General features: G+C 41.0%; 2 protein-coding genes across 15 annotated transcripts; both read right to left on the minus strand.

Annotated features, from left to right (window-relative positions):
- Nucleotides 1–41,545: 41,545 nt before the first annotated feature.
- On the minus strand, nucleotides 41,546–92,913 carry cuedc1b (CUE domain containing 1b). Of its 14 annotated transcripts, none has more exons than XR_014699407.1 (14): nucleotides 92,022–92,913; nucleotides 81,271–81,894; nucleotides 79,413–79,540; nucleotides 78,556–78,682; nucleotides 73,361–73,610; nucleotides 68,531–68,569; nucleotides 67,908–67,973; nucleotides 67,642–67,722; nucleotides 67,435–67,528; nucleotides 60,589–60,647; nucleotides 53,222–53,682; nucleotides 52,867–53,110; nucleotides 52,155–52,224; nucleotides 43,164–43,200 (listed from the first exon to the last, which is right to left on the minus strand). XR_014699407.1 is itself a non-coding variant. In XM_084558939.1 (13 exons), coding segments are annotated over exons 2-13 (1,371 nt in total). In that variant the 5' UTR covers nucleotides 81,577–81,894; nucleotides 92,022–92,913; the 3' UTR covers nucleotides 41,546–43,199. The 14 variants fall into 14 exon arrangements, 6 of the variants coding, with proteins under 6 accessions (XP_084415065.1, XP_084415061.1, XP_084415064.1 ...); XR_014699409.1 differs by lacking the exon at nucleotides 43,164–43,200 and adding an exon at nucleotides 48,089–50,306; XR_014699403.1 differs by having other exon boundaries at nucleotides 41,546–43,200; nucleotides 52,155–53,110; nucleotides 73,361–73,607.
- Nucleotides 92,914–93,742: 829 nt separating this feature from the next.
- Nucleotides 93,743–119,755, minus strand: akap1b (A kinase (PRKA) anchor protein 1b). The gene is made up of 11 exons (XM_084558934.1): nucleotides 119,621–119,755; nucleotides 107,648–109,242; nucleotides 105,049–105,173; nucleotides 104,056–104,182; nucleotides 103,783–103,910; nucleotides 103,417–103,594; nucleotides 102,562–102,712; nucleotides 100,881–100,948; nucleotides 100,652–100,725; nucleotides 100,500–100,565; nucleotides 93,743–96,147 (listed from the first exon to the last, which is right to left on the minus strand). Exons 2-11 carry the CDS (start codon nucleotides 109,215–109,217, stop codon nucleotides 96,085–96,087), a joined length of 2,550 nt encoding a protein of 849 aa, XP_084415060.1. The 5' UTR covers nucleotides 109,218–109,242; nucleotides 119,621–119,755; the 3' UTR covers nucleotides 93,743–96,084.
- Nucleotides 119,756–121,896: the final 2,141 nt, after the last annotated feature.

Consider the following 121,896-nt stretch of genomic DNA (forward strand, 5'->3'; position numbering starts at 1 on the left):
CCTGCATCCACAGAGAGTCCCCCACAGTGGAAGACAACCTTGCGCACCGGGAGATGGTAGGGGTGGAAGATGCCATCCTCTGCCTGCTCCACCAAGCTCTCTTTCACCAGGACAGGGGGTCAATCTTGTGATGTATCAGGGCTGGACAAGAGGAGGAGGACAGGAACCCAGTGAACAGCTTTACATTATGTGGTGCAGATTAACCACCAAGAGATCTAAAATTAATAGTAAACTAGAACTGATGGCAGCAGTTCAAACGGGTGATGGGAAGGATGTGTAGGGTCCTTGCAGATGGTAATTGCTTTCCTGAGGCACTTGGTGGTGTAGATCACCTCCAGCGTGGGGAGTTGAGTCCCGATTACTGTTTGACACAACATGCTGAAGTGCCTTCCGGTCCGCTGCAGAGCAGCTATGATACCACGTTGAGAAAGTTAGAAAGAAAGTTACAAGCATCTCTTGCAGTAGTCCAGCCTTCTTTAGTGTCCTCAGGAAAAACAATCACGGCTGTGCCTTTTTCACCTGTGGAGTGAGAAGGAAACCAAGATTTATAAATTCTGTAAAAAAAGGTCAAGGGAGCGGGTCTCAGAAGGGTGACTGGAAATGGATGACATAATTAAGGTCAAAGGTCACATATGAGACTACTTTGAGCCCACGTGAAACTCCTGTGAAAGTTTATTAGGTGAAAGGTGAAAGTCTGTTGTTTGTTTCAGTATTCTGATCAGTGTGTGACTGACTTGATCCATATGCGAATACGACGCCATCCAGAAATCACAAACGCACACACGCAAAGACATACAGGCATACACATAAGCTGTAAACAGAGTTCTTTGGGCATGCCCAGATGTTTTCTATAGGTCACATGATGCCAGCCGACCCCACCCATTCTCTCAGCACAGTGCAAAGCTAACTGTATAGTTTCAGTCCATCACTGATTAAGCAGAGCGCGCAAGTTCTTTAAAAAGCCAGATTTGAAAAATAAAATGAGCAAGCGGGCTGTTGTGCAGATTTCAACAGCAGCTAACAGGCCCGCTCCTGGAAGGGTGGTGTTTGGAGACGGGAGAGAAATGGGAATATTCTTTCTACTACCACACTGGTGAACTGTGTATGCATCACCTCTACCCAGGACAAACCTTCGGTCCTGACACACCGAAAACCATAATCACTTCAAATTAGTATTGAACAGCTTGGTGGCCAGATGCACGAGAGGTGAAGCCATTCCATCTTTTGTCCTGTTAAATGAATAGCGAAAAGCCTGTTTGAAGGAGGAGGAATCCGTCAGCCTCCATGAGGGAGAAGAAATCAGAAAAGTTATCAGGATAATATGGGAGACCAAATCTGACAGCTCCAGCAAATGTTTAAGTTGAAAGGAAGTATTTTTCAGGACCTTGCGTGTGCCTGTGACATAGTGGATAAAGACGCTGGACAAAGCAGCTGATTGCATTACCACTTTGTTCCACAACAGTCGCTGCTTGAAAGACTACAATGGTTAGAAAAAACATTCTCATCTGTTTTTTGTTTTTGTTTTTTTTTGTTGAAAAGCTGAAACGTGGAACATGGGCATACAGGACCACTCCCATCCGCCCACCCATTTCCACAGCTCACCCGTACTACCAGCCTGAAGAAGACAGCAACTTCAAGTCTGAGCATCATGTCTCTTGCATTCGGCTCACCTTGTACTCCGCCTTCATCTCCTCTATCATCTCCTATCATAGAAGAAGAGGAGAGCCAGTCATCAACACTACCTCCATCTCGTGCAGTGTCTCCTGTGCTGGCCATAGAAGAGGAGAGCCTTGCGACGTGCCTCTCCAAACCAACGACTGGAGACCAAGAAAATGTTAAAGCTGCCATTATCCATCTGCTGAATATCACTCTGCACAAGTATCACCGTGAGATCTACTTCGGCTGTCAGGTTAACCACCCTAGCCAGACGAATCACGAGTGTCTGTATGAGGTCCCCACCTTCTTCTACAGGATTCACTTTGCCTGGCTGATGAGGAGACTCTGGACACTGCACTTTATACCTGCCCTTCAGCAGCTGCTGATCACGCTTTGTATCTCTGTCGATAATTCCAGAGTTCAAGGCACAGCTGAAGTGGTACTACACAAGCTGAAATCCAAATCCTCCGAGAATATCTTTGAAAAACTGGTTGCTGATACCTGGAGAGGAACTCAAGAATCGCCGGAATAAATGTGGAATTGTAAGTGAAAACTATTTCAGTGATTTAAACACAGTGATACACTTTTATTGATTTATTTGAAAAATGTAAAAAAAAAAAAAAAAAAGTTGAAGTAACTCAAAGTTTTTCGTATATCTCTTATTTAGAATGCATTGTAATACTGTGTTTTAAAATAAAATGCAAAGTGCATAAACCACAATTACCACTTGTTTTAACTTTAAACCTTATCTTTTAAAAGCCTCTATTAAAGAGATACAAGACAAGCAAGCAGAAACCTGCTGTACAGATAACCATAACCATTAGGATGGAATGAACAATATAATAATAATAATAATAATAATAATAATACATTTAATTTATAAGCGCCTTTCAAGACACACAAGGACACTTTACAAAACACAAGGACACAAAACAAGACAGAATAGAAAAAAAAAAAAAATAAGAAATGGAACAGTGCAGTCATGGGGAATAAGCTTTTTGGAACAGGTGGGTTTTGAGTCTGGATTTGAAGAGAGGGAAAGAGTCGATGTTTCGGATGTCCGGTGGGAGTGAGTTCCAGAGTTGCGGAGCAGAGCAGCTGAAGGCTCTGCTCCCCATGGTACTGAGGCGGGCTGAGGGCACAGAGAGGTGGATAGAGGAGGAGGATCTGAGGGAGCGGAAGGGGGTGACAATGTGGAGGAGATCCGAGAGATAAGGAGGGGCGAGGTTATGTATGGCCTTGAAGGTGTGGAGAAGAATCTTGAAGTCAATCCTGAATTTGACTGGGAGCCAGTGGAGATGCTGCAGTACGGGAGGTAATGTGGTGAAACGAAGGGGTTTTGGTGATGATGCGAGCAGCTGAATTCTGGACCATTTGAAGCTTTTGGAGGGATTCGTGGGGGAGGCCAAAGAGGAGAGAGTTACAGTAGTCAAGGCGGGAGGTGACAAGGCTGTGAACAAGGATGGAAGTGGTGTGGGGGCTGAGAGAGGGGCGGAGACGATTTATATTGCGTACAAACACATTTGTGTAGTGTCCTGGGGCCTCATGTACAAACGTTGCTTAAGTACAAAAACGTTACGTAAGTACTCGCTCACGTAAAAGTTCAGATGTATCAAGAGTGAAATGTCCGGGAATTTTGTGCGTCCCTACGCCAACGACGTGGCTGGCGTAAGTAGGATTCTACAGATGTCGATCCTTTGGCGACACTTAGAGGTGATGCCAGGAAACTGTCATCAATGTGAAAACTATTACTCCGACCGATCGGGACTGTGCCGGTCGACCCTGAGCAGAGCCATGCCAGCAGTGTGGGACGGAGTTATCCGCATGTCAGCCAGGTATATCAGATTCCCATACAATGCATCTGAACAGGTCAACATTAAAAAGCAATCTGCAGCGAGAGACGGTTTTCTGAATGTAATCAGAGCTATCGACTGCACACATATTGCTATAAAAGCGCCATCGCATGAATTTGTAAACGTCAACAGGAAACATTTTCAGTCGATCAATGTACAGATCATACGTGATGCGCAAATGCAAGTAACCAACATTGTGGCAGCGTGCCAAAGAACACATTTTTGCGCATCTCCACTCCAGTGAGTAGCGTCTCCAGAGAGGGGAATCTCAGGTGCAGGGTCAATTTAAATATAATTTGCATATTTAAAATGGGCGTGGACGGGGAGTTGCATATTTAAAAGGGGCGTGGACAGGGAGGAGTCGGGTAGAAGGATTTAGAAGGAAATCTACGCAACTCTTAGTACATGAGGCCACTGGTGAGAGATGATGCAGCAGACTAGTTCTGTCCCTGTTTCATGATCTATTATAGTTCACTGTAACAGTAAATGATTCTTTTGCACACACTAGACACCTCTGTCAGATGAAAGACCCAATATGGCAAATACACTAACTTATCATATACTCATGGATATCCATTATCCTCACCAAGATAGAGGCAAAGTGCCCTGGGGACTGCTGGGGCAGATTGATGATTTCTTTGGAAATGTGTCTTACATCCAACAAAGGTTCAAAAAAGGCAACTGGACTTGTAGAGTTTTTTGAGAAGACGTTTCGCCACTCATCCGAGTAGCTTCTTCAGTTCTAGGGGACTGGTGGGAAGTCTGAGGTTTAAATAGGAGCTCCTCCTGAAAAAACTTGCTTGCTATGCTAATAACCAGGAGGAGCTCCTATTCAGGAGGAGCTCCTATTTAAACCTCAGACTTCCCACCAGTCCCCTAGAACTGAAGAAGCTACTCGGATGAGTGGCGAAACGTCTTCTCAAAAAAACTCTACAAGTCCAGTTGCCTTTTTTGAACCTTTGTTGGATATACCATGACCTGGATGACAGAGAACCTTCACAGACAAATGTGTCTTACAGTAATAATCCAGGCTGTTATTGAAACCAAAATGGGTTTCACAAACACTTAAAGAGTTTATCTAAGCACACATAATTTTAAACAACATTAAATGTACATATTTACCTCTTGCAAGATCTGCAGATGTTTGGCTAGTTTCTGGCCAGTGACACCTCCCTTCTTCTGAAAAACTGGTGTCAGCTGCAGCTAAAGACTGTCCAACTGTACCATGAAGGTTGTCTCAAGTGAATGTTTAGTGATTTATGTAAATGTGATCCAAGACCTCACCATCAACTGAGGTTGTTTTCATGGCATAAGACTTTGTGTACCATGTTTTATTCAACTACCTCAAATCCAATAAGAGAAATACTATTCTTTAAATCATAATACAAAACTGAAAATGCACAATAGTGAGTGCCAGGGGGATAAGAAGGACAATAGTTGACCTCTGCCTTTTTAGCTTTCTTTACATTTTTGTCTGGGAAGCATTCCTCTCTTGATGTATTTTTCAACGCATTAACAGTCACTTCAGGGAATCCAATGTTCCGCATCTTTGTCTGGTAGTTAGCCATTTTGTATTTCAGGCTAATCATCCAGTTGTAGTAGTACCTACCAGAGGGCAACATAAGTGATATCCAAGACAGTTACAAGTACCTTGGTATCCCATAAGTTAATGTAAACCATGAAGAAGTTGCAAGGAAGTCAACCATAACCAAATAGGCTACCTCCAGAGAGAAAGGCAGGTCCTGAAAAGTCAGCTAAATGGCAGGAACAAGATCCAAGCCATTAACATATACACAATACCTGTCATCAGATAACCCGCCGGGATCATTAGCTGACCAAAGGAGGAGATACAAGCCACAGACACCAAGACAAGAAAGCTCCTCACCATGCACGGAGGGTTTCACCCCAAATCCAGCACCCTGAGACTGTACACTAAGCGGAAAGAGGGAGGCCGAGGACTAGTGAGCATCAAGGCCGCTATCCAGGATGAAACATCAAAAATCCAAGTGTACATCAGAAAAATGGCACAAAGGATGAACTGCTAAGTGAATGTATCAGGCAACAGAAACCCGATAAGAGTGCAGAGGAAGAGGAGCAGATCACCTGGAGGGACAAGCCCCTACATGGCATGTACCACCGCCAAATTGAAGAAGTGGCTGATATCGAGAAGACCTACCAATGGCTGGAAAAGGCTGGACTCAGAGACAGCACAGAGGCAGTGATCATGGCAGCACAAGAACAGGCCCTAGGTACAAGAGCCATAGAGGCCAAGATCTACAAGAGTAGATCAGACCCAAGGTGCAGACTATGCAAAAATGCCCCTGAGATGGTCCAGCACATAGTAGCAGGGTGTAAGATGCTAGCCGGTGCAGCGTACATGACACAACCAAGTGGCTGGAATAATGTACAGGAACATCTGTACCCAGTATGGAATAGAAGTACCCAAATCCCAATGGGCCGCACCACAGAAGGTGGCCGAGAACAACAGGGCCAAGGTGCAGTGGGACTTCAGCTTCCAAACACATTTTCTGCTTTACACACATTTTGCAATTCGAAATGGCACTTTTTAAGTGTACTGAACGCGGTTCTCTGCATAAGACACAACAATCTGACATAAACTCACATGTTTGTGATTTCAAAACACTACCATTTAAAATGACGCACTACATGAGCTCACTGGGCACTATATGTGCCACCTGGCCAAATAGGTGTTATGTAATTGTTACAGTTTTTTTTCCAGTTGCTAACACACTAAAATGACATGGATAGCACAAATATTTAAACCGACACACAGGGAGCAAAACCTCATCTCAAATCTCCAAAACTTTAAACACATTTTCTGCTTTACACACATTTTGAAATTCTAAATGGCACTTTTTACAGTTTTTTACGATTGTTTACACACTAAAATAAAAATTTCCACACAATTTGCAAAATTCTACTCCAAGGAGCAAAACACCTCCACAGATTTGCACAACATTACACACAATGTCTGCTTCACTCTTTTTGCAAAACATTACACACAGTGATTTGTAAAACTCTACACACATTTCGACACCTTAGACACAGATAAGGATTGTGAGGTTACTTCCTTGTCATTACAAAGCCCCAGATTGCCAATGACCACACTAATGAACGAATTGGATAATCACATCCACCAGGTGTGGAAGAACACATGTGCTAATTTGAAAACGCAGCACTCAGGTGTGCTATAAAAGGCAGCAGGTGAGTTCACCTGTATTCATCAAAAATGGAAGGAGCTAGAAGAAGAGTGAGAATGAGAGGGGGAGCTCAAAGAGGAGAAGAAGGAGGTAGAGGAAGAGGAGAAGGAGGTAGAGGAGGAGGCCCAGGTAGAGGAAGAGGAGAAGAAGGAGATAGAGGAAGAGGCCTAGGTAGAGGAAGAGGAGAAGGAGGTAGAGAAAGAGGAGAAGGAGGTAGAGGAAGAGGCCTAGGTAGAGGAAGAGGTAGAGAAGGACTTGAAGAGTTGATAGAACCTGAACAAAGAAGACGAGGACCAAATTTGACTCAAGAAATCCGTGCAACACTTATTGACCATGTTATCAACCATGGACTGACACTGATGGAAGCTGGACAAAGAGTTCAACCAAATCTCAGCAGAAATACTGTTGCGTCAGTAATTCGGACATTTCATCAAGAAAACAGGTAAGCTAACCACACAGTACGTTGAAACTGAAGCTTGCTGTACTTATCATCAATATTGTTTACTGTGACATTTGACAGTAGACTGCATGTGTATTTTTTTATATATACAGTATATTTTTTACATAGGATTGAGGGTCGAGGACACCAAGGTGGAAGGGGCCCTATGTTCACCCGTGCACAAGAGGCCGCCATTGTGAACATGGTTTTGGCCAGTAATTGTATCAGGCTGCGAGAAATCCAAGCCAATATCATCAATGATGACCGTATTTTCAATAACATCCAACGAGTCTCTCTGTCAACATTAGCTCGAATCCTCAAGAAAAATCAAGTACACATGAAGCAACTGTATTGGGTACCATTTGACAGAAATTCAGAGAGTGAAACATCTGCGCACTGAGTATGTGGAGGTATGTATTGTTCATCTTACTGCTATGGTGTGGTATTGTGCACTGCTCATAATGTTCTGGCACAAAAAAAATGTGCAATAGATATTGAATAGCATCCTATTGTCTTTTACTGTGTAGCTGTCCCTTGGAATTAATGAAAAGCGGAGAGTCCCGTACTGGTGCTTAAATGTCTTTATTTCAGTACACCGTGAAAACTGTAAATAATTAATAGAAAAAAAATAGAAAATTAGTCAACCAAACAACAAACAAATACAAGCAACCTGCCATTAAACATCAATAAAACATTTTCTGTATAAACCCCATGCTTGAACTAATCGAATTAAAATACATTTATTCATTTACATATATTTAAATTTAAAGGGGGTGATTGTTAAAATTCAATTAAACATAAGGATTAAGTGCCCCATACCTCTTTCCACACCAAGGGAGCTAACTTATGAGGGTACCAGCAATACTGCCGTCACGGAAACGTCTGCTTCCTAGCAATCCCAAAAAACGAAACATTAACTTAACATGACTAAACAATTTATCAGACCATCGTTACTAAGCAGACCATATATAACTCACGTCTGAATAATCCAGGAGCGAGCCAAACTCAAGGAAAAACTGCCACACGGTAATGCCAGCCAGGAGCCTACAGGAACAACCGAACACCGCACATGCCGCGGTTAAGAACTGTATTGATTGCCAACTTCCGGTCTCCGGATCATCTGACTTCCTGGCTGACGCCAACATTGGGCGCTAGGGGGCAGCAAGGAGTCTTGCCGTCATTTACATACTGTGTTTCAGAGAGTCTTGCAAATGGATGCAGAACAAATTCAGCATGAATTTATATATGTGGATGAGGCTGGATTTAACCTTGCAAAAACACGAAGACGAGGGAGAAATGTAATTGGACACAGGGCAATCACCAATGTGCCATGGCAGCGAGGGGGTAACATCACCCTTTGCGCTGCTATCACACAAAATGGGGTCCTCCACCACCATGCAAATCTGGGACCCTATAATGCAAATCTAATACTTGCATTTCTTGACAGATTGCACGAGATTGTCACAGCATTAAACCAAGTGGACCAGATGCGGTACATTGTCGTTTAGGACAATGTCTCATTCCATCGGGCTGCTCTGGTCCAGAATTGGTTCCATGATCACCCTGAATTTGAAGTATTATACCTTCCCCCATACTCCCCCTTCCTGAATCCAATAGAAGAGTTTTTTTCAGCATGGCGGTGGAAGGTATACGACCTGCGGCCCTATGACCATTTGCCCCTCATTCAGGCCATGGAGCAGGCCTGTGATCAAATCGAAGCAGCTTCTGTGCAGGGGTGGATTCGTCACACAAGGCGATTCTTCCAACGGTGCCTTGCCAGTGAAGACATAGCCTGTGATGTGGATGAAATCTTATGGCCTGATCCAGCCAGACGGAGAGATGATGAATAGTTACAATATTCTTGTTGCTTTTTTTTTTTTTCTTCAGAGTCAAACTGTATGTACTTCATGCAGTAATTTTTATTTGTTTCATTGATTTCATTGTTGGTTGATTACTGTAACTGATTATGGTAAGAAATACTGTATTTCTTGAATTGAAATAAATACTTGAAATATTCAGTCTGCAGCATCAGTGTTGTGCAGTGCTTGGTAAGTTTATAGTAGGCCTATTTGTGTACATTCTCCCTATATCTCAAACTAATCATGAAGAATGTTGTGGGTTTGTCACTATTTTTTTGTCATCGAAATGATCCCTTACATAACAATGTCTGCCCAAAAATCTAGCACATGCTATTTCCTAAAATTAGTTTTTTTTACAAATGTGTTTTTTATTTATCACAGCAGTGTGAAACTGGCTGCAATAGTGTCTGATCATTGAGGACTGTGTTGGTTAAATGAAAACTAATAGCATTTTCACAAATATGTGTATATGTTTTGACTGAAGTGTGTCATTTTGCAAACAATCTAGGAATTCTGCAAATTGAGTGTGGTGTTTGGATAATTGTGATTATATTTTGAAAAAAAGAACCCGGTTTTCACAATTGTGTGTAAACAATTGAAAAAAACTGTAAGTGTACTGAACGCGGTTCTCTGCATAAGACACAACAATCTGACAAAGTCACATGTTTGCGATTTCAAAACACTGCCATTTAAAATTACGCACTACATGAGCTCATTGGCCACTATATGTGCTACCTGGCCAGATAGGTGTTATGTAATTGTTAACACTTCAATCAGGAAGTAAGCAATAAAAGACCACAGGTGAGCATCTTTTTTTCTTTTACAACAACAATGGAAGACATTGGTGAGAGAGGAAGAGGGAGGATGAGAATGTGATGTGGACGAGGCTTTGAGGCCAGACCCAGCTGTCCGGCAGGATGCTGTCTAATTATTTTGCTTTCCTCTTTATTTTTTATTTTAATTTTTTTCTACATTTTTTCTGCAATTGTATTTTTCAGCTTACTTTTTGTGAGCATATTTTAGTTCACTCCAATGTAAATATATCTGCTGTGCATATGTCGCACTGACTTGTTTGGTGAAAAATCAAAAAATAAATATTTCAATAGCACGTCTGCAAATATTTTCTGTGCATGTGAACAATCTGAAGAATTCTCTACAGTTTGAGCTATGTTAGTATTATGGCAAAGCATACTAAAGATGAGAGTGCTTTTCATTATGCCCAACAGTGTGTAGTTGGTTAGACAAAAATCTGTAATACGAAAAGTGTGTGCCATCTGGTGCAAAAGTTTGATTTTGGTTGCAGTGCTTCATTTTGCAGGATATATGCAGTATTTTGCAGTTTGGGTGTATGGTTTGGTGAATTGTGTTAGTATTTTGATAAAACCAGCCTAGTTTGCAAAATTGTGTTTAAGCAATTGGAAAAAACTGTAATATAGTTTTTCTCGATTGCTAAGGCACATTTCTCGAAAGCAGCTCTCCTTTTCTCTAAACTGTGAACACAAAACCCAATTTTCAAGCTACATTCACAAAACCTCAGACTCTTCTTGCAAAACCAAACTTTCACCTCAAAACAGTTTTGCCACCTGTGCTCACTATTATGCAACACAGGTGCATCACAATGAAAATGTGTTGGTAAGTTGTGTCTAAACAGGTGAAAAGTGCTTATGGTTTTGCCAAAGGAGTGACTGATTCAATCAGTGGGTTCAGGCAACTAAGCATTTGGTTCAGACAATAGGGTTTAGTGTTTTAGCAATTGAGAAAAACTGTAATGTGTTCTTAACCCAATTTTAGTAGTTTCTACAATCTCCTTAGATGTTTTCTTTGCTTGATGCATGCCAATGATTTGACCCTTCTCAAACAGACTAACATCTTTTCCACAACCACGCGTGTCTTTTGATGTGGTTGTTTAAGAAATGAGAAGCTACTCATTGCATCAGATGGGTTTAAATAACTTGTTGCCAGCTGAAAGATAATCACCCATGCAGTAATTATCCAATAGGAGGCTCGTACCTATTTGCTTAGTGAAATCCAGGTGGTGACTTAGTTTTTGGCTAGGGACGTTGAAACCAGATGTTTACATACACTGTGTTAACCCTCTATGGCATACTGTTGCCCTCAGGCAACAAATCATATTTCTGGCCCTGACACTACCCCTTTAAATATTTTTTGCATTTTTTTTTTCATAAAATCACCAGATAATGTCACTGTCCAATAAAATCAGGGTCTGAAGTGGGTTTGGGTATGTGTCTGGGGGTGGAGCTTTCCTTTCAGGAAGCAAAGCCATATGAGGCCAGCAAACGGTAAGATAAATTTCACTTTTCTACACTTCAAAGTGAAATAACTTTGTTGAAAAAAATATGTGAATGTGCATGAATATGTAGAAAAGCATATTTGATTGTTTATATTTGTTTTTTGTTTTTATTTATATACTAAAACAGTTTTTTCATTCGTTGCCCCAGGGCAACATCATGCAGTTGTAGCACCTCTGTGAGGGCAATATCATACTAATGGATGGAGACGTCCTGAGATAGATAATTAGCACCATACTAAATGTATTTGCTGCACTCTCTACTATTGCTTGTAGGAATGGATCCAAGGACATTTTATGGTCACAAGCAAGAAAAAGTTAGGGTCATTCCATCCGAAAGTGAGGACAGTGAGCTTGAGGAGGACAGTGAGGAAGAGTGGACCCCAGAATCAGGTTTGAGAGCCAGTTAGTAGGTCAGGGGCCAGTCAGTAAAGTAACATATATAATGAGTTTGTGTGTGTCTGTGTGTGTGTGCCTTTTGTGTACATGTATTTGTATGTGTATGTGTATGCATTTGTGGGTGAAGAAAGGCATATGATCAATTCAAACGTTCAAATGTCAAATGTGCTTCCTGCTTTTTTCAAGGAGATGGTCTGGCTGCTGAGCCTGTTACTGAATCGGATAGTGAAGATGAGGAGGACATTCACAGTGAGCGGGAAAGTGACAATGATGAGGATGACGTCCGCTCACTCCGGTGGAGAACAATACACAGTGCCAACTCTCTTGATTATCCTGAATGGCAGGGCAGCCTCCCTACATCAGATGATGTCTTACCCCCCCTTGAGTACTTCAGGATGTTTTTTACTGATGACATTTTAGAAGCAGTTGTTGAGTAGTCCAATCTCTACGCAATCCAGTGTGACGCAAACAAGCCACTAAACCTCAGCACTAAAGAGCTGGAGCAGTTTCTCGGTATTGTGGTGTATATGGCATTGTATGGTTTGCCAGCCACCCGCATGTTTTGGTGCAAGGCCAGTCAAGTTTCCCAAGTGGCTGACACCATGGGTCTCAACAGATGGGAGGCCATAAAGAAAGCACTGCACTTCAACGACAATGAAGTGGCAACACCAGCAGATACACTCTACAAGATCCGGCCACTAGTGGATCATCTCACCTCAAAGTTGAAATCCATCCCGATGAGTGAGAAGCTGGCTGTGGATGAGCAAATTGTCCCATTCAAGGGACGGAACAAGCTGAAGCAGTACCTTCCAGCCAAACCCAAGAAGTGGGGATACAAACTACTCATCCTGGCCAGCTCTGAAGGTATACCACACAACTTTGAGATTTACACAGGGAGAGTTCTTCAACCCCCTGCACTGGCAGATGTAAGAGCAAGTGGCAATGTTGTCCTCCGCCTGGCCGAGATAATCCCAAAGAAGCAGAGCTACAAGTTGTTCTTTGACAACTGGTTGACAGGTGTCCCTCTCATCCTCACGCTTGCCAAGAATGGAATCCACGCTACTGGCACGGTTCGCAGCAACAGACTACCAGGAGTAAATTTGACATGTGATGCTGATCTGAAGAGAACTGGAAGATGATCTTTCACAGAGAAGATAGCCCTGGTTGGAGACACCAGCTTGCATGCAGTGAAGTGGCATGATAACCGTGCAGTCACCCTTCTCAGTAACTGCATGGGTGCACATCCAGTCACAGAAGTGGACAGGTGGGATCGCAAGAGAAACAAAGTCATCAAAGTCCCCTGTCCTGCTGTAGTGAGAGACTACAATAGAAATATGGGTGGGGTGGACCTGCCGGACTCTCTCATTGCACAGTATCGCACGAAGATCAGGTCGAAGAAGTGGTATCACCGGCTGGTGTTCCACTTTGTTGACATGATGATTGTGACTGCCTGACTTCTCTACAGGAGAGATTGCAATGACAATGGCTTGAGAAAAGTGGACCAGATGAAACTGCACACATTCAAGTCCTACATCACAGAAAGCCTGTGCAAAAGTGGAAAGAATCTGGAGCGGAAGAGAGGTCGTCCCAGTATTAGAATTGCTGGGGAGCATGCAGAGAAGTGTAGAAGAGGACCAGCTACTCCCATTCCAGTTTCCGATGTGCGCCTGGATGCTACAGCCCACTGGATGATCATGGCTGACAACAAGGGGAGATGTAAGGTCCCAGGATGCAAAGGCCATTTACTGTCTGTTACACTGTTTCTTTGAATAAAACTTGTTCTAATGTATCTCTTGCTTGCTTATTCTCATTCCATGTAGTAGTGAAAACCTTGGTGTTGTAGTACCCCCGTCGCACAGTGTTGCCCTGAGGCAGCAAACCAATATCAAATTTTATGATTGATATATTATCAGGGACCTAAAAGTTCTCAAAACATGGAGTCATGCCATAGAGGGCTAAAAGACACATAAACCTTTTCTCCTCACTGAAGTTAAATCAGACTAAACCTCTCCTGTTTTAGGTCAGTTAGGATTACAATTAGGATATTTTAATCCTAATTGTATAGGATAGAGAGGACAACAGGACCCCCTACAATATGTATGTGTGTATATATACAGTTGAAACCAGATGTTCACATACACTGTGTTAATAGACACAGTTAGAAGAAGGTAATAAAAAATTCTCTAACAAATTCTCTCTCTCATTATTGTGGCATTTAGCAAATAGAAATATAAAATTATTTCTATTTTTTATTACCTTCTTCTAACTGTGTCTTTTAACACAGTGTATGTAAACATCTACATACATACTGTAGGGGGTCCTGTTGTTCTCTCTATCTCTCCCCCTCTCTGGAAAGTGAATTTAAGAGCTTGCCCTGCGGAAGAACGCTTCTATCGGGCCAATCTTTACACATTAGCAGTAAAGGTGCCATTTCTGACGCTGTACAGACACATGCAATGGGGCTTCTCTGAATGCTGAGGACGTCAACTGAGCCAAAAAGACAGATTTACAATTCTGGAGAATTTCACACTCCCTTTTTTCTGATCTAATTAGTCTTGAATTGAAAGAACATCTACACGATCTCAGGAACTAAAAAGGATAGATGAGGAGTTATCTCTTCTGCTTCATATGGACAGAATCTAGAAGCCTTAATGTTATACTCCATAATGTTTTAAATCTGTGATTCATGATTTCTTCCTTTTCAGAGATACACACATACACACATGCCGGACACTTTCTTTCTCCCCCTCTCCCAGAGTGACCAGGGGAGGGAAAACAGATAACGGTCATAAATACCTCACCTCCCAGAGCAAAACTCTGATATGTTCTCCTCTGTAAAAACCTGAGTTTGATACTATGTCTATCGAAATTGTAATAACCTGGTAAGTCATATATTGTTTTTCAGGAAGTGCTTAGTATCACAATGAGACGATTTTGATCCTTGTACTATAAAATTTACACAAACTAGCTAAATTCAGATAAATGTTCCACAAGTAAGATGGATCAACAGTGCCCTCAAACGGCTATTCTTAAAAACATTTTTCTTTTCTTTAAACCACTGTGTTCTTACACAAGTAGTAGCTATAACTATTGAAATTGTTATGTTAGAAACCACAACCTTTTCTTCATTAGCAAAATATCACCTATGAGGAAGAACTTGATGTTATTAATTTACTGATGCTTGTGAGTTATTTTGATTTGGTCATTCAGATATGTCATCTTGTAATGTTGTTATGTTGAATGTTGCTGCATAGGCAAGAACATTGCTAACAAGCCAATGATGAGTGATGGAATGATTAAATTAGTTAATATAAAGTAGGTTAAGAAGATCAGGTAATAAGATATCTTTAGACAAAGAACTATAGGCGTTCCCTTCTGTTTCCTTGCGAAGAATTTGGAAATCTGATGCAAAACACGCCCTGAATAATTAACAGATAAAACCAGAGGGACACGCTCTCCTCTGCACTTTTTACTTTCAACTTTCTTTTGACTTTTGACTTTACTTTTTATTTCTACTTTAACTTCTTCTTTTCACTTCTTCTTTTCTCAACGGACCCTTTTTCCTGACGCACAATTTTTGTAGAGTTGGTGTCATTACTTTGAATCTTCCCATTAATAATTGTTTGAGAAGTTTGATCAGATTAATTACCATGTAGTTCATCCACTCCCCTTAGTTAAGCCATTAAACATCTCCATCTCTCACCAGTCATAATTAGTTATTTCAGGTCTCATCATATACTTTTTATTTGATTACGCACATATATGTATATATTCTATTAGTACCTCATTTATTCATAGTTGTCACTTCAGAAAATAAATATTAATTCACACTTAAGAAGTTGTTTATGACGTTTTACGGCAGAGAATTCATTCATTCATTCATTCATTCATCTTCTGTAACCGCTTATTCCTGTGAAGGGTCGCGGGGTCTGCCCAGCTGTCATTGGGCGAGAGGCAGAGTACACCATGGACAGGTCGCCAGTGTATTGCAGGGCTAACATAGAGAGACAGACAACCATTCACACTCACATGCACACCTACGGCCAATTTAGAATCACCAATTAACCTAATGAGCATGTCTTTGGATGGTGGGAGGAAGCCGGAGTACCCGGAGGGATCCCACGCAGACACAGGGAGAACATGCACAGAAGGGCCCAGTCGGCTCATGGATTCGAACCCGGGACCTTCTCGCTGTGAGGCATCAGTGCTACCTCGCCACTGTGCCGCCCACGGCAGAGAATTAATGGTATAAATTGTGAAAAGAATTAATTCCTTCAGTTATGAAATATATTTAGTTGAGACTGATAAATTGACGTAAACCGTGTTCTTCCTACGATAAAAGGAGGTGGTGCCCTAATGAGATATTTAAAAGGTGTAAGGAACCCTATAATAAAACATATATAGACACACACACACACTCAGGCAACACAAAGCCGATGAGAGTGCAAAGGAAGAGTAGCAGACAACCTGGAGGGACAAGCGCCTACATGGCATGTATCACCGTCAAATTGAAGAAGTGGCTGATATCGAGAAGACCTACCAGTGGCTCGTAGGTCACTGGTAGAACAGAAGATAAAGATGGTAGATAATATTGTAATTCTAAACTGCAACATTTCCATCAGTTTTTTGTTCAAAACAAATAATGACCTCTTATAACTGCACAACTGTCCAGTAGAATACTGGTTGCTAATATTAACTTTCCTGCTTGCAAGATGTTGCGTTATTACTCTGGTCGCATCATCATCAAAAAAGCGAACCAGTACTGTGTCCATGCTCTGGCTAGTGGCTTCATCAACATTAAGAGAAAACATACACTTTTTAAAGCTTCTCAGACAGATGTTTCTTAAACTCTGGTGATATGCCATGGGTGTTCATATAACTGGCATGCTGATCTGAAACGGAAAGTTTTGTCAAAGCATTTTTATCAACAGCTAATTTTTCAGCTTCCAAAATGTTTGCCCTTCCCCTGACTTCATATATTTATTCTCCATCTTTTGACTTTGGTGAAATTGCGTTGTGTCTGCTGCGTTCAAGACAACTCGGAAGTAACCTATAAGTCATAGCGTTCACGCTATAGGCTCGGAGGAGAAAAAAGAAGTTTGGGATATTGTCACTATTTGCTGAACACTAAAAACATATGCAGCAGCAATTTATGCTTATTTTGGACGAAGATGAATATGCGTGTAATTTCCGACCTGTAATTTATGAGTTTGATGCTGTTCAATTAATTTTTCACAACTCAGAGCAGGTTTTTCCCACAGGAATGCAGCCATCAACTGCTGCTGGATCTCAGTTAAGCTTTTCCATGACCTGCCTTCACCCTACTTATGATTGGCTAGCAGTCTTGTGGGTAACGCGTTACCCACACTACTCTAATTACTTTTTTCGTGTAACTTGTAACGTTTCGTGCGTTAAGTAATCAGTAACTTCGTTATTTTTTTAAAAAAGTAATCCCTTGCTTTAAGAATTACTCCGGATAAGGAAAGAAAAATTCCGACTACAGCCTGCTTTTTGTCAGACAGTACTGTGCCACCTGCGGATGTGTCAGCGGAAGCGCAGCGCTGTGATGATGCGTCTGTGCCCTGCTGACCACCGTTACCTGTATGCGTGTGTCTGTGTGAGTGTTTTCGAACCGCCGGCAAGATGGCAGAGAGGACAGCTTTTGATCATGGAAGTACGCACATTATTTTCAATTCACCAGCGAAAAGGACAAGAACAACATAACGGTAAAATGCACACTCTGCGTTGGTGAAAAGCTTCTGTCGACCGCAAAAAATTCCACTTCCAATTTAAAAAAAACATCTTGTATCCAAGCACCACTCTGTCCCCTATGGAGAGAATTTTGTTCCTTATTATTCAATCAAATAGAATAGATTTGAAACCAAAAAAGTGATTTGAGAGCAAAAAAGAGTAAGTGGCAATCAAATATATTGTTTTGAGATCAAAACAGAACAGGTTGCAATTGAAAAAAAAAATGAGAGAACCTATTTCTTCAGCTTCAATCAAAACTAATGTTTGTAAGTAAAAACATACGACCATTTTGCTTATAAATCAGTCCTCTCTGCTTTCAAGTTAAAAACCTTTCATGGTCGTATGTTTCATCTCAATAAATGTTTAAATAATCAAATATTTCACCAAAAGTCAAAGGTTAGGAAAAAAAAGTAATTCCTCTCCCATTAATCATCTCACCACCCCTCAAATTTCTCTGCTAGCCTTTTGGAGTGGCATGGGACTTAGGTTGTAAACAACTGGACTAAAATTAGTGCATATAAAGTGTAAACAAGTTCCACCTCCAGTAGCTAAAACCGTAACATGCTGTTCCAACATTAAGGCTTCACTATTAAAAATCTAAATATGTCATATATAATAATGTATCAGTCAGAGGGATCAAAACACTACTTTTACCACGATACAGTGAGCTGATAATAATTATGGACTTTAAATGCAGCATTTTTCTACAGAATTCAGTATTTTTACACTGTTGTATTGGGAGTTTGGCTTAACTTAAGGTTATGAATATTTCTTTCATAAATGAAACTGTCCTGATTTCCAACACATTAAAATGTATTGTTTTGAATCTTGTCTGTCTTTCAGAGTAAGAGGTGATCAAGGGGTAGAAAACCTACACATTGCTAGATGCATGTTTAGTGTGCGAGGAACGGGTCGTGGCAGCTTTATCGCTGGGAAAAGTGTCCAGAACCAGAGGTAACTGAAAACCAGAGCTCACCTGTTTTAGAATTAGAATACATAGAAGTCAGCCTGTTGGGGTAAAAAACAAACAAAAAAACACCTGATGAAAACCTGTGATATTCTAAAAAAATCCAATGCCAGTTTTACTTTGTTCTAAAACGTAAGATGAAAATGATGTTCATTGTAATAAAATGTATCAGGTTATTAAATCTATTAAATATTTATAGTTTATAGTTGTTTTCAGGTTTTAATTCAGTGAAAAGCCTTGCATAGTCTTGTCTCATCTGTATCCCCTTGTCGCTTGTTTCTAGGGTGGAATGCCTGTGGAGAGACGTTTGGAGTGTAACATGTCAGTATTATAATCTGCTCCACAGTTTGTTAAGCAATGACTTACCCTAGCTTGTGACTGCTGTTGGTTTTCCATTCTGGCATTAAAAGAAAAACGGACGTATTATTTTGACAGTATGTAACATTGTATAACAATAAAAGTCATGGTCAATAAAAAGCAACAGCGAATGAAGATCAATGTAGTGTTCCCAATGAATCTGTACATCCATTCCATAATATAACAGAGACATAAATCTGAGTTTGGTAATGTGCGTGAATTTGTTAAATTATTCGCCACGTGTGTTTGTTGACATTAGAACAGCTGTAGTGAGAACGGGAGCCGGGAGGAGTAGCAGCAGCCCGCTACACAGTGGAAACTGGCACCGCATTCAGCGGTATAGTAATCCACGGTAGTACCGTTGTGTAGGAACCGTGACGTTTTGGCACCGCGAGTACCATGCTACACTAAATGTTTAAATCACAGCCCTACGTTGTATACGCCTCCCTGTAATTCACTCACTCATTAGGCTATACTCTGCCCAGGCCGTGAATAGCAGAGACAACCATGTTGCTGCTAATCAGTGTGCTTGCAGCAGCCAGAGGTGTCAAAAGTATTCACATTCTGTACTTAAGTAAAAGTACGGATACTTGTGTAAAGAAATACTCTGGTAAAAGTAAAAGTACTGATTCAACTCCTTTACTCAAGTAAAAGTAAGAAAGTACAGGCTCTGAAATGTACTTAAGTAAAAAGTAAAAATGATTTTGCCATTAATGAAACAATTCATCCGTTAATTTTGCAAAATGAAAAAGTTCTAGCAGAATAATCTAGACTGAATTGACCAGATGTCCTGCATGAACATCTGAATAATTTTTAATAATAAATTGAGGGTTATTGGGTTGTTGTTTTTAAACCGCTAGCTAGTGTTAGCTATAAACTATCAAAAGGTGTGTTTCCATAGCATTGCTAATGTTGTAAACTAGCTTCCAAAAAATCCTCAAAAAGCTAATGATAGCAACAGAAACCACACCATACCTGAATTTGTTTGTTTCACATTAGACCAGTAGTTCTCAAATAGTGGGGTCAGGTGGACTTTCAGTATTACTGTCTTTATTGACGCTGGAACGATAAACACGCCTCCAGTCACTAGGTGGCAGCAGAGCTCAAACTAACCAACAGGCTGCCTGTTCAAAACAGTAGAAGAAGAACACAGGAAGCGCATCGTCGACTTTCCTTCTCGCCTTTTACGTGGAGGTTAAAAAAGTAACGAGCTTGTTTTTCAAATGTAAGGAGTAGAAAGTACAGATATTTGTGTAGAAATGTAGGGAGTAAAAGTAAAAAGTCGTCAGAAAAAGAAATAGTCAAGTAAAGTACAGATACCTGAAAAATCTACTTAAGTACAGTAACGAAGTATTTGTACTTCGTTACTTGACACCTCTGGCAGCAGCAGGGCATTATAATTCATTACTTGTGTTGTTGTTGTTGTTGTTGTTGTTGTTGTGAATGTACGGCAGGCTGTAGCCAACGATATATAGCGCAATTCATTACTTATGGGAAACGTTTCAAGAGCAACAGGCTTAGACTCCAGCAACAGACTCCAAGCAGCACAGCACAAGGGAGAAGTGGGTGTAATGTGGAAGACGTAGCTGGCGCTGGAGCCAGGTCAAACTAACCAATAGAAACTCTTCTCTCATCCACCAGCGTAGGCCCCATCCATCAAGTGCAGTTGAATTCGCAAGCAAAACTTTAGAACTTGCAATCAAAGAGGACTGATTTGCAAACAAAACTTTATAACTCGCAAGCAAAGAGGACTGATTTGCAAGCAAAGGTTTTTAACTTGAAAGCAGAGAGGACTGATTTATAAGCAAAATGGTCGTATGTATTTACTTACAAACATTAGTTTTGATTGAAGTTGAAGAAATATGTTCTCTCATATTATTATTATTTTTTTTCAATTGCAACCTGTTCTGTTTCAATCTCAAAAAAAAATTTTTTGATTGCCACTTACTCTTTTTTGTTCTCAAATCTGCTTTTTGGTTTCAAATCTATTCTATTTGATTGAATAATAAAGGAACAAAATTCTCTCCATATCACCCTGGTATTGTTATCCTGCAGAGTTAATTTGGTTGGATGAATGACGTTATTCATTGTCAGAACTTCTGACAATGAATAACTTCTTGCTGTGTGTCGCTGAGTTGCAGCATGTGCGAGGCGCTGCAAACGGCTTTTAGTTTTTGGTAACGCATGAGTACTCTAACGCGTTACTTTTATTCATAGGTAACGCTGTAACGTAACAGATTACTTTTAATTGATGGTAACGTTGTAACTTAACTACTTTCCAAAGTAACTATACCAAAAAACTGTTGGCTAGTAATATTAGTTTGGTTAGGAGCGAAAGCTGGTTTCCTCTCAATCAATTAGTCAACGAACTCAATTGACTCGAACCTGAAAATAACCCACAACAAGGTTTTTTTTTGTTTTTTTTAAATCGCAGTCAAACGGCAGAAGCCGGAGATCCGGAATACTTTAAGCCCTGTGGATAAAACTAAGGCACATGACAGTAGACATGAAGTCTATTTATTTACCCCAGTGCCATGTGCCAATGATGTGGACGACAGCAACCACAATTTAACTCCTGCACTAATAGATTATTTTGTCGATGGCATTGCAGCATCGCTTAGTACAACTCTAAACTTAGTTGCTCCTCTGAAAAAGAAGGTCATGAATCGGAGGAGGCTAGCTCCCTGGTATAATTCACAGTTGCGCTGTTTAAAACAGGCAGTCCGAAAGCTAGAAAGAATTTGGCATTCCACAAATTCTGAAGAAGCTCACATAGCCTGGAAAGATAGTTTAACAAAACTTTTAAAAAAGCTCTCAGTAGTGTTAGAACAGCATAATATTCATCATTAATAGAAGAAAACAAGAACAACCCCAGATTTCTTTACAGCACTGTAGCCAGGCTGACAAAGAGCCACAGCTCTGTTGAGCCATCTATTCCTTTAGCCCTCAGTAGTAATGACTTCATGAGCTTCTTTACTAATAAAATTGTTGGCATTAGAGAAAACATTCAAGGCATCCTTCCAACAGCTGTCATAGATGTAAGTACAGTGACATTAGAAATTTCTGTAAGACCTTATCAATATCTGGAATCCTTCTCTCCAGTAGATCTTCTTGAGCTCTCTTCAACAATTACAGCATCTAAACCATCAACCTGTCTTCTAGATCCAATCCCAACTAAATTGCTCAAAGAAGTTTTTCCATTAATTAACACCTCCATATTGAACCAGATAAATTTATCTTTATTAACAGGATATGTGCCTCAGTCTTTTAAGATTGCTGTAATTAAGTCCTTACTCAAGAAGTTTTAGCCAACTATAGACCAATCTCCAACCTTCCTTTTATTTCCAAAATTCTAGAAAAAGTTATTGCTAATCAGTTGTGTGACCACTTAAACAGTTCATCACAGTACAGAAACAGCTCTGGTTAAAGTTACCAGTGATCTCCTCATGGCTTCAGACAGTGGACTTGTCTCTATACTTGTTCTGCTAGATCTTAGTGCTGCATTTGACGCTATTGATCATAATATTTTACTACAGAGACTTGAAAGTGAGATCAAGATTAAAGGAACTGCATTAGACTGGTTTGAATCCTATCTGTCTGACAGATTCCAGTCTGTTCACGTCAACAATGATTCCTCTACTTATACAAAAGTAAGTTACGGAGTTCCTCAGGGTTCTGTGCTAGGACCAATACTCTTCACGTTATACATGTTGCCATTAGGCAAGATTATAAGAAAACATGGCATAAACCATGCTATGCAGACGACACCCAGCTATATTTATCCATGAAACCAGATGAAACTAATCAAATGGTTAAACTCCAAGCATGCCTTAAGGACATAAAGGCTTGGATGACCTGTAATTTCCTATTCTTAAACTCAGACAAAACAGAAGTTATTGTATTTGGTCCTAAGCATTTCAGAGATTCATTATCTAATCACGTGGTTTCTTTGGATGGCATTACCTTGGCCTCCAGTACTACTGTGAAAAACCTGGGTGTTATATTTGATGAGGATATGTCTTTCTGTATGCAGTTTGCATGTTCTCCCTGTGTCTGCGTGGGTTCTTTCCGGGTACTCCAGCTTCCTCCCATTGTCCAAAGACATGCTAGTTAGGTTAATTGGTTATTCTAAATTGGCCATAGGTGTGCATGTGAGTGTGAATGGCTGTCTGTCTCTGTGTTAGCCCTACGATGGACTGGCGACCTGTTCAGGGTGTACCCCGCCTCTCGCCCAACGACAGCTGGGATAGGCTCCAGCAGACCCCGCGACCCTTCACAGGAATAAGCGGTTTCAGAAGATGACTGAATGTCCTTTAAATTGCACATAAAGCAAGCAACCAGGACTGCCTTCTTTCACCTGCGTAATGTCGTCAAAATTAGGAACATCCTGTCTCAGAGTGATGCTCAAAAAACTAGTTCAAGCATTTGTGTCAACCAGACTGGATTACTGTAATTCATTACTGTCTGGCTGTCCAAATAGCTCTTTAAAAAGCCTCCAATTGATTCAAAATGCCGCGGCAAGAGATTTGACAGGAATTAGCAAGAGAGATCATATTACTCCAGTTTTAGCTTCTCTTCATTGGCTCCCTTTAAAATCTAGAATAGAATTTATCCTCCTCCTTACATACAAGGCCCTCAAAGGCCTAGCTCCATCATATATTAAAGACCTCATTGTACCATATCATCCCAACAGATCACTTCGGTCTGAAAATGCAGGCCTTCTTGTGGTTCCTAGAATTTCAAAAAATAGAATGGGAGGTAGCGCTTTCAGCTATCAGGCTCCTCTCCTGTGGAACCAGCTCCCAGTTTGGGTTCGGGAGGCAGACACCCTCTCTATTTTCAAGGTCAGGCTTAAGTTTTTCCTTTTTGATCAAGCTTATAAATAGGGCAGGACTGAACCATCCCTTAGTTATGCTGCTATAGGCCTAGGCTGCTGGGGGACGATGCACCAAACACATGTCCTCCTTCTTTCTTCTCTCTCCTCTCTCGCATCCTCCACTTTATTTTCTCTGGCACAGAGCTCCTGCCCTCTAATTTCCTATCTACTACTAGTCATGCAATTCTGTGCTATTACTGTATAGAATGTTTACTGCTGTGTGTCCCTCCACTGGATACAGGTAGATGCGGTTTCCATCAAACAGCATCCCTATAGAGTACCTCCTCAAAGATGGGGTGAGGTTAAGGTCGAGCTAGACTACTTGATGGTGATTGGTGCTATTGAGCGGGGAGTCAGTGAGTGGAGCTCACCTTTGGTACCGGTCCTTAAACCTGATAATGCAGCACGTCCATGTATTGATTTTCGCAAAGTCAATAATGTGACTAAAACTGATACAGATCCTATACCAAAGTTAGAAGACTGCACTGATAGGATTGGACATAGTCGTTTTGTGTCCAAGTTTGATTTGCTGAAGGGATACTGGCAAGTGCCATTAACTGAGCCAAGTATGTTTATTCTTTTGTTACATCTGAGGGTCTCCATTTATGCAAAATGTTACCATTCGGAATGAAGAATGTTTCAAAGATTGATGAATATGGTTACTGCAGGACTAGAGAATGTGGTGACCAGGGGCGGATGGTGTATAGGGGCGATTTGGGCGACGCCCTACCAGCTGGGAGAAAGAGGATTTTTTTTTTTACAAATTCTATCACAGCAAAAGTAGTTTTCAGTGTTCTAGACATATTATCTGTCATTGTCCAATCAGAATCGTCAGGTTCAAGTCGCGTTTCAAATGGTCCCGCCTCTCTGGGCGAATTCATCAACGTGGAAAATCGCCCCAGCTTCTCCCATTGACTCTCATGTTAAAACTTTTTTTTTCGGAAAATGAGCCTTCAATGCATTTTCAATGAGGATTTGGGGCTCGCCCTAACGCGCTTGCGTCATACATAACTGAGCAAAGAGATAGCTGCTTGATTGGACAATTCATCAATCAATCACGTCCATCAGGAAGCATTCGCGCAATTTTCGTCGGTCGGCTGCATTGACTATATATACCAGAGAACGTCTAATATGGTAGACGAATATAATATAATAATATGGTGGACGGGCTCTGGTATATATATATATATCTATGTGGAGAAGAAAAGGGTGAAGGAGTTGGGACCCGACTGTCCGGACTTAAACATTTCGCAGCAGGCTAGCCTACTGATCGTGGGAGGACATACACAAGGAGCTTCACCTCAAACGTGTATGCTAAACGGCTTTTTTTGTTTCCCCTGCGTGCTGTTTCAAAGTCCCGGGACAGAGATGTTATGGACTACAACGGGGATGAAGGACTTAAAACTAGGGCCGGGACTTTAACTTGTTAATTAAGATTAATTACACAAAAATAACGGGTTAATCATTTTTTACGCATTTTAATCACACTTATTTTTGCACCGCGGAACGTTTCTCACTGGATGAGTTCGGCGGACCGATTATACTGGAGCACCAACTAGCGTTCATTACTTCAGACTACAAACAACAGTGAACATGAACGAAGAAGCTGATGAAACCGCTTTGGTTGGCCCCGTGGATGGGAAATTTCAGTCATTATTCAATGGTATACTAAAAATCCATATGAAAAAATAACTTCTCACTGTTCTCAGGTCAAATATTTATATGCGATTAAAATGTTTGATGTATTAGCACTTTTAAACTTGCTGGATTTTACAAGGCAAATAAATTAAGTTAAAACTTAGTTCCATGGCCCCATTTGTCTTTGTAAGGAGATGTTCTATTTTGTCTTTATTATTTTGTCAGAATGCACCAGAATGCTTAGTTTGTACGTGAAAATCACAAAAATCTACTGGGGGAGGATGCGCCCAGAGCCCCCTACAGGGGTTTGATTTACAAACTTTGCGCCCCCCCTAATACAAAATTCACCAGCCGCCACTGGTGGTGACATATATAGACGATGTTGTGGTACATAGCTCTTCGTGGTCCGACCATGTATTTCATATTGATCAGTTTTTTGACAGATTAGAAGCTGCGGGGCTAATGGTGAATCTACCCAAATGTGAATTTGGGAAAAGACATGTCACGTAGGTTAGTGATGCCAAGACAAGCAAAAGTGCAGGCCATCATAGATCTCCCTGTGCCAAGTACGAAGAAACAGTTGATGCGGATCCTTGGCATGAGTGCATTCTATAGAGGGTTTGTGCCCAACTTTGCAGGAGTGGTGACTCCTCTGATGGATCTTCTTAAGAAGGGAATCAAGTTTGCTTGGACAGGAGAATGTCAGAATGCCTTGGACGAAGTAAAAGCTATATTATCATGTGAACCAGTGTTGAGAGCCCCAGATTTCGCTGTCCCTGTCAAGTTAGTCATGGATGCCTCTGATCTTGGTGTGGGGGCTGTGCTGTTACAGGCAGATGGGAAAGGTGTAGACTGGCCTGTAGCCAATTTTTCCAAGAAGCTGAATCCACACCAGGGCCCGTATTCCTAAAGATTCTTAGCGCTAAGAGTTACTCCTAGTGGCCAAATTCTAAGAAAATTCTTAGAATCGTGACGTTTCCCTCTCAAAGTTAGGAGTAGCTCCTAGTAAAGATAAAAGGTATTCCTAAAGAATCTTAGCTCTTAAGAGTACTCCTAAGGTGAGATCTGCTAAGAGCAGGGAGGAGGACTTTTAGGAGGCTTAGGAATTTCTTAAGCAGAGGAGAAAATGGCTGAAAGAAGAGACAGGAGAGATATTCTCCAAACACTGAATGACAATCAAGCTTGTTACAATCGCAATACAGTAGTCCTTCGTTTATGGCGGGAGTTACGTTCTAAAAATAACCCGCAATAGGCGAAATCCAAGAAGTAGTTAGCTTTATTTTTTACAATGATTATAAATGTTTTACGGTTGCAAAACCCCTCACTACACACTTTATACACTTTTCTCAATAACTTGCAAACATACCGCACTTCAGTCACACTGCCAGCGGTCAAAGATACTGTATATGTAAATTTGGCAAGCTGAACGCATTCTGTACTGTACAAGAGACACCGTACGGAGGAGATTGATTGACAATGGTCTACAGTCCCTTAGCCAATCAGGACGCAAAAAACAATGCGCTGTAAAAAAAAATTTTAAAAAAAAGCATGCAAAATTGCACTAAACAAATCCGCGAGGCCGCGAAAGGTGAACCGCGTTATAGCGAGGGACTACTGTATCATCGGAAATAAAAGTCATCACAACACTGAGGTATTTAGCAACAGGAAAAATACAACAATGCAGCAGTGATGTATTGGAGCCAAATCTACGTCTTAAACACTTTAATTCTCATTGACCAGTTGATCCAGAAGCAAACACTGTTCCTCTGTCTAGTTGGGTTTCCTACTTCATTTCTTCTCCACTGCTGTTCGGTTTTTGGAAGATTTGAACACCAACCAACACTGCTTCTTCTAGGCCGGTTAGCAATCACTGAAATTGATGAAAGCTGAGACATTTACTCTTGTTAATACCAAATGGGTGAAGTGCAAAATGTTACCAGTGTGGTAAATGAATGAAAGCAAATAAATAGAACTATCAGCATGTGAATACTGTGGTAGTGGCCTGAGTTTAATCACACATTTTATAGGATACTTTTTAAAGTATAGCTTACTATTTATTTATTTTTATGTAAAGTATTATTTATAATTATACAGTCTTCATAGAGATTAGATTCTGTTATTAAGTCTATTAATTAGTGATGCAGTGCTACGCAATGCAAACTATTGACCCTCATAGGAGGGTCAATAGTTGGCAGTCGCGAAAAAAACGCGATAAATTTCCCATTGAAATGAATGGAGAAGCCCGAAAAAAGCGGCAACATTCCAAAATTTACAGCTTGGCTTTGTCGAGCGATTACTCGGCCATGCTTTGTAGTAGAAACTTGCTTGGAAGTTTGTACGAGGCACGGGAAGTGTAGCTTTCTCTTCCTGAAAACGGCGTTTCGATACCTTTTACGGTTTGGTCAGGGTCGCAGTTTACGTTTGGTGAAATTTGGGGAAAAAAATTAAAAATCCCTCCCTCTGAGCCTCACTCTAACTTCAGAGTTTCGGTGATATTCTGAAAAAAAAAGGTTCAATCTCATGTGGTGGCCACAGTTTTTGAGGTACAGAGATAAAAAATACATAAAAACGTAGGGATTTTTGTTGGCTTTAAGATGGTGTTGGTTTGATTTGTGTGGGACGTACGGTTTGGACTGGAGGCTCCTCTGAGCGAGGAGTGCGGCGCCAGCTTTTCGAATTTTTCCCCATGTGTGTGTATGTGGAAATCGAGAGGGATTTCTCGACGATTTTCGTGTCGCATACTTTCTTTCCAAAACGACTACGGCCACAATTTTGGCAGTACGCGCATGGCGACAACACTAAATTGTAGAAAACCCTTGGCTGACGCTCACGATGTGTTTGTTTTCTCGATAGCACTTGTAGTTTTTGAGATACAAGCATTTGTTCGGAGGGCAAATCCTAGTTTGCACTTTCCCTCTGACTCAGGCAGAGGTGAGAGGGAGACTTCAGCAGCAGTTGACCCTGGTAGCCATGACAACCAGACCCCAACCAGCTTACACACGCAGCAGAAGGGGACCAGAGGCGGGAAAAGAGCTCTCAGTGGAAAACAGTATCTGCCAAAACATTAAAAACCCCCAAACCATTACTGCAGTACTGTAGGGGGCCAGAACCTGACATTATGACCTTTTCCTTTATTTTAAACACAAATTATATCTGGCTGCTTTGCTGAAACTCCTGACACAACATCCCTGACCCGTTTCCTTCATCTTATTACAGGGCTCTCAAGTGTCACGCATTGAGCGTGACAGTCACTCATTTCGGTCTTTTGTCACGCACTCCCGCCACACATTGAATTTCTCACGCAGAAAAAATATTTATAATATATTTAATATACCGCAGCGCCCAAAATTTCTCTGGTCGCGCCTCTCTCACTACGGAACCGGCAGAAAGTGTGTGCAGTGAGAGATCGTCAGGTGTGCCGTGGCAAATTATCCAGTTTCACCTAATTGATCTAAAAATATTGGCCTGTATTCCATTAGCGGCTGGGTCTCGCTGTCAGCGGAGGTAAATAAAGGCCGGTCTCTAATAGCGGCCGGGGCTATTATTAGAACCATCTCGGCGGGTCAGGGTTTCAGCGGCACGGTGTGGGAGGATCCCCTCAGCGGGACCTCTCCCCGGCGTGGGCCGGCCCCCGCCGGGCGCATTTCCTCCGTGGCGGTGCGCGGCCTGTAAGTGCTCGGGGCGAAGGTGGCTCGTCGGCTCCGGCCGCGAGCTTTACAGCGACCCCCCGCATCTCACTTCACCGCTTCCCTGGGGTCGTGGAATCAGTGCTCACTGCGCCCTCTCTCCGTGCGGGGAGGGACGGGTCCCACTCGCTCCCGGCGCGACTGCCGACCTGCAGCGGACTCACTGTCCTCAGTGCGCTCCGACCGCGTCGCGCCGCTCATTTGTTGTTAATGTTCTGTATGCATACCATGTTATGGTAACTGTACGTTTTTAATAAATGAACCTAGTATTTTATAGGTTCAAATAGACACAAAATCTTGTTTTTATTCATTCTACTCGTAGTTCGTTTTGCTCAAATAGAAATTAAGGCCTGCCTCTAATTCTGGCCTCCTTCCGATAAAGGCCTGGACCGCGATGCGCTTGAGTAAAATAAAGTATTAGAGGAAATACGGTATAAGACTTTTTTCTTTGTGTTTATTTGATTCATATTCAAGACACTTTGACAAGAATGACTTTATATTGTTACTTTAGGCTACAGAGCTTCTTTTTTTTTTTAACATTTTCGGTTGGTAGTGTGCCTTGTGATTGTTTAAATGAAAAAAATGTACCTTGGCTCAAAAAAGGTTGAAAAACACTGACTTACGCGAATGACGCTTCCGCTCGTTGCTACAGCAACCTATCAGATCGGTGAAGAATGTGGCCCAGTCTGAACAGAACCATATCTGATTTGGACACTTGCTAAAGGCAGTGTGAACAGTCAGCCCTAAAAATCGGATATGAGAAGGAATCAGATTTGAATCAGATTCGTCTGCAGTCTGAACGCAGCCTAAGCATCACTTTGAGCACAGAGTAAGTCAACTCCTGTTGTAATGTTACAACAAATTCACAACTTGTTTGACACAAACAATGAGTGTGTGCGACGACGGACGGACGGACGGGGGGGGGGGGGGGGGGGTTGGTGGATGTCACTCTTGCCTGTCTTCAAAACTTGAGAGCCCTGTTATTAGGTCAGTGAATAGCTCAACTGGTAACAGACGCTAACGACTAGCCGCCCAGTGATTTAGCCGACGACTAGCCTTCCAGCATAGCTCATGTATGTTAGCAAGCTAGCGGAGCTAACGGAGCTAGCTAGCCGCTAGCTAACCGCCGCGGACTCAACCGCGGAGTTAGCCTCGAGCTAACCGCGAGCTAGCCTCGAGCTAACCGCGAGCTAACCGGGATTTAACCGCTAGCTAACCGGGATTTAACCGCGGACCCGCGGGAGTTAAACACGAATTAGCCGCGGCAGTTAGCCGTGAGCTAACGCGTAGGCTAGTGGGGTTAGCCGCCGGCTAATTCGCCGCCTTGCTAGCGGGTGCTTATCACAGTAATAATGTTGAAGTTTTACAATTTAAAGGGAAGATATTTTTAAATTAAACTGTGTCAAACTGAAAAATATATTATTCCACCACATAAAGTAGGAAACATTTATGGCTTGCAACAACATTAATGACAGTATATATATATAATTGGAGTAATTTAATATAATATGATGTTTTTAATTAAATAAATAATGAGCTGTTGAACACTCATAAGAGTTATATTCAGTATGTTGCATAACATTATTTGACATGTCTATTTGTCTGCCTATAGTTTTCCTCCAGCTGATCCAGACAGACTGCAGTGACGTCCAACATGAGACAAAGAGCTGGACTCGCAGGACAATTTGAAGGTCTTCACTTCATCGCTGATTCCTTGTTACAGCCTGGATGTGTTAAGTTTAATATTGATGTTTTTCTAACTGTAAGACTGTGCCGTAAACTGTTAAACTATTGCTCAGGTAGGAGTAATGAGTTTTATTGTTAAAATTATTATGATTAACGATCAATTGTTACGATTTGCTCGTTCTTTGTCTGGGGATCCTAGTGAGGACGCCCCTCTTAAAGGTGGGGGTGTGACGATCCCTCCCACTCTCTTCCTTATTTGATGCTGGCTTTCAGGTGGAGCTGGGAGGGGTCTGCTGCCTGTACCTGCCCTTCAGTTTGTAGAAGGGCGTAAAGGACGACCCTTCTCAGTGTCTCTCTCTCTCAGCCAGGCCTACTGCATCCTCCTCATCCTGTTTGGTTTGTTGTACCCTGCATGACATCAAACTCACAACCATCCAGTCAGAAGGAACCAGGCCTTAAATGACTATTTGAGTTGTGCTTTTTGTTATAGCTGCTGCTCATGGTAGTAAAGACATGCTACTTAGTAAAGACATTCGCGACGTAAGTCGCGAATACTTTCATACCTGTCTTGACGTGACCATTACTTTTTGTAGTCAAACATGAAATTATTTGCAACGTAAGTCGCAAATATTTTCACCAGGATTATATTATGACTATATGAACAGGTGATCATTAAAGCATCATAGCATCTTAGTATAATTGCATTGTAGCATCTTAGCATCGTAGCAACATAGTATCTTAGCTTTGTAGCATCTTAGTATCATAGCATCTTAGTATCTTAGCATCATAGCATTGTAGTAGCATCTTGGCATAGTAGCATCATCTTAGCATCGTAGCATCGTACTATCACAGCAATATAGCATGGTATCGCAGACTGCTGCGGCCACTGCATCACTCTCGCGATTTCCCGCAGGGGAATTGTCTAGTTTGACGTCTATTCTAGGCCAAGTATCACCAAAAGTGTATTTTTATCTAGCTTTTAGGATCAACCAATCACACCTCTTGAAATGATGACTCATACCTAGCAACGGGGTCAACCACACCTCCTCACTAAGATAAGAGTTTCTGTCCATTCCTTGCTCAGAGTTCTCTAAGAATTTTCTGGAATCCTAAGCTAAGACTCCTAGCTAGGAATTTTTAGGCTAAGATAGGAGCTCTCTTAGAAGATTCTTAGCGCTAAGAGTTGCTCCTAGTGGCCAAATTCTAAGAAAATTCTTAGAATCGTGACGTTTCCCTCTCAAAGTTAGGAGTAGCTCCTAGTAAAGATAAAAGCTATTCCTAAAGAATCTTAGCTCTTAAGAGTGCTCCTAAGGTGAGATCTGCTAAGAGCAGGGAGGAGGACTTTTAGGAGCCTTAGGAATTTCTTAAGCAGAGGAGAAAATGGCTGAAAGAAGAGACAGGAGAGATATTCTCCAAACACTGAATGACAATCAAGCTTGTTACAATCGCAATACAGTAGTCCCTCGTTTATCGCGGGAGTTACGTTCTAAAAATAACCCGTGATAGGCGAAATCCGCGAAGTAGTCAGCTTTATTTTTTTACAATGATTATAAATGTTTTACGGTTGCAAAACCCCTCACTACACACTTTATACACTTTTCTCAATAACTTGCAAACATACCGCACTTCAGTCACACTGCCAGCGATCAAAGATACTGTATATGTAAATGTTGCAAGCTGAACGCATTCTGTACTGTACAAGAGACACCGTACGGAGGAGACTGATTGACAATGGGCTACAGTCCCTTAGCCAATCAGGACGCAAAAAACAATGCACTGTAAAAGAAAAGAAAAAAAAAAAAAAGCATGCAAAATTGCACTAAAAAAATCCGCGAGGCCGCGAAAGGTGAACCGCGTTATAGCGAGGGACTACTGTATCATCGGAAATAAAGTCATCACAACACTGAGGTATTTAGCAACAGGAAAAATGCAACAATGCAGCAGTGATGACTTGGGCCCAAATCTACGTCTTAAACACTTTTATTCTCATTGACCAGTTGATCCAGAAGCAAACACTGTTCCTCTGTCCAGTTGGGTACTTCATTTCTTCTCCACTGCTGTTTGGTTTTTGGAAGATTTGAACATCAACCAACACTGCTTCTTCTAGGCCGGTTAGCAATCACAGAAATTGATGAAAGCTGAGACATTTTACTCTTGTTAATACCAAATAGGTGAAGTGCAAAATGTTACCAGTGTGGTAAATGAATGAAAGCAAATAAATAAAACTATCAGCATGTGAATACTGTGGTAGTGGCCTGAGTTTAATCGCACATTTTATAGGATACTTTTTAAAGTATAGGTTACTATTTATTTATTTTTATGTAAAGTATTATTTATAATTATACAGTCTTCATAGAGATTAGATTCTGTTATTAAGTCTATTAATTTGAAGTCCATTCTAGGCCAATTATCACCAAAAGTGTATTTTTATCTAGTTTTAGGATCAACCAATCACACCTCTTGAAATGATGACTCATACCTAGCAACGGGGTCAACCACACCTCCTCACTAAGATAAGAGTTTCTGTCCATTCCTTGCTAAGAGTTCTCTGAGAATTTTCTGGAATCACTCCTAAGCTAAGACTCCTAGCTAGGAATTTTTAGGCTAAGATAGGAGCTCTCTGAGAGGATTCTTAGAATCTTTAGGAATACGGGCCCAGAGGTTGTTCAGATGGAGTCTTGTCCTGCAGCCATACAGTCTGAACATACTGCATGTCCCAGGCAAGCTAAATGTTATAGCTGATGCCTTGTTGAGTGGATGAGGGACATAGTTTTCATTGAAGGATGCTGAAGCTGTTTTAGGGATGTTATTAACTTTAGGTGTATTGTAGCAGTATTACTGATTTTGCATAGAGGCACACCATTTCTCACATTGTGGTAGTTTGTAATGTTTTAAGAAAATTATCAAATGGAAACAAGGTAAAAGTTGTTACAGAAATAAAACAAAAAAAGGGTATTAGGTGATTTTTTTTGTTTGTTTGTTTACTTTAATGGGGGATGTTGTGATTGAACAACATGCAGTATAGGGTTCTCAATAGCACTGTTAAGGTGTACAGATTAGCTCAGACTACCATACATGCTTTTCATTCATTGACTGGACTGGATGAGGGGGTTGGGTTTGTGTGTGGCGGAAATCACGAGAATTAAAGACACCTGTGGATCAGAGGATGCTGAGAGAGAGGCTTGAGCCACTGACGGTTATGATGTGATTTCTCTCCTCTTTTTCAGTTATTCTTTTTGGGGTTTTGTTTGGTTTCACCTAACGTTATTTATCAAAGAGACTCTAACAAAACTTGAACGTGGATCCAGATGGATAATGCAGTATAGCCACTTGGGCTCACTGTGGGAGCAGCAGGTCGGGGCCCCGGTTAGCATCCAGATCGGCGGAGTCTGGTAAGCCTGCATCCCACTCCTCATTTCAGTCCAGCCTACATTACACTTTCTTCCGACATTCCATCCTTACAGCTGGGTTTGTAAGAAAAAAAAAAATATATATATATATATATATATAGCAAGGATGTATGCAGCCAAATACAGAAGTCCTTGAAGAAAACCTGAGACTGAGTCCATCTTTCAGAACAGCAATGACCAAAGCATGTATACAGTCACAACAAGAATATATTACTTAACAGAAAAAAACTTTAATGGTCAAGTAGAATCCACAAACAAATCAGAAAAGATACAACAAAAATTAGAAAGCTCCTTGCATACAAGAAAACTTTATAAAAAAGTTAATCAGCAATTACTAACCACATTACACATCTGTAGGCAAAAACAATCTTAACTTCACCCCTTTCAAACAAAGTTTCTCCTTGAAAAAAAAGTGGCAGATCCAACAATGGCTAACATTTTTGTGTTTTGTGTATGAAGTCAAGAACTGAAGAGTGTCTAGCTCAGAATGTGGTTGTTTCCCTAGATATGAAATACATTCTTACAGTATATAAGTCATGTACACTCATGACACAATTCATGACCAATACTGGACAGCACCTTTATGTTTCACTCAGTGTTTAAAAAATGCATATGGTCAATAGCACTCAACAGAAATCAGTCATATTTGCTGACCATCTTAATTTTGTTACATTTTTGTTAAAATATAATAATTGATTAGAACTAAAAAGTGTTGGAATCACACTCAAGTCTCAGAATCTCACTCATGTCTCAATACATTTAGCGCTAGCTGTTTAGATCTTAAAGTTTTCCTTCATTTCTCAATGCCTGTGATGTGCAAAGCTCTTTAATTTAAAGTAGAACACAGTTTGAGGAAGTGAGTAAAACAGGTTGTGTAAGTGATGTTTATCACTTGTTAAGTATGTTTATCAGTTACACATCCAAAAAACAAAACAATCAAACTAGAATCAGAAATCTATTAAATGAGTTCCTATAATTCAGACAACACAAGCTCTGTGCTTGGAAGACTAAAGATTAAGTGAAGCTTAAGTGAGCATGGCACAGCAGTGCAAACATCAGAGACAACCAAAATGCAGTGTGACGTTATGAACAGACCAACATTTTGGGAAGTTTGATCGTTCAACAGAGACAAACCAGAAGAGAAACCTTTGCTGTTTTGAATGTGTTGGATGGCAGCTTTATACTGTTTTACATGTTAAAATTGCACTTCTGGTCTCTACTGCAACTGACTGCTCTGCTCTGAATGGTGCTGTAGTGTGTGGACGATTTGTGCTTTTAAAGTGTGTGGCAAAATGTAAAAGCGTGGGTTTCCCTGAGAGACAAGTTTCCTAAAATAAGAATCAAAAACCAAGCCACTTACAGTTAGCAGGAACAGCACTTGAAGCCAGTTGACTGATAAATTTGAAAAGATAACAATGTGATACCAACCAAAGATATGTACAGTGGTGTAACTTTGACTCTCAGATCAAAACTATGACTCACTAGGAAATTGGTGTAAAGGTCATAGCCTAAACAACATCAACCATTCGGGCTTCCTGTGACTGGTTTCTGTTGGTTTTCAACATGTTACCCTCCAGTTAATAAATTTTTTTAAGAAACTAGACAAAGCACATGGTCATATAAAACTAACATTTCTTCTAATTCTGGAATGAGACCAATAATTTGTACTGGTGAACACCACCTTTTCCATCCATCAATACCCTCTGGAGTTAAGTATGTGTCCACATGATGAGTCTAAATTGGTGTGAAAAATAAAGGTTGGAACCTTCCACCTATTCTCTCAGTCTTGGACTCTTTTAGTGTATTCTCCGGGTATAAATTGAGTGTCTCCCAATAAATCAACTGGCTACCGAAATCCCAACTCACGTCATACCATTCAAGACTGCTGTTGTGGGCATAAAATACCTACGAATAATGGTTACACGATCTATGCGCACACTGAAAGAACAAAACTTCTTGTCAAACAAGATCTTCAAAAATGGAACCGTTTACCACTGTCCCTAGCAGGCAGAGTGCAGACAGTAAAGATGAATATCTTACCAAGGTACCTTTACCTCTTTCAGTGTCTACCAATCTACCGTCCTCAATCTTTCAATCTTTTCAATAGCATCATATCCACGTTCGTCAAGGCAGGTAAATGGGCCAGGGCAAATAGATCCTTGTTCCAGAGGGCCAGATCATTGGGTGGACTGGGATTAACCAACCTCCTTGGGTATTATTGGGCAGCTAACGCACAAAAGATTTTAATCTGGTTCACCTCACCTCAATATAGTTGGTGCCAGTTGGGGGCTAAATCATGTTCCACCTCTCTCCAGGCACTAGTATGTAGCACCCTTCCCCTCTCCCTTGCAAATTTCACCTCCAACCCTATTGTAACTAACACATTACAAATATGGACTCAAATTAGGAGGCGGTTTGGAGGGCTCTCCCTTCCCCAAGCCACACCTCTCTATAACAATCATTTATTTGTACCAGCCAAGACTGATTTGCGCTTTGCAGTTCTGGGAATAAAAGGCCTGAGATGCCTGGGAGACTTGTACATAGACAGACTGTTTGCTGGCTTCAACCAACTATGATCAACCGTCGGACTAGGTAATACAGACTTTTTTCGCCTCTTCCAACTTTGTGACTTCGCACGAACCTACTCTCCTCAGTACCCCCAGGCCCCACCCCTCAGTGGTATAGACTTAGTACTCCAGGATAAATCTTTGCCTAAGGGCCATGTCTCATATCTCTATAATCTCTTATCACCACCTAACGACTCAGCTGTAAATAAGAGCAGGACCGACTGGGAAACCGAACTCCAAATAAGCATTTCTGATGCCCTATGGAAAAAAGTGTTGGAAGCCGTCAACTCCTCCTCCAGCTGTGCCAGACTTTCCGTTATTCAATTTAAAGTATTCTTTAGACAAACTCTTCAAACTTTATCCAGACAGGACTACTAAAGCTTGTGACAGATGCTCCCAGGTGCCCTACAATCTGACACACATGTTCTGGACATGCTCTAAACTATCTAACTATTGGCAATCTTTTTTTTTAAATCTATTTCTGACATCTTAGGTATCTGTTAGTCTTTCGCCACATATAGCTATTTTTGGTGTGGCTCCTGATGAACTTGTAACCTCATCTTTGCAGGACAACGTTATAGCTTTCGCATCCTTGATTGCACGTAGAAAAATTCTTCTCTTATGGAAACCACCCCAGCCACCTTCCTTTAAATCCTGGCTGCATTATTTCTATTGAAACTCGAGAAAATCAAAATCAAATTCAATATATAGAAAAATGAAACTGTGACTCTCTTGGATGTACTGTTTACTAGAACTGTCAATCAATAAATATTTATATATATATATATATACATACATATATATATAAAATAATAATAAAAAAAATAAATAACGGTTGGTTTAGTAAATAAATGGCCGACTGTATTTACCCACTAGTCTTTGTGCCAATCTGCTGTTTGCTCTTTGACAGATGTGGACATAATGGATATAAGTTTCTGATGAACAGCTGCCTGGAAAGGACAAAAAATCTCAATAATTTTAGATGGACTGTATAGTTGGTGGGTTTGTCACAGAATCATTTGATTCATGTTTATGTAAAGACTAATAATAAGTGCTTTAAAATGAAAGGGGGTATGCACATTAAATGGTCTGAACTTACATTTAACACTGCAATAATTCTTCCAGAAATTATTTATAATTATTAGTTTGAAATTCAAATTTTGCTCATCTCTAAAAAGATAGTGCCATTTTATTTCTTAATTATAGTTTTGCTAAATTATAAACATTGTAAACTTTTTCTTACAAATAACACACTTTTTCTTACTTCCCTACTAACAACTTCTGCTCAGTCTAGATAAGACTCACTACTTCTTTAATCCATGCTAGTTTCACATATACACATGCAAATGAACAGTCAAAATTAGTTGATGAAAATCTCACATTTTATGTGTTATGTTGTTTAGCAGTCACTTTTCACAAACACTAATTCTCTACACATGCTGGTATTCAGAAATGTGTTTCAATTCACACAAGGAGATGGACATGAATATGTTTTGATCAATGATACGGAAAATTAGTCTAACAAATAATCTAAAACAAAGCTAACGTCAACTTGTCTGAGCTTTCTTTCACTCATCCTCATTTTAACCAGATAAAACAGATGGTTTGAAAGAGGAGTAAAGAGAGCCATTTGTGTAAAACAGGAAAAACCCTCTCTGAACAGGACAGGTAGACTGAGACATCTGTCTGAGTTTCTGGCTATAAATGCATTGTTAACAGTAAAAAAACCAAAAAAACAGGACAACGCCCAGGTGAATCTGAATAACCTTTTCTAATTGCAGACGAGTATTGCATCATTAACAGACCCTCATAAGAATTTTACGTATTTACTTTACAGCTGAAGAAGCAACTTGGATGAGTGGTGAAACGTCTTCAAGAAAACTCGAACAAGTCAAGCTGGCTTTCTTTTTATTTTGTTCTGGATATACCATGACACGGATAACTGTATATTCACAGACATCTTTCAAAAATGTCTTTTTAGTTTATGAGGTTAAGTAGCAGTGAATGCAGCTCTCTGGCAGAGCTCTAGATCTGAGACTCAAAAAATACAAAAAATAATAATAATAATAATAATAATAATAAAAATAAAAATAACCACAACTAACAGGACACATCCTTAAATGTGTGGGTAGGGTTTATAGGTAGGAGGTAGATGTTTACATCTGGATGCCATCTAGCCACATAGAGTTTGATACTACATTTCATTTTAGGAGGTATTCTACAGAGGGTAACTATGTGACACTCTGTTTCCAGCAGTTCCATCTTCTGTAAACTACAAGCAACAGACTACATGGGGTTCAACTTTCCTTCCAGATTCACTTGCTACTGTGCAAGCACCCAGACCACCCAGTCAGTCACTCATGTAGCAACAAAGCAGAGAACCCTCATGTGTCTACCACTGCGAAAATACAAATGATATCTGTGATTTTGCTCCCTTTCAAGCAAAGGCAGGATAGTTGCTATTTTATAATGAGGCCAACACAAAATGGTAATTTTATTTTTCTTAAAGTTATGTATACCACTCACAAAAAGTCATTCATTTTCTGTAACCACTTGTCACCAATTAACCTCACCTCTTAGAATGGTGGGAGGACGCTGGAGTACCCAGAGAGACACACAGAGACACACAGAAGAACATGCAAGCTCCGCACAGAAAGGCCTCTGTCTGGCAGTGGATTCCAAACCAGCACCTTCTTGCTGTGAGGCATCTACGTTAACCATACCACATCAGACCACTGATCTGAAAAATGCTACACTGTTGTCACCTGACGGGCCTATTGAGGGGGTAGTGTTACAGTCGGGGCAGGTTGGTCTAGTCCAGGGATGGGCAACTGGCGGCCCGGGGGCTGAAAACGGCCCGCGACCTCACTTGAAATGGCCCTTTAATTTTTGATAATTATAAAAATGTGTCCTAAAAAAAAGGGGACGGCTGTGGCTCAGTAGGTACAGCGGGTTGTCCACGAACCAGAGGGTTAGCAGTTCGATCCCCGGAATGTGCCACATGCCGAAGTGTCCTTGAGCAAGACGCTGATCCCCCAGTTGCTCCCAGTACGTGGCACTGGTGTGTGAATGTGTGTGCGCTTGTGTCAGCGAATGGGTAGATGTGTCTATGACTGTAAAGCGCTTTGAGTACCAATAGGTAGAAAAGCGCTACATAAAAGCAAGGCCATTTACCATTTACCATGTCCTCTGCGGCACTGAATCAGTTATAATGACACAGTTGGCCACTAGATAGCGCCTCTAATGCAGACGCCGCCTCGTACACGCTTCCACCGGGTCGCTCTTCTCCACCAGTGAAGAAGAGACTGTGGCTAAGAGCGGAGGAAAGAGAAAATTTGATTGAGAAAATCGTGTGTTTCAGTGCAAAGGGTTCACAGAATTTAAAAGCAAACCTATGTGCTTAGTCTGCTTAGAGACGTTATCTGCCATGAAAGATTTCAATTTAAGTTGCCGCCACAACACGTTGCACAAAGCTAAATATGAGAAGTATACTGAAGCTGCAAGGGCTGCTATCGCAGCCGACCTCAAATCAAAAGTACACAAACGACAGCGACTTTTTACCAGTGCCCGCTGCTGGTAGTGGTGAGGTAGAGTGGGTATACAGGGAAAATGTTAAACTGTTTCTTTGTGTAAAAATGCACAATATTAGTTCTTGCAATTAATGTTTGTCTACTGTTCTGCAGCTTTCTGCCATCCTTGAGATGGATGGTGATTTGTATGTTTTATTTTCATGAACCCTTTGCACTGAAAAAAAAAAAAAAACTAAGTGGTTATTTTAGACCAACCTGCCCCGACAGTAACACTACCCCCTCCATCATTTAAGTTGCCCATCCCTGGTCTAGTTAATTCAGAACTGCCCTACACCTTGTGAATGGTACTGTGATAAGCTGATACTACCTGAATCATTAATTCAGTCACTGTGCCTCTGCATGAGCAACACAGGCCTGATTTCATCTTTATGGATGACAATGCCTCAGCTCATGGAGGCTGAGGTGCCTCAAATGGAGTGGCCTGCATTTTGTCAAGACCTGAGTTGTTTATGGAGTTGTAACCCTGCACATCAGAATGGAGCCTCAAGAAGAGTGGAATACCATGCATTAGCAGACAATAAGTTGGCTTGTGAACAGCATTTTTTTGTGGTATAGCTACCACTGTTTGAGATGAAAAAAATTACAATTGCATGATTTTTTTACATTTTCCAAAAATTTCACCTGCAAGCAGAATATCCCGGACTTTTTGAGTAATGTATTTTTTAGGAATGTGATTACCTGAAACACTAAAGTGATAGAGTCGATAGGGTCGTGTTAACCAAAATATTATGAAGGCAATCTGCCATTTTGACAGATTGCAATTCACACACCTGACCACTTGGTGGCGAGTGAGCATATTAATTGGCTCTTGTCTCTCTTGATTAGTAGTGTAAAACTAGGATCTTTTGAGGGATTCGGATCATTCTGAGTCACTCACTGATGTGAGCAGGGTTGTGCGAGTCACTTGAGTCATTTGATCCAAAATGGAAGAAAGTGTTTCACTCGAGACATAATAAAATATAGAAACTCCTAAGAACGATTATTAGTTACCTGTTATTGCCATTTATCAGTTCATTGTGATCATGTAAACATGGCCACTGAAAATTTGTTCATTTGTGTTTTCTCTGAGATGACAATGGCGCTTCACTTGCCCACTCAGTCGCAGAGAAACAAAACTTATACCTGCTCTGGGTTAAGCAGGGATCCACGAGTAGTGGTTATGAGTCGGTTAAATTTTGTTTCTCTGCGTATTGCGCGTGAGTGAGTGAGTGAGTGGGTGAGTGCCTTAGTTTGCTAGTGGTCAAGTCTGGTAGTACGTTGTGGTTCTCTGCCAAGTGAGATGTAAGAGGAGTAAGCCGTTTATTGATAATACATATATCAATCAAACATGGCAGGACTCAACTGAGCCGGTTAAATAAACGTCTAGATCCATGATTCTTGAGTCGTCTTTGATGGCCGGTTATATGAGCCAGATCCCAAATCTTTTTTTTCCACCGCTACTGAATATTAATTGAAAATGAATGAAAATTAAATGCTATTGAATATGTCATTATTTTTACCCATCATTATTAAAGTGATGGGTAAAAATAGATTATGACAGGATTTTTATGACCCCGTCAGTCAAAATGACAGACAAATAAAAAGTCTAGCGCAACCTTTGGGTAAGACAATCATATTGTATGTTGTATGAAACAAAACACTTAAGTTTCTACTGTAAATGTCTCACTATGCTTCACACAAAGCGCTTGTTTAATGTTCAATCAGCTTTTGACAAGTTCTCTAAAATCAGAATGTTGTTAAAGAGCTTTTGGGTCCTGTGGGTTAAGGGGAGGGGCCTCTGTGGATCAGGCGTATTCCAGTGCATGCCGCATATACTTGATCAGTTTGGGATCTAGTGAATTTGGAGGCCAGGTCAGCACCCTGTTTTTTGAGTTGTTCCTAAACCGTTTTTGTGTGTGTGTCTGTGTCAGGCTGCATCCTGCTGGGGATGGCTGTTGACATCAAGGAGTGTCACTGCTGTCGGATGGGGGTGTCTGGTCTGGTCTAGGTGGGGGCTACAAGTCTAAGTAACATCCACACAAATGCTAGGTCCAAAAGTTTCCTAGAAGAACACTGTACTGTCACAAGATAAACAATATTATTTACTTCTCCTGTAAGTGGTATTGAAGTTGAAGTTGATTGGTGTTCCTTGTATGGCTACTGTTAAAAATGTTCCACATTCAATTTTTTTTGAAACTTTGTAAACAAGTACACATCCTTTTTGTGATAGTGATCCGTATTCAAGCTATGTCTAGCTGGTTTAATGTCCTGACAATACAGCTTAAAGCTACTTCAACCCTTGACTCTGGACTGTTAGCACAGCAACAGTAATACTACACAAAACAAACTGGACATTTTGATTTTGCCAAAAAAAACAAAAAAAAACAACCAGTAATCTGCTCCACACACATCAGCAAACACGCTTTTTAAGAATACTGACTATAAACTGTGACCAAATAGCTATCATTACCATGGAGAAGTGTTTACATTTGGAAAGCCAAAATATTAGGGTACATAAGAAATTTACTAAAACCCTGACATTAAAAAACTGAAACTTCTACTGATTAAGAAGACATGGTTAAAAAAGAAACTACATGGTTTAGTCTATAAAGGGGCATGTGAACACTTTGGATTAGAAATTTCCAACCTGAGGGACCTCATTCAGAAACATATAGTCTGCCAGTGCACAGAACTGGAAAAGTAACACGTGTCCCTCTCAGTGGATTAAAGGAAGCAGTTAACATATAGAGCATTCTTTACCTTTAAAATTATATATCAACAGTGTAATAATACAGGGATAATACATTTACAGACAGCCCATTGCTGCTGAGCCTTACATCAGCTAGTCTGAACTAGGGTGCAGTGAGCAGGTGAGGACAGGAAGAGCTACAAGGCCACCACGCATGGGTCATGCTGAAGATGCCATGGTATCCCTGACATGGTACGGCATAAGAGAATCTGAAATGTAGAAGAGAAAATTAATCATTGTTATCATCCAAAAAATTAAAACAATGAGTGAAAAACTGTTCTTTTAAAGGATTTACAACATGCTGCCCAATCAGAACTACAGAAAGCACACACAAAACATGTCTGAGACACTGGAAAATTACATTTTTAGTTTTGTTAGAAGGCCTCAAAGTAGATGGTCAGCATACATTTTATTCAGACAAAGCAAAAGTCTGTTAGATGCTGCATACGGTACTTGGTTGTTCATTTCCATTCCCTTTTTTTTTCTCCTCAAGTTTCCTATAACCAATAGCAAACAATATTTGTGATTGGAGCCAGAAAGAACAAATTGGTGGGCAGAACACCACTTAATCTATGAATTCATGTAACGTCATCAGTTTGTATCATAAGATTCCACATGTACGCTTTAGTCAGATATGTGTATCTATGACAGATGTATGTTTATCTTGCTGTTCTCTTCTCCTCTCTCTTTGCTGTTCTCTTCTCTCTTTCTTCTGTCTGTACCCGGCTGGCCTCAGGCAGATGGGTCCCTCCATATGAGCTGGGTTCTGCTCAAGGTTTCTTCCTGTTAAAAGGGAGTTTTTCCTCGCCACCGTTGCCTTCAGGCTTGCTCTGGGGGTTTCAGGCCGGATTTTTGTAAAGCGTCTTGAGACGATTTGTATTGTTATTGATGCTATATAAATAAAATTGAAATTGAAATTGAATTCCTGATACAGTGGTCTCTTATCTGAGATAGGATACATACATTAGGTTGATTTTCTTCAGAAGACCAGACAACACACATCTTCTACAAGAGCTTTTTGTGTATCTATTTGTAGCTCCACTGTTTGACCAGATTGTAAAAGATGCCCGCTCTACACTATATTTCCAACTGACAGCTGAAAATGGGGTTATCAAAACTGTCTTCTCTACACAGTAAGATTAAAATGGGATCAGGAATTTTCACAGCACATGTAGTTAAGCCACTTGAACCTAAATGTATAAAGTCCAGAACTCAACATGATGGAGTCCTTCTATTCATGGGACTATTTATTTTATTTTAAGTGGCTAAATCCTTTGCATAATGCAGCCTAGCGGTGAAAGGGTCAGCAGTCATGCCTACTAGCAAGACGTTTCGGGGGCCTTTCTGTGTGTAGTTTTCATGTTTTCCTGTGCCAACAAGGGGATTCGTCTGGGAGTTCTGACTTCCTCCCACAGTCAAAATAAATACAGTTTACATTAAGTATTGACTATAAATTGTCCAACCATGTCGATGTGAATGGTTGTGTGTCCTGTTAGTAGCCAGGCCCATAACTCCATAGCTTATGGAGTAATTGAGCCCCTATCTTTTACCTACCCCTAATCATTTGCAATGTTGCTTCCACAGAACTTACTGTATTGCAGGCTTCGAGTTCTGTCTTAAAATAAACCATATAGAAAGTAGAACTTACTTACAAAACTTACTGAGAAAACTACCCAGGAGTGGGTACAGTGGTGGGTATACCACAACATAAAATGTCAATGTCTCGGGAGTCTGACGATAAAGAATAGGTATATTATGCAATGACAGAGTGAGTCACCTGACTGACTTCAGGCAGTTATCTTTTAGCTTTTTTTTTTTTTTTTAACAAGCTTTATAAAATAAATTTTTAGGGATGCACTGAATATTCGGCCACCAAAAAATTTCGGCCGCAAATGGCCCAAAAGTACATTTTCCTTTTATTGACCCAAAGACTTTTATCACCGAAACAACACGGCCGAAACAGGATGTTGTGATGACGCAAGCAAAAACCGCAGCCAGCACAGGCATGTCTGCCGTGTGGACGTATTTTAATATATAAACTATTATATAAATATTATATAAATACCCACTGATAGGGATTTGTATTTAATTTATCACCTGAACTCCAAACATCCAAGCAAGGAAGTTTCCCAGTGATGGTGCCAAGGCAAAAGGAGTGCCCAATACGTCGATCGCCGTCAATGCTTTTAGCATTAAAAATGCTAATGTGACGCTTTAGCAGTAATTCAGTTTAATTCAATTTTATATATATATAGCATCAATAACAATACAAATTGTCTCAAGGCGCTTCAAAACCCGGCCTGAAAACCCCAGGGCAAGCCTGAAGGCAACGGTGGCAAGGAAAAACTCCCTTTTAACAGGAAAAAACCTTGAGCAGAACCCAGCTCATATGGAGGGACCCATCTGCCTAAGTAAGAAAATTTGAAAAAAATTACTCTTGTCTGATCAGGATTTAGCATTCTGAATTTATGTCCAGGAGGACCTCCAGCATTCAACAGTCTCCAGGAAGAAGCTGTTCCTCAGTCTGGTGGTCCTGCTCTTAATGCGCAGCCTCCTGCCTGAAGGGAGAGGGACGAACAGTGCGTGTGCGAGGTGGGTGGGGTCTTTCCTGATGCAGGTGGCCCTTTTTCTGCATCTGGAGGTATAAATGTCCATGGTGGTGGATAGACTGCGTCCCACAGTCTTCTGTGCAGCTTCCACCACCCTCTGTAGAGCCTTCTTCTTTGCCGCAGAGCAGCTGCAGTGCCACACAGTGATGCAGGAGCACAGGACTCTCTCCACCACACACCTGTAGAATGCTGTCAGGACTGAGCTCCCAAGCCTGGCGCGCCTCAACCTCCTGAGAAAATAGAGGCGCTGGTGTGCCTTCCTAATCAGGCAGGAAGTGTAGGTGCTCCAGGTGAGGTCCACAGTGACGTCGATGCAGTCCTTGATGTGGGCCATGACCAGTCTCTCGAAGCACTTCATGACAATAGGGGTGAGGGCAACTGGCCGATAGTTATTCAGGAAAGTTAATTGGAAAGATTTAGCTTTCATAAAAAATGTTATATATGTATAATGTATACCAGGGCTATTCAATTAATTGGGAACTGGGGCCAGCTCATGAAACTGAGGCAAACTAAGGGGCCAGAGAATAAAAGTAATCACGGTAACAAATAAAGAAATAACAACAACATACTGAAGGAGTGAATGTATTCTATTTTGTAAATGCAGAACAACATATGCACAAAGGGCTGCCAACGCCCTGAAAAATAAATAAGGGACACCTCATTGGCAGGGCCAGTCGACCCGATTGCCTTCACCCTTCCCAGCGTGGTGATTTTTTTTTTTAGCTTTTTTGTGTGTGTGAAACGATTTTTGAACTATTTCACTCGAACCTGAATTGAATTAGATGCATATTTCTGAGTGACATGAACACAGCAAATGCTGTGGAGTTAAAATTCTGGTGTTGGTGAAATTTTGTAGTGTAGAGTGTAGAGTTAATTCTACTCTTTGTAGAGTTAAATGTATTATATATAACTCTCTGAGGGTTGGTGTTAAACTAGAGTGTCAGAATGGAGTGTTTGTGATTTAACTCTGTAAGTGTCAGAGCAACACATTTAACTCTCTTTATTTCTACGACGAGCTCTGAACCCGGATATAACACCTAAGGTGTTAATTTATAAACTCCGCCCATTTATTATACCCGCACCTGGACAGTCATCCCGACAACTACCGACTGATTTTCACTGATGAGAAAACGTTGTTTGGTGAGTAAATGTGTTTCACTTTGTGTATGTTATGTTTGACGTAAATACTGACTGTTAATCTCGCATACGGCATGCCCCGTATAGCGCTGTGTCCGAACAACAAGCTAACGCTAACGCTACGATTCGAGTTTAGACGTATGCTAAAGTCAGTAAATGCTAATTCATTTACAATTACACGGTTAACATAAGTAGGCTATTTCAGTTGTTACAGCTGACCAAGTAGACAAAGACTATAACTGCGGTGGTGTTAACATGCGTTTGACCCTAGCTAAACCATGTTAGGTTAGCGGGCCCATCACAGTCGGTGCCATTATACGGTAACGAAGAGCAAGAGTTCCGAATGGCCTGCAGGGAAATATATATACATTATTTGAGAGCTTTCTGTCTTCCCCAGTGAAAATACTGGTAAAGTTGATAGAGACCAACAAGACAGTGAGTGGTAGTAAAGTTAGCTGCCCCGCTACAAGCTGCTGTATCCTGGTACTACTGTGGCACCACTCGCTGTCTGTTTAGTGGTTCACATTAAGTCCAAAAACACTATATTGGTCATTTGTCTATATTTCTCTTATAATTCAACTTTTTTTTGTGTTTGTATGCGTTTCTTTAACCAGGAACGCTACTATGACCCAGAGACAGTTCAACACCTGCTGTAGGTAGGTTGACCAGATCCCAATTCACCAGACGTGGGACAAAGACTACGTTTGTGTGGGACAATGTGGGACAATGTGAGATACCAATGCATCACGGTAGTCTAAAAGAACTAAGAGAAAAAATAAATATTTCTATTCTGCCCCTTTGCTTATAGCATTACTATGCTTTGCCATCTGATTGATTCAGTAGCACATAACAGCCTGCAAATAAAAACTTAACAAATATATTTTATAATATAAATATATATATAAACTTGTTTAAATGCAACTTTCCCAAGTTGAACAACATGTTTTGTCTCGCATTGTCTGTGTCGTTTCACGTCGTATTCACCTCCGTGTGAAACAGAAAAATGACTCAAGCAAACTTCACAGCAAACTTTACCAGACTCGCCTTGGATTGGATAGATAGATTCCCAGTCTTTATTACAGCTGCATTTCCTCTTCTCAGTCGTACGGGTTATGCTTCCCTCCATGTCTCGCGCTGCATGCCGTTCTGATCTGATTTACATTGTTTGTTGTTGGTGGGCGTCCAATTTGATTGACATGATCAAACAGCCCGCCCCAACCATTGATGACAGCCCTCACTGCTTTCTCCAAACAGCTATTTGATAAATGCTAGATTATAAAATACGCATTTCAAAACTGGAGTCTGACTGTCAATTACAAAGCGGGACAACGTCTCAATTTGCGGGTCGTGTGAAAAGTAATGAAAATATGTGACTGTCCGCACAAAGCAGGACATCTGGTCACCCTAGCTGTAGGAGCTACAGGACTAATTCTCTCCTTCCCCCTGATGTCTGGCAACAAAGTATCTGGAAAGTTTGATGTGAATTGGCGTTTAATGTGTTGTTCCATGTATTTTAAAATAAATGTTTTAAGCTTAACATGGCCTCTTTATTTCAATGTAATATGTAACTGAAAACAATATTTACACCATACTGTGTAAATATAGAGTAAACAGAAGAGTAACAGAAACCTGTTCTGTTTAACTTAAAACTGTATAAATTAATATAAAACAATAGAAAGCAGAGCATTCCTCCTGTAAAAGTGCAATAACCAAAGTTCGAACAGAAAGTGCGCGTAAAAGTTTTTGCTTTGTCTTCTGGTATTTTCTTCGCAAACAACAGTACCTCGACCAATGAGATGAGCAGGATTCCCGCTGTCAGCTCATTGGTCACAGAGCAGGAGACGGCCTGTTTTAAATTTTCACATAAAGCGCCCTGTAGTTCATTCATTCCATTGACATTTTACACACTATTTTTGATTCTCACGGTAATACGGGACAAAGTGCGTCCCGTTTCAGCTCAATACGGAACGCGTTCTTGTTTCTAAATACGGAACGATTCTGTTTTTCAAGGGACGGTTGGCAACCCTCTTGATATGGACAACTACTGAACAAATTTTTTTTTTTAAGTAGAGAGAGATATTTTAGCAATCAATCAATCAACTTTATTTGTCACTATAACAAGTACAGCGAAATTGCGCCATTCGACCCGTACATATACAGACAATACATACAATAAGACAGACATAACAGGATGAGTGTTTGGTAATAGTTTGGGTAGGAAAAGGGAAGAGACAAGAGGAAAGGGGAGGAGAAAAAAGCAGCTCCCAGACTACACTCCTGGGGAAGTACAGTGTGGGACCGGGAAAAAAACCTAAGCAACATAAGCACATATGAGCACAGTATACAACATGAGAACTCAAAGACAACTTGCACCGGGGGAGGGGGAAGGGGGGAGGTGGTGTTCCAGTGCAGACAGGCAGCCTTCCGCAGCCGCTGCCCCAAGGGCTCCGCCATCGGAACCCGCCTGGTGCACTGGGTGTTGAAAAGCGGGGAAGGCATGGGTTTAGGTTAGGGAGGTGTATCCTCACTACCACAGTTCTGGTGGAATATATATATATATACTGTGTATATATTTTAGTATTTTGTATTTTTGTATTTTATATATAGTTTCTATATTTTATTTTATTTCATTTTATTTTATGCGTACCAACACCAAGTCAAATTCCTTGTATGTACAAACATGCTTGGCAATAAAGTATTTTCTGATTCTGATTCATATGTGCATGTGTGTGATTGTCCGTGGGTGCGTGTGTGTACATAAGCCTGGAGAGTCGCTTTGACTAGTCTCCCTAACAGTGCCTCAGTTCGCAGGATGTCAGCGCGATAACACAGCATGGTTGCCATGGAGACGTCCCTGATTGGGTCCCAGACGGAGTCAACATCAGCAGGTGTCCGTGGAGGAAGGGAGTGAGGGATGGGACAAAGCGTCTCACTGCAGCGATCTCCTGGGGGGATTGTTCCAGCAGCGGCCTTGGCCAAGGCCGGCTGGCTCCGGAGTGCAGATTAGATTATGATTGTTTGGGTTAGGGCGAGTAGTCGCATTTCAATGGACACGACTTACTCTTTTTGTCCATTCTGGTCTTCAAATCTGTTCGTCCGCCTTGCAGGCCGAAAGCTTCTCCAAGATGTTTTCCATATTGCGGGTACTGACTGCATTCAGAGCACGAACAGCCCTGTCCAAGGTGTTATCCATGTTGCGGTTTGTAATCACAGTGAGTCTCTCCAAGGTGTTATCCATGTTGCGATTTAAAACCGGAGTCGGTGCGCTAATAGTCTGAGCGCTAACAGCTCTGCTCACTCCATCAATCAACTCGGGCAGCTTCATGGGGCTTTGGACTGCTGACACCGTCTTCAGAATTTTCCGATACACCAGGGCAATGCCTAATCCAATCAGCAGAAAGCCTGTTATCATGGTTCCGAATATGTAAAGATCCTCGATGTCCTCTACGGAAAGAATCGCCAGGCACACAACCCTCCACCTCTCCCAGGAGTCCATCGTGTATCCAGCGGCAAACGTTCCGTCAGGGCAGACAGGTTCCCCCAAGCCTGAGCTTCTCGTTGAGAAGATTCTGTCAATTGCATCGAGAGACCAGTTGACCAATTCCATGATTTAAATTTAGAGAGCAGTGCTGAGAGAGGCTCTTAAAGTTTGAGACAAAACAGGACTAGACGTGAGAAGCAAAGCAGGAAGATAAGGGATAGGGAGGGAGAGGGAGAGAGAAAAGATGCGTCCGCCTCCGTTGAGAGCTGAGTGAAAGAGTCTTGTTAGCCAACCTTCGTGCTTGAAAGAAAGAAGTCAGAGCGGTCAGAGCCAGGCATATACAGTCAGCGCTCAGAGCGCTGCACTCGAGCGCGAATGGCGACTTTGATTGGTCATGTGTGGTCCCTCAAAATATAGGCCCGACGTGTGTATACCATCTCTGCACGAGAGTATGTACAATTAGCCATAGTCATGCGCTGTATTAGACTATCCATATGTAATAACTACATGACACTGTAAGGGCCGGTACAAAATTCCTCGGGGGCTGGACCCGGCCCGGGGGCCACCAATTGAATAGCCCGGATGTATACTGTACTTAATATTAAAATGTCAACTTGAAGTGACTAGAAATGTAGTTATTGGTTGACACTTTGGCAGGATTTAAGTTATTGAGGATGAGCACATATGATGTACGTAAATACACATAGTTTTAGTCTAGAGCGAATGCATTTACATTTAGTACATCCTTCACAAAGAGGGATTTTTCTTTGGTTACCAGCTGTTCACACTGTACGGACAACAATGAAATTGATCACGGATATTGAAGTAGCAGTCCAAATCTAGTGATCGATATGATCTGATGAAAATTATTTGTACTTTAGGTTTACACCTCTTCTAAATATGGAGCCATATCCTAACACCAAATACTGTGCTTATTGTTAACATGAATTTGAAGATAGTAGGACACAGATTACCACTTACATACAGAGGTGGCAAAAGTATGCACATTCTGTACTTAAGTAAAAGTATGGATACTTGTGTAAAAAAATACTCTGGTAAAAGTAAAAGTACTGATTCAACTCCTTTACTCAAGTAAAAGTAAGAAAGTACAGGCTCTGGAATGTACGTAACTAAAAAGTAAAAATGATTTTGCCGTTAATGAAACAAGTCATCCGTTGATAATTTTATAAAATTAAAAAGTTCTAGCAGAATAATCTAGACTGAATTGACCAGATGTCCTGCATGAGCAACTGGATAATTTTTAATAATAAACTGAGGGTTACTGGGTTGTTGTTTTTAAACCGCTACCTAGTGTTAGCTATACTATCAAAACGATGTGTTCCAAAAAAAAATAAAAAAACTATCTTCCAAAAAATCCTCAAAAAGCTAATGATAGCAACAGAAACCATACCTGAATTTGTTTTTTGTTTTTTTCAGATTAGACCAGTAGTTCTCAAATAGTGGGGTCAGGTGGACTTTCATTATTAGTGTCTCTATTGATGCTTGAACGATAAACAAGCCTCCATTCACTAGGTGGCAGCAGAGCTCAAACTAATCAAATGGGCTGCCTGTTCAAAACAGTAGAAGAACAACACAGGCAGCGCATCATCGACTTTCCTTCTCTAGTCCGATGCTCTAGTCATGTCCAATCATGTCTTTTACGTCTTGTCATCCGTGGAGGTTAAAAAAGTAACGAGCCTGTTTTTCCAATGTAAGGAGTAGTAAGTACAGATATTTGTGTACAAATGTAGGGAGTAAAAGTAAAAAGTCATCAGAAAAAGAAATACTCAAGTAAAGTACAGATACCTGAAAAATCTACTTAAGTACAGTAACGAAGTATTTGTACTTGGTTACTTGCCACCTCTGCTTACATATCCACACATGTGAGCACTTTCAGACACACTTAAAGTGCACCTTTCAAATAGGAGTACCTTACCACGATATTGGCTCATTGTGTTCTTCAATCTCTTCCTGAGTGTTTGCTCGTCTGGATTGATCATCTTCATCTGGATATAGACGAAAGTGTATTCATAAATATATTCACAGCAGTGAACTGAGAACAGAGTTTTATGTCTGTGCGCCATGTCTTTGGCACATACATTAAGTCACTATTTATTGATCTCTGCCCTGACGTAAATTAGACCTGCACAAATCTCAGATTATAACTTCAACCCTGGAAGTTTTCATACCGTAATCTCTGGTAATAAAGGAATATAAAGATATCAGTAAATAAGGAAATACTTAACCACACACCGCTCCTTATACATTAACATGACCGCATCAATAATTAACACAAAATCACACTCGTGTACTGATATTAAATAGTTTCATTTGTGAATTCTTACTAGATTTATTTATATTTTAGTTAGTTAACAGCTCTTGTTACTAATGAACAAACATCAGTTACGGTACTTTTTCCTTTTCAGGCGATCATTTATAATAGTGTTTGTGGTTTTTTTGGGGTTTTTTTGGACACATGCGACCCAGGCCATCTCCAAATGTGGTCAGAGGTCGGGTCTAATGTGTCCTGGGGGTGTTCACACCGGATCTTAATACAAGGTCTCAACAGGCCCAAAGAGAGCTCAGCTTAGACATGACTAATCAATTAACATATGCTACTTCCATGACCATCCATGATCCATAAGTACGTTGTGAGGAAGAGGAGAAAGTCGAGTTCTGGAACGAGTTAGAGGATTTATGCACAGTGTTCCCAGAGGTGAGAGAGTGGTGATCGGTGTAGACCTCTATGGACATGGTGGTGAAGGGAATAGTGGTGATGAGGAAGTGATGGGTAGGTTTGGTGTTCAGGTGAGGAACTCAGAAGGACAATGGGTGGTAGACTTTTTGAGAAGTATGAAGATGGCTGTGGTGAACACTTTCTTCTAGAAGAGGCTGGAACATAGTCAAACATTTAAGAGCAAAGGCAGAAGCACACAGGTGGAGACAGGTAGGAAGGTATTAGTTGTGTCATCTGGAAGGGGAAAAGACGATAAGGACACTTACTTGTTGAATAATGAAGTGCAGCAGAGTATTCAGAGAAAGAGGTTGGCTAGGAAAAAGTGGGACTGTGAGAAGACTGAGGAAACTAGGCAGGAATATAGTGAGATGCAGCAAGAGGTGAAAATAGAGGTGGCAAAGGCGAAACAGAATAGGACATGTATGAGAGGTTGGACAGCGAGAAGGATTTGTACTGGTTGGTGAGACAGAGGGATAGAGAGGGAGGGATGTGCAGCTGGTTAGAGTGATTAAAGATAGTAGTGGAAATGTGTTGACGGGTGACAGGAGCATGAGGGAAAGATGGAAGGGGTACTTTGAAGAACTGATGTATGAGGAAAACAAAAGGGAAAGAAGAGTTGAAGAGGCAGCTATTGTTGAGCAGGAGATAGAAAAGATTAGTAAGGGTGAAGTTAGGATGGCTTTGAAGAGGATGAAGAGTGGGAAGGCGGTTGGTCCTGATGACATACCTGTAGAGGTATGGAAGTGTTTAGAAGAGAGGGCAGTGGAGTTTTTAACTGGTCTGCTTAACAAGATCTTGGTAAGTGAGAGGATACCTGAGGAATGGAGGAGTGTTTTGGTGCTGATGAAGGGTGACATGCAGAGTTGTGGAAACTACAGTGGTATCAAGCTGATGAGTCATAAAATGAAGAAGTGGGAAAGAGTAGTGGAAGTAGTGGATATTTGTAAATCGAGAGAAAGTGTGTGACAGGGTACCAAGAGAGGAACTATAGTATTATTTGAAGAAATCTGGAGTTGCAGAGAAGTATGTTAGAGTGGTGCAGGATATGTACAAAGTGGAAAGTATTCAGACTCCTTTAAATGTTTAACTCTGTGTTATATTGCAGTCATTTAAGTTCCTATTAATGTACACATAGCACCCCATATTGCACATAGCACCCCAATAACCTAAGAGCGACGACACAGGACAATGGAACAACGACAGTACAGTGCATCTGTGGCAAGAGCTGCAAGAATGAGAAGGGCTTAAGAATCATCAAGGCAGGATGCGATGTTTGAAAGCACTAGTGACGACAACACATTGCACAGAAGTCAGCACTTCTGGTAAGACGCAGGAGGAGCCAGGCCCGGAGGCAACCCACAGCGCCCAGAGTCTCCTAGTGTCGCCAACACCTACTGCCAGCAGCTCGTCTGCCACCCAAAGCCACCCTCAAGAGACAGCACCTCCAGACAACCCACAGAGCCTCCAAAGCCAGCAAGTGGCAGCCACAAGAACTGGCTGTGCTCCTTTGGCCCAACCAAGGATCCAGTGGCCCCAATCCTAAAAGAGAGCTGAGTGGCACCAGTTCAGTGAGGATGGATCCCAGATCCAAACAGCTCCTTGGCCAAAAGAGGACTGGCCAACTCACCTGCTCCAAGGACGCAATCAACGACCACCTCAATGCCACCTTTTCTGACCCCAACAGAGAACGACTGCTGGGGCCATGCGATGCACTGCTGACACCACCAGAGCCCACATCAGACTTCAACCTGAAGGAGCCCTGCCAGAGTGAAGTGGAGGAAGTGGTGAGGAGAGCAAGATCAAGCTCAGCACCAGGCCCAAGTGGAGTGCCTTATAAGGTATATAAGATTATATATTGGGTCTACCAGCATGGAATCCTCCCAAGACTCCTCTGGCCTCTACTCATCTATGAGGTCCCAGTGACTGTGGTTGAAGGTTTTGAGCAAAAGGTGAGCAGCTACCTACGCAGATGGGTGGGATTGCCACACAGCCTAAGTAACATCGGTCTGTATGGAAACACCAACAAGCTCAGACTCCCTTTTAGCGCAGTCAGGGAGGAGTACATTGTGGCACAGGAACATCTGCAGTACTCTGGATCCAGAGATGCATAAGTGTCTGGGGAAGGGATTGTTGTCAGGACAGGGAGGAAGTGGAGGGCAGCAGAGGCAGTCCGACAAACTGAAACTCGGCTGAAGTACAAGGCCATCCTTGGGACAGTAGTGCAAGGCAGAGCCGGACTTGGGAGCCTTACAGCAACCTGGTATGACTTGGCCAGCGGGAGGGAGAGGCAGAGGCTGGTGCAGGAGGAGGTGCATGCTTCAGTTGAGGAAGAGAGAACCAGCAGAGCAGTGACCATGCGGCAGCAAGGTGCCTGGATGAAGTGGGAGCAGGCGATGGATCGGAATGTCACCTGGAAGGACATCTGGACGTGGAACCCCCAGAGAATTCTTGATTCAAGGGGTCTACGACATCCTTCCTAGCCCATCTAACCTTTGCACATGGGGCAAAATAGAGACACCTGCATGTCCTCTGTGTTCCAAGCCAGGGACATTACAACACATCTTGAGCAGCTGCTCCAAGGCACTAGGCGAGGGCCGGTATCGATGGAGGCATGATCAGGTCCTTAGAGGCAATCAGCAAGGGGATCAAGGACTGCCGATACCACCAAGCCACAGCCAAGGCCATTCACTTTGTCAAGGAAGGACAAAGGCCTGAGGGAACATCAAAAAGTCGCTCTGTTGGGTTGCTCTCCATGGCCCGAGACTGGGTGATGTCAGTTGACCCAGAGAGGCAACTGAAGATTCCACCACACATCACCCAGTCCACACTGAGACCTGAGATCATCTTGGTCTCTGAGGCCATAAGACAACTTATGTTGCTAGAGCTAACAGTGCCCTGGGAGGAGAGGATGGAGGAGGCTCAGGAGAGAAAAAGGGAGAAATATCAGACGAATGGGTGGAGGACCAGGTGTATGTCAGTGGAAGTGAGCAGTCAGGGATTTGCCAGCCACACTCTGAGCAAGGCCTATGGTACACTGGGCATAACAGGTGAAGAAGAGCCATAAGCAACAACGTAGTTGCAGTGGGGGCAGTAGTATGCCACTTGGACACAGGCCGGGGTCTGATCAGCCTGAGTCGGGTCGCCTGGAGGAGGGAGTCTGCTGAAAGACCTGGAACACCCTGTGAGTCCAGAAAACAACACTGATGATGAGTCCAAGGTTGTGCATCAGAAGGTGTTTCTGTAACTGCCAGAAAAACACAGAATTGTAGACATTTTTGCAAATTTATTAAAGAACAAAAACTGAAATATCACAAGGTCAGTTTTCAGACCCTTTGCTCAGTACTGAGTAGAAGCATCTCTATCTTGTGTGATAAAAGAGTACCATTCCCAGTCTTCTTGGGAATGATGCAACTGGTTTTTCACACCTGGATTTGGGAATGCCATTCCTCTTTGCAGATCCTCTCCAGTATTGTCAGGTTGGATGGTGAACGTTGGTGGACAGCCATTTTCAGGTCTCTCCAGAGATGCTGAATTGGGTTTAAGTCAAGGCTCTAGCTGGGCCATTCAAGAACAGTCACAGAGTTGTTCCGAAGCCACTCATCCATTATTTTAGTAGTGTGCTTAGTGTCATTGCCTTGTTGGAAGAACAACCTTCGGCCCTGTCTGAGGTCCTGAGCACTCTGGAAAAGGTTTTTGTCCAGGATATCTCTGTACTTGGTCGCATTCATCAGTCCTTCAATTTCAATCAGTCGTCCTGTCTCTGCAGCTGAAAAACACCCTCACAGCACAATGCTGCCACCATGATGCTTCACTGTCGGGATTGTATTGGGCAGGTGAGGAGCAGTGCCTGGTTGTCTCCACACATACCGCTTAGAATTAAGGCCAATAAGTCCAATCTTGGTCTCTTCAGATCAGAGAATCTTATTTCTCATAGTCTGGGAGTCCTTAATGTGTTTGGCAAACTCTATGCAAGCTTTTATGTGTCTTACACTAAGGAGAGGCGTCTGTCCGGCCACTCTGCCATAAAGCCCCGATTGGTGGAGGGCTGCAGCGATGATCGACTTCCTAGAACTATCTCCCATCTCCCCATTGCATCTCTGGAGCTCAGCCACAGTGATCTTTGGGTTCTTCTTTACCTCTCTCCCCCAATTGGTCAGTTTGGCCGGGGGGCCAGCTCTAGGAAGAGTTCTGGTCGTCCCAGATGTCTTCCATTTAAGGATTACTGTGCTCTTAGGAACGTTAAGTGAAGTGTATGTCATTTGCTCTGACAAACACTGTGAGCTGTACGGTCTTATATAGACTGGTGTGTGACTTTCCTAATCCAACCAATTTAATTAAACACAGCTGGACTCTAATGAAGGTGAAGAACAGGGGTCGGCAACCTTTGGCACTCGTGCCACCCCATGGTAAAAACACTGGCACCCTGGCACCCTGGCACCTCTCAGTGTTATGACGATTGTCGCTTTGTGTGGCCTGATTTCTTGGGTTTGAGTGACAGCTCCCACCCACAATCCCTGCATCGCTGTAGCCACGGTCCCGCCCACATTCCCAGAGTCCTGCGCATTACAGACATTGTCAACAATGGCAAACAAGAGTCTGGTTTTGTATTTCTGTAAGACCGTGCTGTGTGCACTTTATGTTGTGAGAATGTTGTGTGCCAAATGTCAACTATTAAGCGGCATTTTGAGACGAAGCACGAGAAGACTTTCAAAGACCAAGCAGATAAAGCAGAGTCAATCAAACATGTAGGTATGATAAGCTTGCTCCCTCAAAGTTTTTACCACTGCTAAAAATCACGATACAGAAGCAAGCGATCGCATTGCGCATTGCATTGCAAAGCATGGAAAGCCGTTTATTGATGGCGAATATATTAAGGAGGCTTTTCATAGTGAAGCAATCCGCACTGACGCACCGGCAGTTTCAGTCCCTGCTGGAGGACCTGGACAGCGCATACACAGATCTCCCTCTCCACTCAGCAGTGAGATGGCTGAACTGTGAAGTTCTGGAGTGATTTGTCAGCTGCTTTGCCTTTCTGGCTGAAAATGCCCAAAAGTATCCAGAACTAGAGGACGAAAAGTGGATTGTGAAACTCATGTTTCTTGCGGACATTATGAGACACCTGAACGGGCTCAATCTCAGACTGCAAGGTGGAAGACAAACTGTTTTGGACATGTTTGAGACATGGGCGGCTTTTGTCGGTAAGATGACATTTCCACCTCCACTTTCCGCTAATTCTGACACCTGAGAGAGCTGTCCTCCCACTGCAACATCAGCGTCACTGAAATAACCACGTACATGCGTGAGCTGGAGGCCACAAAACGATTTGTGGATTTTGAAAGGTATGGACCAGTGTTCTCTAGGGATGCACCGATCCGATATTGGTATCGGGTATCGGCCCCGATATTGGAAAAAATAGCTGGATCGGGTATCGGTAAAATTAACCGATCCACGGGCCGATCCAGTTTTCTTTTCTTTTCTTTTCTTTTTTTCTTTTCCTCCGTCGCAGCAAATCCTTCGTCATTCGTTAGCAGCATGGTGGAACGAGTTGGAGATCCTGTAGTAGTCCAGTAGGTGGCGGTATGTCGTAAAGATATGATCCGCCATTAAACAGAAGAAGAAGAAGAAGAACGAGCTGGAGCGTTAACATGGAGCGAGCGAAAGAGTCGGGTGTGTGGAGGCATTTCACGGGTTATATTCTCAGGTTCAGCTGCTTTTGTATTTTGAATTCCTGCAGTACTTTGCACTTAATATATGTTTTACATGTTTACAGTGTTTGGTAACTTGTTTTGATTACTGTTTTGTTTCTACTACTACATTTTATTTACTTAAATTTATTTTAAGAAGTTTGATTACATTTTATTTTCAATTTGGATGCACAATTGTTCAAATAACAAATAAATAAGTATTCAATACATTACATCTATGTTATTTTGTCTTAGTTAGGAAAGTCTGGTGCCTTTAGATTCTTCTACATGGTGGAAGGAAGGTATAAGGTGGAAGGTATGCAGTTTATTATATTAATTCAACGGTATCGGATCGGTATCGGGTATCGACAGATATACAAAGCCCAGGCATCGGTATCGGTATCGGGACTGAAAAAGTCGGATCGGTGCATCCCTAGTGTTCTCTTTCTTGATCAAGCCCGACAGCTGTGATGGACATGATTTGGATGCTATTCTGATCGACTGGATGGATACAGAGGACATGGAAATGCAGCTGATTGAGCTGAAGAGCTGAACACTGTGGGTGACGAAGTTTGCAGAGCTCAGAAAATAGTTAGAAGCCACACCAGTGCAAAATCACGGAGCCTACATCCTCGCTTGCTGGGCATCTGCACAGGAGAAATTCAGCTGTCTCAGGGACATTGTAATGGCGCTGCTGTCAGTCTTCGGGTCAACATATCTCTGTGAGCAGGTGTTTTCACACAAGAAACATTTGCTCAGCCACACCCGCAGTCGGTTAACAATGGAGCACTCTGAGGCATGTTTGCAACTCAAAGTAACTAACTACAGGTCACAGATCATAGAGCTCAGCCAAGCAAAGCAGGGCCAGGGATCACAATTACTATCTAGTAGACATCTGTGAATTTAATGTTGCCTTAACCTACACTTGGTTTTAGTTTAAATGTGTAGCTGTTTGTCCATGTCTTGAAATGTTGATGTGGCTACTTTGTCACGAAATAATACAGATACAGTACTGTTGCACTGTGGTCTCAGTTTTGGCCTCTCTTCCAAGTGCAATATGTTTATGAAAGCAGTGTTTTGAGTTAACAACAGATAAATATCTTTAAAAATATGTTTGAATGTGATCTATATGGATGGCATAAAATTCCGGGTATGTTGGAAATGTTTTTGTATTTTGTGTCACAATTTAACTTTGAAGTTTAACTTTGAAATTTTCTTCTCAACGAGTGTGCCATAATCAACAAACTGGCACTCCGTGTCACAAAGGTTGCCGATTCCTCATGTAGAGCCATCTCAAGGATGATCAGAAGAAAAAACAGCACCTGAGTTAAATATACGAGTGTCACAGTGTCACAGCAAAGGGTCTGAATACTTATGGACATGTGATATTTCAGTTTTTATTTGTTTCAGGATGGATAGAATCGGGAATGAGTACATTAGAGGGACAGCTTATGTGAGATGTTTCCAAGATAAAGTTAGAGAGGCCCGGTTGAAATGGTTAGGATATGTTTAGAAGAGGGATAGTGAATATATTGGTTGAAGGATGCTGAGATTAGAGTTGCCAGGCAGTAGGTCTAGAGGAAGAGTAGGTTTATGGATGTAGTGGAGGGAAACGGGAAGGGAAGGGAAAAGCCTAAAGGAAAAGATCCCTTGGTTTTGAACAGAAAAAGGATTTTTTTGTTGTTGTTGTTTGGTTTTATGTCCTTATTCACTGTGTTGCCGTTTTGTATTTGTTGAACACTAAACAGCTGTACTTGAGCTGTTCCAATTTTATCTGCATGCCCTTTGGCTAAATGAAAATGTGATGAAGTAGTATCAAGTTGTTGTATTTGTGAAGCCTTATCTGATAAATGACACGGTCTGACCCTAAACCTTGACCAGTGAAGAACCACTGCCACCAGTATAGTAGTAACATTTTTCAGATTGTGTAGGTGACATGCATTTCTTACCACAGGGGTTTCCTTCCACATCATCAAGGAGATTGGCTGTAGAGTTGGCTGTGCCCAAACTGTAAAGATGCTAAGTTAAGAAAATCAAAATACCACCTTCACAATTCATTGACTCATTAATGTGGACAAATGAATGCCAGTTATTAAAACTAGCATCAACAACCTCAACACTTTAAAGCAGTCAGCATGAAAGCTAGAAAGGAAGTGGAATTCCACTAATTTAGAAAAAGTTTGTCTAACATCAAAATATTGTTTAACAATATGTAAAAATCCGTCTCTAATGCTTTAACAGCATATAATTCATTATTAATAGAGACAAACAAAAACAACCCCAGATTTCTTTTTAGCACAGTAGCCAGGTTAGCATGGAAGCAAGAAAAAAAGAACAGAAAAAAGAACAGCTATAGAAACACTGTAGCAAAACCTTAAGAGAAACAGTAATAGAGAATCTGTAGTTACAGTAGGGAAAATAAGTATTTGATACACCGTAAGTTTCCCCACTTACAAAGAATGGAGAGGTCTGTAATTTTCATCATATGTACACTTCAAATGTGAGAGACAGAATCTAAAATAAAATTCCAGAAAATCACATTGTATGATTTATTTATTTATTTTTTTAAATAATTTGTATTTTATTGCATGAAATAAGTATTTGATCACCTACCAACCAGCAAGGATTCTGGCTCTCACAGACCTGTTAGTTGGTCTTTAAGAAGCCCTCCTATCCTCCACTCGTTGTATTAATCAGAGGTGGCAAGTAACGAAGTACAAATACTTCGTTACTGTAAGTAGATATTTCAGGTATCTGTACTTTACTCGAGTATTTCCTTTTCTGACGACTTTTTACTTTTATTCCCTACATTTGTACACAAATATCTATACTTTCTACTCCTTACATTGGAAAAACAGGCTCGTTAGTTTTTTAACCTCCACGGATGACAAGACATAAAAGACGTGACATGATCGGACATGATTAGAGCATCGGACTAGAGAAGGAAAGTCGATGCTAGAGGTGGGCGGATCGATCCAAATATCGATAATATCGATACCAACGTTGGTATCGAGATTGATCGATACCAATGTAATGAGATCGATACTTAAGTTTCAGTTTCTCTCGTTTCCTTAAAGAAGCGACCTGACTCTGTTTGTCTCGATGCCGCTGCTGTCACAGAGCAGATCAGGCTCATTTTGCTCCTCCTCCCCCTCGCGTGTGTTTGTTGTACTGTCACGTGACTCCGCAGCGCCAGGTGACCGAACAAGCCCACCGCTACCAGCCAGGCCTGACCAGCAGCAAAGCATTACACACAACGAGAGAAAGAGTAGGGCTGTTTGGTTATATTTTCGGGCCGAAAATGATACGATAGCAAGTTGTGCTATTTGTAAAAACATTGTAAGATACAGTGGTAACACAACAAACTTGTAAAAGCATATAGAAATTTTTAAAATCCCCGCCCACTTGGCCCCTACAGATGCTGATACGACGAAAAAAAGTGCACTAAAGGGGAGAAATTTTGTCTTATTTTTGTATTGTATTGTACTTCCTAAACACGTCCTTACATTATTTATAATATTTGTTGTGGAGTGATAATTTTCTACACTTTGTTTATTTAAGAAAAGAAAATCCAGAAAGAAGTTCAATGAAGGGAGAGATTAAGTTTTTATTGTAGTTTCTGAACATGCCTGAAAAATAAGTTGTTTTTATTTGTCCTCAAGTGATCATTTTGTTTCTGAACAAAAACTTTTATTGTGATAAAGTATTTTCCATTTACTTAAAAACCAAATTCTGTACTGAACTTTAATTGATTAATAATCCAAAAGGCATATCACGAAAACACTTAAAATGTCATGAGAATTAATTCAGATTTAGATTGATTCAGACTGATGGCGCATCCACCTTAATTTTTAAAAAGTATCGATATCGGTATCGGTATCGGCGATACTGGCCCAGTATTTACTTGGTATCGGATCGATACCAAATCTAGCGGTATCGCACACCTCTAGTCGATGATGCGCTTGTGTACTTCTTCTACTGTTTTGAACAGGCAGCCTGTTGATTAGTTTGAGTTCTGCTGCCACCTAGTGACTGGAGGCTTGTTTATCGTTCAAGCAAACAATAGAGACATTAATACTGAAAGTTCACCTGACCCCACTATTTGAGAACTACTGGTCTAATCTGAAAAAAAACAAAACAAAACAAAAAAAAAACAAATTGAGGTATGGTGTGGTTTCTGTTGCTATCATTAGCTTTTTGAGGATTTTTTGGAAGCTAGTTTACAACGTTAGCAATGCTATGGGAACACATTGTTTTGATAGTATAGCTAACACTAGCTAGCAGTTTAAAAACAACAACCCAATCACCCTCAGTTTATTATTAAAAATGATCCAGATGCTCATGCAGGACATCTGGTCAATTCAGTCTAGATTATTCTAATAGAACTTTTTCATTTTGCAAAATTATCAACGGATGAATTGTTTCATTTATGGCAAAATCATTTTTACTTTTTACTTAAGTACATTTCAGAGCCTGTACTTTCTTACTTTTACTTGAGTAAAGGAGTTGAATCAGTACTTTTACTTTTACCAGAGTATTTTTTTACACAAGTATCCGTACTTTCAATTAAGTTCAGAATGTGAATACTTTTGCCACCTCTGGTATTAATTGCACCAGTTTGAACTTGTTAAAAGACACCTGTCCACACACACAATCCATTAGACTTCAACCTCTCCACCATGGACAAGACCAAAGAGCTGTCTAAGGACACCACAGACAAAATTGTAGACCTGCACAATGCTGGGATGGGCTACAGGACAATAGGCAAACAGCTTGGTGAGAAGACAACTGTCGGCACAATTATTAGAAAATGGAAGAGACTCACGATGACTGTCAATCTCCCTCGGACAGGGGCTCCATGCGAGATCTCGCCTTGTGGAGTGTCAATGATGATCCAGAGGAGGCATGGGAGAAGGTCATGTGGTCAGATGAGACCAAAAGTGAACTTTTTGGTATAAACTCCACTCACTGAGTTTGGAGGAAGAAGAAAGATGAGTACAATCCGTTGAACACCATCCCAACTGTGAAGCATGGGGGTAGAAACAATGCTTTGGGGGTACTTTTCTGAAAACGGGACAGGACGACTGCACCGTATTGAGGAGAGGATGGATGGGGCCATGTATTGTGAGATTTTGGGCGACAACCTAAGAGCATTGAAGATGCTGGGTCTTCCAGCATGACAATGACCCAAACACACACAGCCACAGGAGTGGCTCTGTAAGAAGCATTTGAACGTCCTGAAGTGGCCTAGCCAGTCTCTAAACTTGAACCCAATAGAAAATCTTTTTAGGGAGCTGAAACTCTGTGTTGCCCAGCTATGGTCTCGAAACCTGAAAGATCTGGAGGAGATCTATATGGAGGAGTGGGCCAAAATCCCTGCTGCAGTGTGTGCAAACCTGGTCAAGAACTATAGGAAACGTTTGATCTCTGTAATTGGTTTCTGTACTAAATATTAAGTTCTGTTTTTCTAATGTATCAAATACTTATTTCATATAATGCAAATTAATTATTTAAAAATCATACGATGTGATTTTCTGGATTTTTGTTTTAGATTCTGTCTCTCACAGCTGAAGTGTACCTGATGAAAATTTCAGACCTCTCCACTCTTTATACGTGAGGGGGGAAACTTGCAAAATTGGCGGTGTATCAAATCCTTATTTTTCCCACTGTATCTGTCTTGATGCCAAGAGGCTTTCGATTCAGTTTGATGAGGATATCTGTATTTGGAGCTTGAACATTTCAGCTTAAACTACAGTGGCCGAGAGGTGCAAACCAACATTACAAGATGTTTAACACGTTTACAAAGCTTGAGACAAATTTACATTTTAGAAAACATTTTTACATGTCAAAACAAAATTACATTGTCATAACACATTTACAATTCCCAAAACAAATTGACATTTCAGAAAACAAATTAACAAGATGCAAAACACTTTTACATATGCCGAAACAAATTTACAAGTGGCGAAACACTCTTACAATTCCCGAAACAAATTTACAAACATCAACCATAAACCGGAAAGGGAATGTACCAACTCCGGGGTTGAAGAGGAAGTGATAACGGAAGCAGCCAATATGAGTTGTTGTTGTTGTTAATGGAGTTCGTGGTGACCCAAGATGGACAGCGATCGAGTGATGTTTTGCCCGTTTTGTGTCAAACACATGAGCCGCGTGTGGTTTTGTTTTTCGTGATTGCTCACCATTTTCTGTCAAGGTGCTCATTCCCATGAGACTGAGGTCTGACTGCAGCACGGAGAACAGGACAGTGGCCGCAATTCAGTGCACCCTACACTGAATTTGTCACCCACAGCTTCATTATTTCAAAGTGGGAAATATAGGAATAAAAAATAAAGCAAAGAGTATTTATAACATTTTTGTATTACAGAGAACAAAACCTCTTGAAATACTTGTTTTTTCATGATTCATAAACAGATCACAGTTTGAGAATCATGGATCTATAACAACTGAGAAAACACATGTTCATACTTTAACATTATAAAACATTATAAAAACCTCTTTAACAAAAGCAACTGCACATTTAGGTGCGCCAATGACAACAGCAACACAGAATAAACAACATTTTTAGATCCCAAGCTCATGTGTTTGCCACAAAACGGGCAAAACATCACTCAATTGCTGTCCATCTTGGGTCACCATGTGTTGAGTCTATTGGTAGCTTCGATGAGGGAAGTCGCCTTCATCTGTTGTGTGTTTCCTTTATATGGAAGTTGCACTCAGGGTGAGGGGGTGTTTCCAGTGTTTAAAGCTGAGCCATGGAAACGCGCGCTCATAAATTGTTTAGATTCCTTTGTTTCCCCTTCCCCTTCCCCCCAAGTTTAGTTTGTAAATAAATAAGCAATAAAAGAACAAAATGAAAGAATTGCCTAAGGACACATTACCTGCACATTACACCATGAACTCCATCAACGACAACAACAACAACAACAACTTGTATTGGCTCCCGTTATCACTCACCCCTGAGTTGGTACATTCCCTTTCCGGTTGATGGTTGACATTTGTAAATTTGTTTTGGGAATTGTACAAGTGTTTCGCCACTTGTAAATTTGTTTCGCCGTTTGTAATAGTATTTTGCATATTGTTAATTTGTTTTCTGAAATGTAAATTTGTTTCGGGACTTGTAAATGTGTTATGGCAATGTAATTTATGATATGCAAAAATATTTTCTAAAATGTAAATTTGTCTCAAGCTTTGTAAAAGTGTTTCACATTTTGTAATATTGGTTTGCACGTCTTGGCCGCCGTATTTAACAAGTCTTTATAGGTTCTCCTCCAGCCAGAATCAAAATAAATTGGGATTTATCCAAAATTCTTTCTTTCTAAAAGCATTGAAACACTCTTGAAATCAAAGTCAGGGATCCTAAGGGCCCTTACAATTTAAATGTTGAGATGTAAAGGACCTGCAGCCTTTGGTCATACAATATATTTGAATCCCCACAGGAGAGGAGCCTTAAACTATCAGGCAGACATCATTTCTATTGTATTTATTCTTTTCACAGTAACTTCATGCCTACTGTGCTTTTCTACAGTTAATTCTAGTCTTGACTGGTTATCAATGTCAATCACATGACAGCATATTGATAATGATATCAATCATTAACCTTACCTTACAATTAACGTTACAAGGATGAAGAAAACACAGTACCCAGAGAGAAGGAAAGGGCATTTAATGCTATGAGGCTTCAGTGCTAACCACTACACCACTGTCCTGTCCACGAGCCAGCTTTTTCCTGATGCATGTATGAAATGTATCTCCTTGCTTTTGCTGCCTTGTATTACGTTCTCATCCGTCCCAATTCCCTCTCTCTTTTTTCTGACTCTCAAAACACCTATCCTAAAACAGATGGTTCCCCCTATATGGGCTGAGTTCTGCTCAAAATTTCTTCCTGTTAAAAGGGAGTTATTGTTTGCCACTGTTGCCTTTGAGCTGCCTTTGAGTTTCAGATTTTGTGTTCTTGAGTGTCTCAGTTGTCTCAAGACAATCTGGATTGTTTATTTAAATAAAATGTATCTGAATGGACATCAGGATGTGAATTAACACATAAATGAAAATATTAAAATACTAAAGAGGATTACAACGAGGAGGAATATCCTCTGGTGGACATAAAAATAATTTAGTTAAAGTAGAGACTGTTGAACCTTTTCAATACAACATCAGAATTGCCATGCGTCTTGTGTTGTAGATGTTTGCATTCAAAATAAATAACCAAACACACGCAAACTGGATCAGACTGACAAGTGAACCAGTTACATCTGTTCCAGACAGTTTTATCCAATTGGCTATGTAGTCTGAAGTCACTTTCCTAGCATACAATGTACAAATTCAAACATATGCTTACTGAAGAAGCTACTCGGATGAGCGGTGAAACGTCTTCTCAAAAAAAAGTCCAGTTGCCTTTTTTAACCTTTTTTGGATGAAACATTTGCTTAGTAATTATTGATGAGGAAGTTTCAGCAAATATTGATCCATCAATCTAAAAAACTGAAAATTTAATAGAACATAAGACCTGTGAAGTTTTGAAAGCTTGCAGGGAGCTTGGACCCCTAATCAAGTGGGCCACGAACCAGAGTGTTAGCACTTTGATCCCTGGTCCATAGACAACATGCTAAAGTGTCGTTGCTCCCAGTGCTTTGCACTGGTGTGTGAACAAGTGAGCAGATGTGTCAATTTGACTGTAAAACATTTATAGTGCCAATAGGTAGCCATGTCCGTTGCTAGCATTGAGACATAAAAACAATGTTAGCCAGATTATGTGACCAAAGTTACATAAAGGATACGAATGGAGCTTCAGAAGTGTCCTTCTTTTTGGCTTTCTCCTCTTGGTCTTGTCTGAAAATGTTCTGGCAATTTCTAACATCTTCTTTCGCGTCGCTGAAGGCATGAGGACAACATAGGGCTTTAACCAAACTAGGCAATGAAATTAGAGTAAATTGTTGCACAGTAAGTTGCGAAATACCAGTAGCATTGTAAATCAGCAGACTTACATTTGCCCATGTGTTTGAGTTTGTCTCTGAACAGGGCATCTTCTGAGACGGCCTCCATTGAAGTTGCAGAGTACTGTTCTCCTGTACATAGACATAGCAGCACTGCAACACTGTACACTTCAAAAATCTAAAGTCTTACTTCTGTAGCACAGCAAACAAATATCACAGTGAATGCATAGACCTACAGACCAGATTTAAAAAAAATCAGAGTACAAAGACAAAGTTTCAAATAGCTTGTCAGAGGAAATTTGATGGGTGATATCTACCTGTAGAATTCTCCATGCTAGATGAGTGACTGGACTTTGATTTCTTTGACTCATACTTCAAGCGATCTAAAAACAGAAAGCAGATGTTATGACCACTGATGTGTGGAGCCGACGTGACAAACTAGGGCACCATCTCATCTTACTGCTGCTGCTGCTGAAGTTATAGGCTCATTCATTGTCTGTAACCACTTATCCTTAGACTCTGGAGCAGTGATTCTCAACTGGTGGTTAACCATTGACTGTATAGTAGACTGTATAAAGATGAACGGAACAACTCAAAAGTGAAGCCGAAGCAAGTACAGCTCCAGCTGGTGGCTGCAGTACAGATCATAAGCTCCACCTCCTCCATTTCTTATTTTTTTTTTTTCAAGGATAGTTTCTCTCATTTTAGGTAGCTAATATAATGCCGACGCATGTTGAAGGGTACATTTTTCTAATTTAGAAAAAGGATGCGTTCTCATGGCCCACTACCAGTTGCCATGCCATCTGCTGCAGGACCCTGAGAGTAGAAAAAGATAAATAAATACAAACGTGGACAAAATTGTTGGTACCCTTACGTTAAAGAAAGAAAACTGAAAGATTGAAAATAAATAATGTTAGACTGAGGTGTGTCCTATAATTACCATCACGGATGTCTTCAAACTTGTAATCAGTCATCCTGCCTATTTAAAGGGTGTAAAGTAGTCACTGTGCTGTTTGGTATCATGGTGTGTACAACACTGAACATGGACCACAGAAAGCTAAGGAGAGAGTTGTCTCAGGAGATTAGAAACAAAATTATAGGCAAGCGATATAGACAAGTGTGTGTTAAAGATAAAGGCTATAAGACTATCTACAAGCAGCTTGACATTCCTGTGACTACAGCTACACACATTATTCAGAGGTTTAAGGTCCATGGAATTGTAGCCAACCTCCCTGGATGTGGCCGCAAGAGGAAAATTGATGACGAGTTGAAGAGAAGGATAATATGAATGGTAACCAAAAAACCCAGAACAACTTCGAAAGAGATAAGAGGTGAACTCCAAGGTTAAGGTACATCAGTGTCAGATTGCATCATGTGTCACTGTTTGAGCCGAAAATGGACTTAATGGAAGACAACCGAGGAGGACTGCAGTGTCGGATTGGAATTTGCCAAAACGCAAACATGAAGGAGGCCCAGTTATGTTCTGGGGCTGCTTTTTTGCATCTGGCACAGAGCTTTTTGAATCTGTGCAGTGTACAGTGTAATCTCAAGACTATCAAGGAATTGTGGAGGAAAATGTGTCGCCCAGTGTCAGAAACCCTGGTCTCAGTCGTAAGTCATGGGTCTTCCAATATGATAATGACCCAAAACAAAAAGCAAAAAACACCCAAGAATGGCTGAAAACAAAATATTGGACTATTCTAAGGTGGTGTTCCATGAGCCCTGATCTAAATCCTATTGAACACCTGTGGAAGGAGCTGAAACATGCAGTCTGGAAAAGGCAACCTTCAAACCTGAGACAGCTGGAGCAGTTTCCTCACAAGGAGTGGGCCAAAATACCTGTCAACAGGTCCAGAAGTCTCACTGAGAATTGCAGAAATTGCAATGATTGCCTCAAAAGGTTGTGCAACACAATATTAAGTTAGGGGCACCATCATTTTTGTCCAGGCCATTTTCATTAGTTTGATTTTTACAATGATTTCTGTTGAACCACAATTCATAATCAATGTCCAATTTTCATTAGTTGATCTTCAGTAAATTTCTTTATTATCACTTTTGTCTGTTTCAAGTGACCAGCGTGGGTTTTTCTTTCTTTAACGGAAGGGTACCAACAATATTGTCCACGGCTGTAAGTACAGTGTATAGTCTGACATTTCTTTGTAACTGGTGGAGGTAGAGCAGAGCGCAGTACTAATTAAACGAAAACGCAAGTGAGTCTGGCGAAGAAATGCAGTTCATCGAGTAACCGATTGAGGCTGGCTCAAAAGGGAGCAAATGCAGATAGACCCCCATGTTAAAATGCCAACTTTACTGTACAATTAAATATTTGACTGTGATTGTCAGAAATAAGCCAGTAACTTATAGATAGACAATGTAACAGATAATATAATATGATGACTGGAGTGTTCACAACCTTTTTTCTTAAATAAATTCTGACATGTTGAACACCGATAAGAGTTATATTAAGTAAGTTATAACACACATTATTTTACTATTTGTCTGTTTTAAGGTAACAGACAGGCTGCAGTGGATCTTCAACATGATATGAAGAACCGGACTAACAAGACTTCTCATCAGTGCAGAGAACACTTCATCACTGATTCCTTATTACAGCCCAGATGTGTTAACTTTAGTATCAATGCTTTTCTAAATGCAAGATTTGACTTTAAATTGTTAAATTATTGCTTGAATAGCAGTAATCATTTTTGTAATTAAAATTATTATGATTAATTCGTATAAAATATCACCTTTACAAATGTTTACAGTCAGCAAAAAACATCTAAACAGTGTAAATACAAATAGAATTTATTGAAATGTGACCCATAACTTGTAACATAACTTAAATAAAACACATTAAACACAAAACAATGACTAAATTGAAGACTAAAATGTAAAAGTGAACATCTCGTCAAACAAGGCTTCTACAAGTCTTAAGGGTGGGATTATAGGAATGAAGAAGAGCAGAGATGCTAAGTGGGTGCATGTCCTCCTTCATCATGATGACCAGCATGATGTTGCAGACCTTCTATATGTCACTGCCATCTCAGAGGGTAATGAGGACATTCAGTGCTGCAGGAAAAGAAGATCATTACTGAAGGTAACACATCTGGGCTGGAATAAGGAATCAGTGATGAAGTGATGACTCAAAGTGTTTACTGCATGGACGAGAAGTCCCGTTAGTCCAGTTCTTCATATCATGATGAACATTCCTGCAGCCTGTCTGGATCACCTAGGGGGAAACTTTACACACAAATATATATATAAAATAATGTACATTATAACTTACTTGATATAACTCTTATCACTGTCCAACAGGTCATCATTTATTTAAGAAAAACATGAATACATATCCTCTGTTACTTTGTCTGTTCTTGTTAAGTTACAAGCTTATTTCCGACAATCACAGTCAAATACACACGTGAGTATAGTTTACTTGTATTGTAAGACGGCACTAACATAAATTTAGTAGGTTATTTAAGAGTTAGTGACAACAAGGTGTTTCAGCGAGGCTAAACTGAGACTAAATCATTAGCTGGCTAATTAGCTATTTAACTTAAGCTACCAGGCCAACTATGTTGAGCACTGACACCTAACATAAATAATACTTGAAATTCACTTACTGAAAAAATTGGAGACACATTTCTTCGATGTTCTGTTAGTAACTGCAGCAAAGCAGCCAGGTATTATTTGTAATCAAAATTCTCCAGAATGGATCAAAACCTCAGACATAGTTGAGAGGTCATTAGCTCAGGTGAGGACTAGCAGAGAGACCAAGGATGAGTAAGAAAAAAAATTCAGCCTCCGTACAGTTATGTATAGCAAAATAAGCCACTGAGATCAAAACCGTGTTTTTTTTTGGTACCAGGCTGTAAACATGTTTAATACTGCTGTTAAGTTGGGCATTTAAACATGCAAAAACCTCAGAGTGTTTTGTGCTACAAGGTGTTGAAACATGTAGACATGAAACTGAACCTAGAGACATGTGTTAAGAGGAGTCTTCTCGCCCTCTATGTGTTTGCATTTGTGTTTGTTTGGCTGTCTCCCTTTTTCCTCTAGTGTGCGGAGTTGAGCTGCTGCTGCTCATTATGCTGCGGCTGGGCTACCTTCTCACTGTTGAGTCCGGAGTTACCTGTTATCATCATCCGGGGTCTGTAGATTGAGCTACAGAACCCGGATGATGTCTTCTGACCAGGATGATGTCATCTCTGAGCACCGCACACACCTGTAATTTGCTACTGTTATGGTTCGTCCACAACCACAGAATCGGAAAATATTCAGCCATGTTGCAAAAAACTAGCAGTAGCAGACTTAATGGGGAATAGCACTAGCATATCATAACAAAATATTGGCGAAATGAACGAGTTTCACGGCAGATAATGCGTTATTTAGAGGCTGCGTCTCGGTGCCCCAGTCACTTCCGCAATATGGATATACACTGATCTAATTACCTCCTGAACGAGTGCAAATGACACAAAAGTTACATGGGTGAGTAAATGATCGAATATTATGCTAGAAATAAGGTCCAGGTCGTAAAAAACAGTAGTTCCCCTTTAATGCTTGAATAAGTGACTGAATAGTTTTAATAGTAGCCTACAGTGTTTGTTATATATTCAGTGAGTGGGTACTCATTTTATGTTTGTGCATGAAAGCACTGTTTAGTCTGTTAGAAAAGGCTGAAATTACTGAAGTGGTATCCAAGTTGCCTAATGATCCATGTCTAATTACGTGCTACTGATTGAATATTATTAATACAGGACTGTTCAGTATGTATCCACTGATACAGGGTTATCATAGCTACTGTTACATTAATATTGTTGAAATCTTGTATCCTAAAATACTTTTTGTTTTTTATTCAAAAAGCAGCTAATTGAGACTGTACCATCGCCACCTGCAGGGTCATTTTGGTTTATTATTTAACTCATTTACTATTAAACAGTTTTTTTTTGTGTTGGCATACAGTGATGTTTTGTACTATCTGAAGTTCAAACTGCATCATCTCTTTATTAAATACATTTGAGAAGTTCAAAATTTTCCTCGATTTGCTTGCCATTAAAGTCTGTTCTAGAGGATAAGCAGTTACTCTGCAGTCTAGACAGCAATCACAGAAAGGGATTTTTAGTTTTACCAAGGAACGTCATGGGATTTAGAAATTGCCCCCCTACGTCTGTGGCGCATTTGCACCGGATAAGCAAACTCTGTGGTTTACTCATATTTACTATGCATGGTTACAGTACGGCTCTGCTACTCCAGTTCACTCCACTACATGTCAGAGTACATTTGACAGCTTTAGCTACTGTAAATTCTAATTAATAATAAAAATTTATTTTTAAAAATAAAACATGATGTGATGAGACTGTAATGATCCCAGGGCAGGGCTACTCTGCAGTATTTAAATTGGCTCCACTTTTAATGATGTGATGAACACATTAATCATCACTAAATAAAATCCAACACATCAATATATGCTGCCATGCATGTTGTTGATCTCATCATCCTCCACAATTTTGTCTGATGGATTTGAGCTTTTGTTCTGTGAATGGGTCAGCGTCATCTCGACTTTGCACCCTAACTCATCTGTCCAAACTTCGCTTTATAACACAGCCTTCATAATTCAAAGATGGCCACTGCAAAGCATCTCGCAGGCTCAAATGTTAGTGTTTTTACACTGCATTATTTTAAGTAACTAGTATTGTTATACAACACCATCAGAAACCATGCAGCCAGTGACCATCCGCTGACATGATGGGCAGAAATTCTATGCATAGTGTACCTCTCTCTAAGGCGATGAGGAACTCGTGGTTGAGTTGTAGCTCTCTCATAAACTCCTTGTTCTGCATGAACAGGGCGATGCGCTCATCTTCCAAATACTGCTTTAGTTTCTTGTCTTGCTCAGTAGCTCCCGTTGTCAAACTCGGACCAGCTACCAAACCAGAATCAGAACGAGCTGTCCACTGACTTACTGAAGAAACTGATGATGACGAGGAGAATGAAGGCTGAGATTGACGGCTCTGAGAGTTCTGCTGAGAAAAGGAAAGAGAGGTTAGGCATCATGCACCATAACTACCAATTCATTCATATCAATTTGTATTGGTGATCCTCATTTTTAAACTAATTATTCAAAGCTTGGTTTATACTTTCTCGCGATCCACATAGAGTCTATGCTTAAAATAGTCATGTAGTTGAGTATGGTAGAGAATGAGAAGTTTGATGAAGAAGTTTGGGTTGAATTTAATTAATATAGTGGGTTTAAGACTTGGGTGTGGCACATGAGCCAAAACAACAGAAAACACTATGTTGAATTTTCTCTATACCATTTTAATGTTATGTATGGTACACCCTTTTTGAAAGAGACAACAGACAGATAAAGGACAGAAAATAGGCAACAGTGGAGACCAGGAGGTAGGAAAAATGTTTTACTCAAGTTGACAACAACTACACCTCTATTATCACCTATTTATCACAGAAAAATAGGCAATCCTCTCCACTTGTAATAAATGTCTTCTTTAAATTTTGCATTTGTTTCCACAGGAATATCGAGCCAGTATCGTAACTTATAACATGAACATTACAGTTGCTGATACTAAATTGAGTTTGATTTATGCATTCTGCATTCATTCCTTTTTAAAATAAATATTATAAAAAGTTATTCTTCTGTTTCCCTCCAACCACTGAGGCATGTTCCCTTTTCCTCTCCTGTATTTAACTCAAAAACGAAAAACTCTTCAAACTTGGTTGGTTTCTGCCAAATCCTATCAAAATACATTCTTCTCTAGCAAACAGAACCAAGTCTTCTTTCTGAGCAGTATGACGGTTGCATGGTCCCATGGTATTTATAGTTGAACACCCATTACTGAACATGTTAGCTTCAGACATTTGAAAAATGGCTCGCTGCCAAGGACGAACTAGACTTGGGCAAGTTTAATTTAAGAATAATAATAAGAATAAGAAAACCTTTATTTGTCCCACAATGGGGAAACTGCAGTTTGCAAAAGCATGCAGAAATGGCAGAGATAGAATAGATAATAGACATATTGCACAGACTGGTGTTATTACACCATAAGGTGTAATAATATTTCAAATATTAGGAGTGCTCGTTGTGGAGCCTAACAGCAGCAGGAAGGAAAGACCTTCTGTATCCTGTATCTTTCCTTCACACATCGAGGGTGAAGCAGTCTGTCACTGAAGCTGCTGTTTTTTTCTGAGGTCTTGGCAGCTGATTTGTTTTTTTAGATTTCCTATGATGTCAGGTAGGCTTTACAATACATTCCACAGGTACCCTAGCCTGGCTGACGCGACTGCACATCTCAATGAGATGCTGGTCTGGAAACTACGTGTTTATTTTCTCGTATTTGAGGCGTGGTTTTACAAATGCCTAGAGCCGTTTATTGGGCGCTACGAATGTCTATCAAATGCGCCTGGTAATTCCCATGCTGCCTTGCGCGCGATTCATAGCCAAAGCCTGTTGGTAGCAGAGCAAACACATCCTTCTTGGCAATGAAGTCTTTCAACGCCAAACGTTGCTCTTTTTTTTTTTAAATAAACTTGCGTTCTAAGCTACTTAAAACACTGTCTAAGGCTGCATCGAACGGTAACGTTAGGTCCGCTGCCATGTTGGATTAACGCACTACAAGCTTCGGTGTCGCGCATAGACGTCGTCATCGTCTTTTTCACAGTCAACTTAATTTATGCAAACTTTGAACACACTGGAATTGTGACATAGTAAACTACAAGGGAAATAATATATCTGTAAACAATTGTTGGAAAACCCTTACTTGTATCATGCACAAGAAGGGCAAAAGTCGCCTCCACCTGCTGAGGAGACCGAGGTCCTTCGGGGTGAGCAGGACACTACTCAGGACTTTTTATGACACTGTGGTTGCATCTACAGCCTTTTATGCTGTGATCTGCTGGTGTGGTGGAGTCACAGAGAGGGACAAAAAAAGACTGGGCAAACTGATCAAGAGGGCCATCTGCATTCTGGGCTGTCCTCTTTAGGTAGCTCCTTCAGCCAGAGACTGACACATCCACTGAGCAAGAAGGAGTGCTTTGTCCCTTCAGCAGTCAGACTCTTTAACAACAGCATTTCTTGGCACTGCTGTTGTGCTTCTTTTCTTGGACATACAAAGAACATAACACATCTATATATACCAACTCATCCCTGTCATTACCTCATGTCATTTTGGTGCAATACTTGGTACAACTCCACATTGGAGTTTGTCTTTACTCATGATATTCATGATGTTTATTTTCTCATTTTGTACAGTTGAAACCAGATTTTTACATACACTGTGTTAAAAGACACAAACGTTTTTTCCTCACTGTCTGAAGTTAAATCAGACTAAACCTCTCCTGTTTTAGGTCAGTTAGGATTACCAAAATTTTTTTATTACTTTCTTCAGAGTCAGACATTTCCTTAGTATTTGGTAGCATTGCCTTTAAACTGTATGACTTGGGCCAAACCTTTTGGGTATCCTTCCACAAGCTTCTCGCAATAGTCTGCTGGAATTCTGATCCATTCCTCCTGACAGAACTTGTGTAAATGAGTCAGGGTTGTAGGCCGCCTTGCTTGCACACGCCTTTTCAGATCTGCCCACAAATTTTCTATGGGCTTGAGATTGGGGCTTTGTGATGGCCACTCCAAAACATTGATTTTGTTGTCCTTAAGCCACTTTGTAACTACTTTGGCAGTATGCTTAGGGTCATTGTCCATTTGGAAGACCCATTTGCGCCCAAGCTTTAACTTCCTGGCTGATGTCTTGAGATGTTGCTTCAATATTTCCACATAATGTTCTTTCCTCATGATGCCGTCTATTTTATGAAGTGCACCAGTTCCTCCTGCGGCAAAACAGCCCCACAACATGATGCTACCACCCCCATACTTCACAGGTGGGATGGTGTTCTCAGGCTTACAAGCTTCCTCCTTTATCCTCCAAATGTAACGATGGTCATTATGGCCAAACAGTTCCACTTTAGTTTCATCAGACCACAGGACATGTCTCCAAAAATTAAGTTCTTTGTCCCTGTGCATTTGTAAACTGTAATCTGGCTTTTTTATGTTGCTTTTGGAGTAATAGCTTCTTCCTCGCTGAGTGGCCTTGCAGCCCATGTCGGTACAGGACTCGTTTCACTGTGGAGAATGACACTCTCTTACCAGCTTCAGCCAGCATCTTGACAAGGTCTTTAGCTTGAGTTCTGGGGTTGATTTGTACGTTTCGGACCAAAACTCATTCATCTCTGGAACATAGAACCCGTCTCCTTCCTGAGCAGTATGATGGCTGGTGTCTATACTTGCGTATAATTGTTTGAACAGATGAACGTGGCACCTTCAAGCATCTGGAAATTGTACCCAAGAATGAACCAGTCTTGTGGAGCACCACAATTCTCTTCCTGATATCTTGGCTGATTTCTTTTGATTTTCCCATGATGAACAAGGAAGCAGTGTGTTTGAGGTGTAGCCTTAAAATACATCCACAGGTTTGCCTCCAATTAACTCAAATGTTGTCTGTTAACCTATCAGAAGCTTCCAAAGCCATGACATCATCATCAGGTTTTTCCTTCATTGTTTAAAGACATAGTAATCTTTGTGTATGTAAACTTCTGACTTTGAAGAAAGTACTAAAAAATTCTCTAAGAAACTCCCTCATTATTGCGGCATTTAGCAAATAGAAATACTTTTGGTAATCCTAACTGACCTAAAACAGGAGCAGTTTAGTCTGATTTAACTTCAGACAGTGAGGAAAAATGTTTATGTGTCTTTTAACACAGTGTATGTAAACATCTGGTTTCAACTGTATATTCAGCCTCCTCACCACTTCAGCCCTCAATTGAACACCAGTTGTTTTTCAACTTTTTGGTTAGCTACTTAAACCTGATCCAACATGTAAATATTTTGCAATTTATTTATTGTACCTTAACATATTACTTTTATACACAGCAAAATCAAAAGTGTTAGATTTCCAGTGTTGGTTAAAAATACAGTGTTAATTCAACACTTGTTTAGTCTAATTCAACTATGTGAGAGTTATGTTCCTCAAAAGAGTCGGTGTTAATCCAGGGAGTTAAATCTAAGCAACTCTGTTAACACTTAACAGAGTTGCTTAGATTTAACAGAGTTGCTCCCAGAATTCCAACTTATCTGTGACGTGTTTGCCTAAAGAGCGGGACAGCATACGACTACTTTATTTTCGTTGACATCGTGACAAGGTAAGTCCCATATTAGCATGATAGTTGTATGCTAATTTTTGATGAGTGCATTTCCTTTGCACAAGAGTGTCGATGAATATACACAATTTGCTTAATGTAAGTATACGCGTTTGGATAACACGGTTAGGGTATATGTACAACTGCACAGAGAGAGCTTAAAGCTAGCCAAAGAGATGTAGCACCGCAGGAGGCGTCGCTAAACGAATATTAAAACAGTGTCGGAAAAATCTGTTGGGCATTGGAGTGCGCATATTAATTAGCTATTGTGTAGTCTTGATGAATGACGCTGAATGACGGCTTTACATGACATAATGTCAAGCAATGGAGTAGCCGTCATGACAGCGGGCAGGCTTAGCTTCAGTAACAGTATTACGATTAACATTGTTGCTGTGGTTGTAGAGCGTTTTTGGGGATTTTTTTTGCTGAGCGAGAGCCACATATTGGAAGTGTCAGACTGACGTGTTGGTCAAGGGCCAACAGCAGTTTGTGTTCAAGCTTCAGAATACAGATTTCATTGTTCAAAGCATTACTTACTTATACTGAATATTTATAATGTATGGAAATTGATGGAAACCAAACAATTACAATATCTGAATAAAATTATTTGAACAGCGTACTCAAAGACGGTCATCAAAAATGGATAGAATATATGAACATTAATAAAGCAGCTAAAACTTGCAAAATATTGGTATGGCCCTTTAAGTTGTTTATACACCAAAAAGTGCCATCTCAAAGCCCCAAACCTGTCACATCATATTTTACCTTAATAATGTAAGATTGCTGTGGCAGGATCCGAAGAAAACTGTCTGGGAGATTTCCAAGCAGGGGAGGATTCCAGTTTCGGTAGCTTCTGACCTGCTGGTGACCAGAAGGAGTCTGCGCTTCAAACCTAGCAGAAGCCACGGAGTAACAAAACTAATTTGTAACAATGTCGTACCAATAACCCAAATAACACAAGCTCCCATTCGATGTAACCAAGGAATTTGATCTAGCAGTTGTCTAATACCAGACCTGGTAAATGGTAAATGGTCTTTGTTTTTACGTAGCACCTTTCTACCTATTGGTAGCGCTTTACAGTCACAGACACACATACCCATTTGCTCACACAAGCACACATACATTCACACACCAGCAACTGGGGGATTCAGTGTCTTGCTCAAGGACACTTCAGCATATGGCATATTCTGGGGATCAAACCATTAACCGCCTGGTTTGTGGACAACCCGCTTTACCTACTGAGCCACAGCTGCCCACAATGACAACTTTGTAGCAGTAAGCACAAAGTGACTACTCATCATGAACTAAGACAATTAACATTTAAATCCAGAGTTTACCTTTTTGATCATCTTTTAAGGAATCAAGCAAGTTCGAATGTATGATGTGTCAGGAACATTGGTCAGACATGGTAAATGGTCAGATATAAACCAGAAGAAATTTTGTTTAACACTACAACTTAGTTCCAAACAAGACTGGTGGAGGGCTAGATTTAAAATGTTGCCACATATAACCCTCAATAAATTTTGTTAAAAAAAACTAACTTTTGTTTAAAATTTTAAATTCATGAAAAAATTTAGCTCATATTTAATTTAGTAATTGGCTTAGTAGTCCTTCTTCCTTACCGTGGGGGAGGTGTTGGTGGGGCTTCTGGATATTTCTGGTCATATATGTGCATATCATATGTTGGTGGAGAGTAAACTGGAGGCGGTTCTTCATCTGAACTGTCAGGTTCCAGAGTTCTCTCCAGAATCTAAATTGAAACAAAAGCCTGCACATTACAGTTTTGCAGCACTCCACTAAGGACGAGGTCCTGGGTCTGCAGCAACGTTAAAGGGGAATTACTGTTTTTTTACAGTTTGGTGTGTTCCTTTACTCACCCATATACACTCACCGGCCACTTTATTAGGTACACCTGTCCAACTGCTCGTTAACTTAAATTTCTAATCAGCCAATCACATGGCAGCAACTCAATGCATTTAGGCATGTAGACATGGTCAAGACGATCTGCTGCAGTTCAAACCGAGCATCAGAATGGGGAAGAAAGGTGATTTAAGTGACTTTGAATGTGGCGGGATATTTTCTTGGCACACTTTGGGCCCATTAGTACCAACTGAGCATCGTGTCAATGCCACAGCCTACCTGAGTACTGTTGCTGACCATGTCCATCCCTTTATGACCACAGTGTACCCATCTTCTGATGGCTACTTCCAGCAGGATAACGCGCCATGTCATAAAGCGCGAATCATCTCAGACTGGTTTCTTGAACATGACAATGAGTTCACTGTACTCAAATGGCCTCCACAGTCACCAGATCTCAATCCAACAGAGCACCTTTGGGATGTGGTGGAACGGGAGATTCGCATCATGGATGTGCAGCCGACAAATCCGCAGCAACTGCGTGATGCTATCATGTCAATATGGACCAAACTCTCTGAGGAATGTTTCCAGTACCTTGTTGAATCTATGCCACGAAGGATTAAAGCAGTTCTGAAGGCAAAAGGGGGTCCAACCCGGTACTAGCAAGGTGTACCTAATAAAGTGGCCGGTGAGTGTAACTTTAGTTTAATTTGGAGTCATTCGGAAGATATTTAGATCCAGCGGAGCGCCGCGTATATCCATATAGTGGGAGTGACTTGGGCACCGAAACGCAGCCTCTAAATATTATCTGCCACGAAACTCATTAATTTCACCAATATTTTGTTATGATACACTAGTGCTATTCCCCATTGAGTCCGGAGTTACCTGTTGTCTATTTGTGGATGTGCAGCGGTTTGTTGTTCTTTGGCCAGCTGTTCCTCTCTCTGCCTCCACATGCTCTTTTCAACAAGCTCCTCATCCGTATACTCTGGCTCAAAATGGTAAGGACATCCATCATAAACAAAGTCGTCGTCCACAACCTCAGAATTGGAAAAATATTCAGTCATGTTGCGCAGCACTCAGAGATGACATCATCCAGGTCAGAAGTTAGTAGGTCAATCTACAGACCCCGGATGATAATAACAGGCAACTCCGAACTCAACGGGGAACAGCATAACAAAATATTGGTGAAATGAACGAGTCTCGCGTTATTTAGAGGCTGCATTTCGGTGCCCCTGTCACTCCCACTATTTGGATATACGTGGCACTCCGCTGGATCTAAATATCTTCCAAACGACTCCAAATGACATGACAAGTTATATGGGTGAGTAAACGATTGTATTTTATGCCAGAAATAAGGTCCAGGTTGTAAAAAATGGTAATTCCCCTTTAACTGCTCATGAAGCCCTGGGTGAACTAAATGGAGTCAGCAGACAATCTAATAAGACTTGTGAAAGTTTAAAGCATGCAACAAATTCTGTTTATATATGCATATAATAACCAAGATGCTCCAAAAGCCCAATCATAACCAGGATTCTAGTGTGCATTTAAATGCACTGACCCTACGGATAATCATAAAAATAAATAAAAGTAGTTATAAGGTAGTATACTTGATCCACTGACCTCTGGTGGGATGCTGCCATCCGAATCTGAGCTGTCATCTGATCCCTGTTCGTCGATGCTCATCTGGAGAAGCTGGTCGATGGTGGCATCCACAGCTCCATTGTTGGAACGCAGCACACACTCAATCACCTCATAGTCCACAGAGGGGAACATGGTCTTAAAGTCTTCCATGGCTTGGCTGAACTCCAGGCGTCTAACCTGCCGGTTTGTCCTGCTGTTGTTGAGCTGCCCTTGCCCACTGCTGCCCCCACCTCCACTTGCATTGCTCCTAGAGTCTCCACTGCTGCGCTTGAACAGGCTTGTCATCCTCAGGGCCTACCTGCGTTGGGCACTGCCAACCTACTGATAGGATGGCTCTTCTTTTCTGACACCAACACAAGCCTTTATTCCCTTCAGTCTGAATTGCTTTTACTACTTCCAACTCAATTTCTCATTCTAACTCAGGCATGACAGGCTCTTGATGGTAGTTTAGGATAACTAGAGGTCCCTATTTCCCTGATATTCAGTACTGAGCTGCATCCGGCATAGCTAAGGTAGTGACAGAATTTAGGTGTCCAATGTCTTAGTGGGTGGAGAGAGTCAAAATCCACCAGGAAACATACATGGCTACATCACAGTCATCACCTACAAAGAAAGCAGACCGAAATTGTGTTGGCAGGAGCAAGTAAGACTAACAGTATCACTGAATGAAAACTAAAAGTAATGTTTACTCTGTATAATAATTATGTACATTGACTATACAGTTAAATTTTGTACTTCAAGCTTTATACTGTACAGTTGTTGCACAATTGTATATATCAGTTATAATGTTCTTCCATTTATAATCAGACTTTGTACTTACGGATTGTTCACGATCACAATAAGGTGATAAGAATAAGAATAAGAAAAAAACCTTTATTTGTCCCACAATGGGGAAATTGCAGTTTGCAACAGCATACAGAAATGGCACAGACTGCACAGATTGAATACTCAGTTTTGCACAGACTGGTGTAGCTGGGTTATAAAGTTATTACACCTTATGGTTTAATAATATTGCTCATATTAGGAGTGCTCGTTTTGAAGCCTGACAGCAGCAGGAAGGAAAGAACTTCTGTATCTTTCCTTCACACATCTAGGGCGAAGCAGTCTGTCACTGAAGCTGCTCCTCAGTCCTGTCAGGTCACCATGCAGGGGGTGGGACTCATTGTCCAGCATGGAGGACAGTTTAGCCAGAACTCTCCTGTCACCCACCTCCCTCACTGAGTCCAAGGGGCAGCCCAGGACAGAGCTGGACTTCCTGATGATCTTATCCAGCTTCTTCCGCTCCCTCTCTGTGATGCCACTGTTCCAGCAGACCACTGGTACAGGATGGCTGATGCCACTACAAAGTCATAGAAGGTCTTCAGGAGTGTCCCTTTCACTCCAAAAGACCTCAGTCGCCTCAGAAGGTAAAGCCTGCTCTGTCCCTTCCTGTAGAGCGCATCAGTGTGGTGAGTCCAGTCCAGTTTGGTGTTAAGGTGAACACCCAGGTACTTATAAGAGTCCACTTGCTCAATGTCCATTCTCTGGATGTTCACTGGTGAGGGGAGGGCAGAACGGCGTCTGCAAAAGTCCACCACCATCTCCTTGGTTTTCCCCGCGTTGATAAGAAGGTGGTTTAGCTGACACCAGTCCACAAAGTTCCCCGTCAGTCCTCTGTACTCTGCGTCGTCATCATCTCTGATGAGGCCGACAATTGCAGAGTCGTCAGAGAACTTCAGCAGTACACAGCTGTCTGTGTTGTGTCTGAAGTCTGCTGTGTAGAGGGTGAAAAGAAAGGGGGCCAGGACAGTCCCCTGGGGGGCACCCGTGCTGCTGGTGAGCAGGTCAGACACACAGTTCCTGTTTCTCACAAACTGTGGTCGGTCTGTGAGCTAGTCCAGGATCCATGTAGACAGCTGGTGGTCCGCACCCATCCTCTCCAGTTTGTCTCTCAGAATCACTGGCTGTACGGTGTTGAACGCACTTGAAAAATCAAAAAAGGTGATTCTCACAGTGCTGCTGGGCTTTTCCAGGTGAGAGAGTGCTCGGTGTAGCAGGAAGATAACGGCGTCCTCCACTCCAACATTAGGACGGTAGGCAAACTGTAGTGGGTCCATGGAGGGGCCCACCTCAGAGCGGAGATGTCCCAGTATCAGTCTCTCCAGTGTCTTCATCAGGTGGGATGTTAGAGCCACCGGTCTGTACCTGCTGATCACGAGGTCTTCCAAATCTGTGGTACCACTCTCAGGTCAAGGCTCAGGTTGAAAACATGCTCCATAACTCCACACAGTTCATCTGCACAGGACTTAAGGAGCCTGGAGCTGATACCATCCGGTCCAGCTGCTTTCCTCGCTTTTATCCTCCTGAGCTTTTCTCACCTGGTCTGCTGTGAAGGACAGGGGCGGGGGATGAGTGGCTCCATCTTGGTGTGAAGATGTGAGTATGTGGTCTGGTGAACCAAAGGTGTGAGGGACTGAGTGAGGAGGGCATAAGCCAGGTGTCAGCAAGTGAGGGACTGGCTGCATGGGGGGGAGGAGTGGGTGCTTGATCAAACCTATTGAAATGTAGATTCAGATCGTTGACCCACTGTCGATCCCCCCCAACCTGTGCATGGGGTTTTGTAGCCCGAAATGGTTCTCCACACCCCTCTGATGTCCTGCTGCTGCAAACAAGCTACAATTTATTTTTAATGGAAGCCGGCCACTAACTGTCAACCAATCACATGCGTTTCTGTCACCAGTTTACTTTTAAATGGATGACATGATCACCGACCACTTGAGCAACACTTAACTACACTACCAGTCAAAAGTTTGGACACATCCTCTCATTTAATGTTTTTTTTCTTTATTTTCATGACTATTTACGCTGTAAATTCTCTCTGAAGACATCAAAACTATGAATGAACACACATGGAATTATGTAGTAAACAAAAAAGTGTGAAATAACTCTAAATATGATTCATATTTTCCTCAGAGTAGCCACCCTTTGCTTTGTTGACAGCACTGCAAACCCTTGAACTTCTTTCAATGAGCTTCATGACGTAGTCACCTGAAATGGTTTTCACTTCACAGGTATGCCTTGTCAGGGTTCATTTGTGGAATTTTGTGGGAACATCAGTTGTGTTGTGCACAAGTCAGGTTGGTATACAGCTGACAGCCCTATTTGACAACTGTTAGAATTCATATTATGGCAAGAAATCCCCTCCTCACCGACAACAACAATGGCCAAGGCTCCCACACAGCCGGTGGACTCAGAGCCTCCCTCCTCCATCTCACCTCTCACCATCCTGGAGAAGGACGTGAAGAGGCTGTTTACAAGGCAGAACCCCCGCAAGGCTGCTGGACCAGACGCTGTGTCTCCATCCACCTTGAAGCACTGTGCTGATCAGCTGTCTTCGGTGTTCACGGATATCTTCAACATCTCACTGAAGTCATGTCACGTGCCAGCTTGCTTCAAGGCCTCCACCATCATCCCAGTCCCCAAAAAGCCAAGGACTACTGGACTCCATGACTACCGCCCTGTTGCCCTGACATCGGTTGTGATGAAGTCTTTTGAGCGCCTTGTGCTTTCTCACCTTAAGGATTTAACAGACCCATTCCTGGACCCCCTGCAGTTCGCCTACAGATCAAACAGATCTGTGGATGATGCCGTCAACCTGTCCCTCCACCTCATCCTCCAGCACCTGGACTCCCCCAGATCACATGCCAGGGTCCTGTTTGTGGATTTCAGCTCGGCCTTCAACACGGTCGTTCCGTCTCTACTACAGGACAAACTCTCCCAGCTGACCGTGCCTGTCTCCATCTGCAGGTGGATCACAGACTTCCTGTCTGACAGGAGGCAGCATGTGAGGCTGGGAAAACACATCTCAGACTCCCGTACCATCAGCACGGGTTCCCCTCAAAGCTGTGTCCTTTCTCCTCTGCTCTTCTCCCTGTACACCAACAGCTGCACCTCCAGTCACGACTCTGTCAAGTTCCTGAAGTTTGCGGATGACACCACCCTAATTGGGCTCATCTCAGGTGGAGATGAGAGCGCCTACAGATTGGAGATTGACCGCTTGGTGACTTGGTGCAGCCGCCACAACCTGGAGATGAACGCCTCCAAGACAGTGGAGATGATGGTGGACTACAGGAAGAACACAGCCCTACTCCTCCCCATCATCCTGTGTGACTCTACAGTCAACACTGTGGACTCCTTCCGTTTCCTGGGCACCATCATCTCCCAGGACCTCAAATGGGAGCTGAACATCAGCGCCCTAATTAAAAAAGCACAGCAGAGGATGTACTTCCTGCAGCAGCTGAAGAAATTCAACCTGCCAAAGACAATGATGGTTCACTTCTACACTGCCATCATTGAGTCCATCCTCACCAACTCCATCACCACCTGGTATGCTGCAGCCTCTGCTAAGGACAAGAGCAGACTGCAGCGTGTCATTCGCTCTGCAGAGAAGGTGATTGGCTGCATTCTGAAGTCTCTTGACGAGCTGTATGCTTCCAGGACTCTGAAGCATGCAGCTAAGATTGTGGCTGATCCCTCTCACCCTGGACACGGACTATTCAACAGACTCCCCTCTGGCAGACGGCTGCGATCCATCAAGTGTAGAACCACTCGCATGGCGAACAGTTTTTTCCCATCCGCAGTGCGTCTGCTGAACAATGCCAAGCCCCCCCCCATGAACACATCAAACCCACTACCATCCCACAGTAAATGTTCTGGTGGAATATATGTGTATATATATACACTCACCGGCCACTTTATTAGGTACACCTGTCCAACTGCTCGTTAACTTAAATTTCTAATCAGCCAATCACATGGCAGCAACTCAATGCATTTAGGCATGTAGACATGGTCAAGACGATCTGCTGCAGTTCAAACCGAGCATCAGAATGGGGAAGAAAGGTGATTTAAGTGACTTTGAACGTGGCATGGTTGTTGGTGCCAGACGGGCTGGTCTGAGTATTTCAGAAACTGCTGATCTACTGGGATTTTCACGCACAACCATCTCTAGGGTTTACAGAGAATGGTCCGAAAAAGAGAAAATATCCAGCGGCAGTTCTGTGGGCGCAAATTCCTTGTTGATGCCAGAGGTCAGAGGAGAATGGCCAGACTGGTTCGAGCTTATAGAAAGGCAACAGTAACTCAAATAACCACTCGTTACAACCCAGGTATGCAGAAGAGCATCTCTGAACGCACAACACGTCGAACCTTGAGGCGGATGGGCTACAGCAGCAGAAGACCACACCGGGTGCCACTCCTGTCAGCTAAGAACAGGAAACTGAGGCTACAATTCGCACAGGCTCACCAAAATTGGAAAATAGAAGATTGGAAAAACGTTGCCTGGTCTGATGAGTCTCGATTTCTGCTGCGACATTCAGATGGTAGGGTCAGAATTTGGCATCAACAACATGAAAGCATGGATCCATCCTGCCTTGTATCAACGGTTCAGGCTGGTGGTGGTGGTGTAATGGTGTGGGGGATATTTTCTTGGCACACTTTGGGCCCATTAGTACCAATTGAGCATCGTGTCAACGCCACAGCCTACCTGAGTATTGTTGCTGACCATGTCCATCCCTTTATGGGGCGGCTGTGGCTCAGTAGGTAGAGCGGGTTGTCCACGAACCAGAGGGTTAGCGGTTCGATCCCCGGAATGCCACATGCCGAAGTGTCCTTGAGCAAGACACTGAACCCCCAGTTGCTCCCAGTGCGTGGCACTGGTGTGTGAATGTGTGTGTGCTTGTGTGAGCGAATGGGTAGATGTGTCTATGACTGTAAAGCGCTTTGAGTACCAATAGGTAGAAAAGCGCTATATAAAAGCAAGGCCATTTACCATTTACCATTTATGACCACAGTGTACTAGGGCTGAACGATTTTGGAAAATAATCTAATTGCGATTTTTCATGCCAATATTGCGATTGCGATGCGATATGCGATTTTAAAGGTCTTTGTCTTCTGTATTATTAAGCAATGACAAGCAATACATCATATAGTATGGCCAACACTGTATTAGATTAAAAAGAAACGGTTCTTTCCTGGAAGCCAGACCTGTTATGATGACATGAGGTGATGCAAGAATTGATGACTGACATTTTTATTTGACTAATTCAATCACAATAGTATTTTGAACATACACAATAGTATACTGTCACGTGACCAGAGTGCAGCCTCTGTGATTAGACAATCTCGTTTGCTCACACGTTTTACACGCGCATGTCACGCGCATGTCACGTTGTAGCGGGTTTGACTCGTTTTAATGTTGGGGTGCCAGTCAGAGTCAAGTCTGACAACGTAAAATAAAACAGAACAAAAAAATAATTAGTCAACCCACACAAAATAATAACCACAATTATGATCATCAGTGCCAAAACAAACAAAAAAGGGTGCGCCTTAGTCCGTCTCTTAATTTCAGTTCAGTCCGGTTGGAAAAGTCTGTTTCAGTGTTCCGCAAAATCACAGTTCAGTCCAGTACCTGCGCCCCCACAAAACAACAACTCAAAACTCCGCTCCGGGTTTTACCGCGGGCTCCGACACAAAATAAGGAAATAACTCAAAATAACGAGCGCCTCTCGTCGCGGTGCAGCAAACGGCACATACAAAACAAAAATGCACACCGAGTACTCACGGTACCGAAGTTTTTTAACGTAGTCAGTCAGTCAGTCAGTCAGTCGGACTTGCTCCACTGGAATGGTATCAGCGGGGGCTCACCGGTGACTTGCACTCATCATAAATGTCCTTCCTGGAGGACGGATTCAAACTACGCGGGAATCGGTGGATTATCTCCATTGGAGTAGGAGATGAATGTGGGTGGATGACGGAGGAAGCCATGAATGGAGGTGTGTTTTGTGATTATGACTTTGCGGGCGCTACAACGTGAGCAGGGTATAATCGCAGCCGTAATCGCAGCCTTTGCGGTTAGAAAATTGCACTTGATCATATCGCGATATTATCGCAAATGCAATATATCGTTCAGCCCTACAGTGTACCCATCTTCTGATGGCTACTTCCAGCAGGATAACGCGCCATGTCATAAAGCGCGAATCATCTCAGACTGGTTTCTTGAACATGACAATGAGTTCACTGTACTCCAATGGCCTCCACAGTCACCAGATCTCAATCCAACAGAGCACCTTTGGGATGTGGTGGAACGGGAGATTCGCATCATGGATGTGCAGCCGACAAATCTGCAGCAACTGCGTGATGCTATCATGTCAATATGGACCAAACTCTCTGAGGAATGTTTCCAGTACCTTGTTGAATCTATGCCACGAAGGATTAAAGCAGTTCTGAAGGTAAAAGGGGGTCCAACCCGGTACTAGCAAGGTGTACCTAATAAAGTGGCCGGTGAGTGTATATATACACATACTGTGTATATATTTTAGTATTTTTTATATTTTATATGTAGTTTCTATATTTTATTTTATATTATGCGTAACAACACCAAAGCAATTCCTTGTATGTACAAACATGCTTGGCAATAAAGTCTTTTCTGATTCTGAACCAATCAAGTAAAGAGAAACGACAGTCCATCATTACTTTAAGAACTGAAGGTCAGTCAATCCAGAAAATTGCAAAAACTTTGAATGTGTCTCCAAGTGCAGTTGTAAAAACCATCAACCGCTACAATGAAACTGGCTCACATGCGGACCGCCCGAGGAAAAGAGGACCAAGAGACCACCTCTGCTGCTGAGGATAAGTTCATCCGAGTCACCAGCCTCAGAAATCGCAAGTTAACAGCACCTCAGATTAGAGCCCAGATCTATGGCACACAGTTCTAGTAGCAGACACATCTACATCAACAGTTCAGAGAAGACTGTGCCAATCAGGCCTTTACGGTCAAATGATAATAATAGCTACTAGAAAACCACTACTAAGGAAAAGCAACCACAGCATCCTGCAGCGACAGGCTATCCCATCCTGTTTGTCGACCCTGAGCGGAGCCATGCCAGCCGTGTGAGACGGAATTATCCGCATGTCAGCCAGGTATATCAAATCCCTAATCAATGCATCTGAACAGGTAAACATTAAAGCGCAATTTGCAGCGAGAACTGGTTTTCCAAATGTAATCGGAGCTATCGACTGCACACACAGTGCTATAAAAGCGCTATCACATGATGAATTTGTATATGTCAACATGAAAAATTTTCATTCAATCAGTGTATAGATCATAGCTGTCACACGCCTCGCACGGACAATATCCAATGACCCGGATCACTCCCTCAACCCACACTTCGCACTGCTGCCATCTGGGCGCAGATACAGAACCCTAAAGTGGAGAAGGGCGCGCTTTAACAAGAGCTTCGTACCCTCCGCTATCATGGCACTTAATAATCTGCCCCATTAAACCTTGTGCAGACCTAGTCCTCCTGAGTGTGATGATATCATGTACTGTTGTTCAATGTATGGTTGTGTTCGCTCATGGTGCGTTTGTTTAACAAGATGGTCACGTGACGCGAGCGACGTGGATGATGTCTTCTGACCTGGACGATGTCTCTGAGCGGGGTAAATAAGCCAACCGTAGCGCTTGCACGCGCCGCTCAGAGATGAGGTCATCGTCCAGGTCAGAAGACCCCGGATGATGATAACACGTAACTCTGGACTCAACGGGGAATAGCACTAACGTACGATAAGAAAGTATTGGCTGAATGAACGAGTTTTGCTGCAGATAATGCATTATTTAGAGGCTGCTTTTCGATGCCCTGACCATACGCTATACGGATATACACTGATCTAATTATCTCCTGAACAAGTGCAAATGAAAAAAAGTGATATTGGTGAGTAAACGATGGTATTTTATGCTAGAAATAAGGTCCAGGTTGTAAAAAAACAGTAGTTCCCCTTTAAATGCACAGTGGCAAAGCCACAGATGTTTCTGTAATGAGCAGTTAAATAAAAATGTCATTTATTTCAAGTCATACATCTTTTAATTAAAATTTAATTCTAACAAATAGGCCCAGCCTATGGGAATTTTACCCTAAATGTATCTAATATTGTGTTGGTCATATTTAAATCATTCATTATGTTTTGTTGGGAAAAAAAGGATGAAATAAAAAAATCGCATATTAAATCGCAATTGCAATATGGGGGGGGGGGGGTCAGTCACCTGACTTAAACCCAATTGAGACGGTTTGGGATGAGATGGATCGGAGTGAAGGCAAAAGGGCCAACAAGTGCTCAGCATTTCAGAACTCCTTCAAGACTGTTGGAAGACTATTTCAGAATGAGTGTGCAAAGCAGTAATCAAAGCAAAGGGGCTATTTTGAAGAATCTAAAATATTAATGATATTTAGAGTTATTCCACTTTTTTGTTTACTATATAATTCCATATGCGTTAATTCATAATTTAGATGGCTTCAGTGAGAATTTACAATGTAAATATTTATTAAAATAAAGAAAAAACATTAAATGAGAGGGCGTGTCGAAACTTTTGACTTTCAGTGGCTGGCCATATTGTACCTTTTGTCGCTCATGGTGTAAATGCAGCATTATACAGCAATCAGACAGCTTCAGCTGAAACAAAACGCTGCTGCCAGACTACTAACAAGGAGGAAAACAATGTTTTTGTTGACTTGCATTCATTTAGCCTATGTTCATTCATATGTGTGGTCTTATTGTATTTATTTGTTGTGCTTTTGCCTGTGTACTCTGTAAAGCACCTCAGGAAGCCTTTATGAAAGGTGTTATATAAACTGAGTTCAGCTGCTCAACGGCTTCCTTTGAGTATTTTTTTGTTTTGTTTTATAATGCCAAAATGTTTTCAACAGGTGACTGGTCTAGAGAGGAAGCAGGCCAATTAAGCACCTGGACACAACTGAGCATGTACACTGTTGTGAATGTAAACCTCTGACACAACCAATTCAATTCAATTCAATTTTATTTATATAGCGTCAATAACAATACAAATCGTCTCAAGACGCTTTACAAAAACCCGGCCTGAAACCCCCAGAGCAAGCCTGAAGGCAACGGTGGCAACCACTAATGCTTTTGAACTCCTGGTAACAGGACGGATGTTCCCTCTTCTCTTTAACTCAAAGAATGGAGTATTCTCTTAATTTGTTGTTAAAGAAATGCAGGAACGTAAATTGCTGTTTGTAATATTGGGTTGCATATGCAGTCACGTACATGTACTGTACAGTGAACCTGCGTGTAAATCGAATGCTGTGTCATTTCAGCCCAACAGGACACATTGTAATGGACCTAGTATTCTGAGAGTGACAGCTGACAAACCTAGACGCTAGTTTTTATAATGAGTCCCGGAAAAAATGTGTTCCGATTTAAAAAGTGAACAATAAGTGATCGTACATGCTCAGATGTATAACGTACCAGTATTACGCTGGATCATATAAAAATCTACATTTTTGTGGAGAATAGGTTATCTTACCCTAGGGTGCCTCTACGCATGTGCTCTTATCGGAACAGGCCACGGCTAGCTGGCTAACGGTGCTCTTCAGCTATTAACTACTCTGCATTGTCAGTATTTACTGTAAATATCTTGATTCGTCATCCGAACAAACGAGAATAAGTTTTGACATTGACTTTAAGCGACAATTAGTAACGGTAGTTTATTTAAACAAGGTATAGCCCTGAATGTGTTAGCCGTTCCAGCTAACTAATCACCGTTACCAATCACATAGTGTCCCGGTCAGGGAACTGTTAGTACAAGGCCTCGATTATCTCAGAAGCAGCATCCACCCTTATTATCTTTCTATAACTCGCTGAATTTCATACACTACTGGTACGAACTGCACATTACTCACTGATTAATGCATCCCGGATTCAGCTGAGCACATAACATCCACGGAATCCCCAAATGTCGAGAGGAAGCACAGCTGACTAGTGGGAGGGTGGGTTTTAGCTCTGTAATGAGAAGGGATACCACACACTAGTACCCATGACCGGATGTGTAATGTTACAGGCCTCAACACAGACAAAGCTTCAACAGCATTTACTCCGAAGAGCACAACAATACTTACTTTCGTAAATATGGAAAATCATAACAAACATTTGTAAACCTTTTAGGACCCCAGACAAAGTGAGAGAGGCATAAGTGGGGATGAAGAGTGACATAATGCTTAATGCACTACCACGCTGTATTCATTACATGAAAAAAAAACTGATTTAGTCAAGTCTTAAGTTGGATTCAGTCCTTTAGATACTTTATACACTGCCTGGCCAAAAAAAAGTCAACACCTGGATTTAACTAAGCAAATAGATACGAGCCTCCTATTGGTTAATTACTGCATGGCGATTAACTTTCAGCTGGTAACAAGTTATTTAACCCCAACTGATGCAATGAGTAGCTTCTCATTTCTTAAACAACCATGTTGAAAGACACATCCCGTGGTCTTGGAAAAGATGTTAGTCTGTTTGAGAAGGGTCAAATCATTGGCAAGTATCAAGTAGAGAAAACATCTAAGGAGATTACAGAAACTACTAAAATCGGGTTAAGAACTGTCCAATGCATTATTAAAAACTGGAAGGATAGTGGGGGACCATCGTCTTCCAGGAAGAAATGTGGTCGGAATAAAATCCTGATTGATCGTGATCGGCGATCACTTCAAGGTTTGGTGAAATCAAATGGAAGAAAAACAACATTAGAACTCAGGGCTATGTTTAATAGTAAAAGTAAGAACATTTCCACATGTACAATGTGAAGGGAACTCAAGGGACTGGGACTGAACAGCTGTATAGCCGTATGAAAACCACTAATCAGTGAGACTAACTGGAAAAAAAAGGCTTCAATTTGCCAGGAAGCATAAAGATTGGACTCTGGAGAAATGGAAGAAGGTCATGTGGTCTGATGAGTCCAGATTTACCGTTCCAGAGTGATGGGCACATCAGGATAAGAAGAGAGGCAGATGAAGTGATGCAGAATCTTTGGGATGTGCTGGAGAAGGCTTTTCTCCCATCGTCAGTACAAGATCTTGGTGAAAAATAAATGCAACACTGGATCGAAATAAATCTTGTGGCATTGCAGAAATTTATCGAAACAATGCCACAGCGAATGCGTGCTGTAATCAAAGCTAAAGGTATTTCAACGAAATATTAGAGTGTGTGACCTTTTTTATTTGGTGGCGACTTTTGCTTTGGCCAGGCAATGTATCTGCAGACAGGAAACTCTCCAGAACATTTGGGCTCTGCTGTTGGTCGCATCAGTCAGGTAAAAGCATCATTACCACCATGCTAAACCACTCTCTATCTACAAATATGAAAAAGTCATTTAAACTACTTCAGAACAAAACCATTTCCTCCTCTCAGAATAAAAAGGTCCTAATTCAATTTGTGCACTTCCTTTAATATTTTTCTCTACACCGATACTGTAACTGAACTAAGAGGGACCTTGGTGTTTGAATGTACTGAATTTGAGATGAACACAAAACACAAGCCTCTTCTCAAGATATGACCAAGCCTTTCCATCTATGAATCCAGCAATGAATACATGAAAAAAGTACAATAAACACTTTCAATAACTTTTATTTTTTCCCCCTAATAGATCTGTACAATCAACAAATCTAACTTAATATGAACCTAGCAGAAACTGATCTGTACATTTTAATTGTTTTTTGGGCACAATAGCTTAACACACATTTAAATAATCAAATAATAAGTTGTCTACCTATGCAAACACTTAAGAACATTGAGATAATGGAAGAAGAGAGCAGGATCAATCAAAACAAACCAAACATTAAAGAACAAAAATATTCCTTGTATACCTCATTCTCTCTTGCAGGATAGAAAGCTCAATCATATATCTTATTTACACATAAATGAATAAAATTTTAGATTTATAATGTGTGATGAACGTAAGTAGTTGGGGAGCAAAACTGAAAAGGAAAATGAATCCAGGCCAAAATATGGCTATTGCATCAACATGTGGATACCTTCTTTGAAAAATAATTCATGTCTTGTAGGCCATTCAGTCAAAGTGTATAATTTTCCATAATTTGTTTTCAAGCACAAACATCCCTTTTTCCCCTGCATCAGCTGCCCTCAATCATGTTGACTCACTAATCAACCACCAAATTAACCATTCCTGAGATATATTATTGAAGTCATGTATTGAGGGTTTTGTTGTGTCATTGACCAAGTTACATAACTTTCCTAGTTCTTAGCTGCGTCAGATACAACACTTTCAGTTCCCGTCTCATGATTCTGTACTTCAATTTGTCAAAATAAAGCTGCCTTATTCTTATAGAAACAGTGATTTCCACTGAAGTCAAAAAAGAAAAATTAGCACGTCCTTATATATAATTAGTCCTTATAGACCATTCAACCCCTTTAAACTGAATCTAAAATTGCCAACATTGTGCAAACACCAGGAGCATGATGCCAATACATGCCTGATTTCAACAGTATACATCAATGTGTGAAAAATAAATCCATTTTATGGTGACAAGAGCAATTAGATGTGGATTTTTCTGATAAGCAGCATTACATGTTGCACATGATACTGTAGGACGGTGGGTCTCTTCTCAGGAGCATGCAGCTCTGAATGTGGTCTAAAACATGATACTTTCATCAAGCCAATTTTTATGATTACAATTGGAAATAATTCTTCTTAAACCAATAAATTTGATCCTGGGAGCATTACCTGGCTACTTTGTTAGGATAACCGATAACAAGCAAACCCACTGTTGACCACAACTGTAATCTTGACCTACTCTGTAGTGCACTTAAACACATAAACTGGCATATTGGTTTACAAAAAAAGATCAGCTCTGTAAAGAGCATAAAACAGATGTTGTATTCCTTCTGAATGTTTTTCCAATGCAACCCAATGACTTTAACAGTTTTGACAAATGTTTAACATTAGATCTGCACTAATGAGCAGCAGCACTGCACACTAAATCTTGTGTAGTGTTTTTTTCCCATGACAATTTTTAATTAGCAGCACCTTAACCTTATACTGAAAGATCTGAACATGAAATATTGACAAAATTAAACAGACATTTACCAGCATTGCTTCCCTTCAGATTTAAATGTTTGAATAGTATGAAAATGCACCAGACTGCTATAGTGTCATCACTAAACCCTTTTAGACAATTCCCATAGACCAGAATTATTTTTATCTTGACAGCAGAACAGAGATACACTTACAAAAACCTTAAAATGTATTTTTGTGTACTAGTTTATATTCATGGCTCCTCTGTAACACAGTGCAAAAAAGCAGAGCAAAGGCAACCATCTTGCCCGTTTGTCAATGTGTGTTTATGTGTGGGAGCAGGGGATCCAAGAGAAGTCCATGTCTTGAGGCCAGACGGCTAGTAGACCAGGTGGGTGCGCAGTATTCCACCAGGGACTTACTCGGTTCTTCACATTCTAACCTTGTCCATTTTGAATCAGACTGCACTACACATAATCACAACTGAGGTGTTACAGAAACTCAATAGTCCTATGGAGGTATCTGTCCTTCCAAGCAGCATCACTTTGCAAAGGCCCAAAAAACATAAGGTGGGAAAGGGGACAACAAATATTAGTTCAACCTTTATTTAGTTACAATATAGCCTTTTTTTCTTATTAAAAAAAAAAAAACAATGACTTCCTTTCCTTCTTGATGAACAAGAACAAGTGGGTAAGTGGGTTATTTGAAGCAGTGCTGAGGTCTTGTAGATTATGTCTGCAAAACATTTTTAATTTAATTTCAAATGAATAGAGGAAGAGCACATCAGGATTGGTTGGTGCGTGCGTGCGTGTGTGTGTGCGTGTGTGTGCGTGTGCGTGTGCGTGTGTGTGTGTGTGTGTGCGTGCGTGCGTGTATCCTAGATTGCAGATCACAGGAGAATGGGTGGGAGTGGGCTGGAGGGCAGAGCATATTAGAGTTCAAAATCCCTCCATCCAAACACCCAGGCCCCTCTCTGCCAGCATACGGTTCACTGAAATCACCTGCAAGACAAAGACAAACTTAAGATGACAATCACGTCAATAAAAAAAACTACATGGCTAAATGTACCACTTTCTAAGGCACTATGAAGTCTGTGCTGCTTCGAGAATAAAATGATAAACTGTTTTCATTGAATAATCCCATTGATTGAAGCCCAAAAATGTCTAATTCCTGTAACACAACCCTCTCCTATGGAATCCTATTGATGGAAATTTATCACAGTGATGACAAATCAACCATCTACTACAGAGTGGTCTGATGGAGCAGCAGAATCTCAGTGGCAGACAAAAAGAGACTGAAGATACTGGTGAAGAAAGTTGGCTCTGTTCTGGGCTGCCCTCTTGAGCCTGTGGAGGATAGAAGCAAAGCTGACCTCCCTGATGGAAAACCAGTGCCATCCCCTCCATGGTGCTCTAACAGCACTGGGCAGCGGCTTCAGCTGCTGACTGCGTCGCCCACGCTATGTGAAGGAGCTTTACTGCAGGTCCTTCCTTTCTGCTGCTGTGAGGCTGTACAACCAAGCCTGCTCCCAGTAGACCACATACATATAATTTATTTAAATTGTCATTTTTGTATTTATTTAATGTTTACATTTTTTTTTCTTTAACCATATGCTGCTGTAACACTGCCAATTTCCCTACTAATTAAAGGATTATCTCATCTTCAGTCCCTGTGAGGATTTTCTGTCCCTTCTACTGTGTTAGCAAGATGTCATTTGAAACACTGGGTGTTTTTCTTTTCTGACTTTTTATTTTATATTAAATCATTATCAACATTAATTTTCCTTGACAACAATATTCAATATTAAAAATATTTAAGATTAAAACATATGAAACTGCTGATTAGAAGATAAGAGAGAAAATAAATACTAAGTAATACTCAAAAGCACTAAGGTGCGGATGGCAAGTACAACCTAGTTCATAAGAGTGACCAATCTGCTTTATTACTTGATAAAGAATTCATGGACTATAGGCTGCACATTTATGAAATGGACCACACCTACTTCCGTGTTAGATGAAAACTTAAAAAGCTCATCTCCTACCAAATCTATGCTAGTACTTATACAGTGTTGCATGTTTAATTCCATTTGTGGTTTAGAGAACCTGTCTACCGGTTCAGTCAGAGTCCTTTATTCTGCAATTTGGCACAGGATGATGGGCTCATAATTAAGACTTTTGCCTTCCATCATAGTTCATCGATACCTACTCTTCCAAACGTAGAAATGCTTTAACATACTTGCATTGTATGTAAAAATCTGCCAAATATTATGCCATAATGATCTTTAACATGTATTCCTAAAAAAAAAATCATCCTGGTTTACAGATTTGGTATTGAAATTCCGGTGTTTACAACAGTTACGTCTGTATAGGTTGTGCTCACGAAAATGAGACTTGGATATTGTCACAGCATGCCAACATGTACTGCACCAAAAACAATGATTCTCTCTTTGATTATTTCATCGTTCAGCTGCAGTGAGTTCCATCTCAAAAGATCTAGTGTGTCAGCATTTGCTGCAGTCAGGTTTCAAAAGTAAGACTAGAGTAAACAACCATGTGATGTAATGCGAGGTTCCCTCTACTGGTTATGACAGTTGAGTATCTGAGTTATTTGTTCAGTGCCATTCACTCATATAAGCGAGACAGAAATAGGGATCATTAAGGAGAGCTGTTCATATCCTGACTATGGCATGACACAAGCCAAGCATGCCGTGATGCATTACATTTGAGGTTATTTTGTTGGAAATTTACGCCTTCATTTTGTTAGACAGCAGTCTAATAAAATGGGTGCAGCAGTCTAACAAAATGGGTGCAGGCTGGAATCAAACCTGTGCTACTACAATGATAACCAAATCACTCTCGCAGCCATCAACCGGCTTCTGGTGTAGGGTTCTTGGCAGACTTGCTAGAATTCAGCTAAATTTGTAATTTTCCCTGAACTGACCCACCGTTTTAACACCTTAAGGCGATTTTGTCCAAAAGCTTAATGTTAATATGTTTTATCCATTCGACAACCAACTCTGACACATGTTAATGGTCACTGTCCAGTTAGAACACCCAACTGTGCCTTTGTGGAGTCAGGAGTATCAAATATCATGTACATACAGACATCAGCTAACAAGGCTACTAAGCTGTGGATTGTTATGTATGACGTAACATTCATAAGACACATATTCCGATGCGTCACAAAAAACAAACAAACAAGCGCCTCATTTGCTGTCCATGGAAGTGATGGCCAAAGGCACTGTCACAGGGCAGAACAGCTTGCATACTGCTAGTTAAGCAACAAAACTATATTCAAATACATTATGTATGAAGATATAAAGATCTTTTTACAGCCAGCAGCAGGGTAGAATGGCCAGTTTGATCATTAACAAAATGAAATCCAGTGGTGGCATTTCTCAATATTTATTTTCAGTTTGGGGATATAAATAAAAACTACTCTCTTTGCAACTGTGGGTCATCAAGCAATCAGAAGGACAACAAAGGATCAGCTGTGTCCATATTTTAAGCATCTGGCTCACGGTTTAACCCCTTGACGCCTGAATTGGTTTTTCAATTATATAAAGAAATTAATTATTTGTGTTTTTGCTTACCACTCCGACTGGTCCTACGAGAAACTAGTGCTTGCAAAAGGTTCCTAGGAATTTTTTGAATTTGCACAAACTGTCATTGGAGCATTAAATGCGTTATTTTGGCTGCAGCCTGAGCGGAAACAGTGCGTCGCGAATTCGCGACACTCGGCGACAAGGGGTTATGATGAAAGATTCTAAGGTTGACCTCCTCCTCCAATAGGAGATTCACTTTGGGCCAAAAAGATTCTTGGGGCTGAAATATCTTTACTCCATCAAATCATAGTGGACGAAAAAACTGAATTTTTCTCATCTTTCCATAAATCACTCAATCATTACTAACTATTAAAAGTTTAAGCTGTAAAACAATTCTTCCCGAGAACAGTTCAGAAGTCAAGGAGAGAGCCCAATATTTCCATCACAACCATGTCTAAAATGAGTGTACCACAACTATACAAAATTCAAAGTCACATACGATGCTGCTTAAAAGCATTTGCACCCCTCAGAACCTTGTCCTTGCTCCTCCGCATTGGACACCATGGTTTCTCAATATTCTCCTGAAGGTGGATTCATGAACATTAATATTAGCTAATCTGAGAGAGGCCTTTAATTGCTTAAATGTTACCCAAGGACTATTACGTGTCCTGCTTTTGGAGTAATATTTGTTGGTCGACCACTCTTGTGGAGGTTAGCAGTCGTCTTGAATCTCCATTTGTTCACAATCTGAATGTGGACTTGTTGATTTCAAACTCTTTAGAGATATTACAAAACTATCTCTCTTTTCCAGCTTGATGAGCAGCAACAACTCTTTCTGTGCTCCTCAGAAAGCCCCTTTGTCCGTACCATCATACACTTCCACAAACATGTGTTGTGAAGATCAGACAAACCATCAAAAACTGTGACAAACGACTGAGTAATGATTGTAAGGGATGCACCGAATATTCAGCCACTGAAAAAGACTTTTATCACCGAAAGAACACTGCCGAAACAGGATGTTGTAATGATGCGAACAAAAACTGTGACCAGCACGGGCTTGCCTGGAAGGGCCAACATGTCTGCGGTGTGGACGTGTATTAGTATATCTGAGAAAGACCCACGGATAGCAATTTGCAAAATGTGTAATGCTGACATTTCAAGAGGGGGTGCATCTGCAAAGAATTTCTCCACATCAGGTTTAATTATCTGAAATCCAAACATCGCTATGCTGTATATGAGAGGAAAGCGGCACAGAAAAGGAAAATCCCTTGGTTCCCAAACTTTTTTGGCTGCACACCCCCTTTTCTATTTTCAGCCACGTTAAACAAAAATTGCAGCAACTTTAAATGACCGTGGAGCTAACACAACCCCGTCATCATAACACAGCGGTTATAGAATTAGAATGCCAGTAATTTGAATTAAATTGTAATAAAGTTACACACAATCCACAACATAAATAACAAAGAGCATATGCTCAGGAACAGATTAAAAAAAAAATAAAAAATCCATCTGAGGATTTTCCAGAGGAAGTGGCTCAGCCAGGTGCGCATATATGGTACCATAGACATATATAGATAGACGCGACATTGAGCGCTGCCGTCTACTAGAGCCAAGAATTTTTATTTCGGTGCATCCCTAATGATTGTGGTCACTTTCAGGACTTAATCGCTTAAGTTTTGAGTAATTTTAATGCCGAAATGTCAAAGATTCTGAATGGTGGAAATACATTAAGCGGCACTGATGTATGTGTGATCATTATGAGTGTACTGTCGAAGTTATTTGCTAACCAGATGTATCCAAGCATCATACCTCATCTCCAACCATGTTCCATAAGCGCACCAGCGGGAGGCCTGTGTTGTTATCATAATTTGAAACCTTTACAGAAAGGCAAAGACAAATGGCCAGTTAGTGATGCCTGACTTTACTGCTATTGAGTGGTTCAGTGTGGAAAGTCGGCTTACCTGCGCAAGCATCGGCACCCCTCTGGTCATCTCATCCAGTGCTGATGTAGCCTCAGCTGAAAAACTTTCCTCTCCTGATGAATTACATTTACAACACACTGAGTATGGAGTCTAGCTAAATTTGAATCTAATTTTATTCTGCAAAGTGGTTGACAGGCAGACACTTTAAGGTTAAAGAAAGGTCAAAGAAAAACCTTCAAATTATGTCTTAACAAAAACAATGTTGTACCTGGAAGTGGGACGATGTTATCAAGCAATACTTCAGCACCTTGAAATGGTAGTGTTACAAAATCAGACCTGGAGAAAAGACGCAATTTGTTACAGACAACGGACAGAAATATACAGTCAGGTCCATAAATATTGGGACATCGACAATTCTAATCTTTTTGGCTCTATACACCACCACAATGGATTTGAAATGAAACGAACAAGATGTGCTTTAACTGTAGACTTTCAGGTTTAATTTAAGGGTATTTTCATCCAAATCAGGTGAATGGTGTAGGAATTACAACAGTTTATATATGTGCCTCCCACTTTTTAAGGGACCAAAAGTAATGGGACAATTGGCTGCTCAGCTGTTCCATGGCCAGGTGTGTGTTATTCCCTCATTATCCCATTTAAAAGGAGCAGATAAAAGGTCTAGAGTTCATTTCAAGTGTGCTATTTGCATTTGGAATCTGTTGCTGTCAACTCTCAATATGAGATCCAGTATGTATGGAGAAGGAAGGGAACTGCTCATGATCCAAAGCATACCACCTCATCAGTGAAGCATGGTGATGGTAGTGTCATGGCGTGGGCATGTATGGCTGCCAATGGAACTGGTTCCCTTGTATTTATTGATGATGTGACTGCTGACAAAAGCAGCAGGATGAATTCTGAAGTGTTTCGGGCAATATTATCTGCTCATATTCAGCCAAATGCTTCAGAACTCATTGGACGGAACTTCACAGTGCAGATGGACAATGACCCGAAGCATACTGCGAAAGCAACCAAAGAGTTTTTAAGGCAAAGAAGTGGAATGCTATGCAATGGCCAAGTCAATCACCTGACCTGAATCCGATTGAGCATGCATTTCACTTGCTGAAGACAAAACTGAAGGGAAAATGCCCCAAGAACAAGCAGGAACTGAAGACAGTTGCAGTAAAGGCCTGGCAGGGCATCACCACACTGCAAAGGATTTGCAACCAAGTATTAAAAAGTGAAAGTTTGATTTATGATTGTTAATTTGTCCCATTACTTTTGGTCCCTTAAAAAGTGGGAGGCACATATACAAACTGTTGTAATTCCTACACCGCTCACCTGATTTGGATGTAAATACCCTCAAATTAAAGCTGAAAGTCTGCAGTTAAAGCACATCTTGTTCGTTTCATTTCAAATCCATTGTGGTGGTGTATAGAGCCAAAAAGATTAGAATTGTGTCGATGTCCCAATATTTATGGACCTGACTGTAGCTCAAGTATAATTCCTAAGCATGAATCACACAGTACAGTACAACATGTTTAGTTTTATTTACAAACATCATTTACACTGAACCTTTATTTAGTTTTTTGTTTAAAACAGTTATTACTGCTGCAGAAGAAAAAAAAGCTCTGCATTATGAGCATTAACATGCTATTACTCCAGGCTCGAAATAAGATAATAATTATTAATATTATTATAAATATTAAGAGTCATATTTTCAAAAATGTTTCTGATGGTTTACTGTGGAATTGCAATGTCTTTTTAATAGACTTAATAACCTCATAGTTCACCGAAGATATAAATACATTACACAACGGTTTAAGCTGCTTTTGACTGACTGGTTGATCAGGAAGTGCTTTGTTTAGAAGTACTGGCGCGCAAATTTAATTATTATTATTATTTTTTTTTTAATTATACAGTTTTAAAACAATGAGGCCTCAGACTCTTACCTTATTTGCCGTAGTGAGTCAATCTTAACTCTGTCATAGCCTCCATAATCAACGTATCGAATTTCCACTTCATTTGTTTCTTTATAAAATGTGATGACCTGAGCCCTCCACCAGGCTCCATCCACTGCTGGAGCTGCACAGATCACACCAACTGGAAGACAAAGGACAGAAAGATTATTAAATCTGCAGGTAGCTGTGTTAAAAAACAAGGGGAAAACTGTTGACTAAAATGGAAGTATTACATTTAAAAAACTAAAGTTCTTCCTTTATTTTGATCCTAATGTTTCTTTAACCATGTTGTGAGTTTTCCTTTTTGTCAGTAGTCTACTGTCATTGATCCCCACCTATTATGGCAAAATGTTTCGCTATAGATCCGCTTCACAGAACCACTGACAAAACATTTGGTTTGATATATCATCAAGTCATTTTTTGGCCAATGTTAAAATATCAATAAAAAATACAAATGTGCTTGCTAAAAATTGTGGGTTTTTTTCAGTTTTTTTTTTGAAAACGTTAAAATTTGACTGAGGCTAACAACATCAAAGTGACAAGAATGATTTTATGTGTTAAGTTGGTCTGAAACAAAGCAACTGCCTTGTGTACACAGATATGAAACAGCTATCCAACTCAACATTTTATTGATTTAAATAAAATAAATAATAATAACCTATGCTCACATTTTCAGTTATTTAAAAAATATTATGGGTATACACTTTTCTCAAATTCTTCTCTGCAACAAAAGCTTCATAAATCTACTGAGGGAGTTCTGGCTGCCTATGGAGTCAAAGATTTACTAGAGAAAGAAGGAGTGAAACTGCATGTATTTAATAGCGTTTGCTGTGCTACCACAGTTACCTTCAGCAGGTGATGGCAGGGCAGGCGTGCCTGACTGGGAGTAGCACAGGAACATCTGCTGGTCAAGGCTTCGCAGTGCGTGGTAGGTGGGGTGGGTGTGCTGCTGGACAAAGATGTGACCAGCTGACACAATGTTCACCACAATCACTTCAACCGTCACTCCACTGGGGAGCAGGAGCTAGGAAGACAAATGACATGCGATGAAGGCTTAGTCATAAAGTAAATGAATTTCATGGCCCCATGCCACACATACACTTACTAACAGTCATCTTTAAGTATTTGCATGTCGTGTTCAACTTCCTTTTTTTCTGTAAAATACTGCACAAACTATATTCTAGATTTCAAGACAACAGAACCCATCCTTACCCAGGAAGTCATGGGAAGTGATGGCAAGGTGAGTGGGGGTGGAGGAGGTGCATATAGGTTGGTCAAGTCCAGGTCTTTAAACTTCTTCCCAATCAGTGACAGGGTTTTGTCAACCTGCTGCTGCGTACCTAGCAAGACAGAATTCAAAGTTCTACCTGGTTCAAATCAACACGATTATGAAAAGTTGAACTTAATGTGTCTTTGAAATGAGTCCCCTCTCCCACCCCTTCAAAGAACATTAGGGGATGTTAGGACACACTGCTCTAGACTCACCCTCTATGTGACAGATCTGGAACTCCTGTGTATAAGGCAGGGTAGAGATGTATATCTTTGCACCAGAGTTCTGCTTAAGGAAACTCACATATCTGCCCTGCTTCCCGATCAGTCGTCCTACAAGGTGCTGGTACGGGAACACAGGCAGAAGGGACGATAAAATGATTTAAACACTTAATAAGCATGTGAACCAAACCTACAATCCAGACTTCTCTACACAGAAAAATAATCACACAACAAACTATAGATGAATCATGTTTAATGCTTAAAAGCATGGATGTTGTTCCACTACCAAGTACCTTGAGTCTTGACCATTGCAACAGTTGCAGCATGCAACAGAGATGCAAGTCATGAAAGGAACATATCAACTTGTCTAATTGGGCATCTGATGTCATGTTTAAAGATCACTTCATTCAGATGAAAGGCTCAGACTGGGGGTAGCTTCCTAATTCAAGATCAGCTGTTGTTCTCCCAAGCAGAGAGTGGCAACACATTCGCTCCCAGAGCTCCATAGCTTTGGAATAACATTCCATTGAGAATAAAACAATCTACTTCAGAGACCCTTTTTGAATTTCATAATACTTGTGTTAGCTCTTACTCATTAATGATCAATGTATCATCTATGGCTCAATGTGCATAGCAATGTGCATTTTTGATTTTATGCCTAAAAAGCAACGTTTCACAAATAGCCTATAATCATGATCTTCAGATCCATATCATGTTCAACCATAGTACATAGAGAAAATTATACAGTTCCATAAGCTCATCTTCAGCATTTCCCTGTATAAAAAGCAGCAAATGGGACAGTGAAGTCAACAAGATAATCTTTATCTTAATGCTTTGGAGCTGGGCCTGCAACCACCCAACAGTTAACTTCACTGGAGTATCCTAAGTAGTATCATTGATGAATACCATCTGCTCTGAAATTACAAATCATTTTCAACCCCACGGCAAATATGTTTCGTTATACTCACGTGAGTTGTCATGACTTACCTTTGGTACCTCAATCTCCCAGATGATCAGCTCAGAGCTCAAGGAGGCAGTGTGGTTGCTCTGGCTTTCCCCAGCACCCATAGTACAGCCGCTGTCCACTGAGTCCATACTGTTCACATCAGAACCTGGACACACCATCACAGAATCTTTACTCATAAAAGCTACAGTTTGTTGCCACACTGTACAGCTGCCTAGTATGTTTTAACAGAAATCATTACTTCAGCCATCAGGATGATAAAGGGAATAAATCACATTCTATTCTAACATTCACACGGCACATTGTTACAAGATCCTCACATTACATACACCAAACAGAGCATATGACTATAATGCTCACTTAAATAATCAGTCATACCAACCATTTTGTTATTACAGATAAATGCTTAAAAGACAATTCTACCAATACGACTCCGGTTTTATTCATGTAAACAATTTCTCCACTCACTGCAACATGCAAGTGCACTGGAAAGCAGCACTGCCATACTAGTAATTTAGAATTAAACCATTTTTGGGGGATACATTCTTATTTTCAGGATGCCTGACAGCAGGAGTGTCCATAATTGGAAATGAAAGCTAACACCGCGACATTGATTTATCGTCATCGTCCTGAGGAATCCAATCACAAATGACTAGCTTAAAGTACAGATGTGAACACACTGGCCACTTGCGATCGGATTGCCCATTTTCATCTGCGTTTCTCTCTGTTGTCACTGCATGCAGAAAAAAATTAAAAACAAACAAAAAAACTTGATATATCATTCAGCCCTAATAGATTCAAATATTTAATTGTAATTCATTGCATTGATTTCATAGATAAACAACCTGAGCCCATACTCTCCTTGCAGATATTCAGAGGAGTGGATTTGGATCAAGTCTCTTCACACCGACACAAATTGTTTTAATGTTGAGTATCAGCTGATCCGAGTCTTGATCGGATCTTAAACAAATTTTCCTACTGGAGATTCATAATTTTTTTTTAAATTTTTTTTTTTTTTTACTTGTATTCTTCTAGATCAGGTGTACACTGTGCGATTGTCCAATCACTTGGAGCTTCAATAAACAGCCAAAACCTGTGTTCTCTACTCTAGAAATGGGCTGGTCATCCAAAGCTATAAAGTCCCTAACCCTTTCTGGAATATTTTTCTTTTCAATGCAGCGTCCAGTGGTTGTTGTTACTTCAGTGCAGTCTTTGCCTGAGTGCACTCTATGTATTCTTACAATTGTTTTTGTGGGTGGTAAATCAAGTTGGTGGTACTGAATGAAGTATTTAAAGAACCATGAGGAACTAGTAATTTAATTAAAAAAAAAAAATACATATCCTTCCAGTTCTTCAAACATTGTGATAACCCTTGTATTAGAAGGATCCAACACAAGAAACGGCCAAATTATTTCCCATTGTACACAACTGGACAGTAAACAAAAATAATTTAATTTAGAGAGTAGAGATCATTAATATGCATCATCTTTTACTTCTGAACCACTCGCAAAGAGAATATTTCTGCAAGCTGGGTTGAGCCTTCTCTCGTCAGAGATGCTCTAGACATGATTAAGATATGCAGAAAAAAGAGATACATATATGGTCCATCAAATAAGAGCATCAGAGGGATAGAAGGGATAGAGACTAATAATCGAAATTCACGCAGGTTCTACCTGTATGACAACAGATTCAACACAAAGTTAACCCAATGGCGCCTGCCAGGGTCTTATTTACTCCGCCGTGGTCTCATAACGAATTGAAAACATTTTTGCATATTTTAAACAACGTTGTGCTTGCGTTGTTTCCCCTATTGCTGAAAGCATCCCTCCCTCTCCTCCCCAAAGCCCTCTACACACAGCGGTCGCTCAACTGCTCTGTAATGATGGAGAAATCAGCGCGGACAACTCACGAAGCATCTGAAGGTATTTGTGATGTTCACTAATAAAAATTTATATTACCGCCACTTTTTGAAACATGGAGATTTAAAATGTTTTAAAGCGTGTTGGTAAATAGTTGGGATAGCATCATAATTAAGGACTTTTATTAAGACCCCATGCCCACCCCCACGAAATCTAGTTGGAAACGCTGAGATCAATCAGAAATGAATCAAGACTTCAATTCAAGGGAAGTGTATATACATCTTTGTTTTTGATAATCTGAACCTTCCATTAGTGAAGAAGACTTAAGAACAACATAAAACAACAAGCTACACAACCGATGTAATGTAATAATTCTGAACAGAACCCAGTATGATTCGGCAGCTCTCATATAACTGGAAATAAAAAACTGCACCAACATGTAATGAAATACCTGGAATTAGAGATGATTAAATTCTATCTGAAATAACAAATTGACAGATTTTATAAAACCTGGCAGTCTTTTATTTCACATTTGTCAGATGCAAGGTTTGGACCAAAGTTAGGTTAAAAAATTAAGTCAAAAATATAGGTCTGAATTTATTTTCAACACATTTAAGAATCCATCAATTTAAAAAGACTTAATATGATTATCTGATTTTGAATCTTTCAAACATTCATCTTAGCATTGGCCTTAAAAGATCACATCTAGATTTGTCCTGAAACACTTACACTCATTTCAAGAATCAACATATTGATATCTCACCTCCAGACTGGTCTGTCTCCACCTCACATGTCACATGAGCGCCGTTCCTCAGGCCCATTCCACTGAGTATCTTTATCTCACACACATCATTCACTATATTTTCTTCAGTTACTGCCAAAGTTGCCTCTGTGATGGTCTCAACTGACTGAGAATGCGTGGTTCCTTTTGCTGACAAGTCTGTAACTTGAATCACATCAATCTGGTTGTCAAAAAGGCTGCTCTGGAGGTCCTCACCACTGGTGTCATCCTCATAGTACAACATGCTGCAAGCAGAGTCCTCGGCCAACATAGCTGCGTCATCACATTTCTTTTTCATCTTTAGCACAGGAGTACTTTGTGACACTTGGTAAGATGGTGTTGGCCAGATGCCTTTCTGTGCACCGTTTGTCTGATTAACTATTTGACTGGCCTCAACAGGATCCCATATTGAACCTGAGGAACATCCATTAGGCAATCCTTGCTCCTCTTTCTCCGTTACTTCTCTGCACTGACAGGCAACCTGAGAGGGGCTTGTTAGGGGATGGTAGTGCTCCTGGGTTTCAGTGTTTGGCTCCTGTGGCAAGCATAGCCTGCCACTAGCAAGTGGTGTGTTGCTACTGCAGATGACCTGGCTGTCTGTGACCTTGGAGCTGGGGTCACCAAGTACCTCCTTAGTAGCTGCTGAGATGACATCAGTTATGAGTCCAGATGCAAGAAGCTCCAGATCGTGCTCTTCTCTAGTGATACTTTGTACCTGGATATCCTCTGGTGTCATTGATACAGTGGTGGAGTTTTGTACTTTTATCAGGGCCAGGGTGGTAGGTGAGGTGGTTAAAATATGTTGGTGTAAATCCTGCGCTATCTCCAAAGAAGACACCTCTGCTGGGATGACCCTCTGCACTGTGCCTGGCATGACTGCACAAACAGCAATCTCATGTTGCATATTTATGGTGCTGTGGTTCTTTGCAACCTCACCCTCTGGCTCTGGCCTCTCTGCATCAGAATGATTTGCTGATGTGGTGGAAGAGCTGGTGATTTTGGTAGACTCGCCGGATAAGCTGACTTCCTCTACCGTGGATTCTGGAGCAGATGCTGGATCTTTGACTAGGTGTCTTTCATGTGCCATTACCAGGGCAGGAAGTGAACTGTTTTCTGGAGCTTCATGGTTTGTCAATATCTGAACGTTGTCTTCTTTATCAGATAACGGTAGAGTTGAGTATGAACTTTTATGAACTTCCTCTCGTCTTACTCTGCCCTGGTGAGGGACAGATTCTTCAGAACTCTGTTCCAGAGAAGATACTGCTTCCATGTCCTTGACGTTGACTTGGGGAATTTTTTCATGTTGTGTTCTCCGATTACTGACCTTTGGAGCCAAGTGTGTGTGGCTTTCTGTGTCATTTGTGCCTTTCTCCACCAAACCATTGCTAACCTCTCCTGGAGATGTTCTAAGGTCTATAGTGGTTTGAGGTCCCTCTGGGCTATCGTGGCTGATGAGCTGCTCTTTCTTTCGTGAGATGTACCACCACCAGCCAATCAATGCGAGGACTCCAGGCAGTGTGTAGGGCACGAAAGAGCGAAACCTCAACGGCATTTCCTCAGGACACTAGCAGCCACACCTGAAAGTTGCAAAAACACAGAATTTTATCAGTTGAGGAAGATTTCATGGAAAAATTGGCTTGGATATGGTTGATGTCTGCAAGATGATTTGGTGAATAATCTTAACCTTACACTTTATAGTGTACTATACATACAGTGTGAGCCCTTACAAGACGATGCAAGTATAAAATTTGTTCCATATCAACCAAATCCTCTGGAATGATTTCCATGTGTACATTTGTAAGACAGCTTGCTGACTCCATAATGGCTATGGTTAGGGAAATTGCAGATCGTGCGGGACACAAAAGTCATAAAAAATTATTTCAAGACAAGGCATATTATTGATTCCCCCCAGTAGAAGTTCAAAAACACAAAGCAGTACAAGACATGCCATAAAATTTTACAAACTGGTCCGTATAGACTGGCTGGCCAAAAAAAAAGTCACCACCTGGATTTCCCTAAACAAATCAGTATGAGCCTCCCATTGGATAATACTGCATTCCAGATTATCTTTCAGCTGGCAACAAGTTATTTAACCCCAACTGATGCAATGAGTAGCTTGTCATTTCTGAAAGTATTGTGTTGAAAGACGCATCCTATGGTCGTGGAAAAGAAGGGTCAAATCATGCATGCAGCAGGAATCAAGCAAAGAAAACATCTAAGGAGATTGTAGAAACTACTCAAATTGGGTTAAGAACTGTTCAACGCATTAAAAAGTGGAAGGATAGTGGGAAACCATCATCTTCGAGGAAGAAATGCAGTCGGAAAAAAATCCTGATTGATTGTGATCGCTAATCACTTAAACGTTTGGTGAAATCAAGACAAATAATAGAACTCAGGGCTATGTTTAATAGTCAAAGTAAGAGCATTTCCACACGTATAATGCAGGGGTCGCGTTAGCCGAATATTTTCCGTCATTGACTGTTTTTTGTTTTAGTTTTTTTTGAATGTGGCGGAAAAAATCTGAAGGCCATCCGTCATTTTGACAGATTGCAATTCACACCCCTGACCACTTGGTGGCGAGTGACCTTATTAACTGGCTCTCGTCTCTCATCGCAATTTGCGTTCCAAACATCGCAGAACTTATGTCAGTGATTGCGTCAATATTGCATGACTTTGTGGCTTTATTTTAGTTCAGATTCATTACTATGAATATATATTAGTTAAGCCTATGCATAATAATTTAGTCGTAGAGGCTACTGGGGGCTGTGTGTGGGCCATGATGGGCTGTGGGCCCTTAGAATTGTCACCACCTTTCCCCCCATACGACGGCGCTGGGTACAGGTTAAGTACCCTCAGTTTCATCAGTCCAAAGTATGCTGTTACCAGGCGTCCTGTTACCGAATATTTTCGGTCACTGACAAGTTATTTCTTGTAATTCAAGTCGTGCAAGTCCAATGAATAGCTTGAAATGGTACAAAGGTAAGTACTGAACAGCCAGAGGTTAAAAAAAAAAAAAGGAAAGGTTTGGTTACCCAAAATTGAAAAATAATGTACATTTCAGAATTACACAAAAAGGACTCTTTCAGGGAACATAAAGTGTGTTAACAATTTAAAGCTGTTCTGCAGCAATGAAGGTTGAATCAGCCTTGAAAGCTGATGCTACCAATTCCAACAGGTGTTCCAACTTTTCTTGATTACTTACAACCCCCTCTGTCTGCATAAAAACAGTGTTGGAACACACTGTGGTACCAGACCCTCATGAGCATCAGGTGAACAGTATTGTACTGCAGAAAGTAGTGTGTTGCTACAAAAATGGTGTGAAAAAAAGGCAATTAACAATGGAAGAGAGACAGACCATCATAACACTTAAAATGTAGGTCTTTCCTACAGGGAAATTGCAAAGAAAGTCAAGGTGTCGGTGAGTACAGTTTTCTTCACCATCAAAAGGCACTCAGAAACTGGGGGAAACTCTGACAGGAAGAGGTCTGGCAGACCCAAAGCCACAACTGGATCAGAGGACAAGTTTCTGAGAGTTAACAGCTTGTGTGATAGGCGGCTCACAGGACAACAGCTTCAAGCACAGCTTAATAGTGGTCGTAGTAAGCAAGTCTCAGTTTCAACTGTGAAGAGAAGACTTCGAACTGCAGGTTTGACAGGACGAGTTGCAGCAAGAAAGCCGTTGCTAAGATGTCAGAATAAGACAAAGAGGCTCGCCTGGGCCATGAAACACCGCCATTGGACTACTGAAGACTGGAAGAAGGTATTATGGACTGATGAATCAAAATTTATAATCTTCGGTTCATCACGCAGGATCTTTGTACGCCGTCGAGTAGGCGAGAGGATGGTTCCACAGTGTGTGACATCAACTGTCAAACATGGAGGAGGAAGTGTGATGGTCTGGGGCTGTTTTGCTGGATCCAGGGTCGGTGACTTGTACAGAGTGAGAGGCACCCTTAACCAAAACGGCTACCACAGCATTCTGCAGCGCCATGCAATACCCTCTGGTATGAGCCTAGTTGGTCAGAGGTTCATCCTACAGCAAGATAATGACCCAAAACACAAGTCCAAGCTATGCCAGAACTACCTCAGGAAAAAAAGAACAAGATGGTAAGCTTGAAAACATGGAGTGGCCAGCACAGTCTCCAGACTTAAACCCCATCGAGCTGGTTTGGGATGAACTGGACAGAAGAGTGAAAGCCAAGCAACCTACAAGTGCCACACATTTCTGGGAACTTCTGCAACAGACTTGGGAAGAACTTTCTGAAGAATATTTGATTTCTATTGTAGAAAGAATGCCACAAGTGTTATATCTGCCAAAGGTGGCTACTTTGATGAGTCAGTAGTTTAGAATACATTTTGGTCTATAAATTGATTCCATGATTTCTTTTTCAACTCAAATTGATTATTTGTTCTATGTTCTTTTTTCAAATTTATTCCAGAGTGTAATGAGACACTAAACCTAATAATTTTCAGAAAAAAAAAATGGAAAAAGTGTGGTGTTCTAAAACTTTTGCCCAGCATGTATGTGTGTGCGTGTGCGTGCGTATATATATATGTGTGTGTGTGTGTGTGTGTGTGTGTGTGTGTGTGTATATATATGTGTGTGTGTGTGTGTGTGAATACACACACACACACACACTACACTACTACACTACACACACTACTTTACTTTTGCACTCTCTGAGATCTGTTCTTTAAGAACTGACTTTGAAACACCTATTTTTCAGGGATTTGACCACATAGTCATGGGTTTTCAAGTCGTGTGATTTTGGCAGTGTTCTCTCGATGGAGGCAAATTCATTTACACTTACTGATTACTCTAACTGAAGTATAGTCAACTGAATGCTGCATTTATTGTGACTGGTGGGATTTCGGGCAGTAAAAACCAAGCAGGAAGGACAGTCTGGCTGTGAACAATCAGCACATGTAGAAGACCTACTTTCAAAGAGGTGATTTCAATCTTCACGATGACACAGAACACTTCTAGTCTATGATTTGTTTGTATTTTGGAAATCTTGCTGAATGTACTGTTTAATACATATATTTTTAAATTCTGCTGTATAATGAAAACATACATACATCCAAAACCGAGGAATGTGGTTGGTTATATACATACCAAATCAGGAACTGTCTTCTATTATACCTATTCCTTTGATATTTACCATATAGTCCTATAATTGTGCCTCCATCTGTGTTTGTTACATTGTCCTTTGAGAGCCGATTGTCACTGTGATCTATGATTAGAAACTGACTCTCCAATTAAGTTCTGTAGTACAACAGGAGCTTCGAAGCGACCCTATATCCCCAGCTGATTTGATTGGATCTATAAACAGGTATACAAATACCTCATCGAAAATGATGTATTTCACCCACATCACAGTACATGTGGAAACACAGCTAATGGCTGTTGATATTACAACTAAAGCTTGATGTATGTTTGTGTGATGTATCTACACAGAACCTATGTTGTAGGTTATGCCATTGTGAGCACTTACACTTGTGCTCTGAAGGTTGTAACAAACTTAACATGAAAATCTAGCATAACGGTAGGCCAATTAAACAGACCCATGACAGCACTCCATTAACTACTTGAATTATGCATCTGCCAAGCAGTTTACAAGTCTTTCCAGACTAATAATATGGTGTATTTCATTTGTAGAAAGAATGTATTTATTCCACCCAGAGACAAAAAAATGAATCACGCATTTAAATCATTAAAAGACAATATTTACCTATTCAACAGATTATCGGCATGCTATATCACCCCTCTCAAGACAATTGGAAACTCCCTCCAAAACTCTGTCCTAATAGTCATACGAGTCATTTTTGGATACTTATTTTGACAGCAGAAAACAGGTGTCCTTATACACTTAGAGGAAGGCATCCCATCAGGTGACGGGCGTGACAAGGTATATATCAAAGTTGAGCTGGCTTCAACATTTTTCAAAAACTGATGTAATGACATGTCAACCAATCATACGCCCTTGTTTCACCATGTGAATGACAGCATCACTGCCAGCGTCAACAAGCCTGGAGCAATAATTCAATGGCACTAGTTGATGGTGTAGTTGGCCATTTGCCTACTTTTGATGCTCGTCATGCAAATGCATAGCCTGGCATAGCGAAACTCAATTCGTACAGACAAGGAGTCTGGTAACTCAGCATTTGGATTCATTATGGGTCGTCCTCGCTATCTCTCCCCCTCTCTGGATAGTAAATTTAAGAGATTGCTCTGCGGAAGAACCCTTCTAATGGACAAACCTTTACACCTTAGCCATAAAAGTGCCGTGTCCAGATGCTGGACAGACCCACGCTAAGGGGCCCTTAAGGGGCCTCTCTGAATGCTGAGGACGTCAACAAAGCCAAAAAGACAGATTTACACTTCTGTGGAATTTCACACTCTTGTTTCCGATCTAATTAGTCCTGAATCAAAGAACATCAACACGATATCAGGAACTACAAAGAAGAAGGGAGTTACCTCTTTGGCTTCATATGAACAAAATCTAGAAGCCTTAATGTTATATTCATTATGTTTTAAGTCTGATTCATTAATTCTTCCTTTTCAGAGACACACACATGCAAACATGCCAGACACTTTCTTCCTCCCCTCTCCCAGAGTGACCAGGGGAGTGAAAACAGACAACAAGCCGTAAATAACTTTCTCTCCCAGAGCAAGACTCTGATATGCATTCCTCTGTAAAAAGAACCTAAGTTTGATAATATGACTATCGAAATTGTAACAAGCTGGTAAGTTATATATTGTTTTTCAGGAAGTGCTTGGGATCACAATGAGACGATTTTGAGCCTTGTACGATAAAGCTAGCCCAAATTCACGTAATTTGTCACAGTAAGGATGGATCAACATCAAGCGGCAATTCTTAAAAACATTTTTCTGTGTTTTACACTACTGTTAAAATTAAAGTGTTTATATGTCCTTATATGAGTAGTAGCTATAACTAGGGAAATTGTTATTTTAGAAACTCCAACCGTTTCTTCATTAGCAAAATTTCCTGTAGAACCTGATGTTATTAATTCACTGATGCTTTTGAGCTATTTTGATTTTGTCATTCAGATAGTGATGGAATGATTAAATTAAATCAGGCAATAAGATCAGGCCCGTAGGCGTTCCCTTCTCTTTCTGCATGAAGAATTTGGAAACCCGATGCAAAACACACCCTGAATAATTAACAAATAAAACCAGAGGAACGCGCTCTTCTCCGCACTTTTACTTTCTTTTACTTTTTACTTTTGACTTTTACTTTTAACTTTCCCTTTCCGTACGCTCTTCTTTCCGTACTCTCTTTTTCCATATTTAGTCACGTTTATACTTGGTAACTAATATTGTTCCACGGCAGTTTCCAAGCTCGGTTTGTTTCACGTCTAACCTTTTTCCGGACGCACAATTTTGTAGTGGCTCAAATATTTTTCTAGCTTTATTCGTTTTACTACTCTACGAACCAAAGTACTAATTAAGAAAGCCAACCTAGTTTATAAGTTAGCCAGCGTAGTCAGCTAGGATATCAAAGCAAGAACCAATCTCTTCCACGAATCAAGAAACCAAGAGGCTGACACAAAGACATTGCAAAGTGTCATCTACTGACTTCAACTGAACACCTACAACGCTCTTAAGCGAAGCTGGGTGTTGGAGTTGCAGACCAAGTAACAAATCCCATCTACCGGTCCAAGAGTGGTCTGCATCAGCTGCACCGTTTCGTCACCACCTCGTCACACAGGAGCATGCCAACGCTTCGCCATCACTGTGCCGAGAAGACTCTACGGAAAAGTAGGCTCAATCGTTCCTACCGCTCAAGATAAACAGTTAGTGTCACTGTTTTGAAACTCCCTACTAACCTCTTTTAGAGAATATTGATTAGATTAGATATCAAATCCATTCCCGTTTGTTTAAACTATAAAACAACTCCATCTCTCACCATCGCCATCATTTATGATTTTTAAATAATTAATTTGTATTTTATTGCATGAAATAAGTATTTGATCACCTACCAACCAGCAAGAATTCTGGCTCTCACAGACCTGTTAGTTTGTCTTTAAGAAGCCCTCCTATCCTCCAATCATTACCTGTATTAATTGCACCAGTTTGAACTCGTTATTTGTATAAAATACACCTGTCCACACACACCATCAATCAGACTCCAACCTCTCCACCATGGCCAAGACCAAAGAGCTGTCTGAGGCCACCAGGGACAACATTGTTGACCTGCACAAGGCTAGGATAGGCTACAGGACAATAGGCAAGCAGCTTGGTGAGAAGGTAACAACTGTTGGCGCATTAGAAAATGGAAGGGATTCAAGATGACTGTCAGTCTCCCTCGGACTGGGGCTCCATGCAAGATCTCGCCTCGTGGCGTGTCAATGATCATAAGAAAGGTGAGGGATCAGCCCAGAACTACACGGGAGGACCTGGTCTATGACCTGAAGAGAGATGGGACCACAGTCTCAATGGTTACCATTACCATTAGTAAAATCCTGCAGCACACGCAAGGTCCCCCTGCTCAAGCCAGCACATGTCCAGGCCCGTCTGAAGTTTACCAATGACCATCTGGATATATCCAGAGGACGCATGGGTGAAGGTCATGTGGTCAGATGAGACCAAAAGTCAACTTTTTGGTATAAACTCCACTCGCCGTGTTTGGAGGAAGAAGAAGGATGAGTACAATCCCATGAACACCATCCCAACTGTGAAGCATGGGGTTGGAAACATAATGCTTTGGGGGTACTTTTCTGCAAAGGGGACAGGACGAGTGCACCGTATTCAGGAGAGGATGGATGGGGCCATGTATTGTGAGATTTTGGGCAACAACCTCCTTCCCTCAGTAAGAGCATTGAAGATGGGTCGTGGCTGGGTCTTCCAGCATGACAATGACCCAAAACACACAGCCATGGCAACTAAGGAGTGGCTCCATAAGAAGCATTTCAAGGTCCTGGAGTGGCCTAGTAAGTCTCAAGACTTGAACCCAATAGAAAATCATTTTAGGGAGCTGAAACTCCGTGTTGCCCAGCCACAGCCTCAAAACCTGAAAGATCTGGAGGAGATCTGTATGGAGGAGAGGGCCAAAATGGTCAAGAACTATAGGTAACGTTTGATCTCTGTAATTGGTTTCTGTATCAAATATTAAGTTCTGTTTTTCTAGTCTATCAAATACTTATTTCATGCAGTATAATGCAAATTAATTATTTAAAAATCATACAATGTGATTTTCTAGAGTTTTGTTTTAGATTCTGTCTCTCACAGTTGAAGTGTACCTATGATGAAAATTACAAATTCTCCATTCTTTATATGGGGGGAAACTTGCAAAATTGGCAGTGTATCAAATACTGATTTTCCCCACTGTATATGCATATATTCTACTAGTCCCTTAATTATTCATAGCTGTCACTTCATTAAATAAATATTTATTCACACTTAAGAAGTTCTTTGTGACGTCATTTTACGGCAGAAAAATGAATGGTACAAATTGTGGGAAAGGATTCACGTCTTCAGATTTTTAAATTATTTAATTGAGACTGATAAATTGATTTAAATCGTGTTCTCCCTTCGACAAAAAGGAGGTGGTGTCCTGACGAGATGTTTAAAAAGTGTAGTAAACGCTACAATGGGATACAGAGAAAAAAAACTGGATAGTCTCACACCAACTTGGAATTGGGATTTTGGGTGTGGGGTATGGACGACAAACTGATGGCAAGCGGTACGCAATCAATATATGCCATGGCAGGTCATGGGCAACTTTGAATCTATGCACTACTGTTGCTGGATTATAGTCAGTTCTCAACAGATTAGCCTCAGATCAACTTTCCTCAGACTGGCTTCCAGGCTAGTGAATACAGCCTAGTAATGTTAGAAATCACTCCATTAAGTCAAACTTTAACATATTATGGTCACTGCAAAATGCAATTTGACATTTTATTAATATCTGAACTTTCCACACTTGGACATCTAACCTAAAACAGCTTGGATAACCTGCACCACAATTTCCTTGGTATTAAGATAATAATAGAAGTTACAAACAGTCAAAATCGAAATTGAAAGATGTCCCTTCAAGTCACATTGGTGTTCATTTGTGTTTTTCTTGAACTTTCTGACCTTGAGAATTCAGACTGTGACCTTCGTAGTTCATGTGGGAGGGGTCACGCTCTATTTACATGTCACAAACCTTACAACGTGCTGAGCACAGTCAACGTAAGGTGTACGATTCAACACATGATCCAGGTGTACTAAAGGGACATGTTATAGTGACATACTTTTATAGCCATTTAGCATTAATTTCTAATACATGCCAGAACATGGGACAAAACATCCAGACGCTACACTGCTAGCAAGCGTTAATTTATCTAGTTAGCTACAACAACAGACTAATCCTTCGATTTGAATTGAACCACTGAACCATCACCCAAAGAAAAATTGGATTATTGGTGTGTACAATCTAATGACACGACAATAAGTTACACATCGGGCCACCACATTGTTTACTGTACATGATGTCATAATTCAACTCTCAGTGACAACTTTGCTAATGCCAATCCATTTCACATAGCTGAGCTAATACAGTGGGATTGTGTGTCTCCAAAATAATCCCATTGTTGTCTCGTGCCAAATGTAGCTCAATACTAGCTAAAAAAAATTAACACACAGACGAGCACAGGGAACTAACTTCTGGATTTTAATACGCACTTCCTGTGAAACAGGGATAAGTGTGTAATGTACAGCAAAATAACACATGGTTAATTTTAATTCACACAACGAGCCTCACCATTGCTTCAACACAGACTGTAGCCTATGCTTTACTCAACATGGTACAAACATAGTGGGGAAAACAGGACGGGTTAGCAGGCAGACGATGAGCATAGACACGTTTTGTGTGTTGCCATGTCAATCTGAAATCGCGAACTTCTCAACCGGCACAATTAATTTACACGTGAAGTTGTATTCCGCACAAAAAATGCACAAGGCGGAGTCAGTGTGGTTTGAAACGCTAACTGAAAACTATAAAACAAGAGCTCGTCGTGACTTCGTCAGACGTGAAACCCGATGGCAGCGGTGGCTGTGACCTAACGCCAACACGTCTGTTAACACAGCGTGGCTGGAGGGTGGCCATAGTGCAGGATACAGAGCATGAAGTGTGGTGTGCTACCTAGCTAGCTAGCTAGCTAGCAAGCTAGCACACCACACTGGTTAACATGCTGTTAGGTCTTCGGAAATCATCATCAAATAGAATTACATGGTAGCTAAACCCACATTATCCCTGCGGCATTATTTTAGACCATGGCCATAGGTTGGCCACACCATTAAAGCTTCGTGTTAACATGTACATAAGTTACTTTTCACTAACAGATCATCGCGCTGGGCCACAACATGAATGCAATGCACCACACAATCTTGAACACATTAAAAAGCGCCAAGAAGGATTTGACTGACACAAGGTTAAAGGACATTTTAAGCCAAATACAAGGTCTGTCCTGGGGACGGGCCCCAGACCTTCACGCTAGCTTGTTAGCCGGCCTGGTGAAATGATAGCCCACTGTAATCATCTGTTGACTGCCAATAGGCATTAATTAATATTTAAGACACATTATTCTTTTGTTGGGATGTGCGCATGCCGCGGGAGAAAGGCAGTTCGAGTAATTGTAGTTATACAACAGGTACGGAAGCCAGCCGGACTGCTCTGGTAAGTTGTGGCAATGTGTGGAGGCTAATTGTTCAATGACATTGGATCACTGCTCTCAGTCGGTGGCACATTAAAAGGCAAACAGCCTGCAAAGATCCGTGGAAAGGTCACAGAGTGATTTCTATAATCAATGTGGGAGTGCTGGAGACATGTGAGTGTATTTGAACGAAGTCGCGCAGTATGTAAATGATAGAGACGGCTAAAGGCTAGCAATGCCCTCCCTTAGCTGATAAATGCGCTCATTCCTCCCTGAACATTTTGCGTTACTTACAGTATTTTAAGATCCTGGTTGCAGCCACGATGAGACCAATGTTGATAGCGAGTATTTTTGAAATGTGTCGTTGCGAATGTCAGGCTCTCCTCTCCACGTGTTGACCGACTAACACCACTCAAAAAAAAAAAAAATAAAAAAAAAATAAAAAATAGCTGAACAGCTGGCTAAATCTCGCGATAATCAAACTCACAAGGCGCCTGTAGTCTCGCGTCAAAAGACACACTGCAAACGGAGCTGTACAACACTGTTAAAAATATCCCCTACACGAGTTGTCATGTACCTAGTTATGTTGTCAATGAAACAAAAAGATATATGCAGTGCCAACAAAACAAATATCTAAAGATCAAGAGGAAAGATGAACAGAGTTGTAAGGTATGTCAAGAGGAGAGTGAAGAAGAGGGTGCTGCACCATGCGGTTATAGCACCGTGCAGGGGGTGCTACTGGTTTTCCATCAGGGATGACAGCTTTGCTATCATCCTTCGATCACCCACCACCTCCACAGGCTCAAGAGGGAAGTCCAGAACAGTCTGCTGCTGAGATGCTGCTGCACCAGAAAACCACTCCATAGAAAATGGCTGATGTCACCACTGAGTCACAAAAGGTCATCTCCCTGCACTGCAAAGTGACCTTGGCAGGCTGATTTAATTTTACAGGAGAAAATATATTAACTCCCCCAACGATCTAAACCCAGTAATCATCTATATAGTACATGCAGTGTAGCTCCGAATATACTTGCACTTCTCCTTTAATGGTGAGTTTGATTTAGTTTTATCTAAAGATTTTTTTCTTGTCAAACTATGCTAGTATGCATTTGTTTTCTTCTTCAACTGCAAGCCACCACCACCACAATACAATAGTCAAGACAAGATGAGATAAAAGCATGGAAGACCCTTTCAAAATCTTTAAAAGGCATAAGACTTGAATTTAGGTAAAAGAAAAAACTGGACATAATCACTGAATTGATCCGTTTCTCTGATATGAAGTCACTGTCCATAATCTCAATCGGGTTTTGAAACAGAGGGTTTCACAAATGGGAGAAAGTAACTCAGGTCCATATGAAAAGCCTCACAGGCACCACTAACCACTAACACCACTTTATTTATTTTTTTATTTAACCTATATTTAACCATCAAGATCCCACTGAGATTAAGAACATTAAACAGGAGTCCATTAAAAAGGGACTCCTGGCCAAGATAGGCAGCAGCAAATACAAAACACAGTTAGAAAATTCATTCATTCATTCATTCACACATTCATTTTCTGTAACTGCCTTTCCTGTGAAGGGTCGTGGGCTGGCTGGAGTCTATCCCAGCTGTCATCAGACGAGAGGCGGCTTACACCCAGGAACAGGTAAAAACACAAACAAAAGACAAATAAAAATAAAAAGATTACTATAGATTATAGGAAGACATTTACAAGCAGATTATAAAAAAAACAAGTGCGTATTGTGGAGTTGGCCTAGGGTACTCTTAGTTTGGATTTGAAAGCACTCAATGAAATTAACTCAGTTTACAGTCATTCTGCATCATGCAAAAGGTGCAGAGTGGACAAAGCCCTTTTACCAAATTCAATATAGGCATATGGAACAGAAAGCAACAAATGATCTTGTGAACGGAGAGAGTAAGGACCAGCAATTCTCTGTAACTGTGTAAGAATGCAGTAGTCCAAGTATTGCCTTGTATACAAAAGTATACCAATGACTGATCCACTTTCCAATTAGTAATGAACCTCAGACAATCATCTTAAACAGTGTCAACCATCGAAGTCATTGAGCAGAAGAATTCATATACAAAAGATCTGCATAATCTAAATCAGATAAAAAAAGAAAAGTTGCAGCGACAAGCTGCTTTTTCGCATTAAAAGAAATTTAGCCTCAACTTCTTAACAAGTTTCTCCACATGCGGTTACATGACCTCAGTTTCTACTTTCATTGAAATGTAAGAAATTTTGGGCCATCCAATCCTTAATGTCCTTGGGACAGTCCAGGAGTGGCTTTAAGGAGTTAGAAACACACATAGATGAGCTCATGAAGCCATCATTTTAACTCTGTCTTGTGTGCAGTCTAATATTTCCACTGGAAAGCCACAACCCGGAAACATCTCATTGGCAGCATACTGCATAGCCCATGACCAACCAGTAAAATCTGAAGACAATAGTAATAATCAATAAATAATTTTAATCTCCAAAAAGGAATTTCATCTGAGTACAGCATTTGGTTCCACATCCACATTAATCTGAAAACTACACATCCATTTTAATATCACATATGACA

This window comes from Chelon labrosus, assembly GCF_963514085.1.
Source record: "Chelon labrosus genome assembly, chromosome: 13".
Lineage (NCBI taxonomy): Eukaryota > Metazoa > Chordata > Actinopteri > Mugiliformes > Mugilidae > Chelon > Chelon labrosus.

Bases quoted from the DNA above. Each gene is read 5' to 3' on its own strand.
- akap1b (XM_084558934.1), bottom strand. From the start codon at position 109,217: ATGCCGTTGAGGTTTCGCTCTTTCGTGCCCTACACACTGCCTGGAGTC. The intron at 100,566-100,651 runs GTAAGCCGACTT...CTTTCTGTAAAG, and splicing joins GGGTGCCGATGCTTGCGCAG to GTTTCAAATTATGATAACAA. The intron at 96,148-100,499 runs GTATGATGCTTG...TTTGTCTTGCAG, and splicing joins GGAACATGGTTGGAGATGAG to GTGATTTCAGTGAACCGTAT.
- cuedc1b (XM_084558939.1), bottom strand. From the start codon at position 81,576: ATGACAAGCCTGTTCAAGCGCAGCAGTGGAGACTCTAGGAGCAATGCA. The intron at 78,683-79,412 runs GTAAGGAAGAAG...GGCTTCTGCTAG, and splicing joins CCACCAACACCTCCCCCACG to GTTTGAAGCGCAGACTCCTT. The intron at 67,723-67,907 runs GTAGATATCACC...GTCTATGTACAG, and splicing joins TAGCATGGAGAATTCTACAG to GAGAACAGTACTCTGCAACT.